This window comes from Tripterygium wilfordii, chromosome 4 (genome assembly GCF_013401445.1).
Source record: "Tripterygium wilfordii isolate XIE 37 chromosome 4, ASM1340144v1, whole genome shotgun sequence".
In the NCBI taxonomy this organism is placed as follows: Eukaryota; Viridiplantae; Streptophyta; class Magnoliopsida; order Celastrales; family Celastraceae; genus Tripterygium; species Tripterygium wilfordii.
In genome coordinates, this window is record NC_052235.1 from 9,335,452 (window position 1) to 9,476,133 (window position 140,682).

The following is a 140,682-nucleotide window of genomic DNA, read 5'->3' on the forward strand; positions in this document are numbered from 1 at the left end:
TACACAACGGATGTTTTAGCGAGGACAGGTAAAGATTTGTCTAACATGTACGAATATGGGTAAAGAGGTCCCCGTCCCAAACCCACCCCATTCAGACATCCCTAACCACAAGTGACTATAATAAAACATATTACAACTTTTGATGACCATGTTGAAACATTTAAACATTGAGTGACCAAAATAAATAATCTAAAATCTTTGGGTGACAAAAAGTTGTATTAATACCTACATCTTCTGAAACTTTACAATAAATAGATTGATCACACTACAATTAAATGGAGATTATTTGGAAATTTTCTACACTACAAAATATTTACTGCTCAACTTTGGTCTCATCCAATTCCAAACCATTAGCTCCTCTTGTAATCTGCATTGGTTTTGGACAGCACAAATAAGAAAACTAGGGATCAGATCTTAGTAGTGATGAAGATGCCCTCTCTAAATTCGTCTCTGGAGCATTATGCAAACCTCCTGCATTTTCTAATGCTGAATGGGAAGACATAGGTGGGAAGGAAGTGATGGTCATGGAGGGTGTACTAAAATCGCTGCTCGCACCGACACTATTTCCAGTCATAAACCCTTGACTAAAAAGAGATGGAGCTGGTGGTGTTTCCACCTCAGTAATTCCCTCTAGCATCTGCACTACCTTCCCCATCATTGGCCTCTGAGATGGTTGCTCCTGGATGCACCAAAAGCTTACCTGAACAACCCTCATCACTTGCTGCATATCCATGTCTTGATCAGCTAGCCTTCTGTCAATAATACTCAGCACATTACCCTTCTCAAAGTTCTCATAAGCCCAGACAGAGAACTTTTTCCCGTTTGTTTCTGTTGACACTTCGAAATTTCTTCTCCCACTAACTATCTCTAATAAAACCATTCCATAGCTATAAACATCAGATTTAGAAGTTATTGGTAGATTTGCAAGCCATTCAGGTGCCAAGTACCCTCTGGTCCCTCTCACACTCGTTAAGCCATGCCTATGATCTTTTGGATTTAGGAGCTTAGCAAGACCGAAATCTGATACTTTGGCATTGTAATTCTCATCCAACAGAATGTTTTCTGGCTTAATATCACAGTGAACAATGCAGTCTCGACACTCTTCATGCAGATAAGTGATTCCCCTAGCAGTACCAAGGGCAACTTTAAACCTATACTCCCAGTTCAGTAATTTTCCCGACTGCTCTTCTGTCGTAAATAGGAAGCTATCTAGAGACCCATTTTTCATGAATTCATATACTAAAAGCCTGTAACGACCCTCCACGCAAAAACCAATCAATCTCACCAAATTTAAATGGTGTGTGCTACTTATGGTTGCAACCTCAATCCTAAACTGTCTCTCACCTTGCTCAATCCCTTCAAGTTGCTTCACAGCAACAACACTTCTATTTGCAAGAACCCCTTTATAAACAGCTCCAAACCCTCCAGCTCCAAGCTTCTCGTTGAATCCCTTTGTGGACTGCTTCAGCTCCTTATAAGAGAACCTCACTGGCGCGCCAGAGGCATACTCAAGAAGCTCATATTGAGCAGACAATCCCCCAATGTCAGTCCGATTTCTCCAACACCGCCAAAACAAACCACCCGCCAAGGCAATCAAAACCAATAGCATGACCACACTGAGAATCCCGAAAGGCCGCCTCCAACATTTCCTCTCCCCCACTGCCTCGACATTAAGCGCAGGGTATGGTTGAGCCGGGGAACAAACCTTCACATAGGAAGTACTAGGAAGTGCAGCGCTCTTGTATCCACTTACAAAACCAGGGGTCTTCATGTAACATACTCCACTTCCATCAGACAATGAAGTTGAAGCATCACAACTGGCACTCCCCAAGCAATTCGAACTACAAGCCGAGATCCCCAAAGTGAACACCTGTGAAGGTCGGTCAGGTGGAAAGGTCAAGAATTCAGCATGCTCCAAATTCAGCATTGTAGCACTCCCTGAACAATCCTCAATTCCCACCTTCCTCTTGCAACCTTTTTTGCTATCTTTGGGATCAATAGGTTCAAAATTCTCACTCGGACACCCACAAATCGGGCTCGACGAATTGTAACTACACACACCCATGTTCCCACAGAACCCAAAAACTCTACACTGATCAACGACAGCTGACCATCTCACTGTTTTGATGCCACTACCACTAGCAGAGCTATAAATCCTTAAATTCCCATCATTATCTAGCTTCAAGAATCTCAACATGCTACTGCTACCTTCGCCGTAGTCACTACTGAAAGCGAAATTGTACTTGTTTGTTGATGTTAAGTCAAAGAGGGAGAGAATTCCATTGGGTTGCAATTCCAAAGTCGGGGAAGTTAAATTCGACCTGACTGAAGAATTCAATCCTTGATTCCAGTAAAGAACTGTATTGTTCCAGCGAAGTGAGAGGTTACCCGAGCTTAGTAGCCGAAAAGAGTACTGACCCGATTTCAGAGTGTGATTGACGGTGAAGTTCTGAGACGGCACAATAGTGTCAGTCGGGTACTGGAAGGAAGACCAAACAGGGACGCTGTCGTTTCTAACGAGAACGAGGTTGCCGGAGTCGTCGATTGAGGCGTAGGAGACGCCAAGGCCTCCGGTACTGGACTCCCAAACAGTGGCGCCAGAGCCATTGACGAGTCTGAGATTACCATTGGAAATAAATCGGAGGGCTCCGCCGAGATCAACTGTGCCGGCGGTCCAAATGGGGAGTCCCCCAGAGTAAGAGATGGCGGCGACATAGGAGGTGGGGCCGAGCTGGGAGAAGCCGACGGAGAAGGTGTTTGAAGGAGAGGACCAATTGAGGGTTGGATTAGAGGCGTAAAGGGAAGACCCAGGTGAGATGTTGGCTGCTTGTGGTTGAATAATGGGCATGGCGGATATGGAGAAGAAGAAGATTAGGAGGAAATTAATGGTCATCATTGCCGGCCAAATAATATATTCTGTTCTGCTAATTGTTATGGGTTTGTGATCTGTCTGTATATGTGTTATAGAGTTATAGGTGTTGTTTGGAAATGTTTGTAACCATTGTGAATTGTTGTACGGTGTTATGAATTATAGAACTATAGTGTTGTGTGTATAGTTTTGTTGAATACGTTAATGGTGACTGATTGGTCCATGCAAATTATACTTTTTGACATTATGGAACCGCCAGTGGTCGCTGGTCATCGTACCCCGCGTGGGGACTTGGTAGTTGATATTTCTTAGTTGAGTTCATATAAATGCACCCTAATTTTTATTCTATACACCTCTCTTTCTTTTTTTATTTTTTTTATCTATACACCCCCTTGGTCCCATTATTTACCCCACCTCTTTTATATTTTTATAATTTTAAATTTATTTGGTTAAAATAAAATATTATTAAAATAAAATAATTATTAAAAAACAATATTATTAAAAAATAATACTATTTCAAAATAATACTATTTCAATATAATATTAGAATTTGATTTTAATACTTTGTGTTATGATGTGAATTTTTTTTTAATTTGATTTTTTATGATGTGAATTTTTTTTGTATATTAATAATGATTTTAGTTTGAATTTTTAATTATGAATTTTTTTTTGTATGTTTGTAATTATTTTAGTTTGAATTTTTATGATGTTAATTTTTTTGTATGTTTGTAATTATTTTACATTGAATTTTTATGATGTGAATTTTTTTTATGGGTTTGTAATCATTTCAGTATGAATTATAATTTTTATGATGTGAATTATAACTGGATCAACGTTCGATCAAGTTGAGCAAGATTTTACTGATGAATTTACAACAGATATGATATGTTTATATAAAAATGGTATAGTTACAAACACTATAATGCAAAATTCTAATTATTTTATAATATGTGTAGATATTCCAATCTCGATAAGAAACAACTCCGTGATTATGAGAAACTTGTTCATTCGATAAATGTACCTCAATCCATTGTAGACATAACATCTTATTAATGTACTTGTATTCATAACAATATTATTTTTTAATAATTTTTTTTCCAAATAAATTAAAAATTAAAATATATAAAAATATAAATTATACAAATATATAAATATAAATTATAAAAATATAAATATAAATTATACAAATATAAAAATTTAATTATAAAAATTTAAAATATATATTAAAAAATTAAAAAATATAAATTATACAAATATAAAAATATAAGTTAAAAAATATAAATAAATTGAGGTGGGGTCGGGAGTGTGTAGAGAAAAAAAATTAAAAAAAAGTTGAGGGGGTGTATAGAGTAAAAATATGGGTGCATTTAGACTTTGGCTAGTGTTGTGTGTATAGTTTTGTGGAATAAGTTAATGGTGACTGATTGGTCCATGCAAACTATACTTTTTGACATTATGGAACCGCCGGTGGTCGCTGGTCATCGTACCCCGCGTGGGGACTTGGTAGTTGGTATTTCTTAGTGGTAGGGGGTGGGGATCGGGGGAGAACTTACGTACAAAAGAAGAAAATAAACTTTTGCAAAAGAAAGGTAAAGTGCTTTGAAAAATAATCACTAATCCAAAGTTATAAAAAAAAAACCTTCTAGAGAGAGAAAATAAACATCTTCTAGATGTCTTCACAAATGTATTGATACTTGTCATGTATCCGTGCTTCGCACCACATATGACTATAATTATTACTTATACATGTGTAAATTTGAGGATTAAATAAATTCTAACAATGCCATTATAAACTTGATTCGTAGATTTCACATAATTTCCTTGTTTGGACTTGAGAGTTGAGAGACTATAAATAGTTTCTTGAGAAGATGAGTAGTCATTAAAGTCTAATCTGTATGTAATAAAATGTTTGAAAATTGAAAGTAAAAAAACTTACCAAAAATTAAAATAAATGAATTCAAAAAATCTTTCCACGTGGCAAGGATTTCGCAGCAATAGGTTGATGATTCTGCATATGATTAAATTTACATGTGTTTAGTGAACTTCCAAATAACCATTAAATGTTCCCCCCCATTTTCAAGATTACCAAATCTCCACAACCATGAAATATTTCATTCAAGGAAATCTAATCACATACCCAAATGGTATCATGTCCAGTCTATCTTATCAACCATAGAGAAATAGCAACTCACATTGTTCATATAACCTCTCTCAATCCAACATTTTTATATTATAACTAAACATCTCATAAATCCATCAGGGAAAGCAAAAAAGCACTTCATTCTCAGCTTAGTCCCCTTCAAGCACTTCATCGCGAGTCTTGGCACGTACTTCTTCTCTTGAAGTGATTATCATAGCCTTGATTACTTCCAACTTCCTCAGGCAAACCATCATGTGGTGTACCTCTTTTACTTGGTGGCTTCTTGCTGCACATTTTCCGCAGAAGTATCCCATTTTCTTCTAACCAAGAACTTCTAATAGAATCTCATCATAAGTCTTTTGCTGCCCCCCTTACTCTGTTTAGTTTGTTGAACACTTGAACCACAATCTTCTTGCAGCACCAGCATGAGGTCTTGCTAAAAAGATAAAATTTTCATCTTTTCATCGATTCAAAAGGAATAAAAGTATGAATTTTTCTTTGTTTCATATGGTTTCATGTGCCAATAAATCTTGGTGGAGATGATTTATTGTTGCCTCATGAATCGATTTATCAAAGAGAGATAGTTGAACAAAAACCAATTCTCTTCGAACAACCTACCTTTTGAAATTGACCTAAAATTTTATAAGAAAAGAAAAATAGACATAACCCCTCATTAAAGGCTTAGGCAAAGAAAAACATGAGGTGAAGCATAATTAAGAAAGTGTATGTACTGGGTAGAAATTTGAAAACTCCATGTACCTGTTTTTACAACGCCTCTAATGGCTAATTCGTGAATTATGCGTTATATATCCACCTGAAACTGACATTGTCACCCACTTGCTGTCAGGTTTTACACTCCATTTGTCTTTGTATATATGCAGGCAGGCAGCAGGCCTACTACGCTTTCTACATATAATTGCTCTTCTTTTTGACTCTATCGCGAGGTCAATGTATCATCTAATTCACTTCTCTCTTCTGAATTTCTTCATGGGTTTGGCACGCCTATTGGAGCCTTGAATAGTGAAGATTCCAGGTTCATAGGTTTTTTCGGCCAGTAGCAAATCCTGTGAAATAGATCAGACGATGGACATATTATATGATAAAGAACCACAATCACCAATTCGCTGTCATAACAGAAATAGAGAGGCAAAGAAACAATTGAAGGAAAGCATAATTAAGTAATTGTACGTACTGGGAGTCAGGGAGGAAGTCGTAAAATTCTATATACCTAATTTCACAACGCCTCTAATTGGTGATTCGTGAATCCTAAATCTTTCCCGTATGAGAACTCATGGAACATATCAGATGATGGACCAAGTACAAAAAAAACTTGGAGGAAAATCCCTGCGGGAGATGCATCAATCTGCTAAAAGAAGAGACGTCCAAGATGAGATGAAGGGGACGAACCCTTAGATTTTTTTTGGCTTTAATTTTAGGGGCAAATAACGATAAAGCCCTCGTAATTTCAAAAAGGGGTCAACTAAGCCCTTCAACTTTTTTTCGTGTCAAATAAACCCTTCAACTTTGGATACTGGACCACATTAGCCCTTCCGTCTCATTTTCCATCAAAACATGCTGACATCGAAGTTAGTGAATGACATGTAATTTTTTTTTTTAATTTTTTGATATTTCACGTGTATTCCAACATGTTATTGGAGCCCTTATACTTTCATAAATGGTGCAAATAAGCCCTTATAATTTTTAAAAATGGGTCAATTCACCCATTTGTTTCAATCAATTATAGAATGCGTTGTCTTTCGGTTTCACCATTTCAATCCTCATCAACAGACAATCAAAACCCCAAAATCAACAAAAAATACAAACCCCAAAATCCCTAAATCAATTTAGGATTTATATTTTCTATTTTAAGAAAAGAAAACAATTTAGAAGAAATTGTTTAGAGAACAACAAAGAAGATAACAGATTTAGAGAGAGAAAGCTATGAGCTCCAGAGAGAGAGAGACTGGATATATATATTGTAGACATACATTTTTGTGTTTATATGTTTCTTTCTAATTTTTGTAAAAAATGTTCAATTTTACACATATTTTCGATTTTTACTTGAACTAATGCCATGTCAGCAAATTAGATCCATGTCAGCATGTTTTGATGGAAAATGGGACGGAAGGGCTAACGTGATCCACTATCCATAGTTGAAGGGCTTATTTGACATGAAAAAAAGTTTTGGGACTTAGTTGACCCATTTTTGAAAGTACAAAGGCTTTATCGATACTTATCCCTTTTTAATTTTATTTCACTCAATTTCCACATGGCCATCATACATTGAATATATATAGAAGCTGATGTGGACGCCTAATTTTGCTTTTGAGCCTCCGTAATATAGTATATGTATGTATAGATAGATAGATAGATCGATCTGTTGGGTGTCTTCCGTGCTGAATGTGCTAAACAAGAGATATTCAAATTCTGGCTGTTGGGACAGAAATGTTTGGGTTATAGATGATGGGTGTTCAGGTGTGCCAGGACTTATTGTCACTCCACAAATTTCAATAAGGGGTTGCACCAATCATAAGCACATAGCCTACAAGAAGGAACAAACGACTTGAGATTCTTACCATGATGCCCATTACAATGAAGGAGTTCCGATTGTGAAGGACTTTGACCCAGTCATTCAAGCTTCCAGTAAGAACGTCGTTTCCCACGATCTCCCATGACATAATATGTCAAGGAAGTGCTGGAGGAATAGGAGATGAAGACCACCATGTGATCACCATGAAAACTATAAAAGGAAGAAGAATAGAAATCTATAAACATAGCTCGCGTCAAACACAGACTCCACGTCTACAAAACTTTACTGCTTTCTTAGGCAATGACTGCGATCACTTATCTTTACAATTAGCATGGTTAAGGCCAATTAATTCTTAGATTAGCCATTTACTTTTCAAGCCTCTGTGGCTATAGCCTCTGTGACTATGTTTTTATTTTAACTTGTAAAGCATGCCTCAATACATTCCAAGATGTATTTCCAGTCAAAGAAATCTCGGATGCATTCCAATGATGTCCTGTTTTTTAGTTTGTTTTTTGAAGCATTTTCATTCCGGTGTTAGCATTCTATCTCTTGCTTTTATTAGTTTAGCGTTGGGTAAATTTTAAGTTCTTTTTTAGGAAGACAGGTCTTGAACCAGCAACCTTGTGTTCTCAGGCCGCACAGAGCTCGTTTGATGAGAATGTCATATTCAGTACAAGAATCCCCATATCAAGAATTTTTGGATTCACAGCAAGTCCTGACACATTGGAACACACATCATCAACAGCCTATACACTCCTATCCCCAACAAGCAGAATTTGGATATCTCCTGTCCAGCACAGAATATAGCGAACAATACTCAATTATTGATGAAGACAAATTAATTTTGGTGTATTATCATAAAGTTAATAAAATAATAAAAGAAAGAAAATAAATTATTATTTTAATGAAGTAAAGAACATGATAGGCAAATGATGCAATATTTATTAAATTTGTCTGCATTTTTTAGAATATGTAGTGCTCTAAGCTTAGAAGTTCATAAAAATTATGTTACTTTCCACTCAAATTAAACTTAGAAGTTAGAAGTTCAGACGAGGAAGGATTTGCTTGACTGTGCACTTCAAGCCTCTCTGGCCAAAAATTTGAGGTGTTCGAATATTGGTTGGGTTGTCCCGATATGGGTTTGAGTTAAAACAATTAATATTTGCCCAATACATATTGTAGGGATAAGAGATAAGATACTATCCAAATTAAAGATATGGACTAGTCTAATTTTAGTGGAGAATGTAGACTACGTCCTAGATAAACTAGAGCTCTCCTAAGGAGTTCTAGTAGGATTCTCACTCTCCCCTCTATAAATAGAGGTGGTTGTAGAGAGTTAGAAACACAATAATTCTCTAGTTTTCTCTCCCTATTTTCTTATTCCGTTCATAATCTTATGAGATTGAGAGTTTGTTTATTTTGTAGTTCTAATCTATCGGATCCAATCTAGTACTGAATCCGAGACATGGGTGTTCTTATTTACAAGGAGATCAATTTCGCCAGAGGATCTTGATGACATATGAAATTTTTTCTGGTTTTGATGACGTCACCGGTCAAAAGATGTTATGCTATGCTAGGTTATGTTATGTTATGCCAAGCCGTGCGATGCTATGCCGTGCCTTGCTACCATGCTATGCCAAGTTGAGCTATGCTATATCGTGATATGTTATGCTAAATCTGTGCTATGCTATGCCAAGTTCGTCCCGCACAATGAAGTGCGTAAGTTATGGCGGTCTCCGAGGTTGTGCTTGGGGGGACCTCTCCGATGCTCAAGTCAGTACTTAGACAAGAAGGGAGAGTGCTCAGTGTTCAAGGCTCTCTTTCTCTCAAATGTGAAGGAGTAGGAAAAGTAGCATGTACCGTTTTCCTGTGGTGGATGGTCCCCTTTTATAATGGTTAGGAAGTGGCAATTATGAGCGGTAGTGGAAGATCGTGGGTGAGGACGTGGATTTGTCGGTTACTCCTCAAGTAACCGTTTCTCTTATGGAGCATAGCACCAGGATAGGTCGTTCTATGGAACCGAGCATGTATATATGCTCGGCGGGGTATAGAGGGTGGTCCTATGGTCATGCCATGAAACTCTTCTCCTCACCCTCTTAGATGTTCATCCTTTGGTATGCTTTCCATTCTATGCCAGATGTGAGAATACGTGGCATGTTCTTAGTGGAGGTTATTTTTGATATTAATTATCAGATCTCTTCTTGTTCTTATTTCCCAACAAGAGATAGACTCCTATTGTACTTCACAGATAAATTGGAGCTTCGTGTTTTAGGTCACGAAATGCATGTGCACCTTAGTGGTTATAGCGTTTAGAATTTCAAGCATTTCAGGCAAGAAACAAAAACTTGTAGAGTTGTCCTCAACAGAAAAAATGAAAAATGAAAGAATTTCGTGTGTTGAATAGGAATGTTCATTTTGTGCGAGAACACAAAATTGTTCCGTTGTTAATATTTATATTTTTGAAGTTGTGAAATTGTTGAATAAATTTATGTAGACATTAGTAGTTTTATCCTGTACTACAAATGAACGGGTTTAGGGTTTAGGGTTTAGGTTAACCATTATAATATAATTTCAAGCATATTTTATCAATTTTTTATTTCTCAGCTGGCTGAAACGTTGTTTTATGTTTCCATATATATATATATATATATGCTTGTTCTTGACTTGGCAGTCCAAGGTTTGGTACAGAACATGCACTCTGTTAGGGGCTTGGGAGGGAGGTTCCCATTCTTGTGGATTCTGGTATGATTAAGCACAAAGATGATGCTACTTCAACCATTGATCGAGTCTTAGTTTATCAAATGTGGCATTCAAGCTGTAGAAGTAATGCTTGAATCTCAGTCATTAACTTAGACAAAGAAAATAAGTTCTTGAATCTTAACTGCGCATTTTAAAGGATGTTTGTTGAGGATTGTATCTTCTTCCACAGACTTGCAGGAATAATCTTGGAATTATCTTGCCGCTGGTATACGTTTACTTCATTAAGCAGCAATGCATAGAGAACCCCCTTCTACCCTTGTTCCATATACTATGTGCTTTATGTTTAGCTAATGGTATGTGATCCGACCTCTGTTTTGAGGTCATATGTCCTTTAATTAGGATGTTCTAGCACTTAGTTGATGTATTTATGCTTATTTTAGTTTGTTTTTTCTCATTGGTTTTGCAGAAAACTGAGTTAAGTTGACTGATTTTGAGACTCTTGGAGCTGAAGGCAAATGCTGGTAAAAGATCAAGTGTCCGGAAACATCCTCAGCTCCAAATGCTGTTAAAAGATCAAGTGTTCGGACACATTTTCAATCTGTCTGGACACTTTCTTCACAAATTCAAGACAGAGATTTCATCAAAATTGTAGAGTCTAAAGTGTCCGGACAGTATGATTATTTATGCTGCAAAACACATTGGCTTTCTTCTCCTTCGCCCTACTACTCATCGTTGTTTCATTTATTATGCGAAGAGGCCGTTTGATTTTAGATTAGCTCAGGCCGACATATGAGGTCGAATTTTGCAAAATTTTTGTTCTTAAAATCCCTGTGGTAGAAGATGTTGAATGCTACCCAGATTATTTCTATATAGAGTTGAGAAATGTTGTTGAGTATTGATATATTAGAATGTAGATTTTCTCTTATTCAACATTCTACAACCAATTACCATCCACACCCACAAGAAACCAATCTTGTCTAACATCTCGAGTACAAAGCATCCCTCTGCAGCAAGAAAGGGTACCCAATGCCCCTTCTCTTGGAAGGGAACACCACAAACAAAACACTTATTACAAAACCAATCACCAGAGGAACAGTGTTAATAACCTTCCTAGATGTACCTGGATAATAACAGGACACAACATCGCTATGTGACCCTGCAAAAGCAAGAAAAGCGATCAGAGATAGCGATGCGTGGAAGAGATCAGCCCATCTCAGCCTGTAATCAGACACCACCATTGGTCTCACGCTTCCTCCATTGAAAGGCCATATCCCCCTAAATGTGGCAACCCCGTAATACAGCCTTCCGGAACTTGCCCGAAAGCTGTCGGTGAATGTGAAGAAGACACAGGAGGCTGCCATTAGTCCCCAGAAGAAACCCATTAGCCAATGGTTCAAACTGGTGCATCTTCCATCATTGGTAAGCAAGGGAGCAAATATTGTGAAAGCAAGGATTGTGGCTGTTGGTAGAAGAATGTTTAGCCTAGCAGTGCCATTCAAGATTGCATTGATGGTGTAAATGTACTGAGATTCGTCAACTTCATCGTCTTTCAGGTAGAAATAAGCTTCGTCGTTGGCGGCTTGGCCGTCTCTCTCCATTATGCGAAGGAACAGAAGGGGGAGCAGTTGATTTATGGCCATGATTAATTAGGAGAGGAAGTGTACGCTCATGTTGATGGAGATTCTTTGCTTAAGAGGAGGGGACAAGCAATTCTGTTCCAAATGATTCTTTGCTTAAGAGAAATGGTATTTGCTGAGAGATTCTTCAGAACAAGTAAAGGCTTAACCCATGTCTCTAGTTGCTTGTCTCAGGTATACTGCCTAAGATAATCAAATATAATCCCGCTCACAAGCTCCCGTCGCTGGGTATCCACTCCCCCAAGCAGAGAATAATCCATTACATTGCTGGACTGCCATAAAATAAGAATGAAGAATGTATTAGCCATGAAATTCAATTTCATCATGAAAAAGATATGACAATTCTAGGTCGTCGGATATACACTTTAACTTTATATATTTGATGTTTTAATCACGATGAATTTGATTTTTGTTTCAAACATAAAAAAATATCGTTGGATTCGTTATAATGAATATTACAAATTTATGATTTTTAAAAATATAAAAAAATTTGATGCCCAAAAATAGCATTACAATGAGAGCTGGGCACCTTAGAAATAGTTGTCCATTGAGTCAAATTAAGCAACAATGGTATTTTCACGAATAGAAATTTGGGTGCATATATATCCTCATTTATCTTTTTGTCCCAATGGGTTTTTTTTTTTACCTAAACAGCAAAATAGGTACTTGGTGAGTCGAAAGGTCTTAAAAAGGCAAATAATTATGATGGTAGAAGATTTAAAGAAGGCAAATAAATATAGTGGTGGAATGAGGATCAATCATCAATCAATCTATATATATATAATACAGGATCCAAAAGGCTTCTCCTTGGTGCCACATGACTTTCTCTAAAAAAAATCTACACAAAAAACAAAAAGTAACCGACAAAAGAAAAAATTAAATATATTGAATAACTTTAAGACCCACAAGCACGTACAATACAGTTAATAATATACAAATAATTTTAAAATCATATTTAATAATACAACAAATAGTCATATCAATTATCACCTATTAATTGCATAGAAAAACAAAAAGATAAAAGCTTAAATGAAACATATTCACAATATAGGTATAAAATAACACACAAAAACATACAATATCACAATAAAGTTCTAAGAGATACTACAAAAACTTCATAGGAAAAATGAACAATTTCAACAAAATTCCTAACGATATGACCCTACAAATCATGGGATTAGTTGTCAAACAATAATCAAATTATACAATTCAATAAACTCTGATGATGAAAAAGATCCAGTTTAGGATGCATTCTTAGGAGATTTCATAAAGGATGATCCCGATGATCCCGTATAAGATAATCCCTTAGTGAATGATCGTACAAATGAGGAATTTGATCAAATGTGAGATACAGAGTACAACAAATTATATATTATATATGCTTATTGACATAGTATGAAAAATTGTGGCTTGCTGACATAAGAAGCAATAATAAATGAGATGTAAAAACTAGGAGACAAAGGAGGTGCGCTATAGTTTCTATAGAATTTAGAATTTATGAGATTTTTTAAAGTTATTTTACAACTTTATTCAAAAAACCAACGCAAACAATAATTGTTAAACTCTGAGCATATTTTTTCCTTATGTATCAAATTTTTCGCTCCCTCTTAGAAAATTATTTCTTAACGTATTGAGAAAAAAATATTGTAGTTATTTGTTCATCTCACAATTATCTTCATTTTCTATAATTCAAGCTCTGTTATTCATCATGGTAACAAAGTATCGAAAAATTATCAAAAATCTTTATTTTTTAAATTAATTATGTAAAAAAACCTAAGACTAAGAGAATTTTAGAGGAAGTTACTATAAAAAATCCACACCCCAAATAACCAATCATATTGTTTACTATGGGGTTCCGGTTATCGTGGATATATTAGATTATGGAAAATGAAATATTAATACCACTTTCAAAACTGTTGGATATCTAGATCCACTCAAAAAAACTTTATCCCTCATAAGTCCATTTTTACTTTTTATAATATTTAAATCTTTTAAATTTTATCTGATTTTTTTTTTCATTTTTTCAAAGAGAATTAGATCTAATATGGTTTCTCTCTCTTGTTACTTTCTCTATATGCTACATCTCTCTTATCTCACTACATCTTCTCTCTCTACTGCATCTCTCTCTCATCACATCAACTTTCTCTCTCCTATTGCATCTCTCTCTACTACATCTCTCTCATTACTATATCTTTCTCTCTCTCTCTCTCATCTCTTTTTCTTTCTGTCGTTTTGGTCTAAACATGGATGAGCATTATGCGTCTCTGTGAAGGGAGTTCAACGGTGATGGTGGTGTTGCGAACTATCATCGAAATCTGTTGAATCTGAAGTTTTTTCAAAACAGTAACATTAGCTTATCAATGTTACTATTTTAAAACAAACATATCTGGTGGCCATTTTGGACCGTGTATGGCTGGGAATTGTATGCTTCAATGAAGGGAGTCCAACATGATGGTGGTATGACGAACCACTGTCGAAATCGACCCGATATGAAGTTTTTTCCAAATAGTAACATTGGCCGACCAATGTTACTGTTTTGAAATAGTAACATTGACCGACCAATGTTATTGTTTTGAAATATTAACATTGGCCGTCCAATGTCACTGTTTTAAAATGGCCATATCCGGTGGCCGTTTTGGGCTGTATCTGGTTGGGCATTGTGCATCCCAATGAGGGGAGTCTAACGATAATAGTGGTGTAACAAACCGTCACCAGAATCGGCCAAATCTAAGGCTTTTTGTCTGGAGGTGGTGTCAACTTTTCAATTGTTTTTAGACCAAATGGACGGCCGTTGGTCTTGGTGAAAGGTCGATCGGAGTATGTTCATGGTGATGTGAGTTTCAGTTTAGGTTGGATACCAACGGACAACAATAAGGAGAGAGAAGAAGAAGAGAAGTGTAGTTGTTGTGGGAAGAAGAATACAAGGGTAAAAAAGTAATTAGCATACTAGTGATACCTTAGAGGAATAAAGTTTTTTGGATTAGACTTAAGTGCCCAAAAGTTTCAGAAGTGGTATTGGCTTGAAGCTTTCCCATTAGCTTATCCTCGCGAGTTTATTTTCCATGGGCCCAGCAATTGAGCCTTAGCCTTAATAACTAAACCCATGGAAAGGCCTAGTTCGGGTTGACCACGCTTGAACATTGGCAGATGTTTATGTTTTATTTGTACTCTTTTTAGGGTAAAATTTTTGCGATGTCTTTCTCTATTAGCTAGTGTCATTCGATGCTCTTCAATGCCAACGACTAAAAATTGATATCGATGGGGACTATTTGCACTCTCCATTTTCCCATTAACACCCTAAAATTAAAAAACCCCATTAGAGATCACATGATTCCTGACTACACCCCTTTTTCATGTTTTTTCAAAAAAAAACCAATGACACCCCAACACAGTTCTTATCAAAAACAAGCACAAAACCTAAGCATTCAACAACAAAATCACTTTAATTCACACATACGAGCACTCACAGACACACAAAAGAAAAGGAAGACAAATCCCCAAAACCCATCCATTCCTCAAGGCAAATCAACCAATAAACTGGAAAAACCCATCTCACTTCACTTAATCTAAGAACAAGCTGCAACAAATTGATGCTTAATCAAACAGAGAGAAGCACACATACTAAAACCTACTCCATATTGGAAGTTGTAACCCTTGCCAGAGGTGGGAAGCCGACGACACTGGGTCTTTGGCATAGGTGGTACCCGCAGTCCATCCAGTAGGCACCTTGGACTGGTAGTCTGGACTTCTCTCTATTGTTTCGCAGAGTTCAACGACGATGGCGACAACTACTCATTCCTACGACTATTCCCAACTCAACTTGGACTGGTCATTTTCGAAGTTTGCAGGGGTGCTGCTGATGTGGGTAGGTGGGTCTGTAAGAAAACTATCTAGTGGGTCAAAAAGTGTGGTCGGAGAAGAGGTGAAAGAGGGGTTATTGGTGGCGTCGGAAACGACGAAGGAGAAAGGGTATTCTCTGTCTCTATTACTGCTTGACATCATATTGGAGGGAAGAATAGTGGGGAAGGAGGGAAAGAGCAAATGTTGGCGCCTAGGGTGCTTATTAGCCTAGGGTTTTTGGTGAACTTTGGGGTGTGAATGGGAAAATGGGGGGTGCAAATAGTCCCCACCTTGATATCTTAGGAATAAGAACACACAACCCCATCTTACTCCCCTCATTCCAATGTGCATGTCAATTTTTCCTTTTCCACAATCGGTACACAAGGGGGAATCTTCAATCCACACACGCAATTGTTGATTTTGGAATGCATATTAATGAGTTTGGGGTATACATTGATGGGCTTGAACTTGTTCCACCATAATTTGGGTATTTAAAGGCCCAATTTTATGGGTTTGCCCTGATTAGAGTTTTTTTTTGGCCACTTAAAACCATTGCTTTCCTTGCACTCATTACCTTCAGCCTGCTTTTGAGGGCTTGTTCGCTTCCTTTCGTATGATATGTCTCTCTTTCCATGCTCGATATTGTCGAATGACCAGATTTATCTTATTCTGTCACGCCCCGTTCCGCGGAGCGTGAAGAAAATGACAAATACACACAAACTACATGCACCAAACACAACCACGTGCATCTCACCTGTTACGTCCCAACCCAATATAAACTTTACCAAAAATTTCGACAGTATCTCCCCATAAATTGAGGAAACCCACGTGTAATCAAGACACAATAAATATACACTTCCATTATATCCAAATCCACTGACCCTCAGGGTCTACCATTAAATACAAATTCCATCATTCAGCATCAACCATCCAAAAATCACAGAATACCACTCTCAATCATCCGTATACCATCCATATCCAACCATACACATAATTCTTCATACTACATCTAACACACACAAACTTGACAATGCAAAAAAACAGGTCATGCATATATAACCATATCCATGCATATTTACCACTAAAACATAACCATACATGTATATATAAAACACACACAAGTACTACATAGATACACAAAACAACTAACGTCCAGGCCACCTCCATCACGCATCCTCTTGCTGATCCGCAGCCTGTGCACTAGATATTGTCTCACCTGTGGGGAGGGAAAGTAGATAGGGTGAGCAGAAGGCTCAGTAGGGATAAATAATAGAACATAAAAACAATAGTATGGCTGGAAATTTATAATGAATCATCAATGCAACAATATGCAGTGCAAAGCTAATGCACCCAATCAACCCAACCGAACCTCCAAATCCTCCACCAATGACACCCAAGCCGACGAATCAGATTCCCGCCCCGCGACGATAAGCCGACTAGAATCCACCACACTACCTCTCTCTCTAGCATCCAATCAATACCACAATCATATATCCATCAATCTTAAACCGCTAGAGAGAAGGTTGGCACGCATGTGGTCGCAACCACTCACCGCAGGCCCCATGATGATATTCAACCTGCCATGCCTGGCCTAACATTACATACTAGCCAACGTGCAGTGACAAATACCGCTACGGGAATCCTGTGGACTAGGACCATCACAAGACTCCTATCCATCATCCACGCACGTGCCTAAATCATCCAACACCTAACGTGAGCCTAGGTCCATCCTCGGGACACACCATGCATCTAATGTAATTCCTACTATTCATGTCATTCACGCAATAATTATAAATACAACATCCATTCATCATGATGCATGAAGATTACATAATGCCCGATTCATGACCGAGCATGTCATGGGTTATAATGCATAACAATAATAAACTTTTAAGTAACAATGAGATAATATGAATTGGGCTACGACATTTCTTTGGAACAAGCAAAGAGTGGCCCAAAGGAGTTTACCGAGTCAATCAAAATAGTATTCAAAGCTTGTCTTTTATGAAGATTGAAAATAGCAAAGAAAGGGGGAAAAAATCCCTACCTCGAAGTGGACTCGAAACTCTCACCAATAAGCAATGTACACTCCACGCCAATTCACAAACCTATTTAATGAAATAAACTCCACTTAGTTCCCATATTCATAAACCCATTTAAATCCCAGATTCCATACTCCACAATATCCTCATTTCCACTAAATTTATATTCTACCTTAAGTCTCTAAGGTTAAACAATTAAAATCATACCACAATATTATTTTTCATCCTAACACAACCTTAATTAAACAATTGGAGTCAAGAATCCTTACCTTGAAGCTTGGTAATTCCACCAAATTAAGATAACAAAGGATTCTCTTGAATTGATTCAAAAACTTCACTTGAACCTAGAAATATAACAAAATTAGAATCAAATTTGAAGTTATTGAACAAGGAAACTCTCATTGAGCCAAAAACCCCAAAACCCATTTAACTCTCAAACCCCAAAACCAAAACTTTACCTCAATCCAACTCTTTTCTTGTAGGAAATCAAAGCATGTGTGTGTCCACCTAAGAATGACCCTTGCCAGTCGGAGCTTCGCCGGAGAGTCGCCGGAAATGGCTGCCGTGGGTGGGTGGTTTGAGCAAACAAAGAAAAGTGTTTTAACTTTTCTTTTTTTTAAAACACTCGAGTGAGGGTTGTGATGCGCCCTCACCCATTTATGTTTTATTTTTTTATTTTTTTTAAAAAAAAAACCCAATTATTTATTTTTTTCTCTCTTTTAACTTTTTGCCTCAAAAATAATTTCCTATATTCTTTAAATCCTCCCAATAATTCTTTTTACCCTACAATTTTATTCTTTTTATAACTAAAGCCAATTTATTCATTTTATTTTTATTATTCTATATATTTTTTTATTTTTATTTTGAGATGGGGTATTACATCCTCCCCTCCTTATTTCGCCCTCGAAATTCACGTATGCACATGTGGATATGAACAAATCGGGAGACTTTTCCCGCATCTTGGACTCCAACTCCCACGTCGCTTCCTCCGTCCCGTGATGCAACCATAACACGTTTACTAGTGGAATTACACTCGATCCCGTAACCTTTTCCCGTCTATCCAAGATTCGCAACGGTTGTAAAATATACGTTCCATCTTCTTCCACCTCTAAAGCAGACCAATCCAACACATGTGATGAATCCGGTTCATATTTCCTCAACATTGACACATGAAACACGTTATGAACCTTGGACAATCGTGGCGGAAGAGCCAACCGATATGTCACCGGTCCAATCCGCTCTAAAATTTCAAATGGTCCAATATACCGCGGAGCTAGCTTCCTTTGCTTGCTAAATCTCTGAATTCCCCTACGCGGACTCACCTTCTAGAACACCTTACCACGCACCACAAACTCCAATGGTCTTCTTCTTCGGTCGACGTAGGACTTTTGTCTACTTTGAGCCGTAAGTAAACACTTTTGAATCCCTTCCACCTTCTCTTGCGTCTCTTTCACCAAATCCGGACCCGATAATGTTGTTTCTCCTACCTCCGCCCAACACAATGGTGATCTACAAGGTCTCCCATACAAAGCTTCATACGGCGCCATTCCAATGCTACTTTGGTAGGAGTTGTTGTATACAAACTCCACCAAAGACATATGATCCTCCCAACTACCCCTGAAATCCATAACTCATGCCCAAAGTATGTCCTCCAATATCCGAATAGCCTCTCACTCTGACCATCACTCTCCGGGTGAAACGCAGTAGAGAAACACAGTTTTGTTCCCAATGCCTCCTGTAAGCTCTCCCAAAACCTACTAGTAAATCACGGATCTCTATCCGATACTATAGAAAATGGCACTCCATACAACCTCACAATCTCCTGAATGTATAATCGGCTCAAAGACTCCAACATGTCCGTCTTGCTAACCGGAAGAAAATGTGTCGATTTTGTCAATCTATCCACAATCACCCATATTGCATCATGCCCACGAGGAGATCTCAACAATGCCGTCAAAAAATCCATCGTGATATGTTCCCATTTCCACTCTACCACCGGAAGTGGCTGTAACAACCCTGTCGGTCTCTGGTGCTTCGCCTTCACCTGTTGACAAGTAAGACACTTCACAATATACCTTGCCACATCTGCCTTCATTCCTCTCCACCAAAACTGTCTCTGCAAATCCCTATACATCTTGGTACCCCCTGGATGCATAGCAAATCTCGAATAATGCGTCTCTCTCAAAATCTCTTTACGTAACTCCTCATCTTCAGGTACTATCAATTGTCCTGCACATCGTACTCCTCCATCCGTGCCTCTAATCCAACCACTCTCCTCTTCAAAAGTATCAGATGTAGCATCTCCAATTTGAGCATCTATTACTCTCTGGATCAATACAGGACGAGTAACAATGCTTCCCAAGTACATCTAGCTACCCTACTCTTGTAGCTTCAACCCAAAACTATCAACCGTCTCCAACATCTCCTACTCTCGCACCGCCAACCTCGCAACTCAGTTCTTCCTACTCAAGGCATCCGCAACTACATTCACCTTCCCTGGATGGTAATTCAATGAGAAATCACAATCCTCCAAGTTCTCCATCCACCTTCATTGCCTCTGATTCAACTCCTTTTGCGTGAAGAGATACTTGAGGCTCTTGTGATCTGAGAACACCTCAAATCTCTCTCCATACAAGTAATATCTCCACTGCTTTAATGCAAATACTACCGCTGCCAACTCTAGGTCATGCACTGGGTAATTATGTCCATGTGTCTTCAACAATCGCGAACCATACTCTACAACTCTTCCATGCTGCATCAATACACATCCTAGTCCAACTTTGGACGTATCGCAATACACTTGATATCCCACATCTCTTTCCGGAACAATCAACACCGGTGAAGATGTGAGTTTTCATTTCAACTCCTGAAACGCCACCTCACACTCCTCTGACCACACAAACGAAACGCCCTTTCGCGTAAGGTGAGTCAATGATGAAGCAACACGGGAGAAATCCTGAATAAATCTCCTATAATAACCGGCTAGCCCCAAGAAACTCCGTATCTCTATAACATTCTTAGGTCGCTCCCACTTCACACCGCCTCCACTTTCGATGCATCAACTGCCACTCCTTCCTGAGTAATCACATGGCCCAAGAACTTCACCTCTGTCACCCAGAATTCACACTTGCTCAATTTTGCATACAACCGATATTCTCTCAAAGTCTGCAATACTATTCTTAAATGCTGCTCATGCTCCTCTACGGTAGGCGAATAAATCAAAATGTCATCTATGAATACGATCACAAAACGATCCAGAAATGGGTGAAGAACCCGCTGCGTCAAGTCCATGAACGCTGTCGGGGCATTTGTGAGCCCAAATGGCATCACCAAGAACTCATAGTGTCACGCCCCAATCCACGGAGCGTGAAGATAAGGACAAAGACACAACAACCACATGCGCCAAACACAACAACGTGCATCTCACGTGTTACGTCCCAACCCAGTATAAACTTTACCAAAAATTTCAGCAGCATCTCCCCATAAATTGAGGAAACCCACCTATAATTAAGACACAACAAATATACACTTCTATTATATCCAAATCCACTGACCCTCAGGGTCCACCATTAAATACAAATTTCATCGTTCAGCATCAACCATCCAAAAATCACAGAATATCACTCTCAATCATCCGTATACCATCCATATCCAACCATACACATAATTCTTCATACTACAACTAACACACACAAACTTGACAATGCAAAACAACATTTCATGCATATATAACCATATCCATGGATATTTACCACTAAAACATAACCATACATGTATATATAAAACGCATACAAGTACTACATAGATACACAAAACAACTAATGTCCAGGCCACCTCCGTCACGCATCCTCTTGCTGATCCGTAGCCTGTGCACTAGATCTTGTCTCACCTGTGGGGAGGGAGAGTAGATAGGGTGAGCAGAAGGCTCAGTAGGGATAAATAATAGAACACAAGAACAATTGTATGACTGGAAATTTATAACGAATTCATCAATGTAGCAATATGCAGTGCAAAGCTAATGCACCCGATCAACCCAACCGAACCTCCATATCCTCCACCAATGACACCCAAGCCGACGAATCAGATTCCAGCCCTGCGGCGATAAGCCAATGAGAATCCACCGCACTACCTCTCTCTCTAGCATCCAATCAATACCACAATCGCATATCCGTCAATCTCAAACCGCTAGAGAGAAGGTTGGCACGCATGTGGTCGCAACCACTCAACGCTGGCCCCACGGTGATATTCATCCTGCCACGCCTGGCCTAGCATTACATACTAGCCAACGTGCAGTGACAAATACCGTTATGAAAATCCTATGGACTAGGACCATCACAAGGCCCCTATCCATCATCCACGCACGTGCCCAAATGACATCCAACACCTAACGTGAGCCCGGGACCACCCTCGGAACCCACCATGCATCTAATGTAAATTCTTACAACTCATGTCTTTCGTGCAACACATATACATAAAAACATTCATTCGTCGTGATGCATGAAGATTTACATAATGCCCGATTTATGACCAAGCATTCCAAGGTTATATAATCATCAAACTAAATCACATATAATATGTCATTAACGAGTAGGTTAAGAAATGATGGTAAGCCCTCAAGGCTTGTTTACTCTCGAAAAAGATTGAGACGGAAACCAAAACTTACCATTTAAGCAATCCGATGGCTTGAAAAAATATTTCGAAATAAAAGGGTAAGAAATCCCTACCTCGAAGTGGACTCGAAATTCCCACCAACAAGAAACGTATACTCCACGCCAATTCACAAACCTATTTAATGAAATAAACTCCACTTAGTTCCCATATTCATCAACCCATTCAAATCCCACATTCCACACTCCACAATATCCTCATTTACATTAAATTCTTATTCTACCTTAATTCTAAGGTTAAACAATTAAAATCATATCACAATATTATTTTTCATCCCAACTCAACCTTAATTAAAGCAATTTGACTCAATAACCCTTACCTTGGAGCTTGGTAATTCCACCAAATCAAGATAACAAATGCTTCTTTTGAATTGATTCAAAAACCTCACTTGAACCTAGAAATATAAGAAGATTAGAATCTAATTTTGAGTTATTGAACAAAGGAAACTCTCAAAGAATCAAAACCCCAAAACCCATTTAACTCCTAACCCTAGAACCAAAGATTTACCTTAATCTTTCTCTTTTCTTTAAGTAAATGAAGTGTGGTTGTAGGTTTCAAGGTTGGAGCACCTTTACTGGGCGGAAAAGTCGTCGGAATGCCGCTGGAAGTGGCTGATCGGAAGTGGTGGAGTGCAAAAGGGTGGCTTCCCCTTTTCTCTTTTTTTTATATGCACGAACCTTCACCCACTTTAATCTTTTTTTTTATATCATTATTTATTCTTTTAATTCATTACTTTTAATTCTTTTACTTATTTGACCCTAATTTTAATTCAAATATTCTTTAAGCCCTCCCAACAATTCTTTTTACCCTAGAATTTATTCTTTTTATAACCAAATCCAATTTATTCATTTTATTTTTATTATTCTATATTTTATTTTTATTATTTTGAGACGGGGTATTACACATAGTGTCCATATCGAGTTCTAAATGCTATTTTTGAAGCACCCTCCTCACGAATCCTCAACTGATGATAGCCTGATCGTAAATCAATCTTCGAAAAGTGTCAATAATCAATGCACATACGCAACGTGCCATCTTTCTTCTTCACAAATAACATCGGTGCTCCCCACGGTGAAACACTCGGTCTATTAAATTTCTTTTCCTCCAAATCCTCCAACTGTACCTTCAACTCCCTCAACTCTGCTGGAGTCATCCGATACGGAGCAATCGAAATTGGCTTCGTATCCGGAAGCAAATCAATGACAAACTCTAACTCCCTCCGTGGAGGTAGACCTGGCAAATCCTCAGGAAAAACATCCATGAACTCCTCCACTACAAGCGTCGGGGCAATCACCTCGCCACTAGGTGTAGAAGTAGTCAAACTCACCACTGAACAATCGAAGTAGGAGGGGTTGTCCAAAAAATGTGGACAAGGAACACCCTCGATCCCCTCAATTGAATCACCACCCCACCAGGCGCCTTTAAAGTAATCCTCCTCTCCCAAAAGTCTAAAATTGCCTTTTGCTCTGTCAACCAATCTACTCCCAAGATTACATCAAAATCTTGGAAGTCAAGAACGTACAAATCAGCGGTCAACTCGATATCACCAAACCGAGACATGCATATACAATAACCTTGAATACGAGTGAACTGTCCGAACGGCGAATCTACCACTATTGTTCGCCTCATCAGTCTCACCTCTAACCCCAAAGCCAATGCAAATGTAGGAGTGATAAAGGAACTAGTAGCACCCGAATCAAATAACACTCTAGCCCAACAATTAGAAACAAGGAACGTACCCCCAACAAAGTTCGGATGCTCTGCTGTTGTCTAGTGAGTAAGAGCAAATGCTCGTCCCTGAGTCAAAGGATGTTGCTGCTGTGACTGCTACTGCTGCGGCTGCCTAGCTGATGGTCGTCCCCTCCCTGATGGTGTAGATGTAGTAGGGGGTGCATGAAGGGCCAGATGAGCTGGTGGTGCTGGCAAATACTGACCCTCTTGTCCTCCTTGCTCAGGCTGAGGACAATCCACCATCCAATAGCCAATCCTGCGACACTAAAAACACTTTATCCCCTGAGCTGTACACTGTGCTCTCAAATGTCCAGGACGTCCACATCGATGACAAACCCTCTGCCCCTGATGTGTACCTCTACCACCTCGTGGCCTTTGGTCTCTACCTCGACCTCCACTCTGTCCCTCTTGTCTCTGCCCATCGGTCCTCTGTCTCTTTTGACCTCCTCTAGAAGAAGTACCTGCCACAGATGTTGTTTGGCCTCTATGCGTATCCTAGTACCTCCGGGAGCCCTGAAACTCATCACATATTGTAAAGCCGTCTCCACCATGTCAGCATAAGTCTGCAACCTCAATCCCACTAAATGTGTAGCTATAGCAGGAAGCAATCCCTGTCTGAACTGCTCTGCCTTGCTCGCCTCATCTGGCGCATACCTCCTATCAAATTTGTATAGCTCCTCAAACTTCCTCTCATACTGACTCACAATCATATCCGGAGTCTGCTGACATGTCAAGAACTCACGGGCTCTATCCATACGATAAGACTGCGACACAAAATGCTGCATGAACAACTCATCAAATGATAACCACGTCAATGTCTCTCTCCTGTGATCTAATGAATCCCACAAATCATAAATTGCCTCCCTCAGATAATATAAAACCAGCAATATGCGTCTCTCATCCGGAATCCCTAGAGTCTCAAACCGGCGTGACATCTGTCGAATCCACTCATATACACGTGCCACATCCGTATCACCTGTAAAAGTGGGTGGATCAGTTTTGCGTAGCTGATCCAATTCTGTCAACTCTTGTCTAGGTCTCTACACACCCTGCTCGTCTCCCCGTACCCATGAAGTCTGTCCCTCATTGCAGACCTCTGGTGCTCGTGTAGTTTAAGTCTGCACTAGTCGAGTAACAGCCCCGATCATCTCTGACATTCTCCTCATGGACTGTTCCTGTGCTACCAACAGTGGAGCAAGCTACGCTGCTATTGCAGGCTAGGTAGGTGCTGGGATCTCCTCACCTATCTCATGCACGAGTGTTGGCTCATCTCCAAGCTCCTGGCCTAAATCCTTCTCCAGCACTAGAGGATCCATCACACTCAACTCTGGAAATAAATGTGTGTCCAACTTAATCGACTCGGCTGTTCCGATCCCCGATAATCCCCTGACTATTGGGTCCTCGGAAGACACGCGTCCCTACTCTCCCCCACGTCCCCTATCGCGGGAACGAATTGTCCTACGTGTGTCCATTTGTAGCACAGAAGACACAACTTTCCGTCAATACCAATACGATTCGAGGATTTACGGGATTAAAAAAAACATACCGGATCAGCAGAGGTCGTGACGTGGCCTGGAGAACCATATATAATCACAACACAACAAACACACTCACACATGCATGTTGACCCACTCCCTAGGTCCCAAACAGAGCCAACCTGGCTCCGATACCAAATTGTCACGCCCCGTTCCGCGGAGCGTGAAGAAAATGACAAATACACACAAACCACATGCACCAAACACAATCACGTGCATCTCACGTGTTACGTCCCAACCCAGTATAAACTTTACCAAAAATTTCGACAGCATTTCCCCATAAATTGAGGAAACCCACCTGTAATCAAGACACAATAAATATACACTTCTATTATATCCAAGGCTCCGTTTGGTAGAGCGGAAAAATTGATTATCAACGCTAGCGGAAATGCTGTGAAAAATATGCTGAGCTTAAAACTGTGAAATATGCTGTGAGGTGTTTAGTGAACTAAAAACTGACGCTAGCGGAAAAACTGTTGAAATAAAGTATTATAATATTAGTTTTTATTTTTATATCAAAAGTTTATATTAAATTTAATATAATAAATATAATTCTTATTTAAATTAATTTTAAGCATATTTTTTATTAATTAAATATTATAATATGATACAAGTGGGAATAATAATATAAATTATTTTTAATAATAATTTTTCATATATTTTTAATCATTTAATTTAATTTAGTAAATATTAATTAATTATAAATATTTAATTTAATTTTATAATTATTCTTAAAAAATAATTTTATAATATTAAGTAGAAATATATACTATTAAAATTGTGGGGTCCACATTAATTATTATAAAAGTTTAAAGTTGAATAAATTGTATTTAATTTTAAAAATAATAAATTAAAGTTTTCTTACAAACAGTGGGTCAGTAGGGGCCCCACTGTTAACTTTTAAAAATTTTATTTAAGTACAAACTATGGGGCCAGTGTGGGCCCCACGTTAACTTTTTTTTAAAAAAAAGGCATTTTCGCCTTCATAAGCTCCCATTGGGAGCGGATGAAATGCCAACGGAAATGCTGTTGCATAGCCAGTGTTTCCGCTGGCACCGCTGTGCCGTTTGGCACAGTGGTTCAGCAAAGCGGGACCGTTAGCGTACCCGCTGTGAAAAACAGGCAGCAAATCCACTGACCCTCAGGGTCCACCATTAAATACAAATTTCATTATTCAGCATCAACCATCCAAAAATCACAGAATACCACTCTTAATCATCTGTATACCATCCATATCCAACCATACACATAATTCTTCATACTACATCTAACACACACAAACTTGACAATGCAAAACAACAGGTCATGCATATATAACCATATCCTTGCATATTTACCACTAAAACATAACCATACATGTATATATAAAACACACACAAATACTACATAGATACACAAAACAGTTAATGTCCAGGCCACCTCCGTCACGCATCCTCTTGCTGATCCGCAGCCTGTGCACTAGATCTTGTCTCACCTGTGGGGAGGGAAAGTAGATAGGGTGAGCGGAAGGCTCAGTAGGGATAAATAATAGAATATAAAAACAATAGTATGGCTGAAAATTTATAACGAATCATCAATGCAACAATATGCAGTGCAAAGCTAATGCACCCAATCAATCCAACCGAACCTCCATATCCTCCACTAATGACACCCAAGCCGGCGAATCAAATTCCCGCCCCGCGGCGATAAGTCGACGAGAATCCACCGCACTACCTCTCTCTCTAGCATCCAATCAATACCACAATTACATATCCGTCAATCTCAAACCGCGAGAGAGAAGGTTGGTACGCATGTGGTCGCAACCACTCACCGCTGGCCCCACGGTGATATTCAGCCTGTCACGCTTGGCCTAGCATTACATACTAGCCAACGTACAGTGACAAATACCGCTACGGGAATCCTGTGGACTAGGACCATCACAAGGCTCCTATCCATCATCCACGCACGTGCCCAAATCATCCAACACCTAACGTGAGCCCGAGTCCATCCTCGGGACACACCATGCATGTAATGTAATTCCTACAATTCATGTCATTCACACAATAATTATAAATACAACATCCATTCATCATGATGCATGAAGATTACATGATGCCCGATTTATGGCCGAGCATGTCATGGGTTATAATGCATAACAATAATAAACTTTTAAGTAACAATGAGATAATATGAATTGGGCTACGGCCTTTCTTTGGAACAAGCAAAGAGTGGCCCAAAGGAGTTTACCGAGTCAATCGAAATAGTATTCAAAGCTTGTCTTTTATGAAGATTGAAAATAGCAAAGAAAGGGGGAAAAATCCCTACCTCGAAGTGGACTCGAAACTCTCACCAACAAGCAATGTACACTCCATGCCAATTCACAAACCTATTTAATGAAATAAACTCCACTTAATTCCCATATTCATCAACCCATTTAAATCCCACATTCCATACTCCACAATATCCTCATTTCCACTCAATTTATATTCTACCTTAAATCTCTAAGGTTAAACAATTAAAATCATACCACAATATTATTTTTCATCCTAACACAACCTTAATTAAACAATTGGAGTCAAGAATCCTTACCTTGAAGCTTGGTAATTCCACCAAATCAAGATAACAAAGGATTCTCTTAAATTGATTCAAAAACTTCACTTGAACCTAGAAATATAACAAAATTAGAATCAAATTTGAAGTTATTGAACAAGGAAACTCTCATTGAGCCAAAAACCCCAAAACTCATTTAACTCTCAAACCCTAAAACCAAAACTTTTCCTCAATCCAACTCTTTTCTTAGAGGAAATCAAAGCATGTGTGTGTGTCCACCTAAGAATGACCCTTGCCGGCCGGAGCTTCGCCGGAGAGTCGCCGGAAATGGCTGCCGTGGGTGGGTGGTTGGAGCAAACAAAGAAAAGTGTGTTAACTTTTCTTTTTTTTAAAACACTTGGGTGAGGGCTGTGATGCGCCCTCACCCATTTATGTTTTTTTTTTTTTTTTTTTTTAAAAAAAAACCTCAATTATTTATTTTTTTCTCTCTTTTAACTTTTTACCCCAAAAATAATTTCCTATATTCTTTAAATCCTCCCAATAATTCTTTTTATCCTACAATTTTATTCTTTTTATAACTAAAGCCAATTTATTCATTTTATTTTATTATTCTATATTTTTTTTTTGAGACGGGGTATTACATATTCTCTCCAGACTAACTGTAAAAGGAGCATTAGACATGTGAACAATGTACACAGAAAAATTCACTCTTTTGATTACTTTGGTTCTCCCTTCGAAGAATACTGACTTGAGCGTCGAAGTATCCTATGTTATAAACCTTGGCAGAACCACAACCCCAAAAAGTAACCCCTTTTTTTTGAAAAAAAGAATCATTCATAAACTACCAAAAAGATTACAGAGAATGAAACAAAAGATGAGCCTTATTTGCATCCCCTATTTTATTAAGTATACCCCATTAACCTATAAAAAACCTAATCTATCAACACCCCCACTTGACCCTACCATTCTTAACCCTAAATTCACCAAATCCTTTCCCTCTTCCTTTCCTCCTTTCCTTGCCCCAAATCCTTCTCTCCTTCTTCCCTCCTCCTCCTACGACTTAGACGTCATAACTCAACTCATTTTCTTCACACATCTTGCATACTCAAACCTGGTGGAAGAGATTGCTTCAACTTGTCAGCCTTTTTCGAGTCAAACGACACAAGGTATAGAGGTACTTGGAGCAGCAAACCTTGAACTTAACAACATCCTTACTCCTCTTGATCTTGATAGAGCGGGCATCCTTCCTCCTGGCCATTAGGAGGAAATCCTTGAATTCAAATTGGGGTAGCATAGGTTCTTTAGTCGTTGGAACTGATTTCGTTTCCAGTAAAATTTACAAAGGGAGAAGGGAGGAGGTAGAGGAAAGCAAGAAATTGTAGAGTGTTGATTGAAAAAACACAAAAGTACGCAAAATAGGGTGCACTCATAATTTTTATGTTTTTAACTGGAGGTTTGTTTAGATTGGGGTGTATTCAATAAATTGTGGGGTGCAAATTATAGGGTGTATACACTAACACCTTTGGCCAAACGCACAAGGGAGTGAGCTACCTCATTACCCAAGCGATTAACATGCAAGCACTGAGAAATACCAAGTCTACTCATAAGGGACCTAGCTTCTCTAACAAAATACCCCATTCTAGAGCCTAAAAAAACATCCCCAGTCAAAGCAAGAACTACATTTGTAGAGTTTCCAAAAAATAACTTGTGAGGTTGGAGAGCACAATGCCCATATAAACCCCATATCAGAATCCTATATTTCTGATGTGGAATTCAATTCGTAACATTCCACCATGCTCCGCAACCCCGACGCCCACACAGGCTGTCTTTGCACTAGCTAGTCCCGACGCACTGGTGTCACCACCTTTGTGGCTAGGCACTAACTAGTCCCAGACGAATACTGCTATAGTGATCTGTTAGATGTAATAGATCATTGTAGCTTTGGTGTATCATGAACTGTGTTTTTAGATTTTAATTAAAGACTTTAATGATTGGAGAAATTAAATAAAAGATTAAAAAAAGGTATTAAAATGAATGGAGAAATTAATATTTTAAAGAGAGGATGTTTTAGAGGAGCTAGCTGATATAAAGGGCCGTTGAATTGTAATTCTGTAAAATTATAAAATGATTCATTTTACTGTATTTTTAGAGAGTATGTTAAAAAAAACTGATGTGGATATTCTAAGGCCAAATGCAAGACAGAAAAGCCTTTTGAATGATTTTGAAGGTGACATCTCTTTCTTCTTCTTTTTTCTTTTCTTTTTTTTTTTTAATTTTGAAATGCTTAATTTGCTGACAAATATAGGGCCATATATTTATTTAATTTTATGAATTCTAGCCACAAGAACATATCGATCTAAGTAAAGACAGAGAAGATATATAATTCAATTAATTAAACTAATTAACTAACAAAACAAAAGTTACAAAGTAATTTGCCTCAATTGGATTCTACAAAATTAAACAAACATTTAATTTTTGATTAATTTAGAGGGCGAAATAGTAGTAGTCAATTGGAAGGAACGTGATAGTATTTGCCTTTACACATGCAACGATACACAATAGGGCAAGACTCGATAGAGGTAGAGCACTTGAAGCTTATCACCACTCGCTTGCATGGAAAGCATGCTCCACATGCATGGGAACAGTCTGGTATGCTCGATCCTGTTGGGTATTGTTCCATCCCTACTGCTCCTTCTTCTTCTTCTTCCTTTCTTGACTCTCTCTACACAACAAGAGAAAAACAAAATAAAACCCCAAATTTAACCAAAAATATATTAAAAAAAACATTTATAGATTTTAGTTTTTAATTAAGGACAAATTAATTACCTTAAAGTAGTGTGATTTATCTTGACCATGATCAATATTAGAGACACCTTCTTCGTCCGAGCTATTAGGAGCATCTACATATGTAGAATTAAAACGAAATTAAATTAGAAAAATTGCATGTAATTAATCTCATAATTAGCTACAATTAAGTAACTAAACAGAAAGTAGAAAAACTTACGTTGAGTGGGCAGCAAACGATTGCTCTTAACAACAAGGAATGCAGTGAAGATAAGTACAAGAACAATGTATAGGTGGGCTCCAAGAGACAACTGCTTCATGACTTGTTTGTATTGTTAAATAATTTCTAGCGATTATATAGACAGTTGAGAGGTATAGAAGAGACAATTGATTTGGTATATGTAGGGAACGCAAAGCAAACAAGGTTGGTGTGTATATATATATATACACACATACATACAAGGGAGAGAAACTGTATTTAATGTAGAAGAAGGTACACCTGGTGCACTTCACATGATCCTTGCCCCTCTTTAATTTCCAAGATACTTCACATGTTTTGGTGTGTCTCTTACAAAAAATAATGATAACAATATTCAATTATCCAAACCTTAAATGAACACAAATATATACAGAGGCGGACCTACTTACATATCACTGGGGGCACGGGCCCCCGGTCAAATTTTTTTTTTTTACACTAAATATGTTATATATTTGTAATAAATTTATTATTAGGCCCCCAATCCATTCAGTCTAATCCATCCCACTAACTAACTAACACTTATAAAATGTCAAGCTCAAGCCACTTTGTCAAGCACAAACCAATATTCATAAGTGATAAAGCCCACATGCCAAACTCAAGCCCTCAAATCTTCTCAACCTCTCAACCTATTATTATTGTGTTTTTCTATTGGTGATATATATTTCTAAATCGATTACATGAAGAAACCCAAAAAAAAATTCCGGGGGTGTTGCCCCCGGACCCCGCATTACTTTTTTGCCTCCAGTGATTTCAATTCCTGGGTTCGCCACTGAATATATATATATACCTAAAATGGTGTACAAGTACGTCAAATTTTTGAATTTGACCGTTATTGGAAGCGTTCCCGCCATTTTCTTCTCCTAACCTTTAGTTGTATATGGATATATAATGTCCACAAAAATCCTCCATTAATACGTTTGTAATTTTCTATATTTTTTGTCGAATTACTAGAATGGATGTACATTTCCACAAGACAAACTACGTTTTGATTCTCTTCACAAAATTATCATTCTTGCGAAGAGAAACAGAGAAATTGATTGGAGGAAGAGTTCGTTTAGAGTTTAGAATTTACAATTTAACTAGCATTTTATACAATTTTTTTTTCATAATTTACTAGAGAGCAATTGTCACATGTGACCCGCCATGGATAATCCAAATCCAAGTTCAAATTTCATCTCTCCACTCTCTCCAATAGATTTATAATAGCATCGAATATATAACAAAAATATGTGTACAACTACATTGTTCATTTATCAAAAAGATGGAATTAATTTTTTTTATACATAGAACTATTTTATTTTATGACACAAATGTATAATACATTTATTTTTATCGTTTTGATGATAATAACAATTAAATATTGAGAACCACGAGTACCTTAGATGACATTCATGCGTGTGGTATCTCATAGAGATCTTAAGTTCGAGTTTCCCCATCGATCTCCTTCCCCTGTAATCAAAATAGCAATTAAATATTTGAACTTTGAATGTAACAAAACAATTTGATGAAAGTAGTCATATACCACTCTTATTAAATGTACAGAAACTACATTGAATAGAGTTAATGCTGCGCGGGAACATTAAAATGTTACAAGTTTTTAAAAGTGATGCTTGATGGAACTCACGTGCATGGAACCCTCGAAAATATTATTCTGTTAATTGATGTGATATGTCGAAGCCCTCATTGAAACCATTTAGCCCTTTAATTAATTAAACTCTCTCCATTTAATTAAAAAATGATTTTATTTTTAGAGTGTTCAATTTTTTTTGATACATATATTTTAAAAATTAATAAATAAAAAATAATTCTGAAAAAAATAATAATACTAATTGAATCAGAGTACTATTGTCCAATACAATTCGATAGACCACGTCTTTTTGTCATCCATTTTTGAGGTAGAAAGCCTCTCACACACCTGCTTCCGTTTTGGTAGTTTTTTTTTTTTTTTTAAAGTTAAACATTAGTTTATAAACTGTGAAAAATACATTAAGTTCATAAACAGTGAAATGAACTGTTACTTGTTTGATGAAACTTGTAAACTGATACTATAATGCACATATATTGCCCGCCCCAATTGAGATCCACAATTTGGGGGTTCGATGTGTTAATCAGCACAACAATTAAACTGAATCTTGCAAAAATAATATCCACAAAAAGCAATTGATCAAGCTATTTGCAAATCATACACAAAAGAACAAGCATATTAGTGATACAAACTTCTTAGGTTTTGCAAAACAAGAGAATACAAATTAGTACTTAAAATGAATTCTGGCACATAAAGAGCGTATATTAGCGATGGTAGCGAGTCGGGTACCCTCCAAATAACGAATATTAAAATTATTTCCGTTTAAGGTACCCTATACAGAAATCGTTCCAAAATCGTCTTAAAAATCATTTAAATTTCTAAAATTGGTATTGTTCCATAACCGTTTACTATCGGACACCCATTGACAACTTAACTTTTAATATTTTTATTTTGCATAGATGGTTGGATAATTGTTTATAAAATCTAAACCCATCCCAAACCATGTCAACAACGCCGTCAAGTCATGTTGTCAAACGAAACGTTAATGACAAAAATAAAGGAAAGCACATGAGCTTACCGTACAATTCGGCCCTTTTTTGCAGGCCCATATCACTAGGGCCTTCTTGGAGCATTGTATGAACTCTGTTCATTATTGTGCACTCCAGCCCGCTCAACCAAGGCATCAATGTTGATGTCACCTGACCGTAGGGCTACAATCGAACCGAGCTGAGCTCGAGCATGATTCGAGCTCTATTTCCATGTTCGAGCTCGGTTGGAGTCGACAATTCAAAAGCTTGAGAATTTTAACTAGCTCACGAACTCAAACTCGAGCCCAAATTCAAGCTAGAATTTGGTATGTATCATATATATGATAGTGATATACATACATAATATTAGTATCCACAATGATACATAATGACATGTTATGCTAACTAAGCAGCTAACTGGACAATTTCAAAATTCAAAAAACGGAACCCTAAAATGCAATGAAAAACCGCAAGCTCATGTTTCTAGAAAATCCAGCATTCGAGATTTCATCCAAATTCTCCCAAACGACGACGGATAAATTATTCCAGCGAGTGCTCTCTGACATGGATGACATCGACTATCTGATTATTTTATAGATCCGACACAAATTGTTTTCTTTGGCACCATGGGCGGAACCACCCATGCCCAAGGGGGGCCCTTAAAAATTGTTTTAGTAATAATATATATAGGTAAAGGGAAATTTTATCTATATACCACAAAAATACTATTTTTACCCCACTTCTTAATTTTTTGTAGTTTACATAAATATCATTGTATACAATGACATATTAACCCTTAAAAAATAATTTAAAAAAATAATTTTTACATATTTAATTAGACACTACTAAGTTTACACCAAGATTCTCCAAAGAAAAAAAACAACAATAGCATGTCATTTTTCTGGAAGAAAAACAACACGGCCCTGTCTTCAGAAAAACGACATGACCCTACCGATTTCTAGAGAGAAAATCGGACTTGGTTTTCCAATTTTCGTTTCAACAGTTTTTAACACAAAATCAGTACATGGAGTACAATTAACACACCCACTAATGCTATATAACAATTACTTTATCGATCTTTTTCGATTTGAGAGATTTTCATAAGTAATATACATATTATAGAGAGATTTATAAATCAAAGACATTTTCTCTACTCAATCTCCGACTGTTTGATCTTGATATTGAGTGTCTTTTTAGTCGAAATTGCAAGTCGATGCTTTTTGGTCGGAAATGAACTTCGAATTTAGTGTGGAGAATCGGTGGCAGCAACCATCTGGGCAGTGGCTAAATTGGTAAAAGAGTGTGAAGGTGAATTTGGGGTTTAAGAGACAATGGGGGTGTGTAAACTTAACCATAGAATTTCTAATATTTTACACATCAAGGGTAAATTGGTCATTTCACTATAATTTTGTGTGTAGACTTATAATTTTTTGTTGTAAACTTATCATGTTCAAAAAGTGATGTAAAGATAGTGTTTTTTGTGGTGTGTAGATAAAATTTCTCATAGGTAAATTAAGTAACTTACTCGATAAATGACCCCATAGCCCAATAAAAGGTTACATAATATGGGGCTAAGATAATACATTAATAAAATACATACCCAACTGAATAAGTGAGGCTAAAAGATGGACAACCCAACTAATGATGATGATACATGTCCCCATTAGCCTAATACAAGATTAATCATAAAGAGAGTCATTTGATAAGGTAGAAAAAATGAAAAAAATTAACGATGCATTTATATGGTTCCATGAGATTGTGGTTGTAACGCCCCTCTTTTAAGGTGCCACATGATAAGGTAAATTGATCAAAAGTCAACCTCATGACCTTTGACCCATCCACCGTAAGCCTTATCGAATAAAATTAATTAAATACACCCTTAAATATTAAATATACTTCTTATTCTTACAATATCTCAAGACTAAACAAACTTATCAAAAATAAAATTCTAATGCCACGATCTCTAAGGCCGCGTCCTCTTTGACTCTTCCTCTAAATGTCCCGATTATTTGTCTACACGATTGAAATGTGCAGAAGAGGTTAGCCCAGCTATATTATCAGTTTAAGAATTTAAAAATGAAATTTCCAAAATATACTTTTAATTCAAGAAAGTAAATATTCAAATATCTCAAAACTTATTGTTTATTATTGTAGAGAATTCATGTTCACAAAGTAAAGGTTAGTCATAAACTAATCCCTTACTAGGCTTAGTCGAAATTAGCCTCAAATAACATTTCAGAGTATAGGTTAGTCATAGACTAAGCCCATACTAGGTCTAACCATAACTAGTCTCGATTTAATCAATTGCCTGAGTCGGTATAAAACCACCCATTTAGCTCAATCATCTCCACAACCGAGCCAAGGTTGGGGATAGTTATGTGCACATGCTAATTATATAAATTCCACATATAATTTCATCGAATTCTCAACATAGCATCAATGGGTACATGAACAGTTTCAAAAGCACCACTAATCTAAAATGAATTTACCCTATTAAATCAAAGGCAAATATTTTTCATGCTTCAAACTCAAAACCATGTTCCAAGACATGCTTCACCAAAAATTCAGCTATTCAATATCACTTTTTACGAGTAAGGATATTTCTTATAATTACTCATTTTCAATCCACCAAAAATAATCCATAGATATATATTTCACAAACGACTATTTTTCTTTGATAAACATTTCTTTTATAAAATCGAATTCGCAAACATAGAATCAAAAGAGGTTTCCATATATTTTTATAAGTCCTTTTTATAAAAGCACAAAAAATATTTAACATGTTGCAGCACAAGGGTGCCTCATCTTTTTAGTGTTTACTAAATCCTTAAGCCAATGTTTTCTCTGTACATTAATCGAACACCAAATAAGGGATCTTCGTCCACTTGCCCTATTAATTAAATAAAATACATATATCACAAACATCCCCAAGCCATTAATTAACACCAAATAAAACCATAAAAAAACATACTAATCACCAAAAACTCATCTCACTAACCCATGCTCTTACCCGAAACACCACATTGTCTAAAAATAATTCGACCCATCTCATACCATTATCGAATAAGCCATATCCTGCAACAAAATCTAAGATCCCATATGATTCAAATGGTGTCCAAGGTTTCTTTAATAAAACATGGGCTATTATCCATGAACTACAAAGATCACCTTTTTAGTTTTCACAAACCAAATTCATATCATCACATACACCACATCACCTACCAACTTCACAACTCTGAGAATATCTCATACTCAAATCAATTGTAAACTAGCAACCGTATACATACAATGATTTGTTCACCTATAACTTATATACAAAAATCATAACATGTCTACTTATCTTTGATTACCAGAAAACTCACCAGAAAAATCAATCCTTAAACACCAGTCTTGATCTGATTCGATCCACTACCTCAAAACCGAACAAATTGTTGCCAATCAACTCCTGAACTCAGCTTTTGTCCAACCAGTTCATAGTCCTTGGCAGCAACCACATACCAAACTAATTAGAGAATTCATTGTATCCGAATTCCATGTTAACCATACAAAAATAGAGTTATCAAAGAACCTTACCTTATCAATAACTTGTATGTTGCACCTCCAGCACCTCAAACACTGCTCTGGGATACTCATTTTTAGAGGGTTTGTACAAGAACAATTCATGAAGAACACTACCCCTTTTATAGATTAATCCTTAATTAAATTCATCAACCTTTTGGAATGCCCAAACCTCCCAACCTTTTATGCCTTTAAAATTCCTATTTATTGATCTCATAACCTCCCTATTATGGCCTTGAATCAACCTCTTAAATTGTGACATAAACAAATCAACCTATGTATACCTAAAACACCTTTAAAAGGTTGTATCTGCGATAGGTGTCTGGACAGCTATACCTCGATCGATCGTGTTTCGCCATGGGTTTGCAAAAACTGAAATTTTGGGAACATATGTCCGGACGGTACACCATACTTGTTGTCCGGACACCTGTTGTGTAAAAACAACAGCTCCATCATCTTATAAATCCAAACTAATTTCCCATCAAGCCCACTTAATTATACCAAGTTGTAGCAACTGGAATCGCGACGCGGACGGACTTATAAAAAACAATGAAGCCGTCACCAATTGATTTGGAGGTGCAATTGGCCACCTTTTAAAATGTTGGTCTACGATTAGAAAATTGGGTTCGGGGGTCGATTGAGTGTGGGGAAGGTATTAGCACCCCACAACACCCGCTCGCGCGATTACCAACACTTGGACAAGGGCTAATATATTTTTATTTTTCTTAAAAATTGATTTCTAGAAACTTCACCCATACGGGTACAGAATACAACGAGAGAGAGACTTACAAAAATATCTTTGAAAATTGATTTTTGGAAAGCTCCTCCCGTACGGGTACAGAATACCACGAAGAAGAAACTTACAAAATTCAACCAAAGGTATTTTTGAAATTTTATTTTGGATGTCCCACTTTCGAATTTGACAATAATTAATTGAATTAAAATCATTTTTCTGTAGTGGGTGGTAAAACCATTTTTGTTTCGGACGACAGCTATTCCGATTAAAAGAAAATAAAACAAATACAAATCAAGTGTTGGCCCAAAAAGAAAATAAACTCATAAATTAAAAATAGTGGTGAAATTCCTCCTGTACGGAGACAGAATCCCACGAAAGAGAACACCCAAAATATTCCAACCCTCCGGCAAGCGTGACTCCAAATAGAAGCTCTTCCTATACGGGGACAGAATCCCATGAAGGAAAAAACTTGCGAGTTCAGGATCTTATTGTTGTTGGTGGGGTTCTCACTAGGGCTATGCAACTGAACCCATAACCCGGACCAAACCGAGAACCGAACCGGTAGGTTTGGTTTGGTTTTGATCTTTGACCTTTTCTCGTCGTCTTTCCAGTTTCCATCTCTTGTGAACAGGTAGGTACGTGCCCTTGTTTTTCTTCCTTTTCGTTTATTGGCATATCTCTATTTGAGCTCATGTTTTCTTTGATTTCTATTCTCCTGTGCAATAAAAGATTGAAGGTTTTCTAAAGCACGGTCGCCCTTTCTAGCCACATAGTCTTTCCATCTCTTACGAACAGGTATGGTTCTTTGTCTTCTTGATGATTTTTGGTCTTTGATAATTGTGTGTATATGTAATTATGTGTATATGACTAAATGTAATTGCCTATTTGGTCTTCGATAATTGTGTGTATATGATTATATGTAATTGCGAATTTGGTCTTCGATTTTTAACCTGTTCTTATATGTAATTGTGTGTATCATAATGGATGGAATTTATTGTAGGATGACAATAGTGGAGGGGAATAGTTCCCAATCACCATCCCCTCCAATTTCCCAATCTGGAGATACAGCAGAAATAATAGAAGGTGTTGAACCAGTGGTAACACAATCAGAAGTTGCAGAAACACAAGTTGCTGTAGGGACACTCCCCCCAAGTCCTGGTAAGAAAAAATCTATTGTATGGGATCATTTTGATAGGGCAGTGGTAAAGGGGAAGGGCAAAAGGGTAGTTTGCAGGCATTGTAAGCATGATTATGCATGTAACACAATGGTTAATGGGACTTCAACTTTGAGGACTCATTTGCTTCATTATTGTCTTAATTCTCCAATTAAAGAGGACAAAAGGCAAAAAACCCTTTTATTTGAGGGCAAAGGTAACCTAGTTGCACATTCATTTAGCCAGGAGAGGAGTACTCTAGAATGTGTGGAGATGGTTATAATTGATAAGCTCCAATTTAGGTTTGTGGAAGGGATAGGGTTTAAACGATTTATGAAAGAGGACTAACCTAGATTTGATCCACCATCTCGTTGGACCGTTGCTAGGAAAGTTTGGAGTGTTTATCTAGATCGTAAGGCTACCTGCGAAAGTATCCTCTCTGTCAACAACCAAAGAGTCTCTCTTACTACTGACACGTGGACTTCCATTCTAAACGTCAACTATATTTTTCTCTAACAACCCATTTCATTGATGATGATTGGAAGTTGCATAAAGAATTCTAAACTTTTGTCAGATTACCAACGACAAAGGTGATGTCATTGGGAGACTTATTAAGAAGTGTTTGAGTGATTGGGGTATAGAAAGAGTGTTCACCATCATGGTTGACAATGCATCGGCTAATGACGGTTCTATTAGGTATGTTGGAAGACAATTGAGGTATTGAAAAAACTTTACAATTTGAAGGGGATCTTTTACGCATGAGGTGTTGTGCACATATCATCAATCTAATTGTTTCAGATGGGTTGAGTGAAATGCATAGCTCAATTAAGAGTATTCGCAAGGCTTGTAAGTTTACTAGATCCTCTCCATCTAGATTAGAAAAGTTTTGACAATGTTTATTGTTGGAGAAAATTGATAGCAAAGGTCTTATGCCTTTGGAGTGCAAAACTAGGTGGAATTCAATTTATTTGATGTTAGAGGCAATGTTGAAGGTGCAAGGGGCATTTGAGAGATTGGAGGAGTCCACTAATTATGTATGTTATTTTGATAGTAATGATAATGATGATGAGAATCAGCTTAGTAAGAGAGGAAGGGTTGATGATGTAAGGAGGAAACTCATGCCTCCTAGTGCCTCAGATTGGTCTTATGCTAGGGCTTTTGTCAAGTTCCTAAAAAAATCTATGATGCAACTTTGAAGCTTAGTGCCTATAAAACAATGACAGCTAATGTGCCTTTCTGTGAGATTTATATGATGGCTAATGAATTGAAAAAAACAATGAGAAGTGAAGATGAATTCTTAAAGAAGGTTGCAACTTCAATGAAAGCAAAGTTTGACAAGTATTGGGGTAATATCAAAGATGTCAACCAAGTTATGGTTTTGGCGGTAGTCCTTGATCCTCATTACAAAATGGACCTAGTCCAATAGGGATTTGAATTCTTGGAAGATGAACCTACAATGATTGAAGGGTTAGTGTTTAGGGTGAAAACTCTCTTATTCAACATTTATGAAGATTATAAAAAGGATACTCCGGGAGTTGCTCAATGGAGTATGGAGGCTACTAATGATAATGAGGGAGATGTAAATGAAGAGGAGAGAGATGCAAATTTGGAGTTGTTCATGAGAAGAAGAAAAGAGAGAGATGGGGTTCAAATTAGAAATGAAGTTGATAAGTATTTATTGGAGGCGACCGAGAACCCTAAAAATCTTGGATTTAATTTATTGGATTAGTGGAAAGAAAACCAGCCAAGTTATCCAATCCTATCCAAGATTGCTAGGGATATATTTGTTGCTTCGATGTCAAGTGTGCCTTCAAAATCAGCATTTAGTGTTGGGAAGTGAGTTGTGAATCCTTTTCGGGCTTGTTTGACTCCCAAAACAGTGGAAGCACTCATTTGTTGCAATGATTGGATCCGATGTGAACCTTTCAACTTTTACAAGGAACCCAATGAAGATGCAATTGAATTATATGAATGGTGCGAGCAAATAGAAAAAGGTTTGTTCTAATCTTATAATGTTGTACTCAAATGTAATGTGGTGAATTAGAAAAATGTTGTCTATGTCTTCCTGACTTTTTTAAAATGTTATGGACTTGTAGAATTGGAAGCATTGTAAAATTCTGGAGGCATTTCTAGTGGCACCACAACTTCACCATCAATTTGGCATATGATATTTTTGGCTGTTTGCACCTACACCTATTCTGTTAATCTATTTGCTGTAGAAAATCAATTTATTTTCAATTTATCTTACTATGTTCATCATTTATGGCATATTGATAGGTCACGCATGGCTGGTTAAGTTTGGCTTTGGCAAGCAATGAGGCATCAGGCATTCTTTGACTATTTGGCAGCAGCAGATTTATGTTATTCTTGTTTACTAGTTATTTTGTTATTTTGACGCACTCTATGATAGTATAACTCTATGTCTATGACTATCTTATATAGTATTGTGGCAGCCTGGCAGGAGCCAGGATGTATGGATGTAATATGTATTGTACTATTGTAGTATTGTGTTGAACTGTATTGTTGAATGTTGACAGTGAACTGTACTACTATAGTGTTGCTGAATGTTAACTTGTTGCTGTAGTGTTGATTTGAATGGCTGAATGTTGTAGACCGTAGTGAATGTAGTGATGATCACTTGTGTTTGATGGTCATGCACTCATGCTTTGCTATTGAACAGCAGCTTAGTAAGTATTTATAGTTTTATAATTTAAATATATAGATATATGATAAAAATGAAAATAGAAATAGTTAACATGCTCACCTAGAACAACAGGGAAAACTCATCGTTTTACACCTAGATAAGAATGTTCTTGAACGAAGATCATCCAGATAAGAATGATATTGAACGAGACGAGTTCAAGATCGTTCGATGGAGTGAATCTTCGAGTTAACTATTTCTATAAGAGAATTACGAGTTTGAACACCGTTTTGCTCATCGAAATGGAGTGCATATGCAAACAGAACATCGTTATCTAAGATCATCTGATGAGAGAGAAAACATTGCCCTGAAATCGAGAATCAAAAACACGATTAAGAAAAGTAAAAAATATAATATAAAATATATTATGAGAGAGAGGTGGGAAAACTCTTCTTAGCTTTAGGATTTTAATAAAAGCAATCTATGTGGCACCTATATCATTTTTCTTATATTTATATGTATGTGTATTATGGTATGTATTATCTATATATTTTAAATTATATTAAGTAATTGTGTTAGAGTTATTCTTGATGCACACCGTTTTATTGTTCACTTCTGCATGTCACCGTTTTGATCCCTCTTTTTTATTACCGTTGCTTGTTACATCAGTGTATTATTTTATTATTTGTTTTGAACTAAGATGATCGTTGGTCATGTTTGATACTTAATCCTTCTCTTACTTTGTACTCTGTATGTCTTTTAATGAATACGAAGATATCTCTTCTTCTCATCTCAATCTTCCTCTCTTTCTCAATCTTCCTCCTCTAATCTCAAACTATTTCTTCAATAAATTTCATGGTATCGGAGCAATACGATATGACTGCTAATCAATTTGGTGTTCTGGGCAGTAGCCCAAATCCTTCATCTTCAAGACATCCTGCAAATTCAATACTGGGAAGTTTTCCAAACCCACTTTTAAATCCCATATCCCAGCAGATCAATCAAGTTCAGAATCCCTTCAGAAACCCATACTACTTGACTCATTCAGATTTCACTTCGAATTTGATCCATCTCACTTTGACAGGGGGAAACTTCCACCTGTGGCGTAATCAGTTGGAGACCGCCTTAAAGGCTAGAAACAAAATGTGTTTCGTTGATGGCTCACTGAAAGCTCCAGAAGAAAATGATCCATCCTTTCAGGATTGGGAGCAGTGTGATAATCTAGTCAAGACCTGGATCAACAACTGTTTATCTGTTGACATTCAGATCAGTGTATCTACTTCTAAAACAGCAAATGAGCTGTGGACAAACCTGAAGAACAGGTACTCCTCTGCCAACCCAACAAGGGATTTTGAATTGGTAAGAGCTATTTCCACAATCAAGCAGGGAAGTTCTTCTGTAACAGAATATTATGCAAGAATTAAGGCACTTTGGGATGAGTTGTACCAGTACAAACGAGTTCCAAGCTGTAAATGTGGTAAGTGTATTTGTGGAATGGATAAAGTTTCTTTGGAAGAACAGAATAAAGATAGGTTGTTGCAGTTTCTCATGGGACTCAATGATTCTTTTGAGCACGTAACAAACCAGATCCTACTAATGGATCCTCTGCCTGATGTGAACAAGGCCTTTGCCCAAGTTGGCCAGGTTGAAAAGTGACTCACAATGAATCAAGATGGCAAGAAATCCCACACAGAATCAACTTTGTAGGAAACCATGACCATGGCAGTTCAAGGTTCCAGCAGGAGTTCTCATAATTCGCACAAAGATTACAAAGGAAGTAAGAAATCTCATAATGATAGAGAGAGGCTCTTGTGTAAATATTGTAAGAAGACGAATCACAATGTTGATAAATGCTTCAAGCTTGTTCGCTACCCTCCAGAGTATGATTTCCATAACAAAAGACAGAAACAAGGAGGCTCAAACTTCTCAGAAAGGAGAAATATCAATCAAGTGGAGTCTGACTTACATAACAAACAAGGAAATGTTGTGCAACTCTCGAGGGATCAATGCCAACAATTACTTGCTTACTTGAAGGCAAATGTGCCAGGAACAACCTCAAATAATCACACTACTTCTGTTTCAGCAGTGGGAGGTAACTTTAATTTAAAGCACAATTGGATCATAGATACAGGAGCTTCTGATCATGTTGTATGCATGCGTGATTATTTGCATTCATATAGACCTTTACATGATTCATATGTGACCTTACCAAATGGAAAGAAACATAAGATTGATCACATAGGTGAGGTTAAATTAAGAAATGGTCTGGTTCTGGCAGGAGTATTACATGTAAAGGATTTCAACTTTAATCTGATATTTGTTAGTAAATTAGTAAAAAATACTCCTTACAAACTAATTTTCGATGAAAACTTATGTAACTTGCAGGATACAACCACATTCAAGAAGAGTGGGATGGGAATAATGCTTAATGACTTATACTACCTAGCTGAAGAACTTAGACCTGAAAAGAGAACTTTTGTAGTTACTGCTGCAGTCCAGAAGAATCAGAATTGGCACAAGAGACTAGGCCATCCTTCAGCTAGGATCTCAAAGATGATAGGAGAAGATTTTGTAGTAAACTGTGAAAACTGTTCTATTTGTATCATGGCTAAGATGAAAAGGTTGTCTTTCACTCTTAGTCAATCAAAATCCCAGAATCCTTTTGATATTCTACATGTAGACATCTGGGGTCCTAATGGCACCACTTATGTAGAAGGTTTCAGATATTTTATAACAATAGTAGATGATTTTTCAAGAGCTACTTGGTTATTTTTTATGAAGAATAAATCTGAAACAAGAAATCATATTGAAAATTTTAATCACTATGTGAACAATCAATTTAACAGTAAGATTAAAGTTATTAGATCTGATAATGGATTGGAATTCAATATGAGTGACTTCTTTAATAGGGAAGGTATTATACACCAAAGGTCTTGCCCTTATTCACCCCAACAAAATGGGGTGGTTGAAAGAAAGCATCAACACATTCTTAATGTCAGTAGGGTCATTAAATTACAAGCAAGAATTCCAGAGAAATACTGGAGTCATTGTGTTATGACATCTGTATACTTGATTAATAGACTGCCTTCTCGGGTCATTGATCAAAAGAGTCCCTATGAAGTTTTATATAATAAAAGACCTCAATATGAGTTCTTAAAGGTGTTTGGATGTCTTTGCTATGCAAAGATTCTAAGACCACAAGACTCAAAATTTGACAGTAGAGCAAGAAAATGCTTTTTTTTGGCTATCCTTCTAATGTTAAAGGATATAGATTATTAGATTTAGAAACTAATGAAATATTTACATCCAGAGATGTAATATTTCATGAAGACAATTATCCTTTTAAGGATAATGTTAATGAAGGTTCACTTCATGACAGAGTTCTAAATGATAATAGAAATGGTCCACACATAACACAAACTCAAAATAACATTTCTGGGGACTTTAAAAGAAAGAGAAAATCTCCTGCTTACTTAATGATTATGATTGTAATAATGTGTCCTATGACATCATGCATCCATCTTCTGCATTGCATGATCATATTACACACAATTCTATAAAGGAACTAGAATCTACTACTACTGTTGCTACTTGTCCCGCTGATATTTCTCATGAGCATTTCTTGGCTGCTATATCTTCTGTTAAAGAACCCAAGAATTATGCTGAGGCTTCTAAATCCACTTATTGGAATGAAGCAATGAATAAAGAACTAGCTGCTTTGAATGAGAATAACACTTGGAGTTTAGTTTCTTTGCCAAAAGGTAGGAAGGCTATTGGTTCAAAATGGGAGTATAAGATCAAATACAATCCAAATGGTTCTATAGAGAGATACAAAGCTAGGCTTGTAGCACAAGGATATAGTCAAACTTTAGGTTTTGATTATCAAGAAACCTTTGCTCCTGTTGTTCAAATGGTTACTGTCAGAATTTTTCTTGCTCTAGCTGCTGCAAATAAGTGGTTTGTGCATCATCTAGATGTACACAATGCCTTCTTAAATGGAGATTTATTTGAAGATGTTTATATGAAGATACCCCCAGGTTATGATGATGATAATTCTGGTTTAGTGTGTAAACTTAATAAGTCTTTGTATGGTCTTAAGCAAGCCTCTAGACAATGGAATATTAAATGTAAAGAAGCTTTACTCAAATATGGTTTTAGACAATCAAAATGTGATTACTCTCTTTTCATATACACTAAAAATGGTTCCAAGGTCCTATTGTTATTATATGTTGATGACATGTGCATTGGCAGTGATAACATGAGCCTCTTAGAAGAAGTTAAAATATATATAGGAACCTATTTCAAAATCAAGGACTTGGGAAAATTGAAATTTTTTTTAGGGCAAGAAGTAAATTCTATTGATACTGGTATGACCATTTGTCAAAAGAAATACATTGCAGATTTATTATGTGATACTAACTTTCAAGATTGCAGCACAATCAACTCTCCAATGGATACAAATGCAGAGATTTCTCTCAACCAAGGAACTCCTCTGGATGATCCTACGGTAGACAGACGACTGGTAGGAAAATTAATGTATTTAACACTAACTAGACCTGACATTTGTTTCACAGTACACACCTTGAGAAGATTTATGAAAGCTCCTATTGATCAGCATCTCAGAACTGCACACAGAGTACTCAGATATTTAAAAGGCACATCAAATCAAGCTCTTTTTTATCCTGCCACAAGCTCTACTCGAGTCATTGCTTATTGCGATGCAAATTGGGCAGCCTGCCCTGATTCCAGAAGATCAACCACAGGATATTCCATCTTACTAGGCAATGCTTTAGTAGCTTGGAAATCCAGGAAACAATAAACAGTTTCCAGATCTTCTGCTAAAGCAGAATATAGATCTTTGGCGTCTGTCACCAGTGAATTAGTTTGGATGAACACTCTTCTGCATGAGATGAGACATGACATGAAGAAGCCAGTTCCTCTATTCTGTGACAGCAATGCTGCCATCCACATCGCCACCAATCCAGTCTTTCATGAGAGAACAAAGCATATTGAAATTGATTGCCATTTTGTAAGAGAGAAGGTAGACAAACGACTCATTCTTCTTCAGCACATTCAGACTACACACCAGCCTGCAGACCTTCTAACTAAACCAATGTCTGTCATTCAGTTACAGTTTCTTCTGTCCAAGCTTAACATTGTTGAAGACCATGTTAAGCTTGCAAGGGGGTGTTAGAGTTATTCTTGATGCACACCGTTTTACTCTTCACTTCTGCACGTCACCGTTTTGATCCCTCTTTTTTATTACCGTTGCTTGTTACATCAGTGTATTATTTTATTATTTGTTTTGATCTAAGATGATCATTGGTCATCTTTGATACTTAAGTCTTCTCTTGCTTTGTACTCTGTATGTCTTTTAATGAATACGAAGATATCTCTTCTTCTCATCTCTATCTTTCTCTCTTTCTCAATCTTCCTGCTCTAATCTCAAACTATTTCTTCAATATATTTCAAATCGAGCTTGGCTCGCTAGTATACGAAATCTCGAGTTCGAGCTCATTATACAAACAAGCAAAACACTATGCTTGATAAAGGTTCGATTCGAGCATACATGACAGCATGCGTGCGTGAGGGGCGATCATTTAGTTGATTAGAGTGAAAGCAATCTCCTACAAGCATGTTTTGTTGAGTTACAAATGTTAGGGAGATGAAGAAAAAAAGAGGGGAAAGAGAAAAGAGTGTCTAGCAGGAGAGTAGGGATGGCGAAGGAAAGAAAGGGCGAGAGGTAAGGATTCTAGCTCAGATCTAGCTAGCCTTTCCACTGTCAGGGATATTTTAAATCGACAAAATGTAGTTTTTAATAAATAAGAGGGGAAGATTTCGATGATCGCCGGACATCACCATGAAGGTGGAAGTAAGACATCACCTTGAAATCATGCATCCTAAGAGTGATACCATTAGACTAAAACCCCATGCCTTTGGGATTTTTTTCATAAACTTTCTTCTAAAGTTGCATATTTCAGAAACATTTATCATTTGGCTATGTCCCGCACTCATCCACATCATGATAGGCAATGTTCCACATGTATTGTGTATGTCCGTGTCCCATATTTACCACTTGAAAATAAGTAGTGCTTCACGTGTCTTGCATTCACTCATGTCCCCTTTATGTCATCCCTATGTCATCATCGCATCACACATACATTCTCCATATATATGATGCATTATTCCCCTAACAGTAAGGCGTTATGCCCCCACTCATAAAAGTCATGTGCACTTTATTCATAAGGATGCACTGAATACGAGTGATACATTCAGACCGACCGACTCCCAATCCATCTCTCTTGCATGCTTTATATTGTAAATGTATGTATATATGTCTTCTATAGTGTTTGCAGCAATCAAAACTCCTCGGATCTCAGAGGTAGTAACTGTCTGGACGGGACAGATGTTTTAGGGTGCTTAATACATTTTCCATTTATAACTAGACTCTTGAACCATCATGAATCTTCGATGCAGACAATGTAGACCAAGCCTTGATTATCAGACGTCCAGTTGCGTCTTTAAATATCAATTGATGGCAACTTCAAATGCACTCAGATAGGTTATGATGACACCTTTGAGTGTGCCCATGAGTCGTGGCGTCAGTTACGACATGGTTTCAGTAGCCAAGTTATTGACCTAACTGCAAGAAGTACACCAACGAGGACAAGGCAAACCACACAAGCTTCCCAAACAAGTGAACATTACAGCAAGGTTGTGGCCTCAATGCAAGAAAGATCTGTAGGACCAGTGCAAGGAGGATTAGCAGTTTCAATGCAGGGACCATATAAGCAAGCCTAGGTAGCTAGCCCTTTTCACAAGGAATGGAGGCCTAAGACGAAGCTAAAAAATAAGACATTATTAATTGGTCTTGGATAGGTTGTTTAATTCTAGATGTAAGTGTGCTACATTGCATTGTGTTCAACCTGGTGTGTTATATATTTATGTTCTAAATTATGGTCTTCTTTTCCTGATTTTTGGAAGCACGGAACTTCCATTGATTAACTGTGGAAGTGAGAATACAAAGATAAAGAAGAAAGTCTCTAATATAGGATCATCCAGTGGACAAAGCTAATGTTTCTGAAATTTGTGTTATGCATTGATTATGTTTGTGACTGTTTGAACAATTCTATTTAGGTTGGATTTGGTATGTCCATGTTATGTAATTGTTGTTTCTGGAACTTTTTTAATTATTTTATTGTTGATGTTGATGTTTTGGATACATTCTATTGTGGATGAAGAGTATTAGGTTCTTGATGTTGCAAATTTGGTTTTTTAGGAGTTTATTTTTCATTGTCATTTGAGGGGCTAATTTGCCCAATTTATTAAAATTACAAGTGTTTAAATAACTAATTACTTAAAGTACAAGGATTTCGTTGACCCTAAAATAATAAGTTTCAAACGATTTGAAAACATGTAAGAAGGATATTTTCAATGATATACAAAGTTTGGATACGTATCATCATTTCATTAGCTAAAGACACGTGTTTGCCTAGTCAACAAATAGGAATTTACCCAAAAATTCAACTCAACTATTTAAATGTCAACTCAGCTCCATTAGAATGGAAGTTAATATGAGGGGTATGTTTAGCCCATTGTTCAAAAGTACATGGGCTTGAAGAACTTTAAAAAAAATACAGGGGCTCAATCGAGCTATTTTTCAAAATAGAAAGGCTATTTTGGAGCTTATCCCATTTTTATAAATATTCTTTATGTAGTTCTTTTGATTTATAATATTCAATAGTTTAAAGTGATTTTTAATATTATGTTTTGATATTTACATTTCACACTTGCTCTTTCTCTCTCTAAAAATCTCTTTTCTCTATGGCGGTACGGGGAGGAGTCGAGATCCGACACTTCTCCTCCTCCCCAAATGTAACTCTACTAGTATTTTTTGGTTCTTTGTTAATTTTTCTTCCAAATTTGGTGGTTTTATTCCTCTCTCTTTCAGATTTGGCTTTTCTGGGTAATGATGTGAGTTTTTCTAGCGGTGACGTTCGTCTTATGGTAGCTCTAATCAAGGTTGTGAATAGAAATAGTTATATCTCTATATTATTGTATTGAGTGTTTTCTTTGTTCTTCTTATATAGGAGTTTTATTTTCTTGTAATGTTTCTAGAGGAGAATCATCCTATCTCTATTATTGTCTGTAATTTATGCGGGTCTCTTTTAATGCAAGTTTTCTTATTATATAAAAAAAAATTAAATTGACCTTTTTTTTTCTTATTCTAAGCCCTGTTTTTAAATGTTAAACCGAAGGGTATCCATTCGGTTTTTGGTTCGGTTTTTAACCATAATTGAAATGTCCGAATCGATTCGGTTATGATATTTTAGAATCCATAACCGAACCATATATGTTTGGATAAACAAATGAAAATAACCATATTTTTTCAGATCGGATCGGTTTTTGGTTTTTGAAAAAATGAGAAAAGTATGAATAAATCTCAAATAGAGTGAGAAAATAGTCCATGATCGACTCCAACTCCATCTAGCGAAGTTTGATAAAAATTCATGATAATGATAATGATAATAAATATATGATCTCATCACAATTAAAGAAAAATAAATTTACAAGACCGAGAGAAATAATATGATCAAGAAAAGAAAAAGAAATCATACATGAAGATGTCTCCCCACTTTCGCTTTAGCAATAATCAATCTTAATTTATATGAATTTTAAAATGATAAAGACACCATGAGTTTCAACTAATTAATTATGAAGATATAATCAGAGTTTTACAAATACTACTTGGCTTCCTATAGTCTTATATTCCAATATGTATATATATATAAATCTAATCTAATCTAATATATATTTATATAATATATATAAAATATAATATATCATATATGATATATATAATATATAATATATATTAATATTATTTGGTTGTAACCATAATCGTAATTGAAAAAATCATAACCACAAAAAAATCCAAACATTTACTAAAATCATAACTATATCCGAAACCATAACTGAAAAACCATATCCAAAAATCGAATAACCACGATTACGGATTGATTTCTCGGTTGCGGATTGGTTGTGACACCCCTAGTTAAACCCTTTGTATTATGAAAAATAAAAAAGGGAAATTAGATGGAAGGACAAAATACAACATTTGTACTCCAATAAGGATAAATCGGGAAAAAGTTTAGAGAAGAGGACAAATGATATTAAGTGACTTAAATGCCCCTACATATACATACATTCTCCTTTCGTATTCTTCTTCTTCCTACCGCTTTTTTCTTTTCCGCAACAAATACTCTTCTTCTTTCTTCCACTTTCTTCTTCCTTGATCGGTGCCTCCTCTCTTCTTCATTCATTGCTTCTTCTCTCTTTTTTCCTTTGCTTGCGACATAGATTGACGTTTATTCTTCTTCTTTCTTGCTAATAAAATTGAGGTTTCTTCTTCTTCCTTCGCTTGGGACAAAGACAAATCTGCAAAGTAGAGCTCTTGATCTAGAGAGAGAAATAGAGAATGAAAATGAAAAAGCCATCATTCAATTGTCATCACCAGATCTGATATTTTATCTGTTTTGGAGCTGCTAATATTATATCTGTTTTGCATATGCTGCAATTACATATGATAAGGCGCATCATCTTTCTTTATTTTTTGTATTTTTTTCTTCTGATTCTGGTTATGATGGATCTGTTTATATATTATCAATTTTGGATCTGTTGAAATTGTATCTGTTTCTCCAAAATATTATCTGTTTCATCTGTCATAAATTTTCAAATGAAATCTGTCTAAAAAACATAACAAAATTAAACCAAGTCAGTTTCACCTGCCTAAAAATTTACAGATAACATATATATTTAACAATCCAGAATTTCATTATCTATCATAATATGTTTATGAATACAATCATAAAATCCAAAAAAAATCACAAAAGATAAGATGATAGTATTACATGTCTTTCTATCGTGGTTTCCTAACTTCTCACATCTAAGAGCATCTCCAAGGGAGGGATGCAAAAATGGGGTGCTATCCTTGTGTTTAGCACCCCAAAAAGTGAAAAAGTACGGTTATAAAATTATTGTGTTCCAGGGGGAGGGTTGTAAATGGAGTGGTAAAACTAATTTTAGTCCAAACCCATTCAATTTAAGTCGAATTCATATGATTATTGTCATTAAACTCGAGCCCAATAGTCTTGGTAATGCTTTGTAATGCTCATTATGCACTAAAAGAGTCATTACTCATGAACTCAAGCCTATACATTAAGAAAGCCCATAACCCAAGCCCAAGTATACATTAAGAGAGCCCATAACCCCTCACCCTTTGTCTGTACTTCGTTCCTATCCGTCTCCACAGCTGACTGCACAAAGTTGACGAGAAGCAGATCAATAGCTTCCATAATCCATGCTTGAATCCCTCGGTACCAGATCTATATTTACTAGCCGTTGGACTCTCCAACTGCCACTTTTTCTTTCCCTCCAAGATTTACATCTCTCTTCTCTCTCTTCAATTGGGTGCTAAATATAGCACCCAACTCTGACAGGTGGTATTATACAACCTGATATACCACCTGCGTTGGAGAGAGTTTTTCAAGGATTGGAGTTGTATTTTGGCAGTTAGGGGTTTTACAACTCCACATACAATCCCCCTTGGAGAAGCCCCAATACACATAGTTTTTGGCTAAATCATTGTTTATATCCTTTATGTTTCTCAAATTGATCGATTGTTTCCTCCAAGTATAAAATTTGTTGATTATGTCATTGATGTTTCAAAAATGTTCTAATTATGTCCCGATTTTGAATTGTCCGGTCGTTTCTCAACAGAAATTGCTGATGTGGCGTCGGAGATACAATATACAATTTACATGTCATTTTTTTTTTAAAAAAAAGCCACATCATTATTTTGAAAACCCATTCACACCTTGAAAATAATAGCAACATCGTCATATTAGGGCAACGATTGAGTTCCTCCCTCTTCTGTGCAACGCGATTGATGGCGATTACGGCTCTTCTCCAGACGGCGATACACGAACGAGGTTTTATTTTATGGGTATCAATCTTTCCATGTCAATTCCTTTGATTTTCTGGTATCAATCTTTGTAGGATATCTTTCTACTTCAATTCCTTTGATTTTTTGGGTATCAATCTGCGAACAAGGTTGTAAAGAATTGGGACTGTCACTGGAGATGTTGCCATGGTGGGTGCAGGACCAGGTGAAGCCGCCTGGATAGGCAGGGGAGGATGATACCATTCCTCCAGAAATTGATGTCTCGTTGACGAAGACGGAGCAGAGGCTGGAGATGGTAAAGGAGAGACCTTTACAGCAAGTTTTTGTGAGCCTTGGCATGTTTTAAGAGACCCATTGTTGAATGTGAAGTAGAAGAAACCGGTGCGGACTGGGTGCCACTATGAAGAACAAAACATTAATCCAAAATCATTGAGCACTCTGTTTATGAAGAAATTAAACAATGTGGAATTTAGACATGCCGTGTAGGAGGTGATGTTGGATCTTGTGAGGAGTGTGGATTGACTGAAATTGCAGAGATTTAATGCATTGTGGTTCTTCAAAATGTAGAGATTGTAGTGATATTTGTGTTCAAAAACTGACAAAATTTTCTTCGACGAAATCGATTTCGACAAAAATGGTTTACAATGGTAAAATTTTATTGTTTTTCAGAATAAAAGGGAATGGGTTTTTAAAATAATGATGTGGATTTTCTTAAAAAAATGACATGTATATTGTATATTGTATCTCTGGCGCCACGTCAGCAAATTTTATACTTAGAGGACATAATCGATAAATTTGGGAAACATGAAGGACATAAACAATGACTTAGCTCATAAATTTTCTTCTCCACTATAAAAATAAGATATCTACTGGAAACAAATATTATATATTAGAAACAGATAATATATCAACATGTATAGGTCGAAATAGAAAACAAATTACCAGATTAGTGGGAATGATGGTCCGGCCACCGATCAAGGTGGCCGACCCACCAAAACGAAGCACCGAAGCACCATGACCAATCCCAGCCATCAGTCGCTGCCATCAATTGCTGATTCCATTGGGTTTTGACCTTGAAGTCGTGGCCAATCGTGAAGAAAAGTGTCCGATCTGGCCACCGAAGACTTTGCCGCCACAAGCAACCACCATGGGAGTGTAACTCATACCTAGACGCATCATCCCTGCCCATTGGCTGGTCAGAATAGTCGTCGGAAAAGGAAGATTCAATTTGGGTGTCCAATGAGGAAAATGGAGAAGATGAGGGTATTTCTATTAATAAAATAAATATTTATAATTTTTTGTATTTTATGGAATATTTTTAAAACTTAATGAATCTTATGGAACAAAACTAATACAAAAATAGTTTTACCCCTTTGTATTATGAAAAATTAAAAGCAGGGTTTATATTAAATCAATCTCTTGAAAAGCGAGTGTAAAACCAAGAAGAAGCAGATGGCGGAGGAGAAGAGGGAAGACAGAGAAGTAAAAGAAGAAGACGACCAGGTTGTGAACCCGTGGGAGGTGTCGGCCAACGGAGGTAAGATCGATTACGACAAGCTTATCGAGAAATTCGGCTGCCAGAGGCTAGATGACGCAATTGTCCGCCGCGTTGAACGCCTCACTAATCGCCCGGCGCACGTCTTCCTCCGCAGAGGTGTCTTCTTTGCCCACCGGTAATGCTATTTTCTGATTCTTTTTTTTTTCGCAAATATCATTCCTCAACACTTTCAGGTCTCCCTACAATGATTTTATGAAAAATGGAGTAAATACCGCACATTGATAGGTGAAGAAGTTTAAGCTAAATGCATTCCCCTAATTTTTCTTGAATGAAATGGTGATTTCAAAAGCTATATCATAAGGCTTTAAAGACGAGCTCGTGAGATTAATATCATATTAAAGATGATCATCAAACCATCTAAGGATTCCACAATAATGCATTTCTCTTGGGCATGATATAACTGATGATATATACAATTGCAATCCTATGCAATATGCAGAAACAAAGCCTCGTATGATTGTACGTTACCTCCAACATCCTTGAGAGTGTTGTGTCTCTTCGTTCAAATAGAAAAAAAAGAGTCCTGACTTATTACTTATTTGCATTGGTGTTGATGTGATTATTGGGATAGGGATTTCAATGACGTGTTGGATGCCTATGAGAGGGGCGAGAAGTTCTATCTTTATACTGGAAGAGGGCCATCATCTGAGGCCTTGCATTTGGGTCATTTGGTGCCATTTATGTTTACCAAGTAAGTTTCCTTCTTTGTGTTTTCTTTGTTTAAATTGCAGTGTTGTGTACTATTAAACTCCTACTCTTGATTCCTTTTTTCTTTTAAAACAAAATGTCGTTTCTATTTTTGGCTTTTAATTTTGGATCTCCACATTGCACCATTGATGTTCGTTCTGCTTGGAAATGGACAAAAGCCTTGTGGGCTTTAAAGTTTAATGCTTTGAGTCTTTGACAAATAACATCATATTTACATTTACAGTTTTGTACTTGATTGCTTTTATTTTATTGTAGCTCAGGTTTTGGATGGAGATGGATTTGATTAGAGATTTTTTTGAATGGAAGAGAATCTATTTTTTTGGATGGAGAATTTTATGTGATAAGGAGAAGTACTTCATGCCAAGGGATTTTGTGCAGATCTTGTTCCTTTTCTTTGTTGCCTGAAGCTGCACTTCTATGGCATGTTATTGACACAGTCAGCCTTTTTAATATTGGCTATTTGCTCTACTTGTGACTGCTAAATGTCTTAGTTTATCAACTTTCTTAGTTACTGTGAATTAATTAAATGTTATATGCCTTTGTCTGTGTGTGAGTCAAGAATATGAATTTTTCATCTTCATTCTGAAACTATGAAATTGCTTTTGTAATGTTTCACCAGGTTTTGTGACACCTTGTGCTGTTGATGCCTCATCAATTTTTTTTACCTTGTTCTTCGTTGATGTTATGGTTTGAAGTATCATTGATTAAATAAAATCATAGATGTGGTCCTTCCTCCTCGAACAAAAAGGTTGTAATCCTTTGTCATGCCGTTCTATGTTCCGTGACTTCTGAGTCCAAGCCATACAATTTGTTTGACTTATGGTGCATATATGATACTTGTTGCAGGTATTTGCAAGAGGCTTTTAAGGTTCCTCTAGTTATACAGCTGACTGATGATGAGAAGTGCATGTGGAAGAATCTCTCTGTAGAAGAGAGTAGGAGACTTGCTCGCGAGAATGCTAAAGACATAATCGCTTGTGGATTCGACATCACTAAAACCTTCATCTTCTCAGATTTTGATTATGTTGGCGGGTAAGTAACAACCACGCATCAAGGATACTGCCCCATTCTTTGGAACGAACGAATAATCATCCCTCACAAATTTATAGGTGATGCGAAGATTGAAATAGCTATTGTTCTTCAGGTGTTTTTTTTTTTTTCTAGCACGTTAATGAGTGATATTTTTTAAGTCAAATGTAACAATATTTATCCTCGTTACAACTTTAGGAATCTATAGATTATTGGGAGAGTTGCTTCGTTGCAGTGTAAGTTTAAATGTCTGACCATATGAAGTTATGAACAACCTTTTCGCATTGTAGTGGTTAGGCTTCAAATGTCTACCTTCCTGAAACCAGCAATGTGGTGGTGTCTTCTCTGCATAGGTTTAATGATGGATAATTTTAAGAGAATTAATATTGTGATTTTATTTTCATAGGTTCTTACTTTGCCTTTAAATGATAATTCCTTGGGAGCTATCCTTATATGTCCTTGATGGTTGATGTTGGTTGAATATATATTATTTTCTTTATTTTTCAAAAAAAATAATAAAATAAAGAAGAGAAACTTCTTGTATTTAATTAATTTTGAAGTATTTTTTGCGATTTTTTCTTATACAATTTACTTGTGCCAATTTGTTTTATGCTCTATTTTATATGCAGTGACTTCTACCGAAATATGGTGAAGATTCAAAAGTGTGTCACACATAATAAGGTGGCTATATGTAATCTTAATTTATCCGCTCACTAGATATTTCCCGTTACCTTTTCTTCTCTTTCATTTGAAAAGATGCTTTTGGTGTTGCTCCTTGTTAAATCATTTGCATATAAATAACCTTCTGCTGGTGTTCAGGTTGTGGGCATTTTTGGTTTCACAGGTGAAGATCATATCGGAAAAATTTCTTTTCCGTCTATACAGGTTTGTCCCTTGTTGCTTGTCATGTACTATATGTGTGTGCCTTCTCACTGGGCTGTTTCTGTCATTGGAGTTTCATATACATGTTCTTTTTTTCTTTTATTGCAGGCAGCTCCATCATTTCCTAGTTCATTCCCTCACCTATTTTCTGGCAAAGACGACCTCCGCTGCTTGATTCCTTGTGCAATTGACCAGGTTGATTTCCCTCGCTATTATGGCTTTGCCTCATTGTTGCGCAATACGAATTCGAATATGCTTTTTAAGTTTGCTAATGTTTATAGAAATATGAACTATGCTACATATCGTATATCTAAAGCCACTACAATGACTGAATTGTCTTTAGCAATTTGGTGCTCACTGATTTTCTTTGACTTGAACATGTGCATGCTTGTACTTCTGCACATGCGTTTGTGTATGAGGCATTTATTGTTAAGGTTTGTTCACATGTGAATCTATAATGGTCATGAATTGTCTGTTCGATTCACGCTGATTTTGTTATACCAACGATAATATCTTCCTTATGGTTGCTGTAAAAGAGTTTTTCATCTTATTTCGGCTTTTATTATTACACTTTTTGATCTTTTCCATCTAGGCGTTCAATAAAGAGTCTCAAATGATTGAAATGTTGATGCTTTTGTCAAAAACCTGACCACAAGATCATGCATCTGTGGATCAGTTTTATGTGGTGTGCTAATTACCCCTTTTTTTGAGGTTACAGATTGAATCAAGTGGGTTTAAGATTAGGAAGCTGCAATGATGCATAGACATGGTTGTTTGTTGCCTGGTGGGGGATTTTCTGAGTATTAAAGACTTTTGTTCTATAGAAATGTTGAGGTTGAAACTAAGTTTTGACCATTGGTTATTTTGTTGATGCATATTGCCAAAATCAGGACAATGGGGTCCAGGGTGATTCCTTGATGGTTTGTATTGAGCTTATATAATTGTTTTCAGTCTTTAATAATTAACTTCAAGTTTTGGAGGTTGGGGACCAATTTTTCAATCGTTGCATGTGATACTGAGGCATTTGCAATTAGTTATTCTGGAAGTCATGTTAAACGATTTTTTAATCTCTCTCTTTTCATATTGCATGCTTGTGATTCTCTGTTCTTAGTGTTTCATTTCCTGTCATGATATTCAGGATCCTTATTTCAGAATGACACGAGACGTTGCTCCTCGGATAGGACATCACAAGCCTGCATTGCTCGAATCATTGTTCTTTCCTGCCTTGCAGGTAATTTGAGGTGTAACTATGTGTAGGTACTGTTGTACTTGATACATGGAGGACGAATACTTTGCTATACATGGTTGTGCATGCCCAAATACAATATATCTATGGTGTGTTGCCTGTACTGTGTTGGATGCTGAATATGAGGGTTCCCTTGCCTCTCCCTAATTTCCCACCATCCCATTTTCTTCTAGGTTTCATTTAGTACTCAGATTATTGTTGCGATTGGTATGCTTTTATCCTAAAAAATTGGTATACTTCTATATCTGGGTACTGACTTGTGTATCAGCTTTATGTGGTTTATACAAATGTTAATAACAATTGAAGATGCATTCAGCCTCTTATAACTACTTTTACGGTTTTACCTTTGAATGACTTTGATTTGCATTTAATCTTTAGTCATTGAGCAACATTTTTCTGTCATTTTTGGGGTTGAAAGGAATTGTTTGTTGGTCTCACCTTTCATTAAATTTTTTGGATGTGTTGCGTTTGTCAACTAGGTCTTAAGATATGGTAAAACTAAAAGGCTTCTTGAGCCTTGACTGGGTTCAGGCTTGAAACAAGACTATTGATATTTTGTCCAATTTCATCTTGAAGTTTGCTCACTGGAGCTCTTAGCTTTATAAACAGTTTGCTTTGTAGTCCTTTCCAGAACTAAAGAATTTGGAGTATAATCAATTATTTGACAAACATAGCTCTAGGTGTGGCAAACCTTGGATACTTGTAAATTTTTCAAAGACTTGTTGAATTCTGATTGTAGATTATTATTGGAATTTAGATTCCAATGTGTTCTATGTCATCTTTGTATCAGTGTGAAGAACCAGATGCTTTATTTTAATAGGCTTATACCTGATTCCTCGCATGAAATTGAGTTCACCCTAATACCTGATTATGGAAATGTGCAGGGGGAAACAGGAAAGATGTCTGCTAGTGATCCAAATTCTGCAATATATGTGACCGACTCTGCAAAGGACATTAAGAACAAGGTGGGTTGCTGGAACACAATCACACCTCCTTCTAGATTCTAGACAATTTCAATTAGTATGTTCTGGAATTTTTGCTTCATTTTATAGTGACTTCAATTTTCTCCTTGCTTACGTTATGGTTGGTTACAAGTTTGTTCATTCATCTATATGATATGTAGCCATTTTCATTTTCAAGTTCCTTGTTAGGCGATGGATAACATATTAATGAATTTTTGATTGATCGGTATGAGATTATATCGACAAAAGGATTTGTCCAAGTCACTTTTCTTTTTTCCCAAATTGGCAGTTTTTTTTGGGTCTAAGTTTCTTCTACTAACTCGATTATTACTTAGCGAACCCCCATGCAAATGTTGGAGATTGACAACTATGAATTGGAAGGTCCTAATAATCAAATGTGCTGCCATTTGTTACAACAATCAATTGGTCTTCAAATAATTCATTTTAAACACACATTGATACCTTTTTCAGGATATCCATAACACTTCCATATTGAAATTCTTGATCAGCGGTAAAGATATCCCCATTTTTTTTGTTTAATAAGATATCAGAGTGGATTATATACTAGTTTAGTAGAGCCTGGGAGATGTAGAATTGACTTTAATTAAGTCCCAAATTATTTTTTTTCTTAATTTAATTTGATTTCTACCATTGGTCATCTCCATTCATTGCATGATTTATACTTGCCCATACTCTGCTTAGATACTTTTTTTTATCATAATCTGGTGTTGAAGTTGTTGTTTGCATCTTTGTATTAATAGATTTTTGTGATGATCTTGACAGATAAATAAGTATGCATTCTCTGGTGGGCAAGATTCTGCAGAGAAACAGAGACTATATGGAGCAAATCTTGAGGTATGTAATTTTGTATTGCACACGTTTTGTTTTATTTTCCTTTTTTGTGGATGATCTACAAACTACATTTTAATAAGGATGCTTGCTTATCAGGCTGGTTATTTTTTTCTTCCTTTATTTTTTGCTAGATTATTAGGTGGTTTACAGTTTTTTTGGATGATATAGATTCTGTTTGTTCCTCAGAAAATAAGTGACATCAAAATGATTTCGCATTTCACGATTTTTGGTGTTAAAAAAGGGTAAGTGGGTAGGGTTGGGGACATGGAAAATGTATGTTGACTTTACCCTCCTATAATATGTGCATAGGCTGTTTTAAGGAATTGAACCTATGACCTCTAGGTTGCACTCTTGCAACTCTACCACTGGGCCCAACCAGATAGAAAGTTTATTTTGGTAAAGCATAAACTGAAGCATAAAATCAGCAGGACAACTCACCTGTCTTGAAAAGAAAATTAACTTTACATTTTTCTGAAGGGGATTGAGGGAGGAAAAAAGGAGTTGTTTATCTGCTGCTGTATTGGTAGTTAGGATGCTTGTTTTATTTATATGTGATGTATAAATTTCTGGATTTGTGTATATCTTATGTATTATTATTTGTTGATATCCATTACCTTGGGAACATTATTCAGGTAGATATACCAGTGAAATATCTGAACTTTTTCTTAGAGGACGATGCTGAGCTTGATCACATAAGGAAGGTGAGACTGCTAGTTAGCTGACCTTTTGTTTTGGATTACTCTCAAATAAATGTTATATTCTAGGAATCGCTCCTCAACTCAAATTTTTGCTTGTAAATGTTACAATAACTCCTGCTTGGATACTTTAACAATACTAAGTTGCTTCCAGGCATATGCAAAGGGGGACATATTAACGGGTCATGTAAAGAAGCGACTTGCTGAGATTTTGACAGGTCTAGTGGAAAGACATCGTAGGGCTAGAGCTGCTGTGACTGAAGAGGTAATCTTCTTTCTCACCTTTGTAGATTGACTGTGACAGTATGAAATTCTATGTTGAAACTCTAAAATTTCATATTTTGAAAAGTTGAGCGCAATGGAGCATGAAAAACATGGTTAAAACTTTCTAAATAGTGTAGTAGTCAGTGTTGCAAGATTCTGAAGTCCTTGATTTTGATATTTGTTCTCTTATTCTAGATGGTGGATGCTTTTATGGCTGTAAGACCCCTTCCCAGTATGTTTGACTAAAGATACTGAAATGCGACGACGGTTTCTCCAACAAGCTTCTGTCAGTTCTGTGCATCTTTCCTTCTTTTGTTTTGCCATCGCACTCCATTGATTTCCCAACTTGGGCTGCTGCTATGAGGAAATCTGAAGTTGATACAAAGTTTCGGGGTCTTTGGGGATTTTACTCATTCTTGATAGCGATTATGAACTGTAATTTGTTAGAGAAGCTCATAGCTGCAGTTATTCCAGTACTCTTTTAACATTTTGGATATGGGCGGCTGCATTAGTAATTATCGTAAAAGCACTGTTTGCTGATGAAGCATAATATTCTGATTGTTTTTAGACTAAGAAAAGTAATTAATGATGGAATTGAAGGCAGGACTCAAATATTAGTGTTTATGTGATAACTCCTTCAACCTTAACCTAGCATCAATGTCGGTGGAAGGAAACTAGGAGTACAGGAAGGGACAGAGAGAAAGAACAAAGAAGAACAGCTCACTGTCATATATTTCAAGAATGAATATTATAGAATGGTAAAATTACTATTAATAGAAATTTGTTACTGTCATGCCACATCATCATAGATGGTTGCAACAATTTGTAAAGCTTACTGATCAAAACCATTCGTATTAGACAAAGTATAATGGAAACATTCAAAATGAAACGAAACGTATCATAATCAATCAATATATATATATATATATAATGGAAGCCTCAAGGATGTTTCCCCTTGAATTGTGGAGAATAGCAAAGAGGGGTAAAAAGCTTCCCCTTAATTGTGGGAAAATCATCAATGTTAATAATAAAGACCCACCAAAAATTAAATAAACATAATATTAACGATGTTAATGACGGGAAAATCAATACTATTTCAATGATAACCACTTAAATGTGTATAAATACTATTAGGAACAATCAAAAGTGATAAAAGAGGTAAAATAATGAAAAGTAATTGCTAAGCATCAATTAAATGTGCATAAATACTATTAGGAACAACAAAAAGTGTTAAAAAAAAGGGATAAAATAATGAAAAGTAACGGCTAAGCAATTGAATAATCATAATCATATAATTAAGATAAGTGTATTACAAAATACTGAAGTGCTTTAGAAGCTGTCACATCTACTTCTGTATGGCTCAAACTCTTGCCACATGTAATAAAATAAAATAAAATCGAAGCTGTGTTAAGAAACGCTTTCATCAATTATCTCCATTTTCTACAATTCAAGCTCTGTTGTTCATCATGATAATAAAATATGGAAAATTTGCCAAAAATCTTTATTTTCTAAATTAATTATGTGTCGCGCGAAGCGCGAATATGCAACTTGTTAGACTAAGTATAATGGAAGCATTCAAAACGCAGTCGCATAACCTTGCCCTCATGGCAAGGTATAGTCTACTGAAAAGAGTTTACAAAGTAAAAAATGTGATTCAATTTACTCTATCGTCATGTGTGAAATTTCTGTGTGCATGAGCTTGACGGCCTGAGTATCTAGTAATTGTATACATAATCATTTTATCTTGAAGTAAACCTTAAAATACATACATACACACGCACAGACTTTTTATTTTTATTTTTATTTTTTGACTTTATATCTTATATGGCAAAAACAGTAAACATGACTGTTGCTTCTATCAAATTTTTTAACACAATTGTTGGGCGTAAAAAATATTAATTTATATATTATTTGATTCAAGAAGTTTCACAAGAATCCGCAGTAGTTACACTTCAGCGGCTTATTCCGGGGTCTGAAAAAAGTAGCTTGGTATTACCGGGTTCGAATCCTGGCTGCGGAAACCAATTGTTTTAATTATACCTTGAACAAGGTTAGGCCATATGGTTATTTTTTAATTATGTTTCGAGAGAAGAAGAAAATAATAATTATTCTATTCCATATTTGTCCTTTTTGTTTTAAAAACTTAGATTAGAGATGAGTGTAAATAAGTGAATGACTCATTTTTTTTTTATTATCATTAACTCCACATTCTATTCAAATAGAGTGAACAAAGATGATCCCCTCTCATAACTCTCCCTCTCTTAACCCTAATTAACTCTTATTTTTTCAATCCAAGTAAATTATTAAGGTGATTAAATATGACATTTTCGCATGAAAACTTTAGGATGTACAAATTATGGATTCGAAACTCACCTCTACTACTCTATAAAGAAAATTTAACTTGAATTGTATAGTACTGCATATAGTCTACTGAAAAGAGTTTACCAAGTAAAAAATGTGAAATTGTTAGTTTCTCATAAAAACAAAAGAGGTGACATGGAGAAACACCCTATATATATAAAATCATGTATATATATATATGTGTGGTGTATGTCATCCCATTCATGATAATTTTGCAATTTCCCATGGATGTTTGTTGATTCCCATCATATCATGTGCCGCAACCACTTTTCCTGGCCGGAAACTTCAAATTGAGAATTGCTTGAACAAACCTCTCATCAAATCCATTAAGGTCCTTCATTTTTTTCTTTTTTTTTTCAAGTCCATTGTTTATTTATTAACTTGCTGAATATTTTATAGACTACTTTGTTGTTAGATATACGTGTCCTTAACTTAAAAATAACGTCCAGAGGAGATATAATTGATTGCGTCAATATATATGATCAACCTACTTTTGATCACCCTTTACTAGAAAATCATAAAATTCAGTTTATCAATTCACCTCTTTTTCCATATTTTTTTTTTCTTTGTCGACGTTAATTATATGTTATGATTTACTCTTTTATTATATTTTATAATGATGTGATACTTATCATTTATCCTCCCCTTAAAACAGATCTTGGCCGTCCTCAAGGCAAAGTATTCTATGATAAAGGAAAGGAAGGATACTTGCGGCTAAATTCATGATAATCTTCCCAAGTAGCCTCTTCTGCATGTACCATGTCCATTCAATAGCCTTGGGACTTTGTTGAACCAACCCAAAATCTGACACTGTAGGCAGGCTAACACTAGGAGTCACATTTGGTCCAAGATACTGTTTAAGACAACTAACATGAAAGATGCGATGGATGTTAGAATCATCTGATAATCTCAATTCATGTAGGCCACTGAAACAACCCTTGCTAGAACTTCATATGGTTCATAGAACTTTGGGTGTAGCTTACTGAAAGAATAGGGAACCAGAGAAGGTAGCTGGTGTGGTGTGAGTTTCAAATAAACCAAATCACCCACTTTTAAATCTCTCTCAGTTCCCCTTTTGTTAGCCTGATACCGCATTATCTCTTGAGCTAGTAGTAAATTCTGCCTGCGTAGTTCCAGTTGTTTGTCTCTTTCTAACAAAGATTTCTCCAAGAAATCTAGTTTAGTTGTTCCTAATTCATCTGCAAGCACAAGAGGAGGAGGATAACCATAAACTAGCTTGAAGGGAGATGACTTGGCTGCTGTGTGAAAGGTTGTATTATAGCTCCATTCAGTACAAGGAAACCACCGTATCCACTGTCTAGGTTGCAAACTTGTAAAACAACTTCAGTAAGTTTCCGAACACCTATTGACCAACTCAGTTTGTCCATCACTTTGAGGATTATTGAGCTACAATTTTGTTGATAATTCTCCTGTGTCTTTGAGCTACTTGACTCTAGAGTTACTCGAGGACGAGCAAAGATTAAGTGTGGGAGTGTTTGATATGCCAATTATATTCATATAATTGTGCATCATTTTACATGAAATCTTGCATTGTTTTAGAGTTGTCTTGGGTTAATTCTGCCTAAAGAGTGTTTAATTTTGTAATTCAGGTGTAAGGGCAATCATGGAAGAAAATGAGCAAATTGGGGAGAAAGAACCAGGAAGAAGGGACACTGAAGAAATCCGATCGATGGGAAGAAGGCCCGATCGATCGGACCCTGCTGAATCAGAAATAAGTCAGAGAAAAAATCCGATCGATCGGGAATTCTTCCGATCGATCGGCCAGAGTAACCTCGCGAATTTTGGGGCCTTTAATTGTCCGAAATTAACCTAAAGTCAAAAAAAGACCAACTCAAAACGACAGAGAAGTGTGAGATAAACGACTCTGGGGTTAATTGGGAGTATAAAAACATAAAATCTGTAGGTTTTGGGGGGTTGGAACTTTGGAGAATTCTCTCAAGCTTGGACGGCAGCCCTTGGAAGCTCAAGCTCGAAATTCAGGGGTTTCATCTAAATTCTTCTCATTTCTTGTATTAAATGACTGCTAGTATGGATTTCAAGTTGTATTTCGTGATTATGAGGAACTAATCCTCTAACTAGGGGTCCTAATGGAACCCCTCCTTGAATGTTGAATGAACTTGATTGTTAGTCTTTAATCTCTCTTATTGTTGTTGATTTTCTATGGATACACTTATTGCTTTCAAATGCTTGATCACCATTTGAATGATTTTTAGCTTGGGTTGAGACCGGAAGGATAGGCCTAAGGTTGCAAGAATCCATAGAAAACATAAGTTGAATGAACCATAGAAATATAGGTTTATGACTTATGCAATTGTTAAGTGATTTCCATTGATCTTAATGGGTTTACAACGTACTAATCCGAGTGTTAGGAATAACCCGGATTTATGTTGAAAACACATTCGATGTATCTAGGAATAGAACATTGAATAGAGTGGGAAATTGATTGTCAACAACTAATTTGATAATTGAGAGTTAAAGAATCAATGGAGTTCAATTGGATGAGAGGTGGTGAAATTAGTAACCCTAGTGCTTAATCTTCTTGGAAATTAAACTGTTATTTGTGGTTGGTTAATTGTTAAAATTGTTACTTACTTAGTCATCTTTTAAGTACTTGTTAGCATTACATAAACTATAATCAACAATTCGCATTGCCAATTAGTGTAATAGTTGTTTGAATTGACTTTGAATTTGAATTTGCCAAAATATCCTCGTGGGAACGATAATTTACTCATCTTTATATTACTTGTGCGATTTGTCCGCTTGCGAATAATTTCACAACAAGTTTTTGGCGCCGTTGCCGGGGATTGAGGCAAAATTTTCATTTTTGTGTCAATTTAAGTAATTTTTGTGCTAATTTGGTTTTTAATTTTCTGCAGAGAAATTCTTTCTCTTGTATGAGCTTAGGAAGACGTGCTCTTCGCTCGAGTGTGATTGGGTTGGATCCGGAGATTGAGAGAACGTTTCGTAGGCGTATACGGGAGCAATATAATAATCAAGTTGAAGGCATGGGAGACAATTTAGAAGGAAGGAATGGTGTGGGAGCCAATGGTGGAAACGGAGTCAATGAGGCGGATGGACCTCAAAGACAAATTGATCCTCGTTCTTTGGAGGAATGTGCTCGACCAACTTGGGATACCACTCCCTCTAGTATCTGGTATCCACCTATCAACTCCACTCACTTTGAGATCAAACCGGCTATTATCACCATGATCTCCAATTCCGTCGTGTTCCATGGTTTTCCTCATGAAGAGCCAAATGTGCATATGGCTTCATTCTTGCATATTTGTGCTACATTTGATATTCAAGGTGTTTCTCGTGATGCAATTCTTTTGAGATTATTCCCATTTTCATTGAGGGATAAAGCTAAGGCATGGTTGATGTCCCTTCCCCCCAATTCCATTACTACATGGGATGAGCTTTCGGAGCAATTCTTATCAAAATTTTTCCCTCCAGCGAAAGCGGTTCAAATCCGGAATGATATCATGACCTTTTCCCAATTTGATCTTGAATCTTTCCATGAAGCTTGGGAGAGGTTCAAAGCTATCTTGAGGAGTTGTCCTAATCATGGACTTGCGGAGTAGATTGTTTATCAAGCTTTTTATTCTGGATTAAGCATGTCAACGAGGCAAATATTAGATGCAGCTGCAGGTGGTTCTTTTATGACTAAATCTCAGGACGAGGCTCGAGATTTGCTGGAGAAAGTTGCCAGGACAAATACTTCTTGGCCTACGGAGAGGCTACCACAAAGGCAAGGAAATTTGAGAGATGCTGATGTGATGACCGCTTTGGCCACTATGGCTAAAAAGATTGATGCTTTAGCAGTGAATTCACGCCAAGGAGTTCATGCAGTTCAAGGAATGCCATTTGTATCTTGTGAGTATTGTGGTGCTAACCATAAAACCGGAGAATGCTTGATTACTAATGCATCTTCTTCTCAAAGTGAGCAAGCTAATGCTATTGGAGGTGGATATTACAATCGGCCAAGAAATGATCCATACTCAAATTTCTATAATCCGGGGTTTCGGAATCATCCAAACTTCTCTTGGAGCAACAATCAAAATGTGCAAAACCCTCCCCCTCAACAAATTCAGCCACAAGAGAAAAAGAGGGACATTGATGAAATGTTTGCAAAAATGGCCGGAAGTATGGAGGCATTAGCCAACAACACCAACAATTTCATTAGCAAAACTGATTCTGCACTACAAACTCAAGCATCACTGATTCAGAATCAAGGGGCATCCATTAGAAATCTTGAGATACAAGTGGGGCAACTAGCTAATGCTCTATCATCAAGAGAAAAAGGGGGACTCCCTAGCCAAACGGAAGTGAATCCGAAAGGTAAAGATCATTGTTACGCTATTACCTTACGGAATGGGAATCTAGTGAAAACTGCTGCTGATCTAGATGCTGAAAAAGCGGAAAAATTGAAAGATGCAGAATTGCAGAAAAATGCAGTTGAGGAAGAACAGAGTTCAAATCCGATCGATCGGACCTCGTACCCGATCGATCGGAGCTCTATTCGAGCTGATGTTGAAAATGAGACAGGACACAATTCCGATCGATCGGCCACAATTCCGATCGATCGGACCACTGCAGACCAAAATGAAAGTGTTGAAAAAATGCAGAAAAGCAAGGATGTGCAATCCCGGTATGCAGTCGAATTGGATTGGCCCGATAGTTCATTGCCAGCACCTCCAGTTAAAGCATATGTACCTCCAATTCCCTTCCCACAAAGGTTGAAAAACACCAAGAAGGATTCTCAATTCTCAAAATTCCTTGATGTGTTCAAGAAATTACAGATAAACATACCTTTTGCAGAGGCTTTGGAGCAGATGCCCAGCTATGCCAAGTTTATGAAGGAGATTCTTTCTAAGAGGCGGAGGTTGAGGGATTATGAGAGTGTCCAGTTGACGGAGGAGTGTAGTGCAATAGTGCAGCAAAAGCTTCCAATTAAGAAGAAAGATCCAGGAAGTTTCACCATTCCTTGCACTATTGGCAGTACAGTGATTGAAAGGGCACTATGTGATTTGGGAGCTAGTATCAATTTAATGCCACTATCGATAGCCAAGCTCATTGGCTTGCATGAAATCAGCCCCACTACAATGTCTCTTATCATGGCGGATCGATCTATTAAACATCCTCGTGGTATCATTGAGGATGTTCTTGTCAAAGTAGATAAATTGGTTTTTCCGGTGGATTTTGTAATTCTTGATATAGAGGAGGATTCTAATACTCCAATTATTTTGGGGAGACCTTTCTTGCGTACAGGGAGGACTCTTATTGATGTGGAAAAAGGTACTTTGGTATTGAGAATTGTGGATGAAGAAGTCACGTTCAAAGTGTTTGACACCACCAAGTACCCGGAAGACGAGGAATCTTGTCTTTGCATAGACTCGGTGGATCATATCTTGGCTCACACCTATTCCATAAATTCTTGCCAGGACCCTCTTGAGTCTTGTTTGGTGAATAGAGATGCTCTCGAATATGGCGATCATGAAATGGTGGAGTTTATGAATTGGTTAGAATCGATGCAAGAGGCTAAACCAAGAAGATTCCAGAGATTTGAACCGCTTGGTGTCTTGCCTTCAAGACCACAACCAAGTATTGTAGAAGCTCCAACACTCACTTTGAAACCTCTTCCGTCTCATCTTCGGTATGCTTACTTGGGAAATTCTACTACCTTGCCGGTTATTATCTCTTCGAATTTGAATACGGAAGAAGAGGACAAACTTTTAAGAGTATTGAGGGAGCACAAAATGGCTTTGGGGTGGACAATAGCAGATATTCGGGGAATCAGCCCCACTATGTGTATGCATCGCATTCTAATGGAGGAGGATTACAAGTCTTCGGTGGAACATCAACGCCGACTAAATCCCAATATGAAAGATGTAGTAAAAGCTGAAATTTTAAAACTTCTTGATGCAGGAATTATTTACCCTATTTCAGATAGTTCTTGGGTAAGTCCGGTGCAAGTAGTTCCCAAAAAGGGTGGAATCACGGTGGTGAAGAATGAGAAGAATGAATTGATTCCCACCCGGACTACTACCGGTTGGCGAGTTTGCATTGATTACAGGAAGCTCAACAATGCCACTAGGAAGGATCACTTTCCTTTGCCCTTTATTGATCAAATGCTAGAGAGGCTTGCGGGATATTCTTATTATTGCTTCTTGGATGGTTATTCGGGGTACAATCAAATCCCCATTGCTCCGGAAGACCAAGAAAAGACTACTTTCACTTGTCCTTTTGGCACTTTTGCTTATAAAAGGATGCCCTTCGGCTTATGCAATGCGCCGGCCACCTTTCAACGGTGTATGATGAGTATTTTCAGTGATATGGTGGAGCACCCAATTGAGGTATTCATGGATGATTTTTCTGTTTTTGGCTCATCATTTGACTCTTATTTGAAAAATTTATCTATGGTGCTCCAAAGATGTGAAGAGACTAATTTAGTGCTCAATTGGGAGAAATGCCATTTCATGGTGCAAGAAGGGATAGTCTTAGGGCATCGAATTTCTCAAAAGGGCATTGAAGTGGATAGAGCTAAGATTGAACTTATTGAGAAACTCCCTCCACCAACTTCGGTCAAAGAGGTGAGAAGTTTCTTGGGGCATGCGGGCTTCTATAGGCGTTTCATCAAGGATTTTTCAAAAATCACAAAGCCTTTGTGTGAATTATTGTTGAAAGATGTTAAGTTTCATTTTACAAAGGAGTGCTTGGAAGCCTATACCACTCTCAAGGAAAGGCTTACTACAGCCCCTATTATCACTTCTCCGGATTGGCACATTCCATTTGAGCTCATGTGTGATGCTAGTGACTATGCTATGGGAGCGGTTCTCGGTCAAAGGAAGAATAAAATTCTGTATGTTATTTACTATGCTAGCCGTACTCTAAATGATGCTCAACTCAATTACACAACAACGGAGAAAGAACTTTTGGCGGTTGTTTTTGCTCTTGACAAGTTCCGATCATACTTGATTGGCTCTAAAGTCATTGTATACACTGATCATGCAGCCTTGCGCTATTTATTAATGAAGAAGGAAGCCAAGCCAAGGTTGATTCGATGGATTCTTCTATTACAAGAATTTGACTTGGAAATTCGAGATAAAAAGGGATCCGAGAATGTGGTGGCGGATCACTTGTCTAGAATATTGGAGGGGCGTGAAGAAGCCACCATTCCTATCAAAGAAACATTTCCAGATGAACAATTGTTTGCTATTCACTCTTCTACAACTCCTTGGTATGCTGATTTTGTAAATTATTTGGCCAAGGAGATCCTTCCCCCGGATTTATCTCACTCTCAAAGGAAGAGATTCCTCCATCTTGTTCGGTTTTATTATTGGGAGGAGCCTTTCTTATGGAAGCAATGTGTGGATCAAATTATTCGTCGGTGTGTTCCGGAGGAAGAAATGATTAGTATCTTGAAGCATTGCCACTCATTTCCATGTGGTGGTCATTTTGGCGGTAACAAAACGGCAGCTAAAGTCTTGCAATCCGGTTTTTATTGGCCTACTTTGTTTAAAGACGCCCACTCATTTGTTCTTGCTTGTGATAAATGTCAACGTACTGGGAATATTTCAAATCGAAATCAAATGCCTTTAACCAATATTCTCGAGGTGGAGCTTTTTGATGTGTGGGGCATAGATTTTATGGGGCCATTCCCTAATTCTTTGGGAAATTACTATATCCTTGTGGCGGTTGACTATGTTTCTAAATGGGTGGAGGCCATGGCGTTACCCACCAATGATTCAAAAGGGGTGTTGAAGTTTTTGAAGAAGAACATTTTAACAAGATTTGGTACCCCGAGGGCGATTATTAGTGATGGGGGTACCCACTTTTGCAACCGGCAATTCAATTCCCTGCTTGCCAAATATGGCATTACTCACAAGGTAGCTACTCCTTACCATCCTCAAACAAGTGGCCAAGTGGAGATTTCTAATAGAGAGTTGAAGAAAATTCTTGAAAAAACGGTCAATGCCTCAAGGAAGGATTGGTCTTTAAAGCTAGATGATGCTTTGTGGGCTTACCGTACGGCTTTCAAAACTCCTATTGGCATGTCTCCCTTCCGCTTGGTATTTGGGAAAGCTTGTCATCTCCCGGTTGAATTGGAGCACAAAGCCTTTTGGGCTATTAAATTTCTGAATTTTGACATGGCTAGTGCGGGAGAACAACGGTTATTGCAATTGAATGAGCTTGATGAAATTCGCCTTGATGCTTATGAGAATGCAAAAATCTATAAGGAGCGGACCAAGAAATGGCATGATAGTCATATTGTTCGGAAGGAGTTCAAGGTGGGGCAACAAGTGTTGTTATTCAATTCAAGACTTCGTCTATTTCCGGGCAAGCTCAAATCGAGATGGTCCGGACCTTTTCTAGTTACCGCGGTGTTTCCTCATGGCGCCGTTGAGATAAAGCATGAAACAATGGGAACTTCATTCAAGGTGAATGGGCAGAGATTGAAGCCTTATTATGAAGCTGAATTTTCTGGAGGGAAGGTCACTCTTCCTCTCCAAAATCCACACCAATGAGCAAGCCATAGTCGGGCCATCGACTATAAACTAGGCGCTTGTTGGGAGGCAACCCAACCGGGGTACTTTCGTTCCCTAATTTCTTTTGCATTGCTTTATTTTCATGTACATATTTGTTTTGCTTGTTTTGAAAACTGCCTGGGTTGGATTGGAAGTGTTTTGGTGCAGCATATGCAGAATTGTGAAAAGATGGACAGAGGCAAAATCCGATCGATCGGAATAGATATCCGATCGATCGGAGCGGGTAAGTGAGAAAAGGACCCGTTGGAAAATCCGATCGATCGGACCTTAAGTCCGATCGATAGGACGCGCGGGCCAGGGTTTTTAAAGACCCCAGCCCGCGCCGCGCCCCGCCCCTTCCCCTTTCACCTCTTCTCTCTTTTCTCTCTTGTTCTCTCACTCGAGCCCGGTCCTTCCCCCTTCTTCATCACTTTTCTTTCACATCCTCTTGCATTCATTCCTTTCTCTGACTTGGGTTAATCTACATCTCAGAATGGGACGACGCAAGGCAGCTGAGGCGTCCGGTTCCACCACACCACCACCCTCCCCCAAGAGGGCGCGGGGCACTAAGAAGAAAACTTTGGCACCTCCGCGTCCGCGGCCATCGGAGGATAACTTTGCTTCTGCCCGTATTGAGCCAGATTGGAGGATTGATATTGCTATCATGATGCAGCAGCTGAACTTGTGGGCCAGAAATTATTTACATCGCGCCCGGTTAGATTTCTTATGGGACTATGCTCCGACCGCGATTGTTGTTTATCCCACCTTGATCCGGGCATTTTACCGTACTTTGCGCACGGTTGATTCCCGCGAGGGCGACGACGGCCCCGAGCATTACACTGTGAGAATACCCAAGATAGACAGAGGAGCGGTTTCTTATACGTTCACTACTGCTGATATTTGTGCTGCTCTTGGCTATCTTGCTTCTTATTCAGAGGATCTTCCAGTCGGCCTTACGGTAGAGGTGGATCACACTACCATGTTCCACACTTTAGTTCCCGATCCGGCGGTACGTCAGCGAAATAGGCATGCTGCCACGAGAGGCTCCATCCCCTCCCGCCTATGGGTTATTGACAGTATGATGAAGAAAAATTTATGGCCCCATGGCCATAAATCTGAGAGACGCGGCCCAGCCTTGGAGTTACTTTATTTCTTCCATCAGGAGTGCTGGTTTGATATTGGCTATTATTTTGTGCGCGCCATGCTGCAATGCACCACGGAGGTGCGTGAGGGGAAGAAGATGCAGTTGTTCTTTCCCCGGTTGATCACTCGTTTGCTCGGCCATTTGGGCCACCAGCTACCAGCCACCGGCGATGCTGCTCCTTTTCTTTCTGAGCTCTCCCCAGCCGACTGGAATCTGCGTACTGGTCATCTCCCTCCAGTTGTTGATCCGGCTGCTGAGCCGGCTGATTCCAGTCCCCCGTCCAGTCCGGCTGATCCATCATATGTTCGCTCTACTGAGGAGCGGTTAGAGGCCATTGAGATGTTTCAGATAGAGACACGTGACCAGCTGGCTACTATTCGTGCTCAGCAGTCGGAGATGGTTGCTCTTTTACGCCAGCTGTCCATGCAGTCTTCTTCCGCGCCAGCTGATCCTGCACCTGCTTCTGCTGGGCCATCCACTGTTTCTTTTCCTTCCAGGCGTCGTTCCTTCTGAGATCGCCCAGGTTGTTTTGTTCCTCTTTTCCCTACTGTGTAGTCATAGTTTGAAACACTGAGGACAGTGTTCACATCCAGTGTGGGGGTGGGAAGGGAAAACTTTTATTAGATTATGTTAGTCCTTTTATTGTGTTTTTCTTCTCTTTTAGAACCTTTGAATTTTATGGTAGTGTAACTTTTTCTTTGGAAACTTTTAGTGTTGCTTTTCCCCTCTATGATGCTTACTATTGATGTGTTCATTGCATTGGAGATGAATTGATGAATTGTGGCTTAGAAAGTTGATATTGTTGTTTTCAAAAACTTGTGGCCAAAGGATCAAATTGAAAACTTTTTGGTAGTGCACATCCATTATTTAGCAAATTGTGGAGACTTGAACCAATGTGAGTTTTTGAGCCATTCGTTTCTCAATGAGTGATATAAATCAACTCTATTGTTTTTATTCCGCTCACTATAATATTTGCTTGATCTCATTATTCTTCATCTCGGTTGCTTGCTAAGTACTCATTACATGACATTACATCCAAATCACTTTCATGTGGGAAATTCAATAGTGTTCTTGAAAGATGAGAGTAAGGCCATTTTTGGATCTGTAAATACTTTTTTTTCCTTTCATCATATTTTATACATGCTATCCATTGCACCCTTTTTGAAGCCAAACACCGACCTTTTATTCATAACCAATTTCCCTGTTTCTTATTGTGGAGAAAGAATTATTTATGTTAAATGAAAAATTGGGATGATATATGCTGAATTTATTTTGGTCATCAAGGGAGTGTGGATGGATGTTGTAGTTTCTTTTGGAAGAAGTGTGGGGGGGTATTGACTGATAGAAAAGAAGAAACAGGAGCACGCAATTTTATTGTTAAAAAAAAAAAAAAAAAAAAACCAATTGCAATTGCATGTGACTCTATATTTGCGAATTGATTGTGAATGTGAATTGATTGTGAAGGAAAGGGAATGATGGAAGAATGGAAAGATAGTGAAGTATGGAGAAAAATTTGAATGACATTTCTTTGTATAGTGATCCTCCACTAATTCAAAATTCTATACCCTTTGCCCTTCTCATCTAGCCTTTACCCTACATTACAAGCTTTAAAAGTCCCACTTGATTTTGAGAGTGCTTTGGGTTTGAACACAAGTTGGTGAATAAGGATGTTGGTCAATTGCTTGGTTAAGTGACATCTATTCATGAGATCATTTCAATTGTTTCTTAAGCTTTCATTGCATTATCGCATGTGGGAATTCTGATTTCTTGTTTACAATATTCTGCCCACATGCACTTGAGAGAAACACTTAGCCACTTCAGTGCGATTTTGCTTGCGAGTGAATATCTGTGAGGCTTGAAGTTGAAGCTAAGAACTTTGTAATGTGTTGTGTTTTCTGCTGGAGTTTGATCTGTGATCCTAAAGCTGCTTGACATTTTATAAAGATTATTGAGCTACAATTTTGTTGATAATTCTCCTGTGTCTTTGAGCTACTTGACTCTAGAGTTACTCGAGGACGAGCAAAGATTAAGTGTGGGAGTGTTTGATATGCCAATTATATTCATATAATTGTGCATCATTTTACATGAAATCTTGCATTGTTTTAGAGTTGTCTTGGGTTAATTCTGCCTAAAGAGTGTTTAATTTTGTAATTCAGGTGTAAGGGCAATCATGGAAGAAAATGAGCAAATTGGGGAGAAAGAACCAGGAAGAAGGGACACTGAAGAAATCCGATCGATCGAAAGAAGGCCCGATCGATCGGACCCTGCTGAATCAGAAATGAGTCAGAGAAAAAATCCGATCGATCGGGAATTCTTCCGATCGATCGGCCAGAGTAACCTCGCGAATTTTGGGGCCTTTAATTGTCCGAAATTAACCTAAAGTCAAAAAAAGACCAACTCAAAACGACAGAGAAGTGTGAGATAAACGACTCTGGGGTTAATTGGGAGTATAAAAGCATAAAATCTGTAGGTTTTGGGGGGTTGGAACTTTGGAGAATTCTCTCAAGCTTGGACGGCAGCCCTTGGAAGCTCAAGCTCGAAATTCAGGGGTTTCATCTAAATTCTTCTCATTTCTTGTATTAAATGACTGCTAGTATGGATTTCAAGTTGTATTTCGTGATTATGAGGAACTAATCCTCTAACTAGGGGTCCTAATGGAACCCCTCCTTGAATGTTGAATGAACTTGATTGTTAGTCTTTAATCTCTCTTATTGTTGTTGATTTTCTATGGATACACTTATTGCTTTCAAATGCTTGATCACCATTTGAATGATTTTTAGCTTGGGTTGAGACCGGAAGGATAGGCCTAAGGTTGCAAGAATCCATAGAAAACATAAGTTGAATGAACCATAGAAATATAGGTTTATGACTTATGCAATTGTTAAGTGATTTCCATTGATCTTAATGGGTTTACAATGTACTAATCCGAGTGTTAGGAATAACCCGGATTTATGTTGAAAACACATTCGATGTATCTAGGAATAGAACATTGAATAGAGTGGGAAATTGATTGTCAACAACTAATTTGAGAATTGAGAGTTAATGAATCAATGGAGTTCAATTGGATGAGAGGTGGTGAAATTAGGAACCCTAGTGCTTAACCTTCTTGGAAATTAAACTGTTATTTGTGGTTGGTTAATTGTTAAAATTGTTACTTACTTAGTCATCTTTTAAGTACTTGTTAGCATTACATAAACTATAATCAACAATTCGCATTGCCAATTAGTGTAATAGTTGTTTGAATTGACTTTGAATTTGAATTTGCCAAAATATCCTCGTGGGAACGATAATTTACTCATCTTTATATTACTTGTGCGATTTGTCCGCTTGCGAATAATTTCACAACATTCTTCAACCTTCTTGACAGATTAGGTGGCAACGCTTTCACTAGGGGGATGAGGAGTTTCAACGATTTTGTTAACAATTGTGGCTTGTTGGAGTTGCCGCTCACAGGGAGGAGGTTCACCTGGTATAATTCAATTAGTATGAGTCGCATAGATAGGGCTTTTGTGGATTCTGATTGGATGAGGAGTTTCCCAAATATTAGCTTGCATGGTCTCAGTAGGGGGTATCAGATCACTGCCCTATCCATGTCAGCTTCCTCGAGGCGGACTGGGTCCTCGTCTTTTCTGTTTCATGGATTGCTGGTGGCAACACCCTAGCTTTCTCTAGTTTGTGCACCATTCTTGGTTAGACTTGGACAAATATGTTGTCAGTAGCTACGGTATTGTTCTCAAGTTCAAACTTTTGAAGTTTAGGCTAAAAGTTTGAAACAAGACATTGTTTGACAACATCAACGATAATATCCACGATGTCGAAGAGGAGAGAGATATGCTGGAAAAACTGAAAGAAACTTGCTGCCTAAGGACCTCTTACCTCTAGAGACTCAAAAATCTTAACGTTTATTTTTGGTCTTTGTCCAGGAAGCAGGAAAGCTACTGGCGCCAAAATTCTAGAGTTAAATGGATCAAAGAAGGGGACAAAAATACAAAGTTTTTTCATGCCATGGCCAGTCACAGGAGGAATTTAAACTATATTTCTAGACTTAAGAATGGGGTTGAATCCATCGAGGATCCCTCCCAGATTAAAGATGCAATTTTTAAGCATTTTCGATCTCAATTCTCCTCTCAGGGTTGGTCAAAAGTAGATATTACCATACTCTTTTTCAAGAAGATTAGTGCAGACCAAGCTGACTTAATGGAGTTACCGTTTGATCTGGATGAAATTAAATTGGCTGTCAAACGGTTCAGCTATTACGCACCTTCAACACGCTGATGATACATTATTTTTTAGTAGTGCAAGTGTATCTAATCTTCTAAATTTGAATGGTAGACTCTAGAATTGCGAAGTCCCAAAATAGAACACCATTATGAGACCCCGGGACTATAGTATGGAACTGTACTGCAGTGTTTAATTATTGGTATTAGGCAAAATAAAGGTGATGTAGAGTCTCATACAATGGCTATTAAGCACAATGCTACTTGAGACATTTTTTCTCTTTCTAAATAGGTTTTAAGAATTTACCGATTAGCGGCTTACCATTACCGATCGATCGGTATACCGACCATTGGTATACCGACTCTTCCACTAATGGTAATAGTAGCATTTCTTGAGTTACTCAAGGAATCAGTATGATAACGGTATTCTAGGTCTGGTAACGATAATTGTACCAATAACAGTCCTAGGACCTCGTTCTAATTTGTTGGCATCCATTGCCCTTTCCTTCTGGTTTATTTTTTCTATTTTTGCTTGTTCAACAATTTATGAGGACAAATTCTCCTTTCTTCTGTGTAGTCTTTCAGGACCAAATACCCCTCCTTCTCATAATTCATTTTTTAACTGCAAATTTCTTAAACATGGAAGCAAAGAAGGATTGAGTGGACCTTTTGTTTTTGAAAGCAAATCGGACATATGATCGCTATATTCACACTGACAGCTATTTTCGTTGACTTGCCGATTCAAAACCTGTCATTTTCCGGCCGGCGATTGATACACACTGACCGCCTCGTTGAAATTATTTTATTGTTTTTAATGATCACTTCACACTCTCACCCAACAAGAAGAGAGGGAACAGAGAGCCAGTCACAGATTGATCATTTTGACTGAAACCAGTCTCTCTCAGTTGTCCGAAATTTTTTTCTTTCTACAGTAGAGAGGGGTTTGGGCACTGAAGATATGGTCCTGCCATCTCATGAAGGTGCCGGCGGCAACCTTTCGCTTGATTCAGGTACTGTCACTCTCAAGGAGCTAGGCTACAAACAAGAGCTCAGACGTGATCTCTCGTAAATTTTCTCAACACAATACAACACTACCTCATCTTCTTTTCCCTTTTTGTTCCTCTTAACTCCCTTTTGTTATTGGGGTTTGAAATGGGATTGTCAAAGCTTTTTGTTTATGGGTTTGGTTCAAATTTTCAGGGTGTTCTCCAATTTTGCGTTTTCATTCTCAGTCATATCGATACTGACTGGTGTAACCACTCTTTACAACACTGGGTTGAAATTTGGGGGAACAGTCTCTTTGATTTATGGGTGGTTTATTGCCGGTGCGTTCACCATGTTTGTTGGGTTGTCAATGGCTGAGATTTGCTCCTCTTATCCAACTTCCGGTGGTCTCTACTATTGGAGTGCAAAGCTTGCTGGCCCAAAATGGGCTCCCTTTGCCTCATGGATGACTGGCTGGTAATTGTCGCTACCTGATCGTTGTTACTATCATTTCATTTTCATTGCTCTGTCTGCGATTTTTTTCCCCCTCTCTGCATCCTTTTCCTTCTATTGCGTCCAATTTCATTGATATTAATAATTTAAGCTGTAAAGATTTTTTCTCAGGGTCGGCAATGAGAAGGAAGGTGTGATTGACCTGATGAATAGTTGCTACAGAATGTTCACTCTTCCTTAGTATAGACTATAGAGCTCCCTATATTATGCTTTTTCCAATCTTCAGGTCTCCATTTCTCTTGAAGCTTGTATGTTTAGAATCTCCAGTATACTTAACTTTTGGATTATGCATTAGCATTGCTTTGATTTAGATTATTATAATTAAGAAAATAATTATATGCCCTCAAACAGCTCTAGTGTTGCAGATAACTCTATACGTATGCTCAACAATGAATAATTTAACTTCTGGTCTTCTAGTTAGGCTTGTTGCAATGAGGTTGTTTGGATGATGAGGACTTGCAATCTAAATGATGCTTATTAATCATTAAATTGTAAATAATGTAAAATGGGACTAGTCACAAACCTTATTGTAATTTGTAAAGCACTTAACTCATACCCAAAGCTGATTCAGCGCTCCCTCTCCTTTATTGTTGAGCTAGTTTGGAGATAGCGCAAATTTCTGCTTTGATTATAAGATATTATCCGTTTCTAATTGCCTATATTCTCACAAGCTAAAAATTGTGAAATATGCTGAGAACTAAAGTCACCATCATTTCCTTGTTATTTTACTGGAAAATTTGACTTTGTCCATAGGATCCAGTTTTCACAGTTATGTTATGGTGAAGTTAATCATCCCATGGGTACACATTCTAATGCAATGCGATTTTTTTTCTTCTTGCAGGTTCAATATCGTTGGTCAGGTATAGATGATAATTATTATCCAGGAGTTTTAGTATGACACAATAGCCACTAGATTGACTGAACTCTTTTGGGTGTATAATCCATCATTAGCTCTGACCACTTCAGCTACCTTTTTGCAGTGGGCGGGCACGGCAAGTGTCGATTTCTCACTTGCACAGCTGATTCAGGTGATCATTCTTCTCAGCACAGGTGGAAAAAATGGTGGTGGATATGAGGCTTCCAAATATGTAGTCATTGCTTTACATGGAGGAATTCTGTTCATACATGCCATATTAAATAGTCTTCCAATCTCAGTGTTATCTTTCTTTGGGAAGCTGGCAGCTGCTTGGAATCTAGTAGGTAGGAACAATTCTTTCCGCCTCTCCAGCCTACTACGTGCTTGAGGCAACCTCTTAGTTTTCCTTTATTCTTCTTGCCAATCTTAGGTGCTTTGGTTCTTATGATTCTCATTCCTTGTGTTGCAACGGAAAGAGCTAGTACCGAGTTTGTATTCACCCACTTCAACACTGACAACGGCGATGGGATCAGTAGTAAAGTTTACATATTTATTTTGGGGCTATTGATGAGTCAGTATACCCTTCTTGGGTATGATACATCTGCTCATATGGTATGTCGTATTATCTTTTTGCTTACCTCCACAACTAGACAAGCATCTGACTTTTGCAAGCCTGTACCTTTCTCTTGAAATTCATGTACTTGGGCTTTTCTTTTTCAATTTTCTTCTTTTTTCTCCTTTCAAAATTCTTTGTGTTTATTACATCTTTTCTGATATGCTGATGCCTTATAAATGAATCAGATAACTGAAACTTCTTTGAAGCTTTATTTCTAGACAGAGGAAACCAAGAATGCTGATAAGAATGGACCAAGAGGAATAATTAGTTCCATTGGCATATCTATAATATTTGGATGGGCCTACTTACTTGGTATCACATTTGGAGTCACGAACATCCCTTACCTTCTGAATGAGGACAATGATGCTGGTGGTTATGCTATTGCCGAGATATTTTACCTAGCTTTCAAGAGTAGATATGGCAATGGAACTGGTGGGATTGTTTGCTTGGGAGTGGTTGCTGTTGCGATATTTTTCTGTGGCATGAGTGCAGTCACTAGCAACTCCAGGTATGCATACTTGTTCTGTATCTTCTCATGCGACTAGAGCACTCGATGACTTTAATCTTTGAATTATCTATTGAGAATGTAAATATTTATATTCCTAGGATGGCCTATGCATTTTCTCGTGATGGAGCCATGCCTTTATCGTCTTTATGGCATAAAGTGAACCAGCATGAGGTCCCTATGAATGCCGTTTGGGCCTCAACATTTATTCCTTTTTGCATGGCACTGCCGGTATGTTACTGTCTAATTCTGGTATCATATCTGCTTCATTTTGTTACAAATGCTTCCTTTGCCTCCTAATCATGCTTTAATTTTCTTCCATATGGTTCTTCCAAAGAGGTAAAAGCGAGAAAACAATGCTACACTCGTGACATACATTTACGGAAAATTTCTAGAAATGTCTGGCAGACCTGTTTTATTTCGTCTTTGGCTGTGTAGGCTGAAGCACTCACCAAGTGTTTGGGCGCTGTTAATCCTCACTTGCACATCACTTTAATTTGTTGCTTCTTTCTGCCAAAGCTAATTGAATCTTCTTCTCGTTAATATTCTGCAGTCTCTTGGAAGCTTAGTGGCATTTCAGGCCATGGTATCTATCGCTACTATTGGATTATACATTGCCTATGCCCTACCTATCTTCTTTCGGGTGACTTTAGCACGCAAGTCCTTCGTTCCCGGACCCTTCAACTTGGGCCGCTATGGGATTTTAGTTGGTTGGATTGCAGTTCTCTGGGTATTAACCATCTCAATCCTCTTCTCGCTGCCTGTGGCATATCCGATAACCCAGGAGACACTCAATTACACTCCTGTTGCAGTTGGTGGCATACTCGTTCTCATCGTTTCTTCTTGGATTTTTGGTGCTAGGCATTGGTTCACAGGTCCTGTTAGCAATATAGACACTTGAGACAGTATATATATAGACATAGATTTCGAACGTTAAGAATCGTGTAATTTTTTTCTGGAGCTCCCAGGAGATTCAATTTCTGTCCATGACTGATGGCATTATTTGCAATTCCTACAGAAGTTGTAGATCAAACTGAGGAGTTTATCTTTTGACCTTTCAATCGAATGGGATCCGAACAGGTAAAGAGTATTTCTGTCAAGCATGACACAATGCGTATAAAAAAATGGTTGATGGGTGATACTTTTGAATGAATTAAGACTTGACAATTATGATCGAAAAGAGCTTTCAATTTGCAGGGAATAAGTGTGTAAGATTCGATTGTTTCCAATTATGATAAACTTGTCAAATAATTTGATAACAAAAGTATCAAACAGAGTTGCTCCAATTTTGCAGAATTCAAAAGCTTGGCAAAGTGATAGAATTCAAAAGCATGGAAAAGTGATTAACCACATTTCCAATTAAGAATGTTGTACATTAATTCGGGGTCACATTAGGTTCGGCTTTTTTTTTTTTTTTTTTTTTTGGGTTTGCTTCGGTTTTTAATGGAGAAATATATATTTTAAAAAAAAAATGAAAGCTGACCAATGATTTGGTTACGGTCGATTTTGATTTTGATGGTTTTTTTTTTTGAACAACCCATTTAAAACCTAACATCAAAATAGATTTAAATACCTTCAGTAAAAAAAGATTTTGATAGCAGTTCCACAAATATTGCAAGGATTACTAGTCCTCCATCAATTCTTGAGATTGATATATTTACGTCATTAGTTAGCAGGTGGTTGGGACCTGTTGTAAATTTTTTTTATAGCAAGTTCCGCTGTATCTAAGGCCATTATAAATTTATTTTTTTTAAAAAAATTATGGATATGTTTTGATTGGGATTACGAGTCTAACGGTATTTTTTATCCCAAACAAAATTCAAATTGAACATGAAAAATACATGATAATTGTGAACCATTGAATATAGACTCGAAACATCCCATGTCTATTTTGTGATGAATTTGATTATTTTTTGAGACAAAAAAATACAATTAGACTCGTAAATAAGATCAAAACTTATTTATAATTTTATTTTATTTTTTAAATTTTTTTGAATGGTTTATAATTATTAAAGTGGGGTCTACTGTAATTTGTTTTACAGCAGATCCCAGCACCCATTAGTTAGTTTATTACTTATAATTGGAACATTAATTGTTCCTTTGATTGAAAAGTAGAGTAGAGTGTGTATCTTTTTTGTCAAATTTTTTCTAATTAATTGACATTAATGATGTGGGTTAAAATTAAAACAATGAATGCCTTTATTTTTTATTTTTGTTTTTATCTATAATTACATTGATTGGGCCGTCTAAATTAAAAAAAAAATGTGGATTAATTTGTTGAGTTATGGTTTTGCACAAGCTTGGTAGAATTTGAAGCTGTAATCTTCAGGAAGAGAATGCCATATTTCATAACCCATTAGGTTGAAAGCTAAATCATAATTTATCATTTTTTTGATTAAAAATATTGAGATTGGTATATTTAAATCCAAAAAATTTTCTAAGCCCACAAGCTGGACTAGTTGTCCCATAGATGTGTATCACCCACTTTGGATGTCGGGAGGTTGCTGAGTAAAAATTAACAGTAGAACCCGTTGTAGCCACTTAGGGAGTACGAACAAGTGAATGAAAACAAAAAATTCAAAATGCAGAATATCCGGTCAGTCGAGAAGAGAGTGAGACGATTTCCCCAAAACATCATCATAGAGATCAATAGCTCCGATTTTGTGGAAGGAATCATTTTGGCTTGCGAAGGAAAGCAAATTTCTATCACAATTAAACATCGAATGTTTTAAGTTTATATCCAACGGTCTAGAATTGTTATGCTTTTCTCATATTGAATTTTATTTTTATTTATAAAAAAAATATCGTTAGATTGGTTAGATCAAACACTACACATTTATGATTATTTTTATAAAATAAAATAAATTTTGTTTATGTTAAAAGTATCATTAATTACCAGCCACTCATTACTTTGAGAGTCTGAGGGAGAATTTGATGGGTGTGTGTCTGTGTTGATTAATTAAGATTTTGTTTGATTTTATTTACCACTTCTATTATGTGTAAAAGACGTGAATAACCTTAATACGGACCCACCATCACAGAGCGAAATTTGAAAAATAAGGAGCGAGACAGAGAGAGTTGACTATAAAGTGACCGTTTCAAGTCTTTCCTTGTATCTATCTCTCTCTCTCGTTCGAGTTTTTAGGATTAAGAGCACTTGCAATGGTGTTATTTTGTCTGGGCCAACAAATATGTATGGGGTTTTGTGTTTTGTTGATGTGGCTGTATTGGGTTTTGTGTTTTGCTGATGTGGCTATATTGGGAGATGTGTTTTATATTGAAAGATTGTGTTTTGGTGTAGTTTTAGTGGGGACAACATGAAGGGTATGGGAATTTGTTGGCCACCTTGTTGGGTAGGAAGGAAAATGTATAGGAATATGTGTTTTGTTGGTGTGGTTATATTGGGAGATGTGTTTTGTTGGTGTGATTGTATTGAGAGACGTGTTTGCCTTGACTTTTTATGTAATAGAAGTGGGACCCAATATAAATTGTTGCTGGGCCAGCAAATTTACACTACTGAAGTTGCTCTTAGGAAAGCCAAGCTCGAAGCCCTAATATTTCATGAAGATGATGCCATTCCCTCTACCTGGTCTTAACTTTCAACCCACCCGTCAACAGCTCGTCCTTTATCTCCATAGGAAGGTCGCCGGACTTCCCCTCCTTCCTTCTGATATCGCCGGAATCTTCCGCGACTGCGATGCTGTGTACGGTGACAAGAACGAAGTTAACGATCCTTGGAAATTGTTCGATGTTAAAGAAAACAACGTGGAACCGTATGTCTTTGTCTTTACACATCTCAAGAAAATCAGCGATACTTCTAAAAGAATTAACAGGAAAGCAGGTTCGGGGACATGGAATTGCCGAACAAAACCTACTCATGTTAGGGATTTTGAGGGGAAAGTCATAGGGTTTGATAGGTACTATTCTTTTGAGGTGAAGGGAGGTGCTGATGCCTCCAATTGTTCAAGAATCGAGAACGGAAAGTGGAAGATGCACGAATTGTCTCTGACTGAGAAACAATCACCCGGCGATGTTGTACTCTGTGTAATCGGATGTGATAGTGTGATATCAATCTCAGATGACCCTAACTCCTCTAAACTCTTTGAAAACTACTTCAATAACGATCAATGCAATGTCGATCCTCTTTGTGTTACAAACTTTGAATTCCTGGATTCTTTGAAGAAATCTGAGAAGAGGAAGAAATTAATGCCGAGTAAAGATGATGGACAGACTTCAAAAAAGCGAAGTTGCTGCTCTTCCTCTGAATCCGATAAGGGTTTCTTCTCTAATGTTGCGGCTTCAGGGATTGATCAATCATTAGTTGAGGTTGATGATTATCTTAAATATGATGATGCAATGAAGCCAGAGACGCACCAATTCTTCTTTGATAACTTTTTTCCAGATCAATTCCTACAGATTCCAGACAAAATTGGTGTCATGGAGAGTACTTCACAGAGAGTTTTTCAATATCCAAACATTCCCCTCTGTTTCCCCAACTCATTGAGTGTTGATCATTCCACAACTGGTTTTACAGTAGACATACCCATCTTAGTAGAAGACATTGTTGAGCAACAAACAGCTTCAGGGATGGTTGAGCAATCATTGAAAGTTGTTGACAATTATCTTGAATACGATGATGCATTTCAAACTGACACAGAGATAGACCCATTCCTTTCTGACTATGAATCTGATTATCATTCCACAATTAGAAACCTTTTTGAGGAACGATTTTTGCAGACTCCAAACAACATTATTTCATCGAGCGTTACTGCAGACCCACTGGGTGCTTATCATTCCACAAAAGGTGTTACTGTAGACCCAAGAATCTCAGTAGCAGAAAATGTTGGGCAACATAGAGGTTTAGGAGTTGAGAATTCATCAACAGTGGTGGACAATTTTCTAGAATACGATTCATTCCACACAGAGACAATCCCATCCTTCTTTGACTATGAAATAAGTGATTATGAATCCACAATTGGCAACATTTTTGAGGATCAGTTCTTACAAATTCCACATGACTTTGGTGTCATGGAGAGTACTTCACAGAATGTTTTTGAAGAGTCCTGCAGTGGCAGAGGAGCTATGGCGCCAATTCAATGAGGCCACGGACGAGATTGCTAAGAGAAGAGCAGCAGAAACAAGCATTCATGTGGAAGAGTATATACAAGTGCACTACTTGCTCAGTGATATGTAAATTTTATGGTGTACAAGAAAGCCTTGAATGTCATTTTGTATGGGAGCAAAACTCCTTCATGTTACAAATATATGTAAAGTAAATTTTTTCATTCAAATAGTCATTATTACCATTCAATTTTTTCTTACTACATATCACTAGTTATATATGTATTGTTATGAATGACTTCTGGGTCCAACACTAGAATCATTGACATCTACAAGTCACATATTTAAATAAAACGCAGAGGTGCTATACCGATGTGCATAACTAAAAAAATTTAAAAGGCTAATATGGTGGACATGAAGAAGAAAAACAGTCATGCTAGCAATTAAAATTTATGTTTATGATGTTGTTATTACACCATGAAGGACATGATAAGACAGATAAAACAGTGAATAAATGTTTCTTAGCAGTAGCAGCAAGTAGAGATTGATAAATCTTAAAATAAGAATGTTTGTTTGAATAGAAATAGCATTCAATGAAGCACATACACCCAACAGGGCTTCTCCTTTATTATAGGAATTTGAACAATATTTACTTGTTACAGAAAAAGTAATTTTTCTACAATTACTTTTTCTGTAATTAAATAAAAAACAAGACAACTATAATGTGTAGTTTTGTCACCTCGGGAAGCAAATCTCTCTGTGTGTTCCTGGTGCATTTGAGAGGATTCCTTCTCTGGCACTGCTTTTCCTGATTTGGTTTTTTTGCATCTGTTGGCCGTTCTTTTCTTTTGCATCTGCTGTGAGCACTGTTTTTTTGCATTTCATTCCTTCAACTCGGTCAGGACTTGATGTGAGATTTTTTTACTTAATTTTTATTGTTATTTCTGTTTATAATGTTGTTTTTTTAAATACCGTTGATAAATATGCTTCTCATTAGAATTAAACCTTGCGCAGACATATACCTAACCCAATCGATTACCAACTAAGCCATCTTTCGCTGGCATTAATGTGTCTAGCAGTAGAGATTGATCAATATTCTAAATAATAAGATGGTGTGTTTAAGTGGCAATAGCATTCAATGAAGTATTATAGCAAATATTAATTTTTCCCTATAAATCTGGTGTGTTAGATGGCAATTTATCAAACTCTGTTGTTAATACTCACATAATATTTCTGATAACAAATATTGAAAGAATTCAGAAAAGGAAAGAAATTTTTTTAAAAAATACAGTAAAAAATTACTTACTTTGTAGAAGAAAAGGAAAAAAAAATAGTTATTTACAGATAAAAAAATTATTATTCTAATTACGCATATTTAATTCAACTTTAAATTTGAGCTTGGTATTTTTAAAATAAGGCGCAGAAAAATTAATGGCTGCATATGCTCATAAAAAAATTATTTTGATATGGTAATGACAAAAAATAAAAATACGGCGGGACTATATGGATCCCCTTTTTTACTTTCTTCACCTCCCTATTATGTATAGGGCATAGCTTTGTAAGGATAATGCAGAAAATCAGATAAAAAAGGTATAAGTAATCATGACACAGATGACCTTCTTTCATTAATTTTTTTTCCCCTTTTTGGGTCTCAATGTTGACTAAACGTCATCTAGTCATCTTTCACGTGGGTATACTGTTTGTAACTATTTACTAAAGATTAAGAGCATATACACCGTTCATTTAAAAGGTTTGAAATTTTTATAATTGTTAATGTATTTTTTCAGCATAATAATTTTTTTATACATATATATGTTTTAATGCAGTCACTGATTTTCAATTGTTTCACTTATAAGCTAACTATATTTGTCAAATATTCAACTAAAATACAGACAAATAACATTTCAATACTCTTACAATTATGTAAATTATAATACAATGGTTTCAGAAGGAAATGTAGAACGTCTACATTGAATATACGATGCAAGTTGTTCCATGTACGGTGTAACCTATGCAGCTGCGCAATCATATCTATATGTAAACCATTGAATCATAATGGGAGGCATCAGGTAACCTTCTGTTAAGGCAATCTGGACAAAGTGATTATTATTAACAAACCCGATAGTGATAGTAACATGTTCATGCGGCGGAGGAGGCATTGATCGCAGTGGTAAAAATGTCAAGCACTGTTCAGAACTAAGGAGATGTAATATAACATTATACCTTGAAGCAATCAAATGACCCATGTCTGGCATTGTCATCCAGTTCTGAAGTGGTGCTGGTCTATCGGATTCCCAAAAGTCAAGTGAGTTGTAAATGGAACATGTTCGTTCATAACCACCAAATAGATCAACATACTCTGCCCAAAATGTTCTCAACTCGTCAATCAAGTTATGCCGGACATAATTCGAGAGACTTTTATGGACATAGTTCGAGAGACTTTTATGTAACATTTTCATCCAACTTTGACATGCTACTCTTAAGGAGCTTTTCTGGAGCATTTCGAAATTGTTCTCATTATTGTCCACAATAATTTAATGTTATTCCAAGATTACCCCTCATTTATTGACACGTTTTGGTGATTATAAGACTATCCTACCAGTAGGATACAATATGTAACATAGTGATAGGATACTTAATGTATCCTACCTGTAGGATACAGTATGTATCCTAGTAATAGGATACTTATGTATCCTATCGGTAGGATATTGTAATTAGACAATACTTAGTTGTTCCACGACTGAATTTCTAAGGTAAATTAAATAATAAATAAATTAAATTCAAATAAATTGATAATTTATTAAGTAATTTATAATTTATTATTATCTTTAATTAATTTAAAAGTCATTATATTATTTTTAATAATTAAATTGTTTGTTTGGATACAGTGTATACAACAAATATGCATAATACCCCTAGACGTAATTTATCACAAAATGCTACACAGCACAAATGTCAATAGCAAAAGTATAACCAAACACCTACTCAGCATTCAGCAAGCATTTCTGCTACTAAAATTGTCTAACATTTCTGCTACCACCATTTCTGCTGGCATATCTGCTACTTTGTAAATGCTCTACCAAACTAGCCCAATGTATATGAATTAAATTTTTAGATAATTTACATAGTGGGTATTTCCAGTTATATATATATATATATATAAAATAAGTCTACAAACTTAGTCCACATAGGAGAATTTCTGCATATGTATATGTGTATATATATATCAGCTCTGCTCACATGCGCAGACCCGTGTTCTGTGAAACATGCGGGCTCCATTTTCAGCCGTTACATCTTGGGGTTCGAAAGACAATGGTGAAGCTCCATTCAAATGTTCCATGTTGCTAACCCAATCCCCTTCATCACTCTTTGGAGTTGTTAAATCTTATGAGGCTTGGTGATAGTGCCTTGTTTTTGTTCTCTTTGTTGTTTCTTGTGTCATGTATGCTTTGTAATATTATATATTAATGAAAATTAGCAGTTTATAACCTCTGATTTTGATGAAGACTTTGTTGTGATTATTTGGTTTTTTTTTTGTGAATATCGCTAAATCGTGGAAATTTCGGATCAATTTGAGTTGTAGACTTAGGTGTTCGATCTTTTGTCTCAATAACTGTTGCAGCTTTGAACCCAGATGCATCAGCTACCCCACAACGAGGGAAACATTTGCACGAGAAGAACATTCTTCAGTAGCTACAAATTTAAAGGACCCAGGCGAGGATGAAGGCGATTGAAGGACCCAGGCACTCGATGGTGAAGGAGCTTGCAAGACCTTGCCACGAAGAAGACGAAGCTGCTAGTCGAAGGCGATTTAGGGAAGACCCAGAAGAAGAAGACGAACGAGCGTGAACTTCAGTCTTTTATTTTTTCTTTAAAAAAATTCATTTTCAATCTCAACCGTCCCAAGATCTAACGGCTGAAAATGGAAGCCCGCATGTTTCACAAAACACGGGTCTGCGCATGTGAGCTGAGCTGATATATATATATATATGTATGTATATGCATATATTAAACAATTGATAATTCCCTCTCTCTTTATCTTTCCTTCTCTTAATCACTGTCTATCAATCTCCAGTCTTGTCTGTCTCATGATTATTATCTTTATTTTATATTTCTAAGTAACGTAGATAGATGAGATTAACAACCATCAATACAGCTCCAATGCCGAGAATTGTCTAATCAATGGGGTCTAAATAGCAAAAATAGGAGTCTAAATAGCAGCACTCATAAAAATAATTATAGTACCTCCACGTGTCATCTCCTTATCTCTTCGAGACAGAGAGTGGCTGGCGTCTCCAAAACGAAAAGATAATCCGCCGTATCTCCACCGTCCATTCTATCACTTCCCACATCACACCCGTCCATTATCCTCAAAACCAGACACCACTACCACTCAAAACTCTGCAACCCTCTCTCTCACCTTCATCACCAGGAATGGCCACTCTCCAAAACACACTCGTTTCCCTTCAATCCACAAATCCCACTCTCCGCACGCACCTCGAGAAACCACGTTATTGCCAACCTCTCCTTCTCCGCCACTCTCCCTGCCATCAAGCTCGCCGGAACCACCCTAGCCCGTTCCCGCGGCGGTGCGACGATGATGTCATCCAGCGCTGCCTCCAGCTACGCCGTCGCCTTAGCCGACATGGCCAGACGCAACAACACCCTCGAATCTACCGCGGCCGACGTCGAGAAAATCGAGAACCTGTTTTCGTATCCGGACTTGTTGGATTTCTTCGTAAACCCTGTTGGAAAATGATGGTCAACTGTATTTTGACCATTATTAAATGAAAGCTCAATAATAATTATTGAATGAAATTTATGGGCAATTGATTCTTGTTATAAGGACAATAAATTGGAGTAATTAGTGTGACCAAATCATTTCTTGGTTGAATATAAAAAGACTCCAAAGTGACTATGATGAGCATGGTGGACATAGTGCAATAAGTGTGTGTATGAGAATCCCACATTGGAAAAATACTATGTGGATGTGTTGTTTATAAGCCCAAGTATTGTAGTAAGACTTTGGGCCCAAGGACACCAAAGTTTTTGTAGGAGTGAGAGGCTTCACATTATGAATTTGGACTAAAACACACACGCGCGCGCACACCCACCAAGCATTGAATATGGAACCTTACTTGGTCAAAATGCAAGCCCGAAAATCAGTGATTGCTCACTGATTTTTCTGGTTTTTTGTTGCTGGGCTCTCCTATATAAGGAGAGCTTGACAGCAGCTTTGAAGAAGAACAACACTTCCTCTTCTTCTGTTATTCTGCTCTTCTATGTCTCTGTTTCTCTGTCATCATCTGTCTGAGAGTGTGATTCTAAATTGGTTCGTCTAAGTCCATTAGTATTAAAGTGCTCCTTACTAGTGGTTTGTGGAGCGTTGTATCTTGGGAAGAGTCTGTTCTGGTTTTTTGTTGCTGGGCTCTCCTATATAAGGAGAGCTTGGCAGCAGCTTTGAAGAAGAACAACACTTCCTCTTCTTCTGTTATTCTGTTCTTCTATGTCTCTGTTTCTCTATCATCATCTGTCTGAGAGTGTGATTCTAAATTGGTTCGTCTAAGTCCATTAGTATTAAAGTGCTGCTTACTAGTGGTTTGTGGAGCGTTGTATCTTGGGAAGAGTCTGTCCGGAGAGCTTAGCACTAATGGGTGGGACATTTCTCTTTAAGGAGATTCGCGAAAGGTGTACCTCGCTCCCACAATTCCTATTAGCTGTTTACGGTTTTGGTATTTTTATTTAAGCATCAATTATTGAGTTCATACAAGCTATTGTGTTATGCATACCATCTCCTATGTTAATGTTACTGTTTCTGTTTAATGTTACTGTTTGATTTGTGTAGATTAGTCACTGTTCATGCAATATAAATATTAATTGGTTTATTGCATGTTATATTTCCAACAATCTACCATCGACGTCGAGGAGAAGCGGAAGTTCCTCGACGAGATAGCGAAATCGAGCGCATTCCAGCCCTACAGCGTCAATTTCTTGAACATCCTCATTGACTCGAGGAGAATCAGTCTGATTAAGGAGATTGTGAAGGAGTTCGAGATGGCGTACAACAAGTTGACGGATACGGAGCTTGCGATTGTGACTTCGGTGGTGAAGCTGGAGTCGGAGCATCTGACGCAGATTGCGAAGCAGGTGCAGAAATTGACCGGGGCAAAGAATGTGAGGATAAAGACTGCGATTGATCCTTCATTGGTGGCTGGATTTACTGTTAGTTATGGAAATACTGGGTCGAAGCTTATGGACATGAGTGTGAAGAAGCAGTTGGAAGACATTGCTTCACAGATTGATATGTGATTGGACCTCTATTTTGAGGTTCTAATGTCCTTTAATTAGGATGTTCTAGCACTTAGTTAATGTATTTGATTGCATTTTAGCTTAATTTTACACTTACAAATGTTTCCCCTTGGTTTTGTAGGAATCGGACTTTGTTCGGGCAAGTTGGAGCACTTTTTGGGCACTTTTTGCTGTGAGGTGTCGGGACTTAGATTATGAAGATATTCTTGAAGACTACAAGCTCCAACGGTACACTAATCTATGGCCGAGATTGAATTGTTTTGAATTATGAATGGATTAGATTACAACAAGACTTGAAGGGTTAAGATGATCATTTAAAGGTGAATCCAATGGTTGTGCATAAGACAACATTCTTGCTTGCAATTTTTGACTTAAAAGAAGATCTTACTTGATTTTTGGAGTCAAAGATGGCTGCAAGTTGCTACACATTTAAAAGGAAATTGTTGGAGATACCAATGCCAAGATTTGGTGCAAGTTTGATCAAATGGTCAAAGATGACAAAATTGTTGGAGATACCAAGGTCAAGATTTGGTGCAAGTTTAATCAAATGGTCAAAGATGGCTGCAAGTGCACATGACAACTCAAATCTTGCAAAGCTAGACTTGGAAAATAATGCAAGTGCAACGGCTACATATTGCAAGGTTGAGATTTAATGAATTATTCATTCACTTCTCCAACATGAAGCCACCATAGGAGTAGTGTATATCTAGTTTCTCTCTCTAAGTTTTCTTTATTGTTTTTGGTGCTTTCTCTTGATTTTGTATAAACTCTGATTTAGATGACAATAGATTGGATGTTTATTGCAACAATCATGAGTGGGTAGTTCTCTTCTCTAGTTTCTAATCCCGAAAGGTGGATGCAAGGTTTCAATTACTCAAAGTAGGTTCAAAGAATTGTAGCTTCGATTCTTCTCTTTTAATTTCGTGATAGTTGTGTGAGTGGATATATGAGAATGACATATTTGATTGTATTCTTGGATTGTCTAGTCTAGGGATTGCATCTAATGTGTTTGATTGAGAATTGTTAAAGCCATTGCATGATTTCCTTAATTAATTGAGTTTTCCATTGCATAGCTATTAATTATGTGTATTGATGATGGAGTTTTGGGTTAATTTAGGAATGTGCATGGGAGAGTTATGGTTAATTGATCTTTGAGTGTGAAACTAGGGTGTTAGCCAAGCTGAGCCCCAAGGGGGAACATTAATCCATAATATTAGGTGCTTATCTCTTTGCGTTCATCGTAGATTAGGAGACCCGATGGCCTACATGTATGAATTGAAGTCTTATATCCCAATTCTCTTTGCATATGCATGATTGATAGTATCACACAATGCATTGTGTATGGTTGTGTGTGTTTGCAATGATACCTTGAGTATGAGAACCGAGTAACCACCGGGACGGATTAGAGACTAGGTTTTTAATTAATTGTTTTAAATCCAATTTGTGCTTACTTTGATTACAAAATCGCTCATGCTACCGAGTCATTCGGCCCATTTCTTTTACTTGCTTTTATTTGATATTCATTGTGTTTATTAGTGTTAGCTAGTCATTTGCATATCATTCACTTCAAAATTTGCATTGCTTCCTCGTGGATCGATACCGGACTCACCGGTTTATTACTTGACGATACCCTACACTTGGGGTAAGTACACACACACACTTTGGTGTCGGTCAAGTTTTTGGCGCCGTTGCCGGGGAAGCGAGTGTCAAAGACGGAGTTGGGTGGCTTGTAGATGCTAGCTTTATGCTATTAAACACCATCAAATAAGGAAGGAGCACGGTCACGCTTCAAGGGTAACTTCGTTCCTCCCTTTTACTTGCTTTGTAGTGTAGTCGATTTAGTGTAGTTTAAAAAAAAAAAAAAAAAAAAAAAATTTTGTGAGGAGAACTTGGCGGATGGGGCTAACTTAAATTCCTGTGGGCGATGGATGCCACCTTGTTTGCTGCTTGGTAGTGATACGTTGTTTGAGAGAGCTTTGTGCATTTTTATTTTTATCACTACTTGCTACATCTTGGTGTGTTATTGTTCCTAAGGTTGATTGTTGCTCTATTCCTATCCTTGCTCTTGTTCTTGCTTAATATTGTTCTTGGTTGTTCATTAATTGCAAAAAAAAAAAAAAAAAAAAAATCTTGTGTTACTTGACGTGGTTGAGTGCTACTTTTGTGTGTTACTTGCTATTGTTCCTTGCCATCATGTCTCAACCTAGAGATAATGTTAGTGGGCATGGGTCTAATAGAGATGTGATAGGTGGTGATATAAATGTGAGTGATGCGGGGAGTGTACGTGGGGGTGATATGAATCTTGATGCATTGCGTCGTCTTTTGCAACATGTGAATATTGATGAGTTGATGAATCCGGTGCAAGGGCAAGATGTCCAAATTGGCAATGCCCAAAATTTGCAAAATGTTCAAGTTGAGCATGCTTTGCAAAATGCACCTCAACCACTTCAACAAGACAATGCGGCGCAATTTGCCCCACAAAATGTCTACCCACCTATGTATTATCAAATGCCACAAGTGCCACAGTATGCTCCCTTCGGACAAAATTTACATGCACCTCCTCCTTTTGACTACATTCATGCACATGAGCACCAACCCTTTAGGCAAGCACAATCTTCACACCAATGTATAGCTTCACCATCTTACCAACCATGCACCCCACCCCAAGAGAGATCACTTGAGGATACGCTTCAAATATTCATGGAAGCTCAATTGGAGGTTAATCAAAGGAGATTTGAATTTCGTGAGCAAACCAATAGAGCCTTGGAAGATTTAAGAAGCCAATTGACAAAGATCACTCAAACATTAGAATTTCAATTCGAAACTTCAAGTGAGGGGTTGAATGTGCAAGAACAAGAACAACCCATCATTACCTCAAGGAGTGGGATAGTAATTGACAATACCATGACTCCTAAGGTAAGTGAGGATGAGAAATTAGTGGAAGAAGTGGGTGGTGAGGTGAAAAATGTTATAGTTGGAGATAGATCATGTCGAGACAAGGATAATGCTCAAGTTGAAAAGGTTGAGGAAAAGAGCGAAGAGAAGAGAAATGAAGAGAAAGAGGAAAATAAAGTGAGAAAAGAGGGGAACAAGTTAGACCTTGAGAGGGAAATTGAGTACGTCCCTAAGCTTTATATTCACTCTCATGTTGAGGACAAATTAAAGTTGACACTTGCACATGATTCAATTGAGGTTGTACTAGCATTGGTTGAGAAAGGTAGTAAACTTTTGATTGAGGGAGATGTTATGAAAGGAGTTTTGAAATCCTTAACTATTTACGGTGTGGGATTTTTGTCCTCTCTTTTAGGAGCTTTAGAGCCTTCCCCACTCAAAGTTGAATCATACCAAGTGCATCCTCAAAAACCAAAAAAAATACCTTTACCAAGTGGATTTAAAAAGTCCTCTAAATGCTACTTTGCACAGAAATTTTTTACAGAAATTAAAAAAGTATGGCGTCCCAAATCCCAATTACAATTTTTTCCATGTGAGTTTCGGGAAAAAGGGACCGAATCATGCGTGGTCCGTCATGTTCCTCAACATGGGAGTAGTGATTATAAGGATGTTCTTGGGATCTCAAGGATCCCAGTTCTCCATGTGTCATGGTTAGATTTCACCCTTTTACCATAGTATGGTTGTGATTAGTTTTAATTTGATTTCAATTTTTGTGTGTGTTTTGTATGCTCACAATCCATTTCACAATGTTAGCTCCTTATGCACTTATTCAAGTTGGGGGGTGAGAATTGTGACATGGTTGTGTGTTATGTTTTGATTTTCTTACCCTTTAATTTTGGTGTGTTTTTGTATGTTCACAATGCATTTCACAATTTGTTCTTGCCTTGTTTTCCATTCTTGACATTGGGGACAATATCTCATTTAAGTTGGGGGGTGAGGGAATTGTGAATTCATTGTGAAATTTGCTTTATTTTGGTGTGCTTTTGTGAATATCAAAAATTTAAAAAAAAAAAAAAAAAATTTCTTGTTGTGTCATGCTTGGATAGTGCGGTTGGTATTAACTTTTTCAGGATATGCTTCGTTTCTCATGATTTCGATCACTTTTGAAGAGTATGGTATGATTTCCTACCCTCTATCCTACTGTGTTGTGCTTTGTTGTTCATACATGCTAGATGGACTTTAGGAGGGGACGGGTAGGTGCTTTTGGGGATTCACTACCAATTTGACTGTTAATTTCTTATTCTTGTTCACACGTGCAAGTGTAGAGTAGGTTCCTTGGTTTCTTTTGCTAAATCGATGCATGTGTGGGATGACTATGATCAATTTCTCTTGGAATGACTGAGACCAATATCAAAATTGTGTAGTTGAGCAGACATCTTGGTATTAAAGCATTTGTATGACTGTGTTTTTGGATCCTTTTGTCTGAAAAATTACCTTTTTACCCTTCTCATTCTTTTGAACCATTCTTCATTGATATACATTGGGTTTTGGGTGATGCTCTTCATTGATATTCATTTGACATCCTATGAGCGTGTTCTTCAATAGCTTTGGAAATATTATATTTGATTACTGAGAAGTGTGATTTTTGTATTTGCCACTTGCTTGTGAACTTAGGATTGAAAGATTCACTAGGTTGAGAGATTTGAGCTTAGCCTATTCATTTGTGAGTGATTATAAGCCCTAAATTTCTTTAAGCCTCTTGATTTCACTTACAAGCCTTGTGTGAGCTATTTTCCCAAATATTTCCCACCTTTGGTTGCAAGGTTGAGTAGGAGCTTGAAAAATAAATCGGTAGTGATATTACCCCTCCTTATTATTAAAAAAAAAAAATTATGAGGGTTGTTGTATAAATGATGTTATATTCAAAAAAAAAAAACAAAAAAACAAAAAGAAAAGAAAAGAAAAGGAAAGGAAAAAAAAATGCATAGAAAAGAGAAGAAAAACATCAAAAAAAAAAAAGAGAAAAAGAATGTGTATGCAATAAAGTTAATCCTTTGTGTGTAAAAGATGAGAAGTGTTTGAATTTGTGGTACAATGGAAGGGGTGACAAAATGAGAATTTAGCTCACATGTTTGAACTTAACCTTGCAACTTGTTACCTAGATTCAAATTCTTCCTACCTTGTCCCATGACCACATTACAACCCAGTTAACCTTTTGATGAATTTGATCCAAGGTAAGCAAGTGAGTTGGTGAATGCATTAGTTGCTCTTGTAGGTGATTTCTTTCTCAAAGCTATGCCCATCCAAAATTATCTTTCATAAACACATACATTTAATTCAATTGTGTAAGTCATTCACTTAGCACAATGATTTCATGTTTTTGTGTACATTTGGGATTGAGAATTTATGAACACCAAAAGGGTCCATAACAAGGTTTTGCTTGTGTGAATGTGTTGAGTTGTCTAGTTTGATTGCACATATATTTTTCATAGTATAAAATGTTCTTGGTCATTTTTAAGGGGATTGAGATTGATTTTCCAAAGAGTTTGCATGTTTTTGACTAAGCAGGGGAATTGGGAGATTAGCTCTATTTCTTGCATGTGAGAACTTAAGAATCATTTATGGTACTTTCAAAGTAATGGTGGGTCCCTTGGCAAGTGTTTGTGGGTATCGCTCTGATAAGCCCTCACGAGACTACAACTCGTCCACTAGGGTGACCTAGGGGTTTAAAGGCTTGTTGCATGCGCTAAATGCAACAGTGATGCCTACGTCAGTGAGTTAGGATTTTATTTAGCAAATTTTAGTTTTAGGTAGTGGTTGCATTGCTAGGGACTAGCAACATCTAAGTTGGGGGGTGTGATTGGACCTCTATTTTGAGGTTCTAATGTCCTTTAATTAGGATGTTCTAGCACTTAGTTAATGTATTTGATTGCATTTTAGCTTAATTTTACACTTACAAATGTTTCCCCTTGGTTTTGTAGGAATCGGACTTTGTTCGGGCAAGTTGGAGCACTTTTTGGGCACTTTTTGCTGTGAGGTGTCGGGACTTAGATTATGAAGATATTCTTGAAGACTACAAGCTCCAACGGTACACTAATCTATGGCCGAGATTGAATTGTTTTGAATTATGAATGGATTAGATTACAACAAGACTTGAAGGGTTAAGATGATCATTTAAAGGTGAATCCAATGGTTGTGCATAAGACAACATTCTTGCTTGCAATTTTTGACTTAAAAGAAGATCTTACTTGATTTTTGGAGTCAAAGATGGCTGCAAGTTGCTACACATTTAAAAGGAAATTGTTGGAGATACCAATGCCAAGATTTGGTGCAAGTTTGATCAAATGGTCAAAGATGACAAAATTGTTGGAGATACCAAGGTCAAGATTTGGTGCAAGTTTAATCAAATGGTCAAAGATGGCTGCAAGTGCACATGACAACTCAAATCTTGCAAAGCTAGACTTGGAAAATAATGCAAGTGCAACGGCTACATATTGCAAGGTTGAGATTTAATGAATTATTCATTCACTTCTCCAACATGAAGCCACCATAGGAGTAGTGTATATCTAGTTTCTCTCTCTAAGTTTTCTTTATTGTTTTTGGTGTTTTCTCTTGATTTTGTATAAACTCTGATTTAGATGACAATAGATTGGATGTTTATTGCAACAATCATGAGTGGGTAGTTCTCTTCTCTAGTTTCTAATCCCGAAAGGTGGATGCAAGGTTTCAATTACTCAAAGTAGGTTCAAAGAATTGTAGCTTCGATTCTTCTCTTTTAATTTCGTGATAGTTGTGTGAGTGGATATATGAGAATGACATATTTGATTGTATTCTTGGATTGTCTAGTCTAGGGATTGCATCTAATGTGTTTGATTGAGAATTGTTAAAGCCATTGCATGATTTCCTTAATTAATTGAGTTTTCCATTGCATAGCTATTAATTATGTGTATTGATGATGGAGTTTTGGGTTAATTTAGGAATGTGCATGGGAGAGTTATGGTTAATTGATCTTTGAGTGTGAAACTAGGGTGTTAGCCAAGCCGAGCCCCAAGGGGGAACATTAATCCATAATATTAGGTGCTTATCTCTTTGCGTTCATCGTAGATTAGGAGACCCGATGGCCTACATGTATGAATTGAAGTCTTATATCCCAATTCTCTTTGCATATGCATGATTGATAGTATCACACAATGCATTGTGTATGGTTGTGTGTGTTTGCAATGATACCTTGAGTATGAGAACCGAGTAACCACCGGGACGGATTAGAGACTAGGTTTTTAATTAATTGTTTTAAATCCAATTTGTGCTTACTTTGATTACAAAATCGCTCATGCTACCGAGTCATTCGGCCCATTTCTTTTACTTGCTTTTATTTGATATTCATTGTGTTTATTAGTGTTAGCTAGTCATTTGCATATCATTCACTTCAAAATTTGCATTGCTTCCTCGTGGATCGATACCGGACTCACCGGTTTATTACTTGACGATACCCTACACTTGGGGTAAGTACACACACACACTTTGGTGTCGGTCAATATGGGTGACATTCAACTTGCCGTATGAGTCGGTGAATTGAATCTTGTTGCGCTTCAATTTCTTCTTCTTTTCAATGTTTAGGTATGGAGTCTGTAATTGAATTGTTGAACCATTGATGTACTTGACAAAAGCTTATTAAATTATAATTTATAAACATTATAAATAAATTAAAGTATTATTTTAAATTATATAATAAATTTTGTTATTAAATTATAATTTATAAATATTTTAATATTAAATTAAAAGGATTATCATGCTAGAGATCCCAAAATTTGATCCCAAAAATCCTCCAAATCTATGTGATATTAAAATAATCATTAATTAAAAACACACATGTAAGACCCACTTCACATCTAATACTCTACATTAAATGGGGATATTTTGGGGTCACTTTTTGAGGTCTCAAGCATTAATATCCTATTGACAATTCTTTATTTTGCTTATTTTATTATATATATTATTATTATATTACTTTGTGATTTTTATAATAAAATTTTGTTTTACTTATTTTATTATATTTTTTTATATCACAGTGACAAACAATGAGTCTTATTTATTTTAAATACTTTTTATTTTAATTATTTTATTATAAATATCTTTAATAATGGGAGGTCTACTCCTAAATATTCCAAACAGTGGAACCCAAATAATATCGGGAGTACTACACATCCCAACAAAAAGTGTCCTAAAAGTATTCCAGTATATGTGGTAATGACATGTCACCATGTGAGTCATGTGACATGGAAAATAGATCATTTATCGTCTTTTTGGGACAAAACTACCCTTTTTCCTTAGCCTAATTTATTTTCCTACAGATGCACATCATCATTGATTTTTTACTTTTTCTTTTACTAAACAAAAATTCAAAACATTTTATCGCTTAAAATATATGTTAGATTTCGAAAAAAAATTACATATTCGAAATCAATATATAAAACTCTTTCCAATAAGATCAATTGTCGACATGTTTTATCGAGTCGTTCTTAATTACATTATTTTTACAAACAATGTAATAAGAATCTGGAACATTGAAATACAATGTAATTATTAGCTACTATAATTACATTGTTTTTGAGTTATACCGACTTTAATTACATTATTTGAGTTACACAGATTCTTAATTTTATTAATTATATTGTTTTTGAAAACAATGTAATTACATTATTTTTCATTATAAGACTCTAATTACATTATTTTTTTACTGTAATTATATTATTTTTGAATTACTCAAATTATAATAACATTGTTTTTGCTGAAATGTGTATCACCACCTTTACTTGTTTACTACACACTTAGTAAAGGCAAAAGCAAGCTTAACAAAATACAAACTGGGCTAGGTTGGTATCGATGTTGAATGCCTCATCCAAAATTCGCTCCTCGAAGTCGCTGAGGACGCTTCCGCCGTTGTCTTGCCGGTTGCCTCTTGAGCTGCGGCTGCATTGACGTTGTCTTTGACTCTCGCTCTGGCTTTGGAGCTCCCTCTGTCCTTGTAATTCTTGTTGTGGGTTTCCAGCAAGGTAGAATTTTTAAAATTAAACACAAACCTAGATAAATTAAACACAAAAAATTAGGGATTTCAGTGTCTATTTCTGTTAATTCTTACTCTCATGTTCTGATCGAGCTTATTGGCACGGTTACCGACATCGACGATTTGGACGAAAATGAGCTAGGAGTCGCCATCGTTGTAAAACCAATCAGTGACTCCAGTAGGTACAACAACAATATCACCCTCTCGTCTTCTTCGGACCTTTTGGTGTTGGTCTTGAGATCCTCACCGTCCGTCTATAATGATTTTTATCAAATCTTGAAAGCAGGAGAAGTGTTGGAGGGAGGGAATCGGAGGGAGAGTGAACTGTGTTGAAAAGGAGGAGGAGGAGGGGATGGTGGAGGAGGGAAAGAATTAATGGGAGAGTGAACTGGGTGAGAAGAAAGAGGAGAGAATGGTGGAGGAGACGAATGCGGTTCAGTGGAGAGAGAAGGTAAGAGAAGGGAGAAGAGAAAGGAGAGAGGAAGGAGATGACATTTGGGGAAACATAAAATTTTCTTTTAAATTAATATCATGCTGGCATGATAGATAGTATGCCACATAGACTGGTGCATTGCTGGGATGCAAATTTGCTGGGACATATATAGTTTCGACGCTACTAAATGACCCAACTATTTTGGTCCCAACTTTGCCCAAGTTGATGTGGCTAGTCCAGTCAGCATGCCAACAATGCAATTTTGAAATATTCAATTTGAAATTGAGCTCGGTAATCGAGGAGAGCAATTAATGCCTACAACCACTCTCTTGCATTAGAAACGTAACCCCAAAATCCCATTTGTTTTCTTTCATTGCTTTGTACGAAACTTTTCCTCCGATTTTCTTCGCCGATTATGTTAATGGAGATGATCATAGTGGTTTGCTTTGTATGAAGGTGGCGCTGTAGCTAAAAATCACTATAAGAAAAAGAAATATTTCAAGGTAATGTGTTATGTTCAGTGATTACATCAATATTTTGGTCGTGATGCATCTTTGATAACCTTGATGGGGATTAATGACTGGTTTTTCTTGCACGCAGGTGCGGTTTGAGCTTAAAAAAGGTGTAAGGAAGGAAAAAATTTGAGGGTTATATGTTCTACGTAGTCAATAAGTTAAAATTTTATTGGCTTATTTTCTTATTTTAACCACCAAATCCCACACAACCCATGTTTTAGTCCATTGCTTTGTTTTATTCAGAAGTAGGTGTATTTTTTTGTTTGGTTTGATGACAGATTTATGTGCCTCGCATGGTTTATTTCGGTAGGGTTAATCTATGGAACACATGCACATCTGTTTTGTGTCCATTGCATTGCTTTGCTATTTCCGTAGAGGATTTTTAAGGGAACCCAAACCCATTTGATTTTGTCCAAAAAGTGTGTTGCATTGTTTTGTTAATGCTTATGGTCATATCCGCTTGTCCAACAAGTTATGGTTAATTGGATTGTCCCCTTTATTGTCATTTGCATTGTTTTTTTAGGAGGTTAGTTCTCTGATTCCACTGATATTAGTGTCATGCTTTGATTTCATAGGCAGAAAGTGCATTGCATTGTTCAGTGATTTGTCAGCTTGTGCTTGTGCAGTGACTTTTGTTGTCTTTTGTGCCATGCATTGTTTATTTGGGTAGGATATTTTCAGAAATCCACACTGATGTGAGTCTGTCCACCAATGTTTATGGAGGTTTGATGACTCAATTCACACACAATTTTTGATTGCATTTTTTCCTGTATTGTTTTGTGTCCATTGCATTGCTTTGCTATTTCGGTAGGGGATTTTTGAGGGAACCCAAACCCATTTGATTTTGTCCAAAAAGTGCGTTGCATTGTTTTGTTAGTGCTTATGGTCATATCAGCTTGTCCAACAAATTACGGTTAACTGCATTATCCCCTTTATTGTCATTCGCATTTTTTTTAGGAGGTTAGTTCTCTGACTCCACTGATATTAGTGTCATGCTTTGATTCCATAGGCAGAAAGTGCATTGCATTGTTCAGTGATTTGTTAGCTTGTGCTTGTGCAGTGACTTTTGTTGTCTTTTGTGCCATGCATTGTTTATTTGGGTAGGGTTATTTTCAAAAATCCGCTCTAATGTGAGCCTATGCACCAATGTTTATGGAGATTTGATGAGTCAATTCACACACAATTTTTGATTGCATTGTACCCCGTATTGTCATTTGCATTGTAAATTAGAGAAGGTTAGTTTACTGATTCCACTGACATTTGTGCTTGGCTAGCCCCCATTTTGGTCCATTGCATTGCTTGTCTAGTACATTGAATTGTTTTCAATGTTATGCATTGCATTGAACCTTTGTTTAGGGATTTGTGAGCTTGTGCAGTGACTTTTGTTGTCTTTTGTGTCGTGCATTGTTTGTTTGAGTAGGGTTATTTTAAGGAATCCACACTGATCTAAGCCTGTCCACCAATTTTTAGTGCTACTTATAGATTATTTTAAACCTGTCCATGCTTTGTTTTTGAAACAGTGTGGATTGTGGCATCATTGTCATGCTCATCATGGAGTGCATATTCACCAACAAACCAATCCCGAAGACTTTGAAAGAGGAAGATATTCATTGGTTTAGGGCGCATGTTGTTCATTTGCTTCTCAATGACAAACGCCATGTATGAGGGTGATAGTGCCAAGAAGTTGGCTTAGGAAGCAAACAAAGTGTAAATATTGTTTTTGATACTATGGTTTAAGTATTAATGCAATGATATTTTGCTAGGTTGCATTTATTTTCTATTTATTGTATGATTTCTCTGAAAGGCTCATATCCAGCTAAGGTCAATTATGATCTATTGAATTGCTTTGTTTATTTGCTTGACAGTCTACATAATTTGTAACTTAAAAAATAATGCAATGGACCAATCCACTGGACAAACTCAGCTAGATATGACTTCCCTAAAAAATCCTTACTCAAATAAACAACAATGGGACCTATTCTCAAATGAGTGTGTAATCAGACCCTAAAACATTAACTAGTAAACAATGCAATGCACCAACTTATTCCATCACATCTGGGTGTTATTTTCCACAAACATTCCTAATCAATGAAGCAATGCAATGGACCAAATTGTTCTCTGAAAGGCTCATGCCCAGCTCAGGTCATTTATGATCTATTCAATTGCTTTGTTTATTTGCTTGACAGTTTGGCCACCCAGTTGGGGTAAGACTCCATTAATTGTTATTTTGGTCCATTGCTTTGTTTTCTGGAAAAGCAGTTATTTTTTTGTCTGGTCCATCACCTCATCACATAATGGAGGCATAGCAAAACTGGTTGTGGTTGAGGCCATAATTTCCAACTTTAAAAAACAATGCAATGGCCCAATGCACTGTACAAACGCAAGTGTAACAACTTTGTCCCTCAAAAATCCCTACTGAAAGAAACAATGCAATTTATCAACAATGGGAACTAATCTCAAATCAGTGTGCAATCAGACCCTAAACCATTAACTAGTCAACAATGCAATGCATGAAATTCAAATGAGTGTGCAATCATATAACAAACCATTCACTAGACAACAGTTTAATACACCACATCGTTCCTTCACAGCATAATCAGTATATAAATAGTCTATGTCACAACAATGTAATTTTTCCTTCAACAACAAAATACATAAATAAACTGCAACTGAATGTCAAATATTTCACCAACCCATCTTTGTCCTTATTTACAGTCCTTTTTTTCACAGGAAATACCCTCCATTGGCCATATCTCTTGTAATACTGAAACATTTTATTTTTATCTACAAAAAAATCCCAATCAGCGAAAATTTAGATTCATCGAAAATTGAGTCTTCCACACCTTGAACACTCTTATCTAAAATAGAGATATCATCATTTATGAACATGTTTGACCATGCCTTTCCATTTTTTTAGCAAATCAAATTTCTTGCCCCTGCAATTAATTGGTCAAACAAACAATGTGATTTAGATCAACTATGAACCAGAAAGTGCGTCCATGACAAACAACGTAATAAGCCAAAGAAGCAATGCAATAACATACAATTGGTTATGAAATCAGACACCAAAGCATAGCATACCCATACAAAATAGTGCAATGAACTAAAAAAGGAACGCAATGGACCAAAAAAGGTGTGAAACCGCATGCGCTAGATATTTTATCTTATCCTAACCAAAGGCACACTTTTCTTTCTTTGCAAAAAACTGATGTTGTTGAAGAATATCAAAGCATGTCTCAAATCCCTCAAATGAAGCTCCCAGTTGGGGTTGTAAACTAGAATATCATCAAAGAAGACTAGGAAATATTTCCTTACAAGAGGTTTGAAAATATCATTCATCAAGGCTTGAAAGGTGGCAAGGGCATTATTGAGCCCAAAAGGCATTGCTAAAATTCATAGTGACCTTCATGAGTTTTGAATGGAGTCTTTTCAATGTCATCAGAATGCATTCTAATATGGTGATGACCAGACCTAAGATTCAATTTAGAAAAATACTATGAACCATGTTGTTTATCCAACAGATCATGTACTAGATGAATTGGATACTTATCTTTAACTATAAGCTGGTTAAGCTCCCTATAATCTATGCACATTCTTCATATACCCTCCTTTTTCTTTAGTAAAAATACTTACGAGGAGAGAGGGCTATGGCTGGCTCTTATAACCCCAGACTATAACAGTTCTTGTACTGCCTTTTCAATTTTAATTTTCTATAAAAGTCCATAGTGAAATGGTCTCTTACTAGGAGATTTTGCTCCTGGAACCAATGGAATTCTGTGATCATGCACCCTTTCAAGTGACAAAGTAGTTGTTGTCCAAAACATTAATTCATAATAACAGTAAAGACTAAAGTTCTTCCATCTGTATAGGTGACAAGGTAGTTGCTTGTATTAGATGTCACAGCTTCTTGCGAATATAGTAGCATTTCCAAACTTATACACCATGAATTGCCTTTTCAATTTGCTGAAGTGATGCTTTCTGAATGAGTCGTTGATTTTGAATCATTTCCTAGCTTATAAGTCTTGTCTTCCACCCTAAACATCATTGTCAACAATTGAAAATCCTACAAAACTGAATTGACTGTTGACAACCAATTTCAATTCAGCCTTAAGTCCTCCTAAGAAACAGCTCTTCAATAGAGTAGCACTAACACCTCAAGTTCTTGTAGCTAACCTACGAAATTTCACAATGAAATCTTTCAAACATTCAATTTATTTCAATTTGAACAAGAATTCAGCATAGTCTTCAAATTCAAAAAAGATCCAAATTCTCTATAGAAGACTCTTGTGAAATCCTTCCAATGAGATGTTGTTTGGAGGCAATTCATTCATCTAAACCATTGAAGAGTGTCATTCTCTAGATTAAATGAAACAATTACTACCTTTTGACGATTAGGTGTGCCATAAAATGAAAAGTATTATTTTCCCATGTAAATCCACACTAGAGGATTATCTCCTTCCAAAAATCTTGAAAATTTGAGCTTTTTCCAAGTATTTCATGGTTGAAGTGCACATTGATCTGACCTTTTATTTCTCTTGAAAAATGTTGAAGCCCTAACTCAGATCGCTCATTGTCTTCCAATGGACTATGCTTATGGCGAACCAATTCACATTTCAACCTCTCAAATCCATCAAATAGTTTAGAATCCAATTGCGACTCGATCGTAGATGAAAATTTAGATATCTTGCCTTCAACAAAGGTATGTAAGTGGTCAAAAGATACCTTGAGTCTTTCCAAATTTTCTTCAGCAGTAGACACAGGGTTGTCCATGGCAATAGCACGCGTAAAATTTTGAGACATGCACATGAAGGGAACAATAGGGACCACAGGCTCTGATACCAAATGTTAGTCCCATTTGACTTTAACCTAATAGAGAATCAAGAATGGAAGAAAAGATAATATAGAGAGAACATTCTTGAAGAACAAGCTTCAGTTTCTGTAATTAGATCCCTCAACTGCTTAACAAGAACACACGAGTCTGTTATTATACTAATAGACTATTAACAGACAATTAACATAACTTTAGAAACAACACAAATACTTAACAGAACCCTCCCTAATTAAGAGACTAACTCACGGTAATATGCTAAAACTATTATAACATACTGCGTTAATCATTCTTAGTATAAGTAAAGAAAATGAGTTCATAACAAATATAGACAAGAGAACATGTTCCTTTTCTACATCCTCCTCTGTGAAAATAACTTATCAACAAGGAAGCATCGGCGTAGAAATATGAATAGGAGAAAAGTCTGATCCGAACAATTTGTTATTACTCTAACTTCTAATCACAAGGTTTATTTTTTGTCTCTTCAATTTTCACCCTATACTGGCTCTTCTCATAGTAACGAACAAAACAAATCTGAAGCATATCTGAGTAACTTATCAACGAGGAAGCAAAACCATGCAGATCTGATGAGTTCCTGCGATGGAGAGAAGAAACATGAGAGAAACAATAAAATATAATTTTTGGTTTTCTAGGGGACGTTGGATGCCTCTCCAAGTTTGGGGTATGCAGAGAGCTCAACTCTATTTTGGGTTGTAGTGGGACATGGGTTGGAGCACACTATTGTAACAAATGGTCCCTAAAAATAACTTTTTCCCTATTTTGGGGCATGCATTGGAGTTTCTCTAATCACTCTAGCAGGTCAAATGTGGTGGCATACAGATTTCCAGGACATTCAAGACTTCATCTTCTAATTACATATTTGTATTTCCATAGGAACGCATAATCTTCATGAAAGAAAAGGTGCATTCAAATTTCCAGGACATTCAAGATTTCATCTTCTAATTACATATTTGTATTTCCACAGGAACGCGTAATCTTCATAAAAGAAATTAAGAAAGGGCTTCGGGTATGCACACTTTCTTCATACTTCGTAGCTCAAATAATCGAAGACTTACCAACGGAGCTAGTACTCCCTACTATATTTCTCACGGTGGCATATTGGATTAATAGCTTGAAACCCAAATTGAGTGTTTTTCTTCTAACTGTTAGTTTTACTTGGTTATGGGCTTCTCTCTCAAGGACTTGGATATAGATGCCAAACAAACTTCAACCATAGTTACTATCCTAGGAAGCACGGACACTTCTAATATGATATCGTCTCGGTGTCGAACACTTCTCGGACAGAGACACGGCCCGGACACGGTCTAGACCGTGTCCAGATTTTTCTTTTATTTTAAATAAAAGGACATGGCTTGGACACGAGTGTCTTTTTTTTCTCACATCTTCTGCTTTATCCTTCTGTCAGAGATGCGGGCCACATGTCTCAATAAAATATTAAAACCCATATCCAATACCTTTATCAGAACTGTATCAGTATGCGCTTTAAAGAATGCTAAAAACTACTACTTCTCTAAATGTGGGCCCCATGTGTCACCACGTTTGTTTAATTCTTCTATAATTTTAAAAACCAAATAAAACTAGAAACTATGTATATTTATTAAAATCAAATATTACCCTATTCAAAAATATTTGTTTATTTTAATCAAACATTACCATATTCAAAAACATATATTTATATTAATTATATATATATATAGCACGCGTATCTTTGCCGTGTCCATGTCCAAAAAATTTTGAAATTCCCGTGTTAAGAGTGTTCATATCCTATGTCCGTATCCGTGTATGTGCTTCTTAATTGCTGTTCACAATGCTATCATTTGTTCGGATTGGAGGATTTTATGTTCACAAGGTTCCATCTTGCTTGGCTTGCATCGAGTATGTTTCTTCTATATTTTATATTTACATGCTTCTTCTTTATGCTAATACGGCGATGGGTAGAGAATTTCATCGATGCTATGCATGGGGAAGCTTTACGGCTAGTTGCAAGTTATTGAACAAGATGTTGGAGGCCAAATTAGTTCCCTGTTCAGTGCTGGTGCCTTGATATTTTATGTAGATGGGATATAAGTTACTGGCTTACTTTGAGGAGAATTTAAGCTTGAACTGAAGCATTGGTTGGTTTAGGGGATTGTTTTCTCGGTTAGACGCCTTCTTTAATTGTAATTTTTTGAATAATCAAAGGATGGTAGAAGATAATGTATTTGTGCCTTATTGTTTGTACAGACAGAAGGCTCAAACCCTAAAGAGGGATATTAGATTCATGCTTATTTGTTAACTGAAATGGCGAACAAGAAACAGTTCAATCGACACTTTCCCCGGTTTGATGGCACTTAAATGTATCAGTTAGTGTTGAAATACAATGATCCCACATCGCTTAGTTGTGCGTATTCAAAGCGAGACCCCCTTAGAGTGTGTATATTAACCTATCTCGTTATAGGCCAGACCGCATAGAACACTACCAATCGACCCGATCCCCAAAGACAATAGTCAAAGGAGAGACACCAATCGACCCAATCCCCAAGGGCAGTAGTCAAAGAAAAGTCTCTCGTAAAGGAGTTTTTTTTTTTTTTCCCAATATAACACTCTGACAATAAATATGTACCAATATAACACATGGATAAAAGTATTTTCCCATATAATACTACACGCCATCCTAGATGACGTGTTTATACGATCAAAGATAGAGTGAATATCATATAAAAACTTCAAAAAACACGCCATTCGGGATTACACGTTACGTGTAATGTTGTGTAATGTTACATGGAGAAATACTTTTATCCGTTAGAGTGTTATATTGAAGGCAAAAAAAAAAAAAAAAAAACTCTCTCGTTAAGTGCAGCCAACAATCGACCCGATCCCCAAGGAAAGTTTCGTAAAGTGCAGCCAATAGAGACATCGGTGTCAAAGCATGATCCCACAGTAGGTTTGTATCGTGCTAGTAAGACTCATGACACGAACACAAAGTTACAAGTGACAAAAGAAGATTGCAAAGCCAGAATTATGGAAAGCAATTACTCGGTCAAGCATCAAAATCTGCTTCCAGAATAGCCTTAGAAGCCCATACATATATACTGACAATTAATTGCATGCAGATGCAATTTCTGAATACAAGTAGTTCCATAATGCGAATATGTCATGCAAATGAAACACCATGACTTCCAGGCCTGCAACATCACATCTCCAGAGGCCTGTTACTCCGCCGGCAACGACTCCATCACGTTGAACGGTTGAAGAGTGTAGGCACCTCTACGTCATCTGTGGTGTCCCTGAATCCTTTTACCTTGAAATGAACACATGCCTACGCTTGAATCCACCTTAAAGTTTCATTCTTGACAAACTGATATTTTGATGACTCCAAGCAGTACATCAAAAACAATCTGATTGAAGCTAACTTCAACAATACATCAACAAACTTCACGAAAATAGTTGAACTTCAACTACGATGTGAACTATAGAGATTAGAGACCAGTGCATGAATGATTCTTCGTACAAATCGGATTTTGCTTCTGACTATGATGCCCATAATGCATGCATAGCTTGTAAGTCACTCATTTCTGTGGACTTTAAAGACATTTTATAAAGTTCCCTGAGGTTTCCAGTATCTCCAAACCTGTTTGATACTGACGTTGCATTGGAGGCAGAAGATTTGTTTGTGTTGGAGGAGAGTGCAACAACCAACATTTGTTTCAAAAGCATTTGCAGCTGACTCCAAAATTTTGCATGTACCTCGGGATAATTATTTTTAAACGAAGCTGATGTTGTTTCAGGAATGTATCGTCCTTCAAGCAGGCGAGAAAGAGCCGATTCCATCATCTGAAACAAGAGTTGAGCGTCAGAATCCCAAATAGGGATATTAATGAATGCTTATGTTAACCAAGAAATATAAGATGGATTAGAGCAGTACAATACCATAACTGTTCGGAATGAACATTGAAAAGGTTGCCAGCCAAGTTGAAATTGAAATTCTAAATATGATCCTATCCCTTTTCTATCATAGGAAAGAAAGGTCCCCAAAATGTGTTTTCAACTGTATATTTACATATTATGCTTCCTGTGATAATGATGGTAAATAAAAATAGTTGAAAGAAAGAAAGAGGCTACAAGCCTGCAAATCATTCTGAGCCATTTATGATGACCGAGTTTTCTATTTAAGTTTAGTGGCTAATAAAATAAGTACACAACATTCCAATTACGTAATGATGTTCCCTAAAGAACAAATAACAGATTGCAAATGACCATTATACCGACTTTTCCCGCTCCCCATTCAAATGGAAATTTTTTCACCAATTTTTTTAGAAAATTAATATGACGTGATTTTCAAGATGGTTATTTCATTTTGAAAACATTACTTTAAACTCTTTGTTGCTCATAATCTATAATCCCTTAAAACAGTCATCCTCACAAAACATGAAGAATTCAGAATTAGATTCTGTTATCAAGTATCATACTACAAGAGTCTTTTACAAGTTGACATTATCAAAACGCATTCGTGCATTTCCATACATTTGAGAGCAATTAAGAGGAGCTAGATATTAATTATATAGGTGTCAATGACCTGCCTTCACCTTTTGCAAGGATCAAATGCACAAAATTATCTCTAGGTTGGGTCTAGAAAATCCTTGAACTGTACTAAATTCCTCTCCACCATTCTCACCTTTTCTCAGTAGGAGAACAAGATCCTAAACTAATTATCTCGGTTGAGTGACAGTGATGGAACTTAAATGGAAATACATCACATATAACATATCGTGTCATTAAATAACTCAAAATAAAGATGCATCATCGTCAGAAAAGAACCACGGAAACAGAATATTGCTATCAAACTCAACAGAAAGAAAGTCCAGGAACATACTGCATTTGAGTGTAAAGTGTTCGAAAGGCTTGATGAAAGCGCAGATCTCTCCATGAGGATGGTCAGGTACATGGTTGGATGCGTCTCTGGGCCATAGAAGTCCATTGCTTTTTGCCAGTTCCTCTCAGCCAACAATGCATACTGCTTAACTCGCTGAGGAATGACATTTTCACCCTTCGGCAAGCTGCTCTTCCTCCAATTTGACTCCAACAACTTCAAGCAGGAATCCCTTTGGTGGCACGCAAGCTGAAAATATGCATATGCAGCTTCCTGTTTGCGTAAATCACCGAGTGACTCATACACAACCAATGCCTCCCGAATGGCGTCATTAGCTGAAATCTCACGCTTTCTCAATTCTCTCCTACTTCTTCTGCCACTACGAGGACTACAACCTACGGAAGTATCCTCCAAGGCGCCATTTTCAAAAACCTTTGCAGTTACGTCTTCTCCAGCCAAAAGCATGCCAAGTCTCAAATATGTATGGGCAAACTGAGTGTATACTTCATTCCTCAAGCTATTAAACACAGGATCCCCCTCATTGGCAAAATCATTAATTTCAGACTTTGCTGCACCATAGAATCGGAGTGATTCGCTGTATTCCAGTTTTGCAATCTCCAGAGCTTGTTTACAATCATTATGGAAAATTGAATGCGTTTTCAGATGTCCAAGCTTCGCTACCATTTCTTCAGCCAATGCTCGTCTACCATGGCCCAAATTACAGTTGATCAATATAATGTTGGTATGGTCAGAAACCTCCCTGAATGAGTTTATAGCATCTTTAAATGCAAGTTCAGCTTTCATCAAATCCTTCCTTTCAAGTCGAATTCGACCCAGTTCATTGCAAACCCAACCTCTCTTTTTGTTGACAGATTGTACTTCTGCTGAACCAGAAGGAAGAACACCCAGCGTATTTTTTGCTTCTTCATAACATCTTAGAGCATCTAAAAGATTGTGTTCTGGATCTCCAACTAAAGGACCCTTAAGATACTTAAAAATCCCACCATCATTTGCTTTAGATGTTACTCTCGAAGCAATTTCAGTATGAGAAGTCACTGATGAATCTGCATCTTGCATTTCTGGAGAACCATCCAGTCTTCCCCAACCGTTAGCTCGCAAGGCATTTACATCAACTCTGTCCCCTATTATTTCAGAAGCGTCACTTTGGGTATTACCATCTTTGCTGTGGAGCAAACATTGACTATCAAAATGCTTTGTATTTGGATGAACATGGTCATTTTCACGGTCCTCCAAAAGCGAGAATAAAGAACTTTTACCATGAGATTTTTTACTATGCTTTCTGCCAACTGATCGCATATCTCCACTGCTACTGCTTGCGCTGCTACCACTATTGGCCCTATCACTCTTGCAACTGCAATTCACTAGTGAACACGAGCTGCAATTCTGGCCATATTGTCCCAGCTTCTTCTTCAACCTTTTGACTTCTTTCACAATCTCAGACGGAACTTTCAACTCCCTGAAGGATTGTTTCCTTTCAGATTGTGTTGAGCTTTCTTTACTCTCTATAATATGAAACTCGGCATAAACATCGCCCACTAATATCCATGCCTTGGCCCAAAAGAGGTCTGTGGAAGAGCATCGATCCAAAGTGAGACAATCATCATTTGGGCAGGAGTTCACCTCTTTCGCATCACCAATATATGACCTTGGCTTCTCATTCATATCATTAAATCTATTTGGAGATGATGAGTACCTTACCATCGATGAAATGAACTGCGTATCTTCCAGGTGTTGTGGCATGGATCCGTACATTGAACATGACAATTCTACAACCTTCAGAGCTTGATGCAGTTGCTTATCCTCCTTATAAGCCTCTCCAAGAGCCAAATAAGACTCCCCTAGCAATAGAACGAGTTTCCACATTTTGTTATCCAGTTTTGATGTTGGGAGCCATTCCCATATGTCACAAACTTCAATACATTCAGCATCACCGCATGCACAAACAGAAAAGTTCATGGACAAGGATGGCCTATCATGAGAACTACTCTCCTGGAAAACAACTTCTGGTTCAGTGCTCTGCACCTCACGCATCCATCTGAGGGACTTGATGGCTTGTGAGACATGATGTACTGCAGCCAACTTAGAGGATATTGGATCAGTAACAGTTTGAACCACATGTCGAGATGTTGCAGACATTTTGCACACTGCCAAATTTTCATCATCCTTGGATCCTAACAGGGTTCGTTCAGCATCACCCAATTGAAAATCAGTTGATCCAATCAGTTCTCTGTTAGTAGAAACATTTGCCTCCAAAGTCATATTCACATAAGTTTCTGGTACTAAATCATGAAAACTATCTTCAGTTGGTTCCTCTTCAACAAGTACAGAGGAAAAACTTTCACGGACAGCTGACTCTGAAAAAATATTACTGGAATTGAAGGATTCATCATCAGCATCAATAACAGTAACTTCATATCCAACAGGAACACAGTCAGAAGTCAATTTCAGTTCTTCATCATAATTCAGAATGAGCCTTGCATATTGTTCATGAGCCAATGCACGCAGAACCTGTTTAGCATACTAATGGTAAGGATTATACATGTATGTCAATGTAACACAACAAAAATTAAATAAATAAGTGCACTGCTCAAGCATAATTAAAGAGACACCAAGCCTTGCAGCTTAGTTGTCCTCCTCCCCTCTAGCACTTCCCAGAAAATAAAGTATGTCAAAAGGGAATGTATTTGTACCAGATGATCAGGCTCGTCCAGGAATTGCAGACATTTTTTGAAAAACACTGCACATTTTGCCCTGTCATTAGGAGCCTGCAATAAAACCATTACAATTAAATACAACTCATTACAGGCCAAAAGTTTGAGCAAAAGAAAGCGATACAATATTCCCTACCATGGAAAGTGAAAGTCTGTGAGCAATCCGATAAAGGAGAGTTCCCAATGAAAAGAAAGAATCACTTCTCCCATTATGCAACAGAGATGGCAGTCTGCTAGAGTTATCATCACAATTGCCAGAGGAATGGTTCTTTGGCATGTCAGACAGATCAAAAAGTTGAAGTGCATCTTCACTAGTGCTTTTATATAGCTGTAAACAATCACATTAGATAACATCTAAGTTCACTAATAACAATATCATAGAGGATAACCGAGAAAATAAGGTAAAGAAAAAAGAAATAACATTTAGGAAGAATACCCAATAAGCACCAGGATCTTGCTTGCAGTTTTCCTGAAGAAACCTAAAAACAGAGAGGCCATTTTGCTGGACAACATAAGGATGGAAAGCAGGAGTGCCATCCTCAGAGATACCTTTTAGCAGAAATATATCATCTGTTTTCAGAAGCTCATAGCCCTGAACAACACCATCTTGATGATAACAAATGGCCACCTCAGGCACATTTGCCATGACGTTGTCAAGCCAGGCTTCAAGCCATGTCAAGGGAGTAACCTGTCAAATCATGGAAAAATTACTTGCGTTATGGAAATCATTTAAGACTGTCATGAGATTTCAGTAGTTTGTTACTACCTGTCGTTTGACATCCCATAAATGCAAGCTCACAGCAGCATATTTTTCATTAGTAAACAACAGCAAGTCACTACCCAGAAGCATCCGGAAATTGTGAAATTGCCAAAATAAAACCCTTAGAAATTCATCATTCCTGACTCTCTTGTATTTCTCAGACTCTTTCACTGAGAATCTGGGCTTTTCACCGATATGTGAAGCTTTCTTTACAGGATCACGACCCCTATTTCTATTTTTCTTCTTGCCTCGCCAAAAGAAATCATCTTGTTTGACATGTGCATAATCTGAATGACAGCTGAATCCTTCAGTTGGCGAAGCATCATTTATCTCTCTCATGAACTGGGATGCATCCCCTCCACAAAGGACAGATGAGTTAGATTGCTCCTCTGGTGGAGACTGATGAGTTGGTGGGCAATCACAAGCCTCCATTCTGACTGAATGCATAGCGAAGTTCAAAAATAAAGATTGATCTGTACAATTTGATTGACTATTGTGTCTTCTAACTAACTTTTCTCCCTCTTCGACATCAGGCCTGTGTTTGACAAAAATCTAGCAGTTAAGAATTTGTAAAATGAAAATAGAGAAGAAGATTCTCAGATACAAACCCGGTGTTCAGAACAAGAGTCCGTCCAATACGACGAACGGCAATTGACAGCCGGGCTTTGGAATATGGCATTTTAAAGATCTGTTTTACAATGTCAGCTGGAGCAATCACATCTATCTCATCTCCATACTCCACCAAACCCGATACAGCAAGGGCATCGCATTTCCTTGTAATATTCGATGAAATAGGACTGTCTTCCCATGTTAATTCTGCAAAATAAAAGAACAAGACTTGTAATATATGACATTTTTTAATCCACAAAAAGCAAAATGGAATTATTATATTCTTTTTACTTGCACCATCGAGAGAATAAAAACATTTGATGATGTAGATAACTATTTTATATAAATTTTAAAAGGAAACTGCTTCACTGGAAGTTTCGAAGTGCAGATAATTAGTAAAGTTCTCTTTTTTTGAAGGAGGATTGGCAATGAAAACCATACAACTTTGCAAAACAAAAATAGGGCCAAGCATAACACCAGGGAAAACAAAAGAAAAATTAAGCTAATTGGTTTTCCAGCCTTTTGGTAAGGGTTGGTTCTATACTTCTAAACAAGAAGGCCTGAAATGGCCAAAATATATTCAGAAATCGAGCCCAGCCTTATGTAAGCTTCTGAAAAGTAGGACCAGTTCACTTCGTATGTTGTATTTATGGTTCTTCCAACTCCAGCCCCTCTTCCCTCATCCCTCAGTATCTTCCATTTTCTCTCCCACAATTCCTTTATAAACTTCTAAATTTCTGAAAATATCCCCCAAACAGATCTACAGTCACTAACGAGGCTGTCTTTGAAGGTAACATTTCTTAATACCTTGCTTATCATAAGACAAGTGACACCTCTGGTATTTGAAACTGTAAATCTTCATTGATATCCTAAGACTCCTATAATATACCCCCAAATAAGAGTACAGAAATTCTCAAACAAGAGAGTAATGAACTTTCCGAAACTTTTGACTTGCTTCCATACTTGTGTTTATATGCAACTTAAGCCGCAGCTTTTTTCCTTTCCGTTTTTAAGTAGGGAACTTAAGCATTACAAATCAAAGTAGCTCCTTTCATGGATGATAGAATTGGTAGCTAGATGAAATATTATACAGAATACAGAACAATTATCAAGCCAGAGGATTGGTAAGAAATGCAAGTAGTTATGAGGTTTCCAAGCTTTAGCAAGCATTCCAAATATATTACATATATAGACAGAACTCAAAAACTCGCAATATTCTTCTGGTGCGGTTCGCATAAATGGGGGATGGCTCTTTTGTCCACTTTATCTCAGCCAAAATAACGACAAAAAAAGGTCTATGCCTTGTCTAAAGCATTTTATGTCGGACATTGGAATGGATCCTTTACTAGCAAGAAACCCAAACTAGTAAAAATGTAAAATAAGGTAGTCATTGATTATCCATAAAATGTAACTTGGTATTAATTTTGCATAGTCAGTGGATTTTAGACGCCATAATCTTTGCAGCAACAATAAAATTACAAATCATCACAGAACTTTGTTTGCTTCATTAGTTCTTCGAAACTATAAATTGAATACGTACAGTCTTTTATGCAAATGTAGGTGGAACGTATTATACAAACAACTGAACAAAATAAAAAAATAATAAAGACACCCAAGTAATAGAAAACTGGAATTCAAAATGATACGTCTCCAAAGGCCATGAATTTGAAGTAAAATCTAACAAAGAAAAGAGAAGTACCTCCAGAGGTCTTAGACTGAAAGGCACCAAGAGGAAGAACTTTCTCTGGAGAATTCAAGACAACCGGAGGCATATTGAGGTCCGTCTCGTTCGGAAGCATCCTATATCGTGGAGCACTCACCCTAGCAAAATCAAAAAGCACAGAACAAACAACCCCTTGTTTAACTCCCAATACTTCAACACAAGATACACACCATAAAGAAGAAGGGATGTGATTTGATTGTTACGTTTGGGCAGAAGGAACGAGATCAGAGTTGAAGGAGTGGAAGGAATTGTCAGTTGGGACGGGAATGGAGCCGCAGAGGAAGCCGACGGGTTTGGGTCGAACAATTTCCAGTCTGCCGACGCACTGGAGCTCCCTCGAGCCATCTATGGAACTTGAAGGCGATGCCGGATACGGCGGCGACGGTGGCGTGTCCATAGACGATTTTCGTGCAGAATCGCAATTGCTGCACTTGATTACTTTTTTCTATCGTACGTTGTGGTGTTCCCCTTTCGTGTTGGGTTGTTCTCTCTGGTATTTCTCGAATTCACTAGAGAAGGAAAACTGGGAGAAGGGCGTCAGTGTCTCCCTTAAGTAACTACATCCCATTCTAAATAAATCTCAGCCTAAAACATAACATTTATAAGTATACCCCAATTTCAATTTTTTTAAAATTTAAAAATCTGCACCCCATAATTTCAGTTGTTGGATCTCAACAACGGCTGAGATTAGAAAGAAAGAAAAAAAAAAAACTTTGTTTCATCAAACCCTAACCTTACAACCATCCTCCGCCGACTAATTCCTCTTCACCTTCACCTTCCAAAGGCAGCCCCATCCCCCAACTTCCGAGCCGACAAATTCCCCTCCACCTTCATCATGTTATCATTGCTTGCTCCATCATGTCATCATTGCTTGCTCTAGGTAATGGAGCATTACTTATTGCAGCACCCATTTGAGCAGCTTTTTGTAGAAGTGCAATGACAGACATGGCTGGCTATGGTGGTGTTGCATATTGCCTTTGTTCCCAATAAAGGCAGGAACTTGAGGAGGTAAACAAGCTAACAAATCGATACTACACTATTGCTGGTGCTCCCATTGTTTCTTGAGCTGTTGTTGCAGCTTCCATTCAAGCTTGGGAGTGACTCTCTCTCCTCTGGTAAGTGAAGAAGGAGGAGTGAAGGGAAGAAGAAAGAGTGAAGGGGAGTGGTAGGGTCAATTGGGGTGATATTAGATAGAGATTTTTTTGTGATTTTGGGGTGTCCTTAGCTAACTCTTGAGTGCAAATAGTCCTCATCCTCTCTTTTTTTTTTTTTTTTGTGACGTCAGTCTGTCTTCCTCCACTCTGTAATATGTATTTGTTTTTCTTATATTTTTTAAGGGTTAATTATACTTTTAAGGGAAACACTGCATATCCATAATTTTTGTGTTCATAAATGTTCATAATCTAAATGACATGAGGAGAAGTGTGGGTATCATTTTGTATTATGTACATCAAAATTATAGATATATATCATTTTGATACTTTTAATCATTGAAAGATTGACTTCGTTCACATTTAACATCAAAATAAAAAGATTTTTGACACTATCATGTTTAAATAAACTAATAATATCAAAATATATTAAAATATATATTTATACAAGATATTTAAATATTTTTTCAATTGAGCATTTCAACGCGCCCTTTTTAACTCTTAAAATTTCAAACGTTAATTCTAATGTTCAAAATTTTCAATGATCAAAATTTCCAACGTCACTTTCGAACGATCGCATATTTTTTATAAAAAGAATAATTGTAGAATATTATTTTCAAAATGCCAAGAGCTTTTCAACTTCATTGCCTCATCTCTCATAATATCAACATTTTCAAATTAGAGATGGAAAAGTTCGTTCTCAACATTAAATTTGTCTAACATTTATGTAATATTAGTTCAAGTCCATTTAATTGAAGCCCAATTCATATAATTATCATTTATTAGTCGTTGGAAGGAAGAATTCACTCTCCAACTATCACATTTGCTTTTCCTATATGATTTACCTCTTCACTTTTCTTCAATAAAGTGTTAAAACTAACACTTGAGTTTGATAGGTTGTAAACTACAACATCATATCCACTCTAGTTGGAGAAGAAACATTTCTTTTGGGTTGAATTTTGACAATTAAAGAGGATAGCATCCCATGTACAATTTCCATTGGAATTGTTCGTAGGCTATGTTTATTTTACACAAGTCCTACTATTCACAAAGTGGTTCGGTAATTTGTTTAAAAAATTTTGAATTCTTCCATACAATAAATAAGTGAGAGTGCATTCATGAGGTACCATGAGAACTCATGATGCATTAAGGAGAAAAAAAGAGAGAGAAACAACCAAATCCCATTAGAGTCGAGGGAACCGATGCATTGCATTGCAAATCTTTGTACTATGATATCGATGGCAGAAAACATTTCAAGTTGGAAATTTTGATTGTCATAGCTTGAATCACAACTCTAAAGAGAAGACAATCACAGAGCAACATATATCCATTTGATTGGGAAATTACTTTAAGATTGATGATATCAAAATACCCTTCATTAGGATCAGTGGCACAAGATGATGATGATATACCAATCGAAGAGCCATCTTGATTACCGACTAAGGTAGAATCGAGATGTCATCCAAAAAGGAATCAAGCCAATTAGCTCACATGAGCGCCTCGATAAGACAAAGAAGCCCCTTCTCTGTAAAATTGAGCACACCACCTTAGTAGCCCCATATGACTAAACAAAAGGAGTCTAAAGTCCTTAAAAAAATATGTTTAATACGCTCTTCTTATTATGTTGTTATTGGAGTACTCATGTTTGATTTCAATATAGGCTCGATATGGAATGTGGAATCATTCCATACTTGACTTTTATTAGTCTCATCATAGACTAATTATGGCGACATTTATTTTTCGCACACCATGTTTGGCTGCTTAAGATTTTACTATCTTACTACATAGGTAAAAATATATCTTTATTGTTTCATCCTACACACTACTAAGTGTCATGCGATCGTCTATGTGATATTCTAACAATCATATGGCTTTAAAAATTAATTTATGCAATAACTGAAAATGATAACATATACTTTTTATTAAAAAAATTACATGGATGTCCAATCACATAATCCAAACAAATCAAATCCTCCAGTGTCCTAGTCCTCTAACATGGGTCATATAAATATATCTTGCAATGAGTTTAGTTAACGGACTAACCATCATTTTGTCAATGGAGATATGGTTCAAGATTACTTCTCCTTGTTTAACCATGTCACGAATGTAGTGAAAACATATGTCAACATGTTTTGGTATTTATAATTTTTCGCATATGTCAATGTAACCATGCTATATGTATGAATCTCTACAAGTTCATTAACACGTGCTAATAAAATATCAAAATGTTGCATAAATCTTCTTAGCTATATTGTCGCTTGAACTTCTGCTGAACATGAAACGTACCGACCTCCATAGTAGATAAGGCAATGCAAGTTTATTTCTTGCTACACTAAGAAATAACTCCACTTGCAAGGATAAATGCATATCATGAGGTGGACTTGCTTTTCATTTCAACATTCATTTTCAGTATAATGTGAATGTCATTTCCTTATAGTGTAAACAACCATTTGAATTCTAATTCAATGTTCTCATGGCTTGTTAAGAAATAAATTGTACCAACATATTGGTCATGAAATTTGAAATTGTCACAAAATTGTTCATATGAGTACAATTTTCAATGCTACCTTTATTGTCCCAAAATTATCTAAAACTACGTGTCACAAAATGACTATTTGGTGTGTCAATATGGTGTACCAAACAAAACCAATCTTATTTTTTTCAAATTGCTACAGTACTTATCTAGAAGTAAAAACCTACTATGACAAGTCTTCATTTTACAGACTTGTTCCTAATACAGTCAATTTTTAACAAAATCTATATGAAAAAGTCTATTTTTAGATACTTGAGTTCATATACAGACTCTGATGCAATAGAGTCTGATGTAAGTGTCTTGAAGGACTCTATTCTACTACTAGTGAATGTCTACACCATTTTGTCCACTAAAAAAAATTGAACATGACCTGATCGTAGAGCAACCACGATGGTTGCTCTTTCATGGCCCAACAATAATTTTTATTGTGTCCTTTATTGGGCCAATTGAAAAAAAGGGTCACAATGGTAGTGATTTGGTGTCTTAATTATACTGAGTCAAACATACAAGAATGAAGTTTTGGCTTGCTCTTATGTTTGTCCACTTTATAACTGGGCCCACATCAACTACTTATCACACACACGTATAGTCTTCTTTTCCTCATCGATGCTCTTCCACACATACACAGACAGTGTGTGTATATATATATCAAAAATTCTTTTATATGGATTGAAAGTATGGACTTGTTTTTCAATCATCGATGCGGTGGATCTCACAGCAAATGTATCTCCTCACTTTTGTTGTGTTGTATTACAACCATTTGATTTGTTTCCACAAAGTTGATCCACATAGTAGAATTTATGTGTGCGCACATATATATGTTTAGCCCTCAATATATATATATATATATATATATATATATATATAAGGTTTAGCCCTCAAAAAAAAAGGTATATAATATATATATATATATCTATATATTTTTTTGAGGGTAAAAAAAACCAAATATATAAAATATATAACCTACACCAAAATAAATAAGGTGCATGTTTGGTAGTGTGTTTGCACTGCTATTCTTGACTATGGTAAGGTGCACCACAGTTTTTTTTGTGACACGTCAAACGCATTTTGTCAGCAAAACTCACCTCACAGCACCACAGTTTTTTACCTCGCAGCACCTTACCTCACAATACCAAAATATAATCACTCCCAAACGCTTTATATTGTAACGTAAAATAGTTTAGGTCAAGTATTTTATTTTACACTAATATACTATGCAAACATTAAGTAATTTTATATTAATATTATTAGTCATTTAATATAACCGTAATTTAGATACGTCAAACGCACCTCATCACAGTTTTAAAAATGATGTGCCAAATAATTTTTACGTTTGAACTCACCTCACAATACCACAGTTTTATACCTCACAGCACAGCACAACACAACATTTCACAACACTCTCAAATGGCTACAATGACTCTCACCTCTATTACACAAAAAATAAATCACCAAATTTATATCATTATATCAATACATTTTATTGGCCTAACCACATCAACAAAATACCCAACTACATCAACAAAACACTTCTCCCAATATATTTTGTTGTCCCAGTAAAAAATCATGATTGTAGTTTAGCTTTTAACCTCTACAAAGCATAACACGGAGAGGCTGGGCCACATTGGAAAGCAATCCAGTACTTGCGCTTCTCTATCAAACTTTCCTTGTATAAAGGGATATACAAAATGAAATAAATGAGAAGCTCGTACATGAGCTTTCAATACTGTCAAGGTACATACAATATCAACAGCAAATACTATGGTTACAAGAAAGAATATGATCAATCTCACTCTAGTTCCCTATTTTGCATTGTAATGTAGAGTCCATAGAGAAACATAACTTCTGTATGTTCTAAATTTCAAATCATTTCTCCTCAAAATCAACGTCAATAATCTGAGGATCACTTTTTGATGAACTTTTGCTTCTACTTCCTTTCGAAAAGAAGTCGCCTTCAGGTTGCCATACAATGTTTCTGCAGCTTGAGCAGCGAATTATCTGATTCTTGTAGCCAACAAACTGCCTCTGACAAGCAGGACAAGCCCCCTGACCAAATTTAATACACAAGGCAATATAAATGCTTTCAGATAACAAAGATTATTAGTATCTTAATCTTACTGATCCATAGTAGCAAAAATGCACCTAAAAAATGGAAAATAACAGTGATTGTTAATGGAGCTAAAGATGCTGGACATAGCTGGTGCTGGAGCAAAAGATTATGGACATAGCTGGTGCTGCAGCTGAGACAGTGGAGCTGAGCTCAAGGCTTGGGGATACAATAGAACTCTATAGAGGAAAAGGAAATATAGATTGCATTCACCATTAGTTTGTTGGTTAAGATGGAGAAACAAAGCAAAGCTTAAATCTGTAAATGACGGGAAGGAATCACCTCTTCAGGTTTTATAGATAGATGGACCAAACACACCGTGGTTTTAATTTGACGGAGCATATTTTTTCATCCTATAACTACTCTTACAGGCTACCATTTATAACAGGGTGGCACCCCCTTGGCGCTTTTTCAGAATCACAATTGGCTTCCGGAAAATGGAATGAATCATTCATGCAAATATCAAGATAAGATGATCTTTTAGCAGTAACCCAAGGCATTTAAGAAACTAAATATTGAATGGTAAACAAAGAAGAAAAGTCATCCTACATCATCATCATCATCATCATCCGAGCCTTTATCCCAAAAAAAATCATTTGAAAAAATTGTACATGAGGTAAGAAAGAAAAAAATTTCTTCGTCATTTTCTTTTACATTTGAGGGAGGGAGTGGGAAACCTAGCATTTCCCTTTAAATGTTGCTTCAATTTAGCAATAACAAGGCAAAAAGAAACAGGCTCAGTTTTGAATGAAGATATGAAACGCAAAAGAATCAATCTCACTAGGGGGCGACAGTTCAAAATGCATTTCAAGATATTAGTACAATGAAAAGAGTCAAACAATATATATGAGCTTGTTATCGATGAATTCATGGATACACGATAGCATAATCAATCAAATAATAAAAGTGTCAGAACCACCGTAATTTTGGTCCAAAAATCATTTTAAGATGTGGCTACATTACCTATAATTTATGCATATCATACAGTCCATATTACAGCTTACAGCCACTAATAAGTGAAAGTATGTACAGCGGATTGAAAGATGAGCAATTCAAATTAAAACTCAGTTCCAGTAGCAGCAACCAAGTGTACCTTAATGAGAAGATTATTGGCGATAGTTCCGATGAGAAGAGGACCAGCAAATGGCAATACCCATGTAGCAAATATCAAGACTCGAAAAAGCCATCCAGATAATGCAAACCAGATGAAGAAAATTGTCTACAAAGACAAAAGAAGTAAATAGTGAGATAGAACCCTAAAATACCCAACAAATGCACACGAAGAATCAAATAAACTGCTAGTTGAAGAAGTATATCAACACAGTTTTCCCAAAGTGCAAGAACTTTTGATGTAAAATACCTATAGTGATCTCACCATAATAAGTTCTTAAGATGGGTTTCTAGGTCATGGATCTGCGAAAAACATTTCCCCCAGCTTGGTAGTTGTAGTAACCGGATTTCGTCCGATCCGAAAAAGAAAAAAATAGAAAAAAGAACACAAAAAATGCAAAAGCTCATTTCTTTGACCTATAAGCCCATAGATATTCATAATCCCTTTCTTGGATCCTTAAATACTCAAATCTTGACCCAGTAAGATCAAATCTTAGAAAATATCTAAAAATAAGAGAATTATTTTAAAAAATGTCACATCTTTTTATGATTTTTGCTAGAAGAATGGAAAACTAAAAAAGAAAAAGCCAAGAAATAAGGAAAGTGGGGGAACAAAGAGAGAAAGGTGTGGCACAAATTGGGGAAAGAAAAATAATAAAAAGAAGGAGACAAAGAGAGAAAGGTGGCACAAATTGGGGAAAGAAAAAGAATTAGAAGAGAGGAGGCGTGAGAAAGAAGAAGGGAGAGGCTTTGGCTTTTGGTGAAGAAAAACAAAAAAAGAAGAGAGGAAGAGAGGAGGCGTGAGAAAGAAGAAGGGGAAGGCTTTGGCTTTTGGTGAAGAAAAACAAAAAAGAAGAGAGGAAGAGAGGGGAGAGGAAGAAGAGAAGAAGAGAAGGAGAGAAGGAGAGAGGGGGAAAACCGATTCTTTGGATTTTTTTGGTAGAAGCTTCATACCCCTCATATCTTTCACTCAAGTATTGCTCTATTTACACTTGATTTCAATGTTTGATTCATTTTTAGCATCCTCGGATGTTGACTAAGAATAGACATGGTGTTTCTTGCATTCACCTTGGACATAGGTGATGCTTGGGAATGTTTTCGATACTAATATGTTGAGCCCTTTTTCTTTGCATTTTTTTTTCTTCTATTTCTTGTTGGAAAAAGCGGGAGAGACCATATTTGGATTTGATTTTCTTGGTTTGGATACGTGTGAATCTCATAATGTGGTCTTGACTCGATTTAAATCTTGATTTACATTTGAGTATTCTATTTTTCCCTCTCTTTATGTTTGTTTTGTTGGACGAGGCTCGGGCTTGGATATTATTTGGACGAGTTGATGGAGGCTTGAGCAATTTCAAGATTTTGTTTGGTTTATTGAAATTTGTGTATATTTGGCCCCCCATATTGTGTAATTTATCTTATTCATGTCGATTTGTATAATTTCGACATTTATTATTTGGATTATTTGTACAAATGTGGATTATGAATATATAGGCTTAAAGTTGAATATAGGTCATTTCAATTAAAGAAATCATAAGTTGATTTCCTTTATTTGAATTATGAACCTTATTTGATTTCATTTATGAATTTGCCATAAGTTGACAATAATAGGTTAAATTGATAGATGACACTTTTCCAAATAATCATTTATGCCATAAGTTGGTATTTAAAATTAAACCTACTAAAAGTTGGTAGGGCATTTTATTAAATAAACCATAAGTTGGTATCTAAAATTAAACCTACCAAAAGTTGGTAGGGTATTTTATCATTAACACCATAAGTTGGTGTTTAAAATTAAACCTACCAAAAGTTGGTAGGACATTTTATCATTAACACCATAAGTTGGTGTTTTAAATTAAATCTACCAAAAGTTGGTAGTGTGTCCCCAAATAAAAACTATCATAAGTTTTAGTAATATTACAATTTCTTTTAATGCTATCATAAGTTGATAGTATTCTTACAAATCTTTTCCCAAAACTATCATAAGTTGATAGTGTTATTTCAAACCTATTTCCAAATAAAAACCATCATAAATTGATAGTAATATTCCAAGCTTTTTTTCAAACACTATCATAAGTTGATAAGTGTGTTGAAAGTAATAATTCAAACTTTAACAATTATATCTTGCAAAGAGCAAGTATCCATAAGATAGCCATGAAATTAATTAGGGTAACCGTTTTCAAACGGGAGTTGTGGGGTGCCTAACACCTTCCCCACACTCAATCGATCCCCGTACCCTTTTCTCTGGTTCGCAAGTTTTTTTTCGGTGTCCAATTGCACTTTAAATCAATTGGTGGCGACTCTAAACATTTTCATCCTCCCACGCCGGTCCGCGTCGTGACCCGGGTTGCGACAGTAGTCCTAGTTCATACTGGCATTACTTTTGAGCCTCAAGTCCATACGGAGCAGAGGCCCAACTTGAAAGATAAATGTCAAGTTTGAGAACTTGGTTTTACAGAATCCCTGACTAAAAGAAAGAAATTAATTAAAATCAAAAGGTCAAGCCCATATGATTAAATTGATTGGCTACGGTTACTTCTTCTTGTATGATTAATTGTTTGTTTCCTTTATATGTCAGAGATGTTGATTTATTTTGTTGTGGTAAAGTATTTGTCATCTCATACATTTACACTCACTGTAGCCTACCAGCTGGGCTCTACCTTTAATATTAGAGAGGGTTGACCACTATTCTCGTGAGATTCCGTCTCCGCATGGGTAGTGGAAGATATCCTCGCCGGATCGACTTCTCTTAAAAGTTAAGGGAGGAGCTTTTGTCCCAATAGTTGGGATTTTAAAAGCAACATGATCTGGGACCTCGCAGAATAGTTAGATAAACTTACCCAAGCACTTTATAAAGCCCTAGATCCATGCCTGAAACCTCCAGAAATTTAGGTTACCCCGTGTAATGGCATATTCTATTTTTGTGTGGTTTACTCATTTGTCGTCGATGTTTTGTCTTACACATTTTTAATTGTAATTTCCATTATTGGTTTCTTCTCTCATGCATTCACGTAGGCACAGTCATTGCATTTTGTCAAACTAAATAAGTTCATAGTCATGCATGAAAAAAAAAAAAAAAAGAAAAAAAAAAACACCAATTCACTCATGTCTTTGCCATCCTTATAGTATAAGATTACAGTTGTGAATTGCTAAAACAATGAAAATGAACAACAAAAAAATATAATGGGGCAGTTTGTGAGGAAATTGACTCTTAATTTTCTTGTTGATCAAGTGGGAATGGATCATTCTATGTCTGATTCTGAGGAGGTTTACGTTTTGGCTGTCGATGACAACCTTGTTAATAGACCAGTCATTGAAAGGTTGCTCAAGATTACTTCCTGTAAAGTAACTGCAGTGGACAGTGGAATAAGAATACTTCAGTTTCTGGGATTAGACGAGGAGAATAATTGTCCTGTTGGGTTTGATAGTGGATCTAATTATCACCAATTACTGTATGCCTGGAATGACAGGAGATGAGTTGCTAAAGAAAATCAAGGAATCGTCTGCCTTGAGAGAGATTCCGGTGGTAATCAGTTCATCTGAGAACGTAGTGACTCGAATCGACAGATGCTTGGAAGGGGTAGAGGATTTTATTGTAAAGTCAGTGAAGTTGTCCGATGTGAAGCGATTGAAAGGTTACATGACCAGAGGCGGAAACCAAGAGAGATGCATCAACAACAAGAGAAAGCTTCCGGAGACTTGTGATCTATGTTTATTACCACCATCACCATCAGAGCCATGTTCTCCACCACCGTTGGAATCTCTTATCAGACAGCTTAAAAGGTCCTGCTTGGATTAAATCTTGATCGTCTGTTATGCACCCTGCCTCACTGTGCAAATATTCGTAATCTCTCGGGGAGTGTGAAAGTTTTTTTATTATTATTCTATTTTATTTTTATCTAGTTGAAAAAAAAAGAAAAAAAAAGAGAAAAGAGTCGTCCTCAAGCGGGGAAATGAACAGTTGAGTGTGACAGTTTTGTTTTTTTATTATTATCTGGTTGAAAAGAGAAGCAGGAAGAAAAAAATTCGTCCGCAAGCAGGAAAATAACAGTGGAAGGTGACAGTAAAGTAAATACTGATGTGACAGGCACCGCGAATGTCTTCGCGTATGCAGAGCCATCTTCGTCTTCATCTCCATCTCAATCATTTCTGGCAAAAGCGTGTTTTCTCTCTGAGCCATCTTCATCTCCGTCTCCATCTTCACAATCATACACAATCATCAAAAACACAATGTTGACCTAGACGCTAAGTCTTGGACCTCTTGGTCCAACATTTTGTTCATCTTCCTCAAGAAATCTTCAAGGATGGATACTCCTAACTCTCCACTTGCAAAAAGGTCTAGAACTGATGAAGGTTCTACTTCTAAAGAAGAGGAAGGTGAAAATGATCCCAGATTCAACCTCTCCCCTATAAGGGAAGACGTATACGAGGACGATCCCCAGAAAACCATCGAATCTCTACAAGAAGCTTTGAGGGAAACCAAAATGAGACTTAAAAAAGCAACCGACAAAGTTCAAGACTACAAAAGGCAACTTATGGTTTCAAAGCATGCCATACAAGGTGTTCGATGGGCAGACAAGCAAGTACTCAAGACCCAGATAAATTACACGAAGCAATCACTGAGATCACAGTACAACTTGGATCTGTTGCAGATGGAATAGACAATGTTCTTTATACCCTAGAATAAAATTCCTGTCCAACAGTATGATTATTACTATGTATAAAGGGCAGTGGTTTGATATTGGGAAGATCTATCTGGCCACGATCTTCAAAGCCAAGGATTTTGTCGAGAAGAAGCCAACAAAGGTGGGGAAGTTATTTTTCCCACGACTTATCACAAGGTTGCTTTTGTTCAAAAGCATTCGACCTCCTCGGCCTCAAGCCTCTTTGGGATATCAAGTCACCATGCTGGAAAGAAGGACATGGTGTCAGAGCATCAGCCATTTGAAAATAACTTCTGCTGGAAAGAAGCAGACCCAAGAAGGTCACTCAGCATCACCACCTAGTGATTCCTCATCAGCAGTTGCAGCATCTCCACAATCAGATCGCATGCGTGCAGCGATAGCCCGGCTAGAGATGGGGCTACAAACACTAGAAGAGGGACAGCAAAGGCTGGAGCACATGTTGGCCGCAGTCATGGATATGGTACGGAAGTCCAAACACTAGAAATTTTGGGGAGTTATGTTTTAAACTCAGTAACTGGACCAATTTGGAATTGCTAGATTCTGTCAGCAGCCTTCAAGAGTAAAATCCATCTGCACTACCATCTGTGGTCCGGCTCACGGCCATTGATTGGGTTTTAATAATGAGCATGTCTTTACTTTACTTTGATAAATTTCTCTAGTACAGCTTTTGCATGTTCAATGCTTCCAGTTCTCATGTTTTTGATGCTCTGTTACACTTATCATTCCTACATTTATTTGCCCAATTCCCGTGTTTTTGATGCCTTTGTTACATTCATCATCCCACTTTTATTTGCCTTTATTTGTCCATCACTTGCAAATTCCAAATCTTGCAAATTCCATTTTGACAGGATTGAAATTGATGATAATGGAAAGATGAACCGAATGAACCAGATTTTGGGGCACCCATTAACAATGTCGAGTTTGACTCTGACACCAAGGATGAATATGAGATATAGTCAGAAATGAGAAAAAAACAAGTCTAATCAAAAAGAAAAGATAATTCAAATGGATGAGGTTGTTAATTTGGGGTTGGAAGTTTGAATTGGTGCAAACTTGGAAGATTAGAGATGAAATAAAGAAGCAATTTGATGTCGGATGTCTTGCTGTAGTAAAATACCCCGAATGATATAGAAATATTGCACCAGTACTGAAAAAGGATGATTGTAATCAGATCACGATGGCACTAGAAGATAAAGAGGAAATTACTGTCATTACTTTATGTGGTACCTTTTGCTATGAAGTCATGCCATTTGGTCTAAAAATGCGGGAGATACTTAGCAGCAAACCAAGGTCATTCTGTTTCATGATATGATGCATAAAGAGATTGAAGTGCATGGGGATAACATAATTGCCAAGCCAAGTGAGGATGAAGATCACATGATTAACTTGGAAAAGTTTGTTCAAAAGGTTGAGAAGACACTAGTTGAAGTTGAACCCTTTAAAATGCACATTCGGGACAATTTCAAGGAAGTTGTTAAGTTTTTATTGGTAGCAAAAAAGAAAAAAAAACCCGCTAGAGTGAAAACCCGAAAGGGTACTCTAGGCAAAATTAGAAAAAAAAAAAAAAAAAAAAACCCGCTAGAGTGAAAACCCGCAAGGGCGCTCTAGGCAAAAATAGGGGCAAAAAAAAAAAAATTCTGCTAAAGTGAAAAAACCCTCACAGGCGTTTCAATTCAAATTTCAGATTGTTTGAAGAAGGATGGTTGGATTACGAGTTTGTTGAATTGATGAGTGGTGCCTGAGTTGGCTGTTAACTTGTCTCACATTGACATAGGTGGGAGTGCAAAATTAATTTCGTAATTGAAGGGTTGGAGATCAGTTAATTGGACATGTACCCAAAACTGGGGCAGATTTTGGGGTGCTTTTGATACCATCAAATATTTTACCTTGCTAAGGTGTTAGTCTGTTACATAGAAGAAGAAGTTTGTTGGCAGAAATGGAAGGTTCAGAGATAGCCTCATACAAGTCAGATTTGATTATTGTTAATTGGGTGCACACCAAAATTGGGGCAATTTTGGTACAATCTTTGAATTATCACATATTTCATCTTGAAGAAGCTCGGTTTGTCCTTTCTGCCTTTGATTTCTCTACTTTCTTGTACATATTTCATTCTAAAATATTTTATTACCACCTATCCTTTTCAATAAAAATTGTGAGGAAATTCATTTCTTCAATTTTGTTGCTTGTAGTCTCCTTTTACATATCTCAATTCAATTCTCATTTCATACTCCAAAAAACAAATTGTGAGGAAATTCATTTCTTCGGTTTTGTCACTCGTGGCATTTTTTTTTCCATATCCCAATTCAATTCTCATCTCATACTCCAAAAACAAATTATTATCATTTGCTTTCAATAATTGACAAGCATGGCTGTACTTTTGAATTTATCACTGACAAAGTTTTGACAGGAAATATAATGAGTGCATCAGGACAATACTTTTGATAGAAAGTTGATGGATTTTGGCATCCTAAGCTGGAAAGGATCTGAGTGAAAAGCCTGAAGCTGAAGCAGGTGTTAACAGGAAAGAGAAGCTCACATTCCTAAGCCGTGCAAAAAAAAAAAAAAAGATTTGAATAAGGAAATTCAGATAAATGGGTAGCTTTGAATTCAGATGCGTACGAACACGCAAATTTCAGGGAAAATGAATTGATTATGGGAATGCACATTGGAAAAGGAAAAGAGATAGCTCAAGAGCTGGGATCCAGAACGGAAAAAGGCATTCACTAATCAGATTAGAGAAGATACATTGAAAGCTCAGTGAGTCAGAAAGTCAACCCTGACAGAGAAACAAATTTGGTTTAGCAATTCGTAATTGTGCTCTTGTTGGAGGATGGCAAAACCTTGAGAAAACATGCATCCTTTCATTCATGAGACATTCATAATTGAGCAAAATAGGTCAGTGCATGCATCATCACTGCATAAATAAAAAATTTTCAGCCAAGCCGGGAATGGCTACAGTGATCCCGAGCACCTTTTCACCAAAAAAAAAAAAAAGGTCAAAGATTAAAAAAAAAAACAGTTGGCCAAGCCGGGAATGGCCTTGTGATCCCGTGCCCCTTTATTTTCTTGCACAAACATTGGCCAAGCCGGGAATGGCCTTGTGATCCCGTGCCCTTTTATTTTCTTGCACAAACAGTTGGTCAAGCCAGGAATGGCCTTGTGATCCCGTGCCCTTTATTTTCTTGCACAAACATTGGCCAAGCCGGGAATGGCCTTGTGATCCCGTGCCCTTTATTTTCTTGCACAAACATTGGCCAAGCCGGGAATGGCCTTGTAATCCCGTGCCCCTTTATTTTCTTGCACAAACAGTTGACCAAACCGGGAATGGCCTTGTGATCCCGTGCCCTTTATTTTCTTGCACAAACATTGGCCAAGCAGGGAATGGCCTTGTGATCCCGTGCCCCTTTATTTTCTAGCACAAACAGCTGGCCAAGCCGGGAATGGCCTTGTGATCCCGTGCCCTTTATTTTCTTGCACAAACAGTTGGCCAAGCCGGGAATGGCCTTGTGATCCCGTGCCCTTTATTTTCTTGCACAAACAGTTGGCCAAACCGGGAATGGCCTTGTGATCCCGTGCCCCTTTTTTTCTTGAACAAACATTTGGCCAAGCCGGGAATGACCATAGTGATCCCGTGCATTTCAATTCTCGTACGAAACTCGGTTGACTACGCCTTTGTTTGCCTTTTATTTCATAAAGGACATACAAAGGGGGGCAGCAGTAGTAACCGGATTTCGTCCGATCCGAAAAAGAAAAAAATAGAAAAAAGAACACAAAAAATGCAAAAGCTCATTTCTTTGACCTATAAGCCCATAGATATTCATAATCCCTTTCTTGGATCCTTAAATACTCAAATCTTGACCCAATAAGATCAAATCTTAGAAAATATCTAAAAATAAGAGAATTATTTTAAAAAATGTCACATCTTTTTATGATTTTTGCTAGAAGAATGGAAAACTAAAAAAGAAAAAGCCAAGAAATAAGGAAAGTGGGGGAACAAAGAGAGAAAGGTGTGGCACAAATTGAGGAAAGAAAAATAATAAAAAGAAGGAGACAAAGAGAGAAAGGTGGCACAACTTGGCAATTGTTATATTAGCTAGTAGGTAAAAACATGCAATAGAAGCAGTGTCCAAGGCGATTCAGTAGCTGTTGTGGAATTAATCAAGTAACCACAGTAGTAGCAAGTGGCACAAACAGTGAGGTAAGAATGGAAGTCAGATTGATAACCAAGCATATGATAGAGTTAAGAAAGAGTGGAAACAGGGAACACTAAATCACTAATAAGTAATAACCATGACTTTCATGGCAACAATTGCTGACAAAATAACTTGATATCATGCAAAACCAATACTCATCAAACTACCATCATTAATAGAGCAATTTTTTCATAGGACTAAATTAAGACAAGAGCTTACAGTTAGTTAATACTCACACTGAAACTTCTTCCCAATGGAGTATTCAGAAAATCATTGAGCTGTTTCCTGTACTGCAAAAATAACAAGGATACATAAGCCAATAAGTGCCACATCAAAATAAAAAGGGGAAAAAATGGTTTAGTACAAATGACCAATTGCAATAGAGTCCACACTGACATAGTGCAAGAAGGGGGGTCATTGAGCACATGAAAGCATCAAAATCCAGCCAAATTTGAAAAACAAAAACAAATAGATGAAGGCGAATTCTGGACAGTAGATAAGTAAAAAAACTTTGTTAGTACTTAAGTAACAATATGACCATAGGCTAAGTTTCAAAAGGGATTTAGATTCACGCATTAGAATATATTGTTACCAAACACCAACACTTGACTAATATATTTTACATCGAACATATAGCCCAATGGTAGAATTGTATGGATGTAACTTAAAGGTCATAGGTTCAATTCCTGGAAACAATCTCTCCACATATTATGTTGGATAAGGTCTGCGTCCATAATGACTATCCCCGACCCCGCGCACTGGGTCATAAGTTCAATTCATGGAAACAATCTCTCCACATATTATGTAGAGATAAGGTCTGTGTACGTACTACATGTCCCCGACCCCGCCGACAGCAAGAGCCTTGTGCACGGGAGTTGTCTTTGCACTCGTATTTTGGAAACCGACACTTTACAGTTTACACCCTATTAACACTTATCTCATTCATGTTTTAAAAGTACCCATTATCCCTACTAGGTTACAGATAACACACCGGCTACATTTTTGAGCTGTCATATGAAATTCAAAACAAAAATAACAATTCTAAGTCCAAACCAAAAAATATATTGTATCCCGTCTAAATATAATCTCAATATCTCTCATAGATACACACACACACGCACTATTTAATATCCATTTATTCAAATACTTGATGGACAATTACCACATATAAACACATAATGCATTTTATCCACTACTACGAACAATAGAACAGAAACGCCATAAACTCCTAGTATCCTTCATTTCTTCTGAGAGTTCCTACATTTTCCTGACTATCAAAACAAGGAGCGACATATAGTTATGTTTATGCACTTGTGTTTTGGAAAAACTAACAAAGAAGGGAGTTATCCAATTTTAAGAAAGTATGTTACAAAGATTCAAAGATTTCACGAATGTGGAGAGAGTGAGAAAAGGGAGAGCAGTGATCAAATTGCTAATTAAAGACACCATCGCAAAAAAGAAAGATAGGTTTCAAGCCCACTGCAATGGATACAGCGTGAGCCGTGAGGTGAAACTCTACAGTGCTTTGGCTCTACATTATGATAATATTCATTTAAAAATGGTGAAGTTATTTTATCAAACAAATTTATTTTCTTTTTCGTATAATTGACAAGATTCTCATTTCTTAGCAAAAGTCCAGCTAGTGGGGTTGTGTAGGACTAGGAGGAGACAACAGTCTTCTATCTTCTACGGTAAATAATTTATTTTCTTTTATCATTGCGAATGCAAAAGAGATTTTATTGAAGGGATGCACCACGAAAATGCAACCCATGGAGAGGATTACAAAGCTATGGAGCTAATTCTCCCATGAAAATTAGTACACATATCTGATATCCAAAACTTATTACAGCTAAGCCAATTATCCATAAGCTGGTTGAGAGAAATTCAATAATCAATCATATAAAGTTTATTATTTTCAATTGAATTAAGTAAGAAATGTTTTAAAAAGTTTTAATCTGAGTTGTCTTCAATTTTCATGAGTTGTGATGTCATGAAAAAATTCCCGAATATCTGGCAATTTGCTAGCTACTAATACCAGGTTTCATCATTAGTCTTTACTAATTTGTTTTCTTAAGTCAAATAGTCAATCCAGTCAAAGTTCTAGTCATGTTAAGAATTTATACAGTAGATGTCCCTAGTTTACAACAAAAGGCTACAAGTCCTACCTCTGCATGTGGGTAGAAAGAGTTTAATATTATAAGAGTTGGATTAATAAAGCTAGAGTCTACGAGTACTTTTGAGCAACCAACTCCACTGTGGTTTAGTGCTAAGGGTTGTTACAATTTTCCTGTCAGCTACAGATTAAAATCCTCGTTCACTTTCTACATCTGCACTCTCTTGTATAATCTGCACACAAAACATAAAAGAGTCGAAATCCTTTATTGCCAATGTGCAATAATTTAGCCAGTGCAATTTGTTTTTGTGCATATCAGTCTCACCTAATTCAGCAAGTTATAGCCTTCAAAAACACACAATTTAAGCCTAATTAATCCACAAGCTCTTCCTTCTACAAGTGCTATGTTTGCGTGACCCATGACCCTAATGGTCTAGATTAGAATTCAGCTTATAATATATTCTTCGACATATCATATAAATTCATAGTCCTATCCATCCAATACTAGATTCACACCAATCTCAAATTGTTAGTAGAAGCAAATTTTCACTTAATTTAAATTAGTACGCAAAAAAAAAGAGAGTCAAATCAAGTAAGTCACATGAAGAACAATAAGAGAAGAGAAAACTATAACCCTGGGCCAGTTTCTGGAGAAGTCCATGCTGAATGCTCGCCATCTAGGACCAATCTCGAACTCCCTGTCAATGTTCCGAACAGCAGAAGAGGCTCGTTGGGAGACGGAGTAACGGCGGTCAATACGCTCCGCTGTTTTCTTGGCCTCAAACAGGAACAGCTCAAAGCGGTCATTTGCGCTGCGCCAGGCGTCTTCCCAGGCCTCCCCGGACCTCACGCGACTAGCGAACCTGTCGAAGTCGCTCCGGCGGAAGGCCCTGACGGTGGTGCCACTATTCGGTGCTGTGCGCTTCTGGTGGCTCTGTGAATATAGAAGAAACCCTTTGGGGAAGGCGGACAGAGTTGTGGCCATTGCCACACAGCCAGAGATTGTTGTTCCACTGTTAGGACTCTCGAATCACTTTCCGAACGAGCAAGAATCGAAGGCAACCTAGTTTTCCTACCGTTTGATTAGAGAAATGGGAGATTTTCCGAGGATTTTTTCTTGGGCAACGTTTTTTAGACAGATATTTGGCAAGAAAAATAAACCAACAGTAGGTCAAAATATAAGAGCTCAAAAGAGCCGAAATTTAGATGGGTTGATGGGATTGATGATTATGCTAACGTGAGAAAAAATTTTAAAAATTTCAAATAAATATCCACACCCTTATATCTCTCCTATACTCTTACATTCTCTCTCTTCCGCTCTCTTTCTCTCTCTTTTCTCCCTCTTTGTCTGAATCCAAAGTCTATCGTTTGACCATCGATCTGAGATGTCGACCTACACTCTTACATTCTCTCTCTTCCCCTCTTTTTCTCTCTCTTTCTCTCTCTTTTCTCCCTCTTTGCCTGAACCCAAAGTCTATCATTTGACCATCGATCTGAGATGCCGACCCATCAAACTGAAGTGTCGGAGCGTTATGATTCACACTCAGCCTTCGTTTGTCGCCAACAGCCGCCTATTTCACCGAAATCTGAGTTTGAAGTCGTGACCAAACGAAACTTTTGAAGCTCGATCTGACCACCATAGGCCACCTTTTCACGAATCACCACCATCGTTGGACTTGTCTTGTTGAGCTCTACAGGTTTCAGTCATTGGACAATCGAAATAGTCATCGGAATAGTTATTCCATTGATTTCGTATGTTGTTCCATTGAATCATCCCAATGATTTTATTATAAGAAATATAGTTATTGAACAAAAACTTTATATCAATGGATTTTGGCTATTCGATTGATTTTATTTGTGGATTTGGATTATTCCATTGATTTTATTAGTGGATTTCGATTATTCCATTGATTTTTATCAATCAATCTACCTCAAATTAAAAACAGTTCTGAACCAGTGGAACAAGTAAATTCATTGTTTTGAACCAGTGGAATAACTAAATTCATTGTTTTGAATCAATAAAACAGATAAATTCATTATTTTGAACTAGTGGAACAACTAAATTAATTATTTTGAACTAGTGAAACAGCCAAATCCATTGTTAAAAATCGATAGAATATATCTCTTGAAGAAACTTTCATTAATTTTTATCAGTGGATTTAGGTTATTCCATTGATTTTATTAGCGGATTTGAACTATTCCATTAATTTTTATCAATGGATTTGCTTTCTTGATTCATCGTATCATTATCATCCTATTCCATCACATTAAAAAATTGAACACGCTGCACGCCCTAAGAAGTAACAACCATGTAGGGAGCAAGAGAACCATAAACAAATGCATGTGCTGAGATGCAATAAGCCTACTAAACCGTTTCAAGGACTATTTTCCAGCCTGCAAGATGCCAGAGAATGTGAGTTGTTCTTGGCCTACACTAATGGATGCCAAAGGTCTTCCCACAATGATACCAACATTCACCCGCATGGTGCAACAAGTGGCCACCAAGCCTTACGACGATGTTCTCTTTTGGCGTTCTTGATGTAGTTTAGCTTTTGATTATTCATCAATACAATTAAGCCAACAACCAACTTTTTTCAAATTCTTTTGAAATGACTGCATTTCCAACAATTCAATTGGTGCACAAAATACGAAGTTGTGAAACATTTTTTAGATAGATCTATTTGAATTTTATTAAGTATGAAAGAAAGAAAATTACAAGCAAATAGCCACCAAAGTGTAGAGATAAGGAGCCTCATAAACAACACCCATAATTGAAAAGCCCAACACTAATCTAAATTAGATTTGAAAAGCCCTAGAAAGATGAGAAATCTTAGATGAAGAAATTAACTTCAGAGGTAAAGGATTACAATATATCCTCACAAAGTACACCAACAATTGAATTAGTTAAATTCTACAGATTTAATTAATGAAACAACTAAGTTTCATTAATTTAATGAATGGAAAAACTAAGTTTCATTGATTTAATCAATGGGATTAGCGATTCCCAAGTTAAGAAATCATGGAACAAAGAACAAAACGTAAGAGCATACAATAGCTGGTGAGATGGGGTTTGTATTCAAGGATCAAAATCAGTGTAATGACATCAAAATCAATGGAATAATGATCTGTTTGATATTAAAACAGTGGAATAACAATTTGCTTGATAATTAAAAATAGTGGAATAATCATAAAAAAATGGAATAACAATCTGTATGAGATTAAAAGCAACTGAATGACATTAAAATTAATAAATTTCAAAATAAATTCCACTCCATATTGATAACATGAAGTCGAAACAAAAAATATACAGTTCAATGGCTCTAAAAATGGGTTACAACCGGGTCACAAATGGGTTTCACTTTCCGACGACTATTCAAGCCGTCCAAGGGCTGAAACATGTAGAGTTCGACAAGACAAGTTCAACGACGGTGGTGGTGGTGGTTAGCGGAGGGGTTGCCTATGGTGGCCGGATCGGGCTCCAAAAGTTTCATTGGCAACGACTTTAATGCAAGATTCCGGTGAAATAGGTGGCTGGCAGCAAATGACGACTCGGGATGAGTCATGGTGCTCCTGCGCTTCAGATCGGTAGGTCGACCGCCCTCATCGGTTGCCGGATGGTGGACCGTCATTTCCGACAATGGAAGAGAAAGAGAGAAAAATAGAGAGAAGGAGAAAGAATGTGAGTATAAGGGTGAGAGAAAAGAAAATGAGTATTTATGAGAGGCTTTCAACTTTCAAATTTCAAATTTCAAATTCTAAAAACTTTCAACCTTGGATCATGACATGTCATGTGACATGGCAATGCCACTAGGAGCCACATAGATTTGGGATCTTTGGGCCACCAAAAGTTTGGGCTCTTTGTCATTTTCCAAAATCAACACTTTTCCACAATTTATAGATAGATATTTCGGCACAACTTTTGACGGTCCAATATAACCCAAGTCCACATGACATAGTAACTCATCATGTAATAAGTAAAATTTTGAAATATGAATTTTTGAGACATAAATATCCCTATTTTTTTATAATGAACCTTCAAAACTCATGCTGACAACACAAATTTTTTTTTAACTTTTCTCTCTTATATGAAATTTCAAAACATTTTAACTCACAAAATACACGTTAAATTTTAAAAAAAATTATATATTCTGAATCAACGCATAAAGGTTTTTCCAATAAAATCCATCATCAATAGTTTTTACCCAGTTATTCTTAATTGTATTGTTTCAAAAACAATGGATTCTAGACTGAAACAATAAATTATGGATTGATGCTTTTAAAAAACAATGGATTATGGACTGTTCTTTCAAAAAAAAACAATGAATTCATGAAGAAAATAATGAAATTGGATTTTCAAACTCTAAACTATTGTGTTTTACACATTGCTAAAATCAGTGAAATAGCTAAATTCATTGTTAAAACAATGAAATTAGCTATCCATTAAATTTCATGTGAGACCTATAATTATTTCGTTGATTTAAATCTATGAAATTACCCATTCTATTGATTTATTCAGTGGAATAAAACATTAATTTAATCTGTAGATTCTGAATTGTGCTTTTAAAAATGGATTTTAAATTAAAAACAATTTATTTAGCTATTCTATTGATCTACATCAGTTCATTTAGCTATCGCAATGATTTAAACCAGTGAATTTAGCTATTTCATTGATGTAAATAAGTGAAATTAGTTATTCCACTAAATGAAATTAATGGAATTAGTTAAACTGCTTTCGAAAAATAATAAATTTTGGCTTAAACTTATGTTTATTCCATGAATTAAAACAGTGGAATAACTAATTCCTTTCAATTTTGTCTTAGACCAATGTTTATTTCACTGCATTAAAACAGTGGAATAACTGATTCCACTCAATTTCATCCAAAACCGATGCTTATTCCATTTACTTAAAACTATGGAATAAGTAAATCATTATTTTTTACTTGAAATCCATTGAGATTTATTTGAATTATATTGTTTATTCATTCAACCACTTCAGTGTTATTGTTCTTTAACCTATCAACGACATGATTCATCCACCAATATAATGTTTTCATTATTAACCACCATATCGTAACTGAAATTCATAAAAAAATCATTTATCAACACTCAATCATTGAAAAAACGGTGGAATGACATCAAAATCAATGGAATAACAATCCGTTTGATATTAAAAATAATGGAATAACA

The 140,682-nt window shown here is 36.8% G+C and overlaps 9 protein-coding genes, 1 non-coding gene and 1 pseudogene across 17 annotated transcripts; 4 read left to right on the forward strand and 7 right to left on the reverse strand.

The window, feature by feature from the left end:
* Positions 1–213: 213 nt before the first annotated feature.
* Positions 214–2,974, reverse strand: LOC119995943 (G-type lectin S-receptor-like serine/threonine-protein kinase At1g34300). The gene has a single exon (XM_038842427.1). The coding sequence runs from the start codon at positions 2,894–2,896 to the stop codon at positions 401–403; it is 2,496 nt and encodes an 831-aa protein (XP_038698355.1). The 5' UTR covers positions 2,897–2,974; the 3' UTR covers positions 214–400.
* An 8,242-nt stretch (positions 2,975–11,216) lies between these two features.
* Positions 11,217–11,879, reverse strand: LOC119996927 (protein DMP2-like). The gene has a single exon (XM_038843708.1). It carries the CDS (start codon positions 11,877–11,879, stop codon positions 11,217–11,219), a length of 663 nt encoding a protein of 220 aa, XP_038699636.1.
* Positions 11,880–29,309: 17,430 nt separating this feature from the next.
* LOC119996928 lies at positions 29,310–29,859 on the reverse strand (annotated as a pseudogene).
* An 803-nt stretch (positions 29,860–30,662) lies between these two features.
* Positions 30,663–31,395, reverse strand: LOC119995855 (protein EPIDERMAL PATTERNING FACTOR 2-like). The gene is made up of 3 exons (XM_038842309.1): positions 31,226–31,395; positions 31,048–31,121; positions 30,663–30,943 (listed from the first exon to the last, which is right to left on the reverse strand). Exons 1-3 carry the CDS (start codon positions 31,323–31,325, stop codon positions 30,728–30,730), a joined length of 390 nt encoding a protein of 129 aa, XP_038698237.1. The 5' UTR covers positions 31,326–31,395; the 3' UTR covers positions 30,663–30,727.
* An 11,387-nt stretch (positions 31,396–42,782) lies between these two features.
* On the forward strand, positions 42,783–43,562 carry LOC119996929. The gene has a single exon (XM_038843710.1). The coding sequence runs from the start codon at positions 42,783–42,785 to the stop codon at positions 43,560–43,562; it is 780 nt and encodes a 259-aa protein (XP_038699638.1).
* Positions 43,563–54,280: 10,718 nt separating this feature from the next.
* LOC119996148 (tryptophan--tRNA ligase, cytoplasmic-like) lies at positions 54,281–61,689 on the forward strand. Its single transcript, XM_038842681.1, has 12 exons — positions 54,281–54,542; positions 54,999–55,118; positions 55,982–56,167; positions 56,794–56,845; positions 56,984–57,049; positions 57,155–57,241; positions 58,185–58,277; positions 59,177–59,257; positions 60,038–60,109; positions 60,739–60,807; positions 60,956–61,066; positions 61,261–61,689. Exons 1-12 carry the CDS (start codon positions 54,322–54,324, stop codon positions 61,309–61,311), a joined length of 1,209 nt encoding a protein of 402 aa, XP_038698609.1. The 5' UTR covers positions 54,281–54,321; the 3' UTR covers positions 61,312–61,689.
* A 5,224-nt stretch (positions 61,690–66,913) lies between these two features.
* LOC119998035 lies at positions 66,914–67,018 on the reverse strand. The gene has a single exon (XR_005468161.1). It is a non-coding gene; the product is annotated as a small nucleolar RNA R71 (small nucleolar RNA).
* A 10,909-nt stretch (positions 67,019–77,927) lies between these two features.
* Positions 77,928–81,977, forward strand: LOC119997918 (amino-acid permease BAT1-like). 5 transcript variants are annotated; one of them, XM_038845147.1, is made up of 8 exons: positions 77,928–78,398; positions 78,534–78,794; positions 79,672–79,690; positions 79,811–80,030; positions 80,117–80,298; positions 80,521–80,810; positions 80,909–81,038; positions 81,361–81,977. In XM_038845147.1, the coding sequence occupies exons 1-8, from the start codon at positions 78,292–78,294 to the stop codon at positions 81,706–81,708; spliced, it is 1,557 nt and encodes a 518-aa protein (XP_038701075.1). In that variant the 5' UTR covers positions 77,928–78,291; the 3' UTR covers positions 81,709–81,977. The 5 variants fall into 5 exon arrangements, with proteins under 5 accessions (XP_038701075.1, XP_038701080.1, XP_038701077.1 ...); XM_038845152.1 differs by having other exon boundaries at positions 77,930–78,343; positions 79,672–79,722; XM_038845149.1 differs by having other exon boundaries at positions 77,930–78,343.
* Positions 81,978–91,757: 9,780 nt separating this feature from the next.
* Positions 91,758–92,177, forward strand: LOC119996931 (ATP synthase delta chain, chloroplastic-like). Its single transcript, XM_038843711.1, has one exon. It carries the CDS (start codon positions 91,758–91,760, stop codon positions 92,175–92,177), a length of 420 nt encoding a protein of 139 aa, XP_038699639.1.
* A 17,735-nt stretch (positions 92,178–109,912) lies between these two features.
* Positions 109,913–118,736, reverse strand: LOC119997222. Of its 3 annotated transcripts, none has more exons than XM_038844099.1 (10): positions 118,337–118,736; positions 117,807–118,112; positions 117,580–117,701; positions 115,880–116,087; positions 115,278–115,806; positions 114,948–115,199; positions 114,648–114,839; positions 114,491–114,565; positions 111,783–114,308; positions 109,913–110,743 (listed from the first exon to the last, which is right to left on the reverse strand). In XM_038844099.1, the coding sequence occupies exons 2-10, from the start codon at positions 117,998–118,000 to the stop codon at positions 110,441–110,443; spliced, it is 4,401 nt and encodes a 1,466-aa protein (XP_038700027.1). In that variant the 5' UTR covers positions 118,001–118,112; positions 118,337–118,736; the 3' UTR covers positions 109,913–110,440. The 3 variants fall into 3 exon arrangements, with proteins under 3 accessions (XP_038700027.1, XP_038700026.1, XP_038700025.1); XM_038844098.1 differs by having other exon boundaries at positions 117,807–118,126; XM_038844097.1 differs by having other exon boundaries at positions 117,807–118,736.
* Positions 118,737–122,930: 4,194 nt separating this feature from the next.
* LOC119997901 lies at positions 122,931–136,668 on the reverse strand. 2 transcript variants are annotated; one of them, XM_038845131.1, is made up of 5 exons: positions 136,130–136,668; positions 133,619–133,672; positions 124,488–124,613; positions 123,430–123,573; positions 123,194–123,333 (listed from the first exon to the last, which is right to left on the reverse strand). In XM_038845131.1, exons 1-4 carry the CDS (start codon positions 136,478–136,480, stop codon positions 123,466–123,468), a joined length of 639 nt encoding a protein of 212 aa, XP_038701059.1. In that variant the 5' UTR covers positions 136,481–136,668; the 3' UTR covers positions 123,194–123,333; positions 123,430–123,465. The 2 variants fall into 2 exon arrangements, with proteins under 2 accessions (XP_038701058.1, XP_038701059.1); XM_038845130.1 differs by lacking the exon at positions 123,430–123,573 and having other exon boundaries at positions 122,931–123,333; positions 136,130–136,665.
* Between the last annotated feature and the right edge of the window lie 4,014 nt (positions 136,669–140,682).

What these genes read in the sequence shown, in the direction of transcription:
- LOC119995943 (XM_038842427.1), bottom strand. Translation starts at nt 2,896, where the DNA reads ATGATGACCATTAATTTCCTCCTAATCTTCTTCTTCTCCATATCCGCC.
- LOC119996927 (XM_038843708.1), bottom strand. Translation starts at nt 11,879, where the DNA reads ATGGCCATAAATCAACTGCTCCCCCTTCTGTTCCTTCGCATAATGGAG.
- LOC119995855 (XM_038842309.1), bottom strand. Translation starts at nt 31,325, where the DNA reads ATGAAGCAGTTGTCTCTTGGAGCCCACCTATACATTGTTCTTGTACTT. An exon ending in TCGTTTGCTGCCCACTCAAC is followed by an intron (nt 31,122 to 31,225) that starts GTAAGTTTTTCT and finishes CTACATATGTAG; the next exon opens with ATGCTCCTAATAGCTCGGAC. An exon ending in ATAAATCACACTACTTTAAG is followed by an intron (nt 30,944 to 31,047) that starts GTAATTAATTTG and finishes CTTGTTGTGTAG; the next exon opens with AGAGAGTCAAGAAAGGAAGA.
- LOC119996929 (XM_038843710.1), top strand. Translation starts at nt 42,783, where the DNA reads ATGACTGCTAATCAATTTGGTGTTCTGGGCAGTAGCCCAAATCCTTCA.
- LOC119996148 (XM_038842681.1), top strand. Translation starts at nt 54,322, where the DNA reads ATGGCGGAGGAGAAGAGGGAAGACAGAGAAGTAAAAGAAGAAGACGAC. An exon ending in GTGCCATTTATGTTTACCAA is followed by an intron (nt 55,119 to 55,981) that starts GTAAGTTTCCTT and finishes TACTTGTTGCAG; the next exon opens with GTATTTGCAAGAGGCTTTTA. An exon ending in TATATGGAGCAAATCTTGAG is followed by an intron (nt 60,110 to 60,738) that starts GTATGTAATTTT and finishes AACATTATTCAG; the next exon opens with GTAGATATACCAGTGAAATA.
- LOC119997918 (XM_038845147.1), top strand. Translation starts at nt 78,292, where the DNA reads ATGGTCCTGCCATCTCATGAAGGTGCCGGCGGCAACCTTTCGCTTGAT. An exon ending in GCAGTCACTAGCAACTCCAG is followed by an intron (nt 80,811 to 80,908) that starts GTATGCATACTT and finishes TTATATTCCTAG; the next exon opens with GATGGCCTATGCATTTTCTC. An exon ending in CTTTTTGCATGGCACTGCCG is followed by an intron (nt 81,039 to 81,360) that starts GTATGTTACTGT and finishes AATATTCTGCAG; the next exon opens with TCTCTTGGAAGCTTAGTGGC.
- LOC119996931 (XM_038843711.1), top strand. Translation starts at nt 91,758, where the DNA reads ATGTTATATTTCCAACAATCTACCATCGACGTCGAGGAGAAGCGGAAG.
- LOC119997222 (XM_038844099.1), bottom strand. Translation starts at nt 118,000, where the DNA reads ATGGACACGCCACCGTCGCCGCCGTATCCGGCATCGCCTTCAAGTTCC. An exon ending in ACTCTTGTTCTGAACACCGG is followed by an intron (nt 115,807 to 115,879) that starts GTTTGTATCTGA and finishes TGTCAAACACAG; the next exon opens with GCCTGATGTCGAAGAGGGAG. An exon ending in TGGACGAGCCTGATCATCTG is followed by an intron (nt 114,309 to 114,490) that starts GTACAAATACAT and finishes TATGCTAAACAG; the next exon opens with GTTCTGCGTGCATTGGCTCA.
- LOC119997901 (XM_038845130.1), bottom strand. Translation starts at nt 136,480, where the DNA reads ATGGCCACAACTCTGTCCGCCTTCCCCAAAGGGTTTCTTCTATATTCA. An exon ending in TCTCCAGAAACTGGCCCAGG is followed by an intron (nt 133,673 to 136,129) that starts GTTATAGTTTTC and finishes TTATTTTTGCAG; the next exon opens with TACAGGAAACAGCTCAATGA. An exon ending in CCAATAATCTTCTCATTAAG is followed by an intron (nt 123,334 to 124,487) that starts GTACACTTGGTT and finishes AAATTTGGTCAG; the next exon opens with GGGGCTTGTCCTGCTTGTCA.